Consider the following 144,179-nt stretch of genomic DNA (forward strand, 5'->3'; position numbering starts at 1 on the left):
TACCCTTATTGTCAACCTCTGCTATTGATACAAAACCCTGCATTTGTAATTAATTTAACAAAAATCAAATTTAGAAATAGAATATAAAAAAATTTCTACAAAAGTACCTAGAGTCACATATACAACTTATTTTAACAAACTGTCTTCTTAATGAAGCATAACTAAGAACGAGAGAGAAATTTAAACTCTTGCAGAAACAATTGTGTCCATTTTCATGAAAAAGGCTATATTTGTAGTGTAAAGGCTGAGAAAATAAATATATAATAATCATCATAAAACCGACAGGCACCTGTGCCTATGAGTGTACGAATTTTATTGCTCCAATATCCTGCCAAGTTTCTGTCCCTAATTACCTGTTTAAACCAAAATCCTTCAGATTCCTTGTCTCCCCAACAGAATATTGTGCGAATACCAACATTGTGCAGTCTCCTTCTCAATTCCACATACAATAAGCAACCCAAACCCTGAAAATTATTGACATGTCATTAATGTCAATTAGATTTAAGAGGGAAAAAAATCAAAAGGAGGGAAGGATATATGCATATAGCAGTATTGGAATTAAAAAAAGATTTGTAAAACATCAAATTGTTTGCAGTGTAAGCATTGTTACAAAGATTTTTTTTTTTACCAAAATAAAAGGCATTCTGAATTGAAGGTACCCTGAAAACAATAATAATCATGTAATATGAACTTTTGGTATTAAAAGCTTCCAAAATCTCTCTTCTGCAATATGTACCTAATTAGTCTGCTTTAGCAGTTCTGAATCCTGATAAAGGTATTTGCTCAAATTTCTCCATTATATGAAGCGAACTAAGTATGAAATTCAATCTTTAAACCAGAAATTGGATATTATTTCTTTTAAATACATGTACATTCCTTACAGTGATAGGAACCTACATCTAACAACACCTTGAACCACGACAGACCACAAAATTGCATGGAATGGGAAAAGCAAATGAAAAAAGGACCTTGTGTTGGTACATTGAACTAACAGCAGCAAGAGGGATCTCAGCATGTTGAGTATCAGCAGGGACTATTTGATAAGTAATTGCGGCTATTACCTGTATAATCACAATAAAAGGGAATCAAATACCAAGTGAATATAGAATAGTGATAATGGCATCTTTTGTGGTGCCCCATGTTTGTAATTCAAACCCCACCTCCCCCTCCCCCACTATCTACCTATCTCCCAAAAAGGGAAAAAGAAAAGGGGGGGGGGGGGGGGGGGTTGGAGGCGGGGGGCTCTAACTACATATCTCAACTAATATGCATTATACTATTAACTAAAAACGCAAGTGTCATACTTGCTTGGGAAAGAAATATTGATAGGAAAATACACAAGGACCATGAGGCTAGCCCTCCAATTCAGATGAATGTGCCCTTACTAACTTCAAATAAGCCATGTTCTTCTTTTTCTGCACTAATTTAATTCTCATCCATAGAACACAGTATCAAGGAATGATTGACTAGGAACAATAGCAAGCATTTCCTCATTCAATAATAACACACAGACAGTCACATTTAAAGGTTGAAATGGTAAAAAGAGAGAGGGAGGGGGGGGGGGGGGGGGGGGGAGAGGTACAACTATATATGTAGCTCTGCATAATACAATATCATGTTGAAGTTAATGAGTGCGATATTACTCCTATTTACCCATTCACAAGGCTCAAATTAAACCCCTTTTACTTAGACATTATCAAAAACGAAATGTTAATTTGTACTATCACAGGATAGACCATGATAAAAAATTCGATTGCTATGCTTCTGTAACACTCATTACGCGTTATTTTCCGTGACATTGTTATTCTATTTGACTCAGATATATTTATCATGCTTAATTTTACTTTATAAAAATACCATAATGCCCAATAACACCTACTACATAATATATGTCTAATAGTACATGCGACAAAATATAACTCAGGTTCTCCGTTCTCTAAGCACATATTCATGGCTTAATACTAAATATCCGTATATATGTTATTGAAGTCTTTAAAAAAAAAATTAAATCACTAAACTCATTTTATCCCTTTCAACCAAATCTTTTAAGCTAAAACAGAATGAATATGTATCAAACTAACATGTACAGTTCAAAATTATCAGTATAGAATATCAAATATGCTAAGTGCATGAAATTCAATTCTAATGTTTGCAATAAAAAAAGATCAGTTCATATTCAGTCAAATCCATTCAAGTATATGGTAGTTTGTGATCCATAAAGAAACTTGAAACTCCATTTTACTAACCACATCAAATATCCAACACTTTACAATTAAATGATTGAATCAGTGTGCCATATACAACACGAGCACTTCCTCCTTTTTCATTTTGCACAGTTTTTTATCCAGTATATAGATTATTCAGCTTAGTAATATGACAACTCCATTGGAGAACTTATATTTTCTAGGATCGAAATACATAAAGGTTGCGTTTGGATACTTAAATTTGGATTTGGATTTTAAATCAATAGACTTGATTTAAAATTCCATGTGGTTAGATGTTATTTCAATTTTCAAATCCAAGGATTTGAAGGTTTAAAATCCTTGATGAATTTGGCCAAATCCAAATCCTTCACCTTTTTAAACTATCCAAACAAAGTATTCAGATTTTAATCACCTAAATCCAAATCCACGTGATGAAATCCTGCTATCCAAATGCATCAAAAAATTCTGCAAATTTAGCTAGGCCATTTGGCACAAGTGAGCCGCTTTACGGTTTTTGGATTTAACATCCTCTCAACTCCCACTTTTACATGTTATATTAGATGCCATGAAGCAAACCTTAAAAAACACACATACATTCTCATAACAAAACCACTCGGTAAGCCTACCTCTCCGAAATCTCCCAAAGAGTTGGATTTCAAAAGCAATGTACAATATTTCCTGCAGAGAAAAGAAAAGAAGAAAAATTGATGATTGATAACCTACTAATACTTTTTAACTTAATATTACCATCAGCAGTGTGCAGATATTAATCAACTGTCCAGCTACACCTACATGTTACAGATTGCAGAAAGAATACATAATTATGTACTAATTGACATTCAGTGAGAACAGTCATAGTTCATGCCATAAGAGCTAGCAATGGGGGGCAGTTTATACCCATTTGTTACACATCTTTCAAGGAACATGGATTGCTTTCCAGTATTGGCAGCATAATTCATCGTGGGAAGCTCCTTCCTGTACACGTTGAGTACTTCCTGCAATATGGATCCATAAAAGGCATAGACACTATTACTTACAACATTATAATATCAAACACAAGCGGATACGTATGTGCAAAGTAATTACTAGGTACTCCCGAAGCATATCACATGGTACTCCATATCAATAAAAGCAAGCCACCTAAAACTTAACCTTTTTACATGGCTTTTTTAAAGCTTATATTATATTTTTGTATTAAATGGTTTGTATTTATTGGTATGGAGTACCCTGTCAGCTGTACTTTGGGATAATCTAATAATATTCCCATATGCACATGTGTGCCTACTCAGAGAAAGACATACCTGAAGATAAGATTTAGTACAGCTATCAGAATCCTTAGGATTAAGGAGCACGAAAGAAATTTTCTCCCCTTCCTCTAAATAAATAAAAAGAAACTAATTAATACCCATCAAAATCCTCAAGCATCAATCAAATATTAGTAGTGTTTAGAGCCACATTATGCCATGGAGAGGCCCCAAAATTTTGATATTTTGTTTAGTACAAATGATCTTTTTATGTTTGATAGAAATTGAGCTTATCCAGTAACACTCCAGGAAAAAAAAAATAGCCAACTGAATCAGTGGCCCCTAAAAAAACAACTGGCTAGGTATTGCCAAAGAAAAATAAAGTTTCTTAACAAAAACAATGTCATTTTAATTTAACTTTTTTCTTTTGTCATATTTTTTTTGTGTTCTTTATGTGCACAAGAATCGTATATTATATTTTGATTTATCATAGAAAGAGATTCATAAATTATTTTCTTTCTTGAATTTTATTGTATATGTTTAGAGCAAACTAGATAACTACTAATTAACAAACAATGATAAGTTCTCTTTAATCTTTAATTTTATAGTTATGACTTACTCTACATTACAAAATTAAGAGTTTATATGTATTTAAAGTTTATCTTGATCAATTTATCAATATTAGAGTTACCCCTCCCCCCCTTCTTCCTCACAAGCAAGAATTTCTAACTACCTTTCTCTTCAAAACAGTACAAAGAGATTTACCTTCCTCTAGACATTTTGAATTCCTAGTTTCATTACTATTCTTTCCATTCATTTTTTGATAAGTATACTATTCTTTCCATTCATCTCTCCTACCACTGACTTAAACAACCAAAAATGAAAAATAACAAAATCATCAAGCATCAAACAAATGTAAGATTATCTCCATTATGTAAAAAAGACTCATCTTATAGGAGTCTATTTGTGTATAGTCACTTAAAACATCATTTGGCGAATAGACAGTATTTTGGTGAACAGTCACTTGACAATTAACTGTCAATGATACTTCTTGATGGAACGAGTATAAATAAATAACCAATGTTAAAATTAACGGATTCCCTAATCAAGCCTTCCAAAAAAAAAAGGTCTATGTTGTCCATCAAAACTAAGGTGTAGGCCATAGACTAGAAAAAGTCCTTCCATTGTTTTAGATTTCTTACATCAAAATATTAACTGCTTTTCTCTTCAGAATAGTCAGAAGAAAAAAGAAAAGAAAAAAGTTTACCTTTCTCTTGGCATTTTGAATTCCCAATTTCAATTTCATTACTATTCTTTCCATTCATCTCTTCCACCACTGTCTCAAACAACAAAAACCCAAATCAAAAAACCCATTACTAACCCTAAGAAACCAAGAAACAATGTAAAAACCAAAACTTGAATAGAAAAAAGGGTTAAATAGGTACCTGAGATTTTGATAAATGTGGTTTGGTGATAGAGATTTGAATGCTGCTTGCTTGGGTCGGATTTGCAGTTGAGATATATGGAATGGGATTTTGAATAAAAATCAATCAGCAATTGGGGGTATAATAACTTTAATAAGAGGATTCGATTTCTAGGGTTAGGGATTTTGTTAGGTTGTGAAAATTGGGATTGGAATGGAGAGGAAAACGAAGAAGACAGTCTATCTTGGCGCTTTTTTTTCTTTTTTTTTTTTAATATTTGGAAATGTGTACTTTAAAATTTAAATGGGCGGGAATCAGGGTATTATAGTAAATACGAAATAGATTAAAAACATAAATGGCATGTTTGTATACTTTTTTTTTATCTTGGTTTTGGGTTTTTTTTTTCTTCAATTTTTTTTTTTTTTTTATATTCAATATACTATTAGTTGCTAGAGCTTAGTCCATGAACAAATTTTAGGTCAACTAAACCTGATACATTATCATTCCATTTCACTAAAATAAATCACTTTAAATTTGTTAAAAATTAAAATAATCATTTTAAATTTTTAGAGATTGAGGAAAAAAAACATCATTTTAAGTTCGTTACGAACTAAATTAATTCTTGAACTAAATTTTAGAGACTAAAAATGTATTTTTAACATTTTTAAATATGATGTGTACAGCTCATTAATTAGTTGTTTAGATTTGGAAATTCCATTAGTTTGATTTTTGAATTCATATTTGAAAAATACCCTCACATCTTAATTATATGTGACATTTGGCATCTAGTTTATGTGGGAATTTTAATCCATGTTTGGGTCATTTTGTAAATTTGAATGTGATTGAAAATTCTATATGAGTTTTGTGAAATTACTATGCTTGAACTGATGAAAGTGATTGCAATTTATCGTAACATTACAAAAATTCTAATAATATGATTATGCATGGTTAAAGAAAAATTATTTTATGAGACAATTTTATAAGACATGTCTCTCACAACATTTGTGAGTCTCACATACTGTGAGAGAAATATCTCACAAACCGTCTTATAAAATACCTTCTCATGGCCAATGATCCTTGATTGTGATATAAATTCTCCCAATTTATGTAATATGCATATTTTGGACAGATTTATTTTATAAATATATCCTTATTTAAAAACGTTAAGGGTTTAATTTGTTAACAACTTAAAATATAAGGTATAAAGTGAAATTTATATATTGTATTTAAGCTTGTTTCAATCCATCAGATAAAATAAAAACTGATGCAGGACAAAACATCAAATCCGCTGTAGCACATTGGCAATTCTTATTGGTTTATGAATCCAGGTTCAACTCCTGGCAGCGGAAACCTTTATATTTTTATATTTATTTTTTTCCGATCTTGTGGGTGGCCCAATTAGGAATTTTTTTTTTTTTTTTTTTTGGGATCTTGTGGGTGGGCCAATTAGGAAAAACAATTTATGTTGCAAAAATAAATAAACTGCTAATCAAATCACACACAATTTTTTTTTTTTTTTTCGATCTTGTGGGTGGCCCAATTAGGACATTTTTTTTTTTTTTTTGGGATCTTGTGGGTGGGCTAATTAGGAAAAACAATTTATGTTGCAAAAATAAATAAACTGCTAATCAAATCACACACAAAATTTTTTTTTCGTTCTTGTGGGTGGCCCAATTAGGAAAATTTTATTTTATTTTATTTTTTTTGATCTTGTGGGTGGGCCAATTAGGAAAAAAAAATTATGTTGCAAAAATAAATAAACTGCTAATCAAATCACACACATTTTATTATATTTTTTCGATCTTGTGGGTGGCCCAATTAGGAAAAAAAAATTATGTTGCAAAAATAAATAAACTCTAATCAGATCACACACACCGAAAAAAAAAGATCACACACACCGAAAATAATCACTTTAAGTGCTTTCAAATTTATAAAAGATTTTAGTAAAAAAAAAAATTATAAAAGATCATTTTTCTTTCGTTATGACTTGAGTTCTATCAATACTATCAATTATCAACTAAGGATTACAATTCCTACCCAAAAAATAATAATAATAAGGATTACAATCGATTCTCAAATAAATAAATAAACTAAGGATTAAAATTGTTGTCTTTGCCTTATAAGATGAAAGTAAATTGACACAAATTATTTCTCTGAATTTACTAAATTTTCATTTTAATGAATGTTCTGATTGCATCGGGCAAAAGATTTTACAAAAAATTTAAGTAGATTTGTGATGTGAGGTTTTTAATATTTTGGTATTTAAACCAATCACACGCCCAAAAGGAAGGTTTCAACCAATCACAAGTGAGTAACAACCCACAAATTCAAGTAGTACCATTCTCCATATATTTTTTTTTTTCTCTCTTCATCTTTCTATTCACAAACATGAAATCATTGATGCTTGTTTGATATTAAATTTGTCAAGAACTTTGTAATTCAATTGGTTGATACCTGATACCTTCTATATTTAAGGAATACATCCAAGATTCAAATCTCTTCCCACAAAATTTTAATTTAATTTTTTTTTTAAAGCTCTAATATTTTCTGTTATCAAACTCAAAATGCATATTGTAGAGATCATGAACCAATAGCAACAATTAATTAGCAATTGGGGGTATAATAACTTTAATAAGAGGATTCGATATCTAGGGTTAGGGATTTTGTTAGGTTGTGAAATTGGAATTGGAATGGAGAGGAAGACGAAGAAGACAATCTTTCTAGGTGTTTTTTTTTTTTTTTTTTTTTAATATTTGGAAATGTGTACTTTAAAATTTAAATGGGCAGGAATGAGGGTATTATAGTAAATACCAAATAGATTAAAAACATAAAGGGCATGTTTGTATACCTTTTTTTTTTTTTATCTTAGTTTTGGGTTTTTTTTTTTTCCTTCATTTTTTTTTTTTTTGCTTTAATATACTATTAGTTGCTAGAGCTTAGTCCATGAACAAATTTTAGGTCAACTAAAACTGATACATTATCATTCTATTTGACTAAAATAAATCACTTTAAATTTGTTAAAAATTAAAATAATCATTTTAAGCTTTGGGAGACTGAAAAAAAAAAAAATCATTTTAAGTTCGTTACAAACTAAACTAATTCATGAACTAAAGTTTAGAGACTAAAAATGTATTTTTAACATTTTTAAATATGATGTGTACAACTCATCAATTATTTGTAAAGTTCAGATTTGGAAATTTCATTAGTTTGATTTTTGAATTCATATTTGAAAAATTCCCTCACGTCTTAATTATATGTGACATTTGGCATCTAGTTTATGTGGGAATTTTAGTCTAAGTTTGGATCATTTTGTAAATTTGAATGTGATTGAAAACTCTATATGAGTTTTTTGAAATTTTTTGGCTTGAATTAATGAAAGTGATTGCAATTTTACTGCAATATTACAAAAAGTCTAATAATATGACTATGCATGGTTAAGGAAAAAATTATTTTATGAGACAGTTTTATAAGACATATCTCTCACAATATTTGTGAGTCCCACATATTGTGAGAGAGATATCTCATATAAATTCTTCCAAGTTATGTAATATGCATATTTTGGACCGATTTATTTTATAAATATATCCTTATTAAAAAAAGTTAAGTGTTTAATTTGTTAACATCTAAAAATATAAGGTATAAAGTGTTTCAAAAAAAAATATAAGGTATAAATTGAAATTTATTCATTTGTATTTAAGCTTGTTTGAATTCATTAAATAAAGTAAAAACCGATGCACCACAGAACTTAAAATCCGCTGTAGCACATTGGCAATTCTTATGGTTAAAGAATCCAAGTTCAACTCCTGGCTGCGGAAAATTTTCTATTTTTATATTAATTTATTTTTTGATCTTGTGGGTGGCCCAATTAGGAAAATTTTACTTAAATAACTCCAGTCCATTTCTATTTGATTATATTTTAAAATCTATTTTAATTGTTATCCCATTCATTAGAGTCTAATTGTTCAACCTACTCTCTACAAATTCATTGAATGGGGCTTATTGGGCTTAGATCCAATCATACTTTGGGTTAAGGGTCCAAAACGCATCCCTACAATAATAATAATAATAACTAGTCGGAAACCCGTGCAACACACGGGAACTTACCTATTTATAATAGACTAAAATAATTTTATAAAATTTTAAATTGATTATGAAACTATACTATTGCGTGAATTGCTCCTATCTTTTTGAGTTACAATTTGATGAATAAGTCATTGCTTGAACATGCAATGGGTTGCAAAAAATCTAGTTAACAAATTTAGATATTGAAAAAAAATAACTAAAAAATTCCAATGTTAAAAACTTAAAATGTCCGAAAGGAAAAAAAAAAAAAATCAGAAAATTTACTGGCACTGCCTAGAAATTATTGAAACAAAACAAAATATATATGACTACCAAATAGAGAAATATAAGAGAAAGATAGGTTACCTTCAAGAGAATAATCCATGGTTATAACAGTTGAAATTTGCTAAACTATTTCAAATATTGCAAAAAATTGAATCCAAAAATTTAGATGGTCAAACTTTCAAAAGACAATCCAATTCTTCCTAAAATTGGAGTCTAATTTTTTGATCTTGTGGGTGGCCCAATTAGGAAAATTTTACTTAAATAACTCCAGTCCATTTCTATTTGATTATATTTTAAAATCTATTTTAACTGTTATCCCATTCATTAGAGTCTAATTGTTCAACCTACTCTCTACAAATTCATTGAATGGGGCTTATTGGGCTTGGATCCAATCATACTTTGGGTTAAGGGTCCAAAACGCATCCCTACAATAATAATAATAATAATAACTAGTTGGAAACCTGTGCAACGCACGGGAACTTACCTATTTATAATAGACTAAAATAATTTTATAAAATTTTAAATTGATTATGAAATTATACTATTGCATGAATTGCTCCTATCTTTTTGAGTTACAATTTGATGAATAAGCCATTGCTTGAACATGCAATGGGTTGCAAAAAATCTAGTTAACAAATTTAGATATTGAAAAAAAATAACTAAAAAATTCTAATGTTAAAAACTTAAAATGTCCGAAAGGAAAAAAAAAAAATCAGAAAATTTACTGGCACTGCCTAGAAATTATTGAAACAAAACAAAATATATATGACTACCAAATAGAGAAATATAAGAGAAAGATAGGTTACCTTCAAGAGAATAATCCATGGTTATAACAGTTGAAATTTGCTAAACTATTTCAAATATTGCAAAAAATTGAATCCAAAAATTTAGATGGTCAAACTTTCAAAAGACAATCCAATTCTTCCTAAAATGATGATGTGAAATATTGTGGGAGTTTTAAAAGTTTCGGTTTTATATATATATAGTTTAGTTTTAAAAATTAAAATTTTTTAAAATTAAAATAATGATGTGGAAAATTGTGGGAGTTTCAAAGGTTTCGGTTTTATATATATATATATATATATATATATATATAGTTTAGTTTTAAAAATTAAAATTTTTTAAAATTAAAATGATGATGTGGAAAATTGTGGGAGTTTCAAAGGTTTCGATTTTATATATATACTAGTTAAAGGCCCGTGCGTTGCACGGTTTTATGAAAAAACTTATAAAATAAATGTATAAATAATTACATATTTTAATAGATTCAATAAAAATAAAAGAAAAAATTATCAAGTGTAAATAATTATCTTACTAAAATAAGGGGTAAGATTTCTTTCTAAAACTAAATTAAATTGATAATTCCAAATTGAATTTTAAATTGATAATTATTTAAAAAAAAAACATACTAAACAATTGATAAATCTAAAATTAATATAATCTTGATAATATTATAAATTAAAATTAAAGTTGATAATTCAAGAATACACGTGTAGAACATCTTGATAATTTGATGTAACCTAAAAATCAAATAAGAAAATTGTTAAAATTAATCTATTAATTCTAACCATATTTAATCATTAATTCTAAGACCCTAACCCTAAGCATATAAATTAGATCAAAGCTAAGAAAATTAGTTTAAACAAAAGGCAACCAATACACAAAACCTAATCAATTTAATAAAAACAAAATACAAAAACAAAGAAGGAGCTTTTAGAAACTTGACAATGTTTTTGAATTCATTAATTAAAATCACATGAAGACAAAAAACCAATAATAACACTAAAGAAAATAAGCAAAATGAAAATAATAATAATAAAAGAAGAAAGAATGCATACCTGCATTGTCATGAGATTTAGGCATTCACATATTGATATAAGCTTCACTCCAAAAAGGATATATAGGGTTATATATATTGGTAGAGTTCCATTTGAAATATAATTCATTTAAATCTTATTGAAAAATATATCTAATCAATGTGTTTGTTTTTATCCCATAAAAATTGGAATTAAAAAAAAAGGTCATGTGAATAAAATGGAAAAAAAGAAAAAGAAAAAAGAGTTGATTCAACATAACGTAACATATAAAAAATTAAAATTAAAAAAAAAAAAAAAAAGAGAAAGAGAACATGGTTGATAGCTATAAGGAATTTTGATATATAAATAATTATTAGTCTATATATCACATGGAATAATTTATAATATTCTTCATCAAAAAAATTAAATAAATAAATAATAGAAGAAGAGGAAGAATGAAGGATTACTCACATGGCATAATTTATAATATTCTTCAATAAAAAAATTTTAAAAAAAGTAGAAGAAGAGGAAGAATGAAGGATTACTCACATTGTTATTATTTTCTTGGTGGCAATAGCGCAAACTGAAAATTATGATTTTCTTGGTAGTGATAGCGCAAACTATGAAAATTATAGAGATGACTTCCTTAGGAAGAGATTAGCAGTCTAAAGTCTAAACCCACTAAGAGAGAATTTTGTGGGAGAGATGTGTGTGTGGATTTTCTTTTTATATACAAATGAATAAGATTTATGCCAAGAGGGAGAGACGTGTGTGAATATAAACAAATAGAATTCCGAATTTTAAATGTCATCAATGTAGAAATTATCAAATTAATGGAGATATATATTGTTTTTTGGGATAGATAGAGATTATCAAATTATTGGAGATATATACTGTTTCTTGGGATAGATTTATATTAATCACCTCTTGAAGAATTTGGATTGTGATATCCCTTAATAATCAAGCTTTGTAGCTTGATATTCTGATAAAATAATATTAAAATTTTGAAAATTTAGATGATAAATATTATCTAAATTAAATTTTTGTATGTTAAATATTATCTCCTAATTTAAGAAATATATCCTAACAAATAAAAATAATAATGTTAATTAGATGATAAATATTATCTAAATTAAATTTTTGTATGTTAAATATTATCCCTTAATTTAAGAAATATATCCTAACAAATAAAAAATAATATTAATCTAATTTTATTTAATGATAAGAATAAATTAGAGTCCTGATAGTATACTATTCTTTTTTAGTTCTTTAAAAATCTAAAAATTTAATAAAATTTCTGCAATTTGGTGAAACCACATGGCACAACCACGGCGTCTAAGCCCAACTTTTATATGATATAATATGATATATATATATATATATATGTAAATTAAAATGATGATGTGGAAAATTGTGAGAGTTTCAAAGGCTTCGGTTATATATATATATATATATATATATATATATATATAGATTAAAATGATGATGTGGAAAATTGTGGGAGTTTCAAAGGTTTCGGTTTTATATATATATATTTAGTTTTAAAAATTAAAATTTTTTAAAATTAAAATGATGATGTGGAAAATTGTGGGAGTTTCAAAGGTTTCAGTTTTTTATATATATATATATATATATATAGATAATAATAAGGATTACCATCGATTCTCAAATAAATAAATAAACTAAAGATTACAATTGTTGTATTTGCCTTGTAAGATGAAAGTAAATTGACACAAATTATTTCTCAGAATTTACTAGATTTTATTTTTTATGAATGTTCTGATTGCATCGGGCAAAAGATTTTACAAAAAATTTAAGTAGATTTGTGATGTGAGGTTTTTAATATTTGGTTATTAAACCAATCACAAGCCCAAAAGGCAGGTTTCAACCAATCACAAGTGAGTAACAACCCACATATTCAAGTAGTGCCATTCTTCCTCTCTCTCTCTTTTTTTTTTTTTTTTTTTTTTCATCTTTCTATTCACAAACATGAAACCATTGATGCTTGTTTGATATTTAATTTGTCAAGAACTTTATAATTCAATTGGTTGATACTTGATATCTTCTAACATTTTCAAGGAATACATCCGAGATTCAAATCTCTTTCCCCAAATTTTAATTTAATTTTTTTAAAAGCACTAATATTTTTGGATATATATCAAACTCAAAATGCATATTGTAGTGAACATGAACCAATAGCAACAATTAATGAGCCGTACATGTAAGGACGCATTTTGGACCTAGTACCCAAAGTATGATTGAATCCAAGCCCAATACAATGAATTTGTAGAGAGTGGGTTGAACAACTAGGCTCTAATGAATGGGATAATAGTTAGAATGGATTTTAAAAGATAATCAAACAGAAATGGGTTGGAGTTATCTAAGTAAATTTGTTCTCGGCACAATCCGAGGAAGTCTATTCTAGTATATATTGATTGAAAATTGTTACAGATATGGTTCAAGTTGCTATAGTGCTTTCTCTTACAAATTTCCGATCCCTTCTCTCATTGCTTCCTTCTTTTATACTCTTTTCTACTTTCATCTCCACCCTTCACGTGCAGGCCAAATGGTTCATCTTGATACTTGTCCCATCCACCCCTTCCTAAAGTCTTTAGGTAGTAGTTGTAAAACTGAAAGCCATTGTTCAGATATCACCTCCACATTAATGCAATCAGAAAGTTAGTTACAGAGCAATTGATACAGTGGTAGCAGTTTTCTCCCTAAATATTTTAGGTCTTCCCTCTATCTTTTGTTTTTGCAATGCTTATCCGTGCCAGCAGAACTTCCTGAAACATCCCCCTGTGTTAGGAGCTTTGCAAGTTGCTGATGATGGCATGAGGAAGTGGAGTGCTTGGACAACATCAGGCCAGTCACATGGCTCAATGTTTTCTCAAGACACCAATGGCTCCTCATGCCTATCTAGTGAAGCTCCTAAGTGCTCTTTGAGGGGGACAAGCCCAGTCCTCCTGCTGGGATCAGTTTGATGAGCATGATGAGGGGCAGCATGTGGAGGCACCTTGCTCCACATGATGCCCCAAGGCCATGGCAGAGGAGCATGGTGGGCAGCAACGGTTTGTTGATGATGGGCAGCAGCAGGTGGTGCTGACCCTACGTGGTAGTGCATGGCATGATGGCTTGGTTATTGGTTGCTTCGTATGTGGGCTTGGTGGCTTGTGTGCAAGGCAGTGCTGGGCTGCTGATGTTGATGATATTGTGCAAGACATTGGGCTGGTTGGTGCTGGCTGAATGTATGGATTGATGTGAGTGGGCTGATGGCAGTTACTTAGTGTGCTGCTGATGGACATGATATGTGGGCTGTGATGCTGATAAGGTAGGGCTTGGGTAGAGGGCCAAGGCTTCTAAAACGTGATGGGCATCACATGTGGGCTGCTGGAACATGGGCAGAAGACCCATGATGAGATGCTGAGTGTTGGGCTGGCATGTGCTATGTGTGCAGTAGCAGTTGGTGGCAGTTACCAACGTTTCCTAGCATTGTGGGTGCTTCAGACATGCAGTGCAAAGGCAGGAAACGTGTAAGGCAGCAGTAGTGAAGGTGTCCTAAGTCAGACTACATGTGGCAGCAAGTCCAGGAAATGGGGCAGTTACTTGGTAGTAACTGCCATGGCAGTTTATGCTGAATATTATCCTAGGCTGTTGGGGTTGTCAACAGCATAGAGAGTGTATTGTTTTGCTTGGAGAAATTCGTGTGGATTCTCAGGCTTCCTTTGTACTTGATATTGAGTAATGAAGGTTGGGGTTGGTGCCCTGTAAATACTGTGTGTGCTGTGTGTGTGTGCATTCTCTTGATAATTCTGTTCATAGTGTTCCTACAGTGCGTGTGTGTGGTGTGTTGGCTGAGACTAAGTCAGTGGGCTTAGTGCCATCACAGGCAGAAAATTTGAAAGAAAAATTTAACCCTGTGACACCCTAGACGGCAGACCACCTCTACGAACCTCAACTTGGGTTAGTCGAGGAGGCACTCGTCCTTGGCCTATCCTCCAGGGCCATTGTGATCAAAACTAACTTCTTCATTCACTAATTTGGGCTCCCTTTACAATGTTTATTCCTCCTCGGACAATCTCTAGTCCTCGGCTTGGGCTTTAGGCCCAATACATACATGGATAATGAGCCCCTGGGCCCAATACCCCTACATTAGATATTGTCCACTATTGCATGCAATTGTTACTTGAATGGCTATCTATTCATGGTATTCCCAGAATTCAAATTCTCTCTCCCTCTTAAGTTATATAATTATTAATTATTAAACGGGAAAAGTTAATGGGTGCTTAAAAGACGTTGGTTTAGAAAATATTTTTAGAAACTATTTTATGAGAAAAGAAAAAAGTATTAAATATTTCTTCAAATTATCCATTAACAAAGAGAAATTCTAATGCCACAAAAAAATATTACAACTTTTACCACAACTCGTCATGTGGTAATAAGTTGTGAGTGGTGAAGATGTGTAACCCTATGGACCCACTATTTTTTTTCCACCACTCATAACTTGCCACGTGGTGAGTTGTAGTGAAAATTGTAATTTTTTGCGGCATTAGCATTTCTCATTAACAAATGTCCTAATGTCACACACATTAATAGAGTCTTGATTTATCCAAAAAAAGGAAAAAAGTACTTCTCATCTAATATTCGCAACTAATACACTGGTATACACATTTTGAAATGCGAAAAATCCATGTTTAAAAAGGATTTGGCTTACCTCTAGTATTTTTTTAATTGGAGATCTCCTTTTATTTTAAATACACAATAGTAAGTGGTAGTGGGCTTTAATCTCCACATTTTATTTAGTTAATGGGTGATGTGGTAATTTCTCATCTATATATATATATATATATATATATAAAACTGAAGCCTTTAAAGCTCCCACAATTTTCCACGTCATCATTATTTTCTTTTTCTTTTTATTTTAGATTTTATACCTTATATATTTATTATTGAAATAACAAAAATAATTCATACTAAAACGGTGAAACTCCCGAATCTATTTTATAACCCTAAACCCAAAACCCTGAAGGGAGCCAGTGTCTTTGCTCTGAAGATTGACACCAATGTGACTGAGGTTGAAGGAGATTTTGCAGTTGTTATCAATTTCCTTAAGTCTGAAGGTTGCTGCCTGTCGGGTTGTGTTCATGTGATTAAAAACTCTAGGGTAAAAGTAAATTAAAGATATTAATTTAATCTCTTTTTCCAGTGTCAGATGCAATGGTATTAACCCTGAGTACATATCTCTTTTTGTAATAGGTGACAAAGTTTTGATTCAATAATATCACGGTCTTAATTCAATAAATCTTTGGTTTTCAATGCGTGATTTTCTCCACCGTTGCCGACCTTTGCTTTCCAATGTAATGATTTTGGTAGTGTTCCTCGAGGTAAGCTTTTTTTTTTCTCTTTTTTTTTTTTGGAGGGCTCATCTTTATGAAGAACACTGATTGTGCAGGGGTTATAAAGGTATTATATGAAAGAATTAATATATGAAGAACTATTATTATTATATTTTTTGGATATTGTTGGAAGTTTTTCAAATCTTAATTTATGAAGTGTGAGTAATATCTGAAGCATAAGTTCAGCCATTGTTCTCCCTCAAAAAAAAAAAAAAAAAAAAAAAAAACAGCAATTGTGCAAGTTAACTCTAATTGTTTTATATATATATATATATATATATATTTATATATAAAAGTATATTCTTTATCTCAAGAGATAAAGCAACCTACTAAACAAAAAAATTTGGTCTGCTTTTACATATCTCATAATTTATTTAGTTAGTTTGTAGCATTTACATTATAGAATAATAACTACTACTTATGTGTGTATTGCTCATACAAAATAATCTATGCTTTTGATAGTTTTGTGTTGAAGTTGGAAAAGCTGGTCTATATTAGTTCCCATTTTATGAAGTGGTGGACCTAGATTTGGTTTGTTATCCATTTATGCTTTTGACAGTATTTGATTGATGAAAATTGTGGTTATTTAGTTTTTCTATATTATTGTTTTAGCTCTTACTAAATTATCAAATAGTCATAATACAATTGTAGGATAACTTATGTCTCTTAAATTTATGATTTGATTCCCTACAATATTTTTTTGGTTAATTGATATTGGTCTTACTTTACAAGAATCTAAAAATCTTGATACTAGGATTTGTGGTAAGTTCAACTTTAAGTGGAAGTCCAGTGAAATATATGTGTTCTCGCATGATCAATTTCTTGCAGTTATTGTTGTGTGCTTATATTGCATCTTTTGATATGAAATTGTTGTTTATTTTTGTGTCCACTTTCTATTTTGGTGAGCCTCTTTCATATTTTCAAAAGAATGATTGCATCATTGAAGTAAATATTATGCTCTTCCAAGCATATAAATTCCTTTATAAAAATGTTGTCCTTAGTGTAGTCATCATAATCTCTCTCTAAATGCAATTCTTATATAATTATATTTGATGATCAAAGTGTATTCTCAACTGGTATTGCGAGGTGAAGTTTGTATATATATATATATTATGAACTTTTATATATAAATTGAATTACTTATCATCATTCATTTTTAAGTCACTATCTCTTCAAGCAAAATATATATATTTTTTATTAAATTATACCGTGCATCGCACGGATTAGTATTATATATATATAAAACCGAAACCTTTGACTTTTGGTTAACCTCTCCACAATTTTTCCGCATCAGCATTTTTTATTTATATTTTTTAATTTGATTTAATTCTTTTGATTTTATAGTACCAAATTGCAGAAAATTTGAGGAGGGAAGAGAGATTCCTAACAGGAGTCAGTCTCTCTCTCTCTTTTTTCCTTAATCCTAAAGTCTTTTTTTTTTTTTTTTTGAAACCTAAAGTGAGTCCCTTTTTTTAAAAAAAAAAATTCTAACGTTGAGGTCTAATTAAAAAATATATAATTATTTGTTAATCTTAATTCTAACGTAAGTCTCACAAAAAGTCAAAAACTTCATTTTTATATTATATATAGATAATAATAATGATGTGGCAAGCTTTATTAAGAATATGAAAATGCAATTTGTAGATCTACTATCAAAATAACATATATTAGATTGGTAATAGATATTAGATTTAATTGCAGTTGAGTATTATGTGAAGTCATCACCGTAGAATAGCCCACGCCGGGATGTATTATGTAAAACCAATGATATGAAAGAAAAAAAAAATTTTCTAAACCATTATATTGAACAAAAAATTACTTATTTTCATTCATTTTCAAGTTATACATTTTTTTTTTTTTTTTTAAGTCAAGTCATAAAACTTTAAGCAAAATAAATACTTTTAATTTTTACTTAACTATCCCGTGCATCGCATGGGTTAGTGACTAGTTAAAATAAAAAGAGATTCCAGTTAAAAAAATACTAGAGTTAAGCCAAACCCATTTTAAAAATATGTTAAACATGAAAATGTACATGAATCAAGAAAATGCATATTTTAAAAAATGGATGTGAGAGAATTAATACCATTTAAACCAAAATCAAATTCGGAATTTTCGTACATTAAGAGAATCAAAATTTGTAGGCAAAATGCTGGTAATTAACTATGTTAAGAGCAAATGAAAAATAAATAATAGTCAATAAGGGACGAGATCTTCTTTGGAATTCATGGACGAGGCTTTGCATCTTCCCCTTTAGTGCTTGTCATGGTTCTGGAGTGATAATCAAAAATTCAAAATGTTTCAAACAAGTTTCGTTGCCTAGCGATGGTACAACCATAGTACCAAAACTAAAAGGCAGTGACCAAAAGTGAAATACAAAAAAAAAAAAAAAAAAAAAAAAAAAAAAAGCTGTTAGCAATGTTAAACAAGTAACATCTTCCACAATCTTCTTTTTCAAGATGAAATTGCGTAAGAATGATAACAGAGGAGGAGAAGAAATTGATACAGAGACAAGTATAATTCTTAAGGAAAGGGAGAGAAAGGAAGCAAAAGACAAAATAAATTCTTCAAGATGAAATTCGGATAAGAATGAGAGGAAAGGAAGAGAAAAGAATAGATTGCTTTCTTCTTTCCATATCAAGATTAAGCTTTAATCTCCTCCTCTTTCACTCAACTGCTCTTCTATTTAAGAAGCCTGGACTGTCCTTACAATGGTAACCTTAAAATCATTATTAAAAAAAAAAAAGTGACAAATCTTTGACTCTGAAATTGATATTGATACAATAATATCTGAGTTTATTTTTTTTTTCTCCAACTGGGTATCTCTAAAATTTGCCAAATATGTCGTACATTAATGGCATCGGCTGTGGATTGCTCCTCGCTCTGGCGAGCTATTTTTACATAAGAAGTAGGCAGCGTCCCGATTTGGTATGAAATTTTGAAATTAGTATTTCTTGTTATCAATTTAGCAGTATGAACAAACCTACTACTACGTACCACATAACTTCTTTAAGACTTAGGTTTCTAACGTATGAGTTCATTGTTCATAGATCATCTCGTAACCAATCCAAAAAAATACCATATTATTGAAACATTTGTCATAGTTTCTCATTCTATATTCATTGTCATCATCATTTGATCATCTAGGATGATAACATTGATAAAGATGTGCACCTAATATATTACTAGTCGCTAACTCGTATAATGCGCGGAAAAAATTATTTATATATATAGTTATATTCTCTTATCATTAATGAAACAATAAATCTATTTTTAAATTCTCCACATGAAAAAATAAATAGAAATAGTTTATCATTTGTCAATCTATATAAATTCTCAGAACTCTAAATAGCCCAATGTCTACTCTTTCACTCGTTTCAACTTCAATTCTTAATTACTCTAATTTTTTTTTTTTTTTTAAGCGAAAGAATATGAAAGTTAGGGTTTCCATGGAGGAATTCAAAGGGCAACCTCGGCTTCCAAAATTCGCTGTCCCAAAACGCTATGACATAAAGCTGAAACCGAACCTCACCACGTGCAAGTTTGCTGGCTCCGTGGCTATTGAGCTCAAAATCGTGGCAGATACCAGTTTCATCATCCTCAACGCCGTTGAACTATCCATTGATACCACCTCCGTATCTTTCACTCACCCAGCTGCACACTCTTCTAATTCTAAGCAGCAGGTAATACCTATCTTATCTATCAGCCTAACTTTACTTTTAAAGTTAGTTTAAACTAATGGTAAAAGGTTTTGTTGTAAGTGCTTTAACTTAACATCCTAAAATATCTTGTTTGTTGAATATGTTAGAATAGATGCAAATAGAGAACACAAGAATACGTGGATTACGTAATTCAGTTTGCTTAAGGGCTACATCTTTATCATATGAGAGTGTAGTACACATCATTTGTTATAATGAACTTAACATGGGTATAATAATAGGTTAAACTTTGAGACTAACCATATATTAACTATGGTTAATAGATTTTTAGTACATGTAGGAGACTTGACTTATAAAGTAGAATTATGTTTAAGCCTATTATATATATTAGGCTTATATATATTTGTAACATTGTTAATCTTTAGCTTGATTGATTTAGTTGTTTTCGTGGTTGTATGAGCTCTAGCTTATTCAAATAAATAGTCAACCTTTGTGATTATCTGAATGTGAGACTCATTGACTGAATTTGCATTTATCATGACAAACCAAATGCCATGTCTTTTAAAAATAAAGTGTTGAATGAATAAGGTTTTGGATTTTGGAAAAAATAACTATTTAGCCTTAATTTTTGAACTATGTAGCCCAACAGCCTGCTTTTCAAACAATATAGTAAAATTCTCCTATTTTAGAACTCGATATTGCTGATGTCGAGTTCTATACATATTTTGTCACTAAATTTTATTTTTGAAAATTTTGCATAGAAGTTCCACTCAAGATTATGCACAGTACTCAAGATTGGTAATGTCGAGTTCTAGGTAAAACTCGATATCAACAATATCAAATTCTAAAACAAGGGTATTTTCACTATTTTGCTACAAAATTTAAAAAGGGGTTTTGGCTACATAGTTCAAAAATTAAGACTTAATAGCCATTTTTTCCTCTGGATTTGTGCAGGTGTTAAAGCCTTTAAAAGTTGATGTGGTTGAAGAGGACGAGATTTTGGTTTTGAACTTTGGTGACACTCTTCCCATTGGTCTCGGACTTCTCACTATCCACTTTCAAGGATCCTTAAACGACAAAATGAAGGGCTTTTATATAAGGTACGTAGTTTTGTTGCAAAAAGGTTTTTTTTTTTTTTTTTTTTTTTTTTGGGATAAAACAAGGGAATTTTTTTAAAGAAAAACCATAGACTCGCCTTTAGCCTGTCAAATCTACATAACCAATTGTCGCGTATTTTTATTGCAAAAAGTTTAGAGACACAATTTTTCATAATATATATATATATATATATATTTTCACTTTTGTTGACCTTAATCTAATATGGTTAGTGAATAATAAAAGTGATGTAAGTGGTAGATCCATACAAAAAGTAATGTTACTTCAATTACAACTTATCTCCTTAGTATACATGTTTCTATGCAAAAATCATGTTATTCCAATCACAACTTGTTATCTCAGCAAATTGTCATCGGGGTTCAGTCAAAATGTGTTTGTGGCGGTGAAGATGTGCATGTGGATGTGATGACAAAAAATGGGTTCAGTTCTTGGGAATGAAAATCATTTTATAAAATTATGTTTTGCATTCCACTTGTATAAGACCAACTAGGATGTAAATTACTTAAAAAATTTAAGTGATTTTTTTCCCATTTAGGTAAGTGTTGAATTTAGTTTTTATCCATTTGATAAAAACAGTTAAAAAAAAAAATAATTAAAAAAAAGTTCTTTCAAATTCAAATATACTTAAAATGATTAAATTTTTATTTCCAAATGCTGTTTCAGATTATCAGGCAGGCCTTTGACCATAACAGTTAAAGGTTTAAGTTAATGTATATACTCTCTTTAATGGGATTGAACCTATGATTTCACCCTTCACCATTTACTTATGAATGGAGCTAATTATGAATGCCTTCTGTTTTCCGCAAAATGAGAATTTTATTAGTAATGTGTATATAATTTAATAAATGTTATTCTGCTTTCCAGTACATATGAGCACAATGATGAGAAGAAGAATATGGCAGTAACACAGTTTAAACCAGATGATGCTAGGCGATGCTTTCCTTGTTGGGATGAACCTGCTTGCAAGGTGTCACAATCTCTCTCTCTCTCTCTCTCTTGGTTAATTTAAGATCTTGTGACTAAATTATTTTTGGTTTGTAAGTAGATTTGCTTGATTCTATTTCAAATGAACAAAAGCTTATTTGGCCCTTCTTTTTGGGCATCGAGTGTTGCAGGCTACGTTCAAAATCACATTGGATGTGCCATCAGAACTAGTAGCTCTTTCCAACATGCCAATTATTGAAGAAAAAGTGGTTGGGGATTTGAAGACAGTTTCATATCAAGAATCACCAATCATGTCTACATATTCGGTGGCAATTGTTGTTGGTTTGTTTGATTATGTGGAACATCTTACATCTGATGGTAAAACATTACAATATGTTCACTGTTTCTTGTGGTATTATGATCCTTGTTCTTGATAGTGTAATCTTACATGACTTTACAGGAGTTAAAGTTCGAGTATACTGTCAGGTTAGTAAAGTAAATCCAGGGAAATTCGCATTGGATGTTGCTGTTAGGACACTTGAATTATACGAAGAGTAAGTTTTACTGTGAATCGCCAACAAACTACTGATTACAAGACACAACATAGAATTCTTTAGCTAAATAGTGGACACTGGATCATGGTTATTGGTGATCCCTTGAGTCGTTACATTTTTGTGCTTGTGTTGTATTATTTGAAATTCCAATTAACCATGATAATTTCTGCAGATACTTTGCAATGCCTTACTCTCTTCCCAAATTGGATATGGTTGCAATTCCTGATTTTGCTTTTGGTTCCATGGAGAATTATGGTTTGGTTACATACTGTGAAACAGCTTTGCTCTATGATGTTCAGCATTCCACAACTGCTGATAAGCAGAGGGTATTATGCATGTTGTGAATGTTGCTATTTTTGTTAGAATTTTGTTTGGCTAATATAGTATGAAGCTATTGTTTAAATAACACTGCACAAAATGTTTAATTATTATTTGTCTCAGGTTGTGATTGCTGTAGCCCACGAACTAGCACATCAGTGGTTTGGCAATCTTGTAACGATGGAATGGAGGACTCATTTGTGGCTGAATGAGGGGTTCGCAACATGGGTATTTATTGCATTGGGTTGAAAATGATCCAAACTGAGCTGTTGATTAAAATTTCCAGATTGGCTTTTATAATTATGTTTTGAAAATGAGCCAGGTTCAATTTTATCACCAAGCTAGATAATATGTTCATCCTTACATCATTTATTTTGTTCATTAAGCTAAAGCTTGTTCACACATCTTTTGATAGGATTATTTCCTTCCCATTAACTGTTTATATATTTCAAAATACATGCTTACATATACTTAGTTATGCTGTAGGTGATATCGATCAAGTTACATTGGTAGGCTACTTTTCGTCATTTATGGCCCTATAAAATAAAGTTCATTAACCTTGTCTTCACACATAACTTTTTGCTATGAATTAGACTATTTATATGTCATTGTTTTGTTGTGAAAGTACATGCAAAATAATAAAATAGCAAGCTGCGCAATACACAAGATTTAACTTGGTTAGGCTAACTCCAAGCCTAACTTTGCAGGCAATCACAACAAAATTTACTATTAATAATAGGAATTACAATCACAAAAACTCTCAACAATAAACTAACCCAAAATCCCAATACACCCAAAGGTGCCTCACGCTAATCACTAGGCAAAGTTAGTCTATCCCTCGTACAAGACAAAGCTTTGCTCTAACTCTCGCACACAATAAAGCTACTTTACCACTCCTTTTATAAGGGACAACACTCCTTACTACTTCTCTTTTCAATATGAGACTAACTCTTTTAATATAATTGGTGCACCTCCTTATTATTCTTCTAACCAATGTGGGATTCCAAAACCAACGAGGAATTCTTGCACCTTCTATCAGGCGCTGGACTCAACACGTTTATAACTTTCTTAAAGAAAGTTCATTTAAACTATATATATATATATATATATATATATGTAAAAGTCAAGCCTTAAGTTCCGCTAACTACTTAATACTATGTTTTAATTTGATTTTTTTATCAATCATGCCTCAAAAGGTTGGCTTGAGCCTAACTTCATTATCATTATTAATCCACTATTTCACATCTTTTTTTTCTTTTCTTTTTTTTGTGTTAAAACGTTGACATTGTTAAAAGTGGACATTCTTGCATCAGTTGAAGATATGTATTTGAAATAGTAGATGTGAGCTAGTGTGAAAAAATATTTTTCCTTATTAAATTAAACTACATAATTTTTTTTTTGTTGGAACGTAGCCCAAGCTCTTTGTAAATGGTTTGTTTGTTTGTTTTTTTTTTTTTTTTTTTTTTTTTTTTTTTTTCACACAGCCAGCATGGATCATGTGTCTATATATTATTCCTTATTACACTGCTTGTTGTAAATTATATATCATTTATTTCAATATGTGCAGGTCAGTTATTTAGCAGCTGATCGCTTGTTCCCAGAATGGAAAGTGTGGACTCAGTTTCTTGATGACTATACAGAGGGTCTTGGGATGGATGGGCTTAGAGAGTCCCATCCCTTTGAGGTACTATAATTGCTTTAAGAAATTAGTATTATTACTTTTTTGAGTATATCTCAATTTAAGCGTACTTTTTTAGGTGAAGATAAATCATGCTAGTGAGATTGATGAAATAATTGACTCGATAAGTTACATAAAAGGTGCATCTGTTATCCGGATGCTACAAAGCTATCTTGGTGCTGATTGCTTTCAGGTTGGTTGTTAGATTCTATACTGGTATATATTTCTTGTCCCAAGTAAAAATATTTCTAATTATTGAAGAAACTCTTTTCCCTCCACTCCCAAATTCACATGAAATTTAAGTCATGGAAACCCTTCATAAAGTAAGTCCTAGAAAAAGATAGAGCAATAGGAGTTTTCTTTTTGCGAGTTCGGAAGAGGTTAGAGAGGTTTTTTTTCAAAAAATAGTTGGATAGAATGAAAGAGGTTTAGGAAGTAACCACTAACGTGATGAATACTATGTAACTAATATTTTGAAAAGTGCTCATTTCTATTTATATATAGAAACAATGGTGATACTCATCTAGATAAGAAATGGTATTAGAAAGCATATTTACTTGATATCTGGTGACATAGCCTCAGCTTGATTATCTTCTAGATTCTTTCTTGGCTGCCATGTATTACTGGATCGTTTGGATTGAGGGGAAGGGAGGAGAAGTAGAGTAGAGTTGGTCAAAAATTAGCCTAATTTCTGCCAAACTCTACTCTACTCCCCCTCCCTCCCCCCTCAAACCAAACAGACCAATGATTGCAATTAAGGTTCGTCCTTTTAAGGTCCATCTTTGTCAACCGATCGTCTTTTGCAATATATGAGATAATTGCTCAAATCTATTCTTTGGATTAAGAAGCTCAATAAGCTTGCTCATTGTATGGCAGTTAATTATCTTTTTTCTTGCATCTATAAATTCTTTTTCCCCCTTGTTTTAAGTAACTGTTTTTTTGCTCCTCTTCTACCCTCCCCCCTCTCTAATTTGTGTATGCAATCAGAGGTCACTTGCTTCATATGTAAAAAATTTTGCTTGCTCGAATGCGAAGACAGAAGATTTATGGGATGCACTTGAGGAGGAATCCGGTGAGCCTGTGAACAAGCTAATGAATTCATGGACAAAGCAAAAGGGGTACCCAGTCGTCTCTGTCAAAGTCAAAGATCAGAAATTGGAGTTTGAGCAGGTTTCTTATGTCTGGTCTCTTTCAACCATTTTTTTTTTCTGGAAATAATATTTCTTAACCCTGATGCATACCAATTTGTTTTATTTTGTTATGAGTTTCACATAATAATATTTTGAGGATTTACTGGGTTCATACAAATCAATGTAATAATGGCAGTCACGATTTTTGGCAAGTGGTTCCCATGGGGATGGGCAATGGATTGTTCCAATAACATTATGCTGTGGCTCATATGATGCGCGCAAGAATTTTCTACTTCAAACAAATTCTGAAACTCTTGATATGAAAGAGCTCATGAGCGACGAAAGCAATTTAGCATCTGCTTGGGTAAAACTTAATGTCGATCAGACTGGTTTCTATAGGGTTGAATATGATGAGGACCTTGAAGCTAGACTCCGAAATGCAATAAAGAACAAATACTTATCTGCAACAGACAGATTTGGTAGTTTTGATATTTTTACTCATACCAGCTTTTATCTCATGATGATATGTGTTGATGGTTGAAAAGAGCACTTAACACAGCTCATTCGTCTAACAGGCATCCTGGATGATTCATTTGCCCTTTGTATGGCTCGCCAGAAGTCTTTCACTTCATTTTTAGAGTTGCTGAATGCTTATAAGCAGGAACTTGAATATACCGTGCTGTCTAATTTAATCAAAGTAATGCTCAACTCTTGCTTAGGACAAAGTATATTTTAGTTGTGCTCTTAGTCCTAATTTTGGTCCCTCTATTCACAGATAAGTTATAAAGTTGATAGAATTACAGCTGATGCAGCCCCTGGGTCCTCGGTTGCCAGTTTTTTTATTGAACTTTTCCTGCATTCAGCAATGTAAGTTGTCCTATATACAAATAATTGAAATTCCTATGGTGGTCTAAGTCATTCGGGTTGCTCTGTCTACTGTTTTTTTAATATAGTGATATCTTTGAAGCTGATTATATTCATTTTGGTTGAGAAAACCCTAAGAGATGTTAACTATTAAGGTCCTAGAATGTATGACTATATATACATTTTCACAGATTTATAGCATGAGTATCTTTTCTTTATATACTGAATAATTATAATATTAAGAGGTGTTTAATATGCTACAATAAATTATATTTTATATATATATATATATATATATATATTATCGTTTATAGCATATTAATCTCCCATGTATATGACATTTTCTGAATTTAGTCAATCTTTTTCTTTCTTATATAGAGCTGCTAATAGCTAGTAAATAGCAGACATAGGTATTTTTTCAGTAAATCTTGGAGATAAAAGTTTAAATGTCTCAGAATGTAAACAGAGAGCTTTAAGGAAGAAGAAAAAGTCACTTAAGGATCGTTGTGGATAGACACAAAGTCTTATCTCAGGATCTAGGATGTGGATATTTCATACATAATGTGACTGGCAAATAGTATTTATTTCTTTCATTTAGAGATATTCAATATATGCTTACTCAAGACAAAAAATTGTCATACATACTAATAATTATATTGAATTAACCTTATAGATCACGTCTGAAGTTGCGTAATATGTATAAATATCTAAGGAAGCGAGCAGGATGTCAGAAAAAGTTTTAGGGGAAGGGGTCTTCAACTTGATGGCAGCAGACCATGCAACAACGAGTTATATCAGACCTTAGATGCTATTGGAAACCAACGAGTTATATCACTAACCCAAATAATGAGCACTCGAAAACTTTGAGCAAAGTGAAGAGCCTTATAGCTTACTGGCATTGCTTGCTCTTCTATATGAGGAGTTGTGGCTATCAAAATACCAAAAAAAAAAAAACACTTTGAGCAAGATTAGCTTCTTTTTTTATTTCATTCTTCCATTTATATTTTCTTCAATGTTTGAATTTCTTTGCAGGAAGCTTGGTTGGGAGCCCAAGACAGGTGAGAGCCATCTAGATGCAATGTTGAGAGGAGAGGTTTTGACTGCCCTTGCTGTGTTTGGACATGATCTGACACTTAAAGAAGCAAGTAGACGTTTTCTAGCATTCTTGGATGACAGAAATACACCACTCCTCCATCCTGACATAAGAAAGGTTGGTAAAAAGAGCTTCTATCAATCTGTAGTGTTTCTCCATCTACAATACCTATCAACTTTTCTAATGGGCTCTGGTTGCAGGCAGTATATGTGGCTGTAATGCGAAGAGTCAGCACCTCAAACAGATTTGGTTATGAATCTCTTTTGAGAGTGTACAGAGAGACTAATTTGAGCCAGGAGAAAGCACGCATTCTAAGTAATAACACATCATTATTTAAATTTTGCAAAAAATTTGATCTCTCTAGTATGTTGGAGACATGTCTCTTTTTGTGCTTGTAGGTTCATTAACATCTTCTCCAGATCCCAACATAACTCTTGAAGCTCTCAACTTTTTGTTGTCTTCTGAGGTATATATAATTGTGGAGGTCAAGATTTTTTCATGCATGTTGATATATAATGGTCTGATGGAGCTTGGGATGCTGATGCTGGCTTTATTTCCCATTCAATCTAGGTTCGTACCCAAGATGCTGTTCTTGGACTTGCTATCAGTAGGGAAGGAAGGGAAACAGCTTGGTCATGGCTGAAGGTAACACCCCAGTTGTAAGTTGTAACGTAAAATGCAAAAATCACATTACATTGAAGAATTTCAACCGTTCATGTGCATGCACTATATCCATGTTTTACATTGATCAAAATTGTCCTAAAAAAAATTAAGAGACTGGTCTAAGATTTTGCATGTGGATTTGAGGAAGAAAGAGGAATTTAAGCGTGTACAGAGTACAGGGCACTTGCCTTCTTTCATGTAGAAAAAACATGCATTGTGGTGCACTTGATAGACCTTAGACCTTTTCCCCTGACTCCAAGGAAGACAAAGTTCTTGGAAGAGCTGAAATTGAATCCTTAAAGATCCCTATGCCTAAATAGCTTGTAGGAGCTTTAGATTTTTTAATATCTCTCACATTTAATAAAACATCTATATCAGAATTTCTAGTTTTAAGTTTTAACACAAATACATTTTTAATTTATTTTGCTCAAAAATTACATGATGCTAGTCTAGAGTCAAAGCAATTCTTTTTTTAGCTTAATGTTGCTGAAATCTGTTTGCATAACATGAACGAACAATTCTTTTTCTAGCTTATTTTTCTAGTTTTGATTTACTTTGGCACTGATCCCCTATTATTCTATTCTTGTGTTCATCACGAATACATTCATCGTTGATGCATACCTCTTTGTTATTTAATGCATTTTTTTTCTGCTTTTAAATGTGATGGAAATAAAGAATTACTGGGAGCATATTTCAAAAACCTGGGGTTCCGGATATCTAATAACTCACTTCATCAATTCAATTGTCTCACCGGTTTGTCTCTCCCTTCCTCCTCCTCTCTTTTGTTGTTACTTGTTAGTTCCACACGTATCAGTATAGTGCTTTGTATCTCAATTAAAATTAAATAAAATTTAAATTCAAATGCATTTAGTTAGTTTTTGTTACTGCTTATCTTTTTTTTTTTTTTTTTCTTATTCTGTTCTATCTATCCCCTAGTTTGCTTCGTTTGAGAAGGCAGAAGAAATACAGGAGTTTTTTGCAAGCCGTACTAACTCCAAGATTGCTAGAACCTTGAAGCAGAGCATTGAAAGGGTTCACATCAATGCATATCGGGCTCAGGGTTTTAGGATTGAGTTACAGAATCTTGCCAGGCCCTCTGAGCGAAACTTTTTCATCATTAGAGATTTGGACTTCTCAATAAAGATGCCAGGAGGCTACTGCATATTTGTCTTATGATACAACTAAACCAAGAATCCTATAGAGATTGTCAAAAAGTATTCGTAAATGAACGTGGATCACTATTTATAGCTAAGAGGGTTATAGCCCTTCAAAATGCACTTTGAAGACACACTTTGGATGGTTTTAGCGCTCATAAATGAATATGAATCACTATTTATAGCTAAAGGGATTATAGCTCTTCAAAAGGCATCTTTAAAGAAACACTTTGAATGATTTTAACATTCACAATACATACTAGCCATTTAAAGCACTTCAAAACTGTTATATGATAGATTTTGTGCGCACACAAAACTATATTCCCAAACCTCAATTGATTGAAATTTACACTTCAATCCATCTAGTAGCTTAATGACTCGATCGATCAATCTACTATCAAGGCAAGTGTTATAAAATAGAAAGGTCAAGAAATCAACCTACACAGGTTTTGATCTAGAAATTGAGTCATAGATCAAGCTGGCTTGATTCATTGATATAGCGGTTCGATTGATTGAGATAGGAATCGAGCCCTTAATTTGTCTCTTCAACTGTTTTATCTCAATTTTTAACCTTTTATATATTGCAACCTCTCTCTCTCTCTCTCTCTCTATATATATATATATATAACAAACCCCCACTAGGTTGCAATATCCATACCCAATATGGATGACACTTTATCATACATAAAGGAAATTGTCTTTCAACCTAAACTTCTCCGTTAGTATAGTAAGCTCAAAGTCCTAAGAAGTTAATGGTGGCCGCAACTTCAACCAAAACTCTTTGCCTTAGAAACAAAGAAAACTCACACATCAAAATGTCTCGAAACCAAGGGAGTCAATTTGATCCAAATGCCATTTTGATTTGGTTAGGGGAACAAAATATTTTAGTTTTAGTTCATACCAGTGTACCGTTTCGAGTTTACGACTATTTGTTTATTCCTATATCCTTATTAAAAAAAGTTAAGGGTTCAAATTGTTAACAACTTAAAATATAGGGTATAAAGTGAAAAATATTTTCTATATGTATTTCAGCTTTTTAAAATCCATTAGATAATATAAAAAACGATACGGTAGAACATAAAATCCGCTGTAGCACATTGGCAATTCTTATGGATTAAATACCCTCACATCTTAATTATATGTGACATTTGGCATCTAGTTTATGTCAGAATTTTAATGTAATTTTGGATCATTTTGTAAATTTGAATGTGATTGAAAATTCTATATGAGTTTTGTGAAATATTTTAGCTTGAACTGATGAAAGCGATTGCAATTTTACTGCAATATTACAAAAAGTCTAATAATATGATTATGCATGGTTAAGGAAAAATTATTTTATGAGACAATTTTATAAGACTCTCACAACATTTGAGAGTCCCATGTATTGTGAGAAAGATATCTCATAGATTGTCTCATAAAATACCTTCTCGTGGCCAATAATCCTTGATTGTGATATAAATTCTCTAAATTTATTTAATATGCATATTTTGGATCGATTTATTTTATAAATATATCCCTGTTAAAAAAATTTAAGGGTTTAATTTGTTAACAACTTAAAATATAAGGTATAAAGTGAAATTTATTTATTTGTATTTAAGTTTGTTTGAATCCATTACATAAAAAAAAGAAACGATGCACAATTGTACATAAAATCCTTTGTAGCACGTTGGCAATTTTTATGGTTAAAGAATCCAGGTTCAACTCCAGGCAGTAAATAAACTGCTAATCAAATCTACACATTTTATTTTAATTTTTTCGATCTTGTCGGTGGCCCAATTAGGAAAAACAAATTTATGTTGCAAAAATAAATAAACTGCTAATCAAATCACGCACACCAAAAATAGTCACTTTCAGTGCTTCAAATTTATAAAAGATTACAGTCAAAAAAAAATTATAAAAGATATTTTTTCTTAAAAGATTTCAGTCAACATTTTTTTTTTTTTAAAGATCATTTTTCTTTCGTTATGTCGTGAATACTATCAATACTATCAAGTATCAACTAAGGATTACAATTCATTTAAAAAAAAAAAAAAAACATAAGGATTACAATCGATTCTCAAATAAATAAATAAACTAAGGATTACAATTGTTGTCTTTGCCTTGTAAGATGAAAGTAAATTGACACAAATTATTAATTTCTTAGAATTTACTAGATTTTCTTTTTAATGAATGTTTTGATTGCATCAGGCAAAAGATTTTACAAAAAATTTAAGTAGACCTGTGATGTGAGGTTTTTAATAAGGTTTCAACCAATCACAAGTGAGTAACAACCCACAGATTCAAGTAGTACCTTTCTCTTTTTTCTCCTCCCTTTTTTTTTTTTTTTTCATCTTTCTATTCACAAACATGAAATCATTGATGCTTGTTTGATATTCAATTTGTCAAGAACTTTGTAATTCAATTGGTTGAAACTTGATACCTTCTAATATTTTCAAGGAATACATCCAAGATTCAAATCTCCTTCCCCCAAATTTATATTTAATTTCTTTTTAAAAGCTCTAATATTTTCGGAAATCAAACTCAAAATGCATATTGTAGAGAACATGAACCAATAGCAACAATTAATTAGCAATTGGGGTATTATATTTATATATATATATATATATATATATATATATTAATAGGTAATGCTTAGAGAAAGTTCAATTAGAATTTGAAATTAGAATATAATTTTGTGTCATATGTGCCTAAATTTATGTGAGGACCACACCATAATTATCCACTTAAATTTATGCCATGTGTCCATTTAAATTTTTTAATATTTATGCCAAGTGAGTTAATGAGTGCGAAATAATAAGAATCTAATATTAATGAACTATTAAAAAAAAAAAACCAATTACATATACTTAATAAAAATCACCACACAACAAAAATCATCATACGTTCTATCTTATTAAAAATTAGAAGAAAAAAAAAAGTGATCATAAATAGTATTAAATTTAGGTAAGAATTTTAATATATGACTAATTATGTTTACTTTAAAAAAAATAATTTGACTAATTATTTAAATTTTTATGATAAAAATTGTGTTTAATATTAAATGTATCCATACGTATACATGTGTTATATGCTATTTTTTTATTAATTTATATTTTTATAATAAAAATTATGTTTAATTTTAAATACATTCATGCGTTTGCATAAGTTACATACTAGTAACTTTAATAAGAGGATTCAATTTCTAAGATTAGGGATGTTGTAAGGTTGTGAAATTGGGATTGGAATGGAGAGGAAGACAAATAAGACAGTCTTTCTTAGCGCTTTTTTTTTTTTTTTTTTTTTTTAAATATTTGGAAATGTGCACTTTAAATTTTAAATAGGCGGTAATGAGGTTATTATAGTAAATACTAAGTAAATTAAAACCACAAAGGGCAAGTTTGTATACTTTTTTATTTCTTCAATTTTTTTCTTTTTCCTTCAATATACTATTAGTTGCTAAAGCTTGATCCATGAACAAATTTAGGTCAACTACAACTGATACATTATCATTCCATTTGACTAAAATAAATCACTTTAAATTTGTTAAAAATTAAAATAATCATTTTAAGCTTTTAGAGATTGAAAAAAAAAAATCATTTTAAGTTCGTTACGAACTAAACTAATTCATGAATTGAAGTTCAGAGACTAAAATTGTATTTTTAACATTTTTAAATATGATGTATACAACTCATTAATTAGTTGTAAAGTTTAGATTTGGAAATTCCATTAGTTTGATTTTAGAATTCATATTTGAAAAATTCCCTCACATCTTAATTATATGCGACATTTGGCATCTAGTTTATGTGGGAATTTTAATCTAAGTTTGGATCATTTTGTAAATTTAAATGTGATTGAAAACTCTATATGAGTTTTTTGAAAGTTTTTAGCTTGAGCTGATGAAAGTGATTGCAATTTTACTGCAATATTACAAAAAGTCTATTATGCATGATTAAGGAAAAATTATTTTACGAGATGGTTTTATAAGATATGTCCCTCACAACATTTGTGAGGCACACATATTGTAAGAAAGATATCTCATAAATTACCTTCTCATGGCCAATGATCCTTGACTATGATATAAATTCTCCCAATTTATGTAATATACATATTTTGGTCTGATTTATTTTATAAATATATCCTTATTAAAAAAATTTAAGGATTTAATTTGTTAACAACTTAAAATATAAGGTATAAAGTGAAATTTATTTATTTGTATTTAAGCTTGTTTGAATCCATTACATAAATAAAAACTGATGCACTATAGAACATAAAATCCGCTGTAGCACATTGGCAATTCTTATGGATTAAAGAATCCATGTTCAACTCCTGGCAGTGGAAAAGTTTTATACTGTGCCTACTTGAGATTACTTCTGTTAGGCTCCGTTACCCACCCCTATTAAAAATAAGGGTAAGTATATAATTTTGTTCTCTTTTTATATCTCTCTCCTCCCAAAACAAAAAATTATACTAAAAAATAAGAGAAAGAAAATCTAAAAGTTAGGGTTTTCACTCTCCAACAACAAGGACCTCTCTGCACATGCCTTCAGCTTGGCAGCAATTTTTTTCTCTGTGTTGCATTCCTCCTTGAACTGAGAAGAATATATAGGAAAATAAATTAATTTAGAGTGAGGCCCCTCAGCCAAATATTTGACAGAAAAACCCCCTCCAAAGACTAATTATGAGTTATGAAGAAAAAATATATAACAAATTCATTTATCCACTAAAACTACTATTCTCACCTCATAGCACTGCTGCTGATATTCATTGAGAAAAGTTGAGGCAATAAAAGTCCAATACGATCCAAATTTATCCTGAATCAAGAATAAAAATTAAAGAAAAAAGACAATCAGCAGAAACGATGCACAGTAAAACTCTTACAACAAAGAAATAGAAGTCATAGGTTGATTACAATAAGTCAGCATATTACAGCCAACAAAAAAAAAATTCAATAACCTGTAGCAATTCTTGCCGAATATATGGGCGACTCAATCGATCAAACTCCCATATTCCCTCTCTTTCAAGTTCTTCCTACAAAAGAAGCATTAAATTGCGTAAATTCACCAAAATAACATTAAAAACTATTGCTTCCCTTAACAAAGACCATGCTCTGCATTCATTTATTCTCCAAGTAAAAAAGCTGTTTTTGATTAGGCAAGCATAACTTTACTTGATTCAGAGGGATCGATGGTCAAAATTTTCCAACTATACAGTAAAGGAAGAAGAAAACAGAGAGTGAAAAGAGAGAGAGAGACGAGAGGTTGAAGATGATTGTATTAACCATCCACAAAAATGAATTACAAGCTTTTCTAAATAAATGATCAGAGTAAGGATTCTACTATTTATAGAGTACAATCATTTCCTATAATCTGAATAGCTTAAGATCCAGATTATACGGAACTAATTCCGTGAATTCAGGAACTATAACCACCTTTCTAACTAACATTCCCTCCAGTATTAACTTCCATTTGATCACACAGTGACACGACACCGTTTCTGTGTTGATGAATAAAGTCCTCAGCGTAAGTCCAAAACGGTGCGCTGCATAGATTAATGAAACGATGCGTATTGACTTTAAGTGATAAGTGAAACGGTGCGTGTTGAGTCTTTACTACTGTGTTGATTGTGTTGAGACTGTTCTTCAACAGACCTGTCATAGAATGCTGCGGAAACTCCCAGATTCGGAAGAAACCCAATATGTGATCAATTCGGTAAGCTGTAAAGTATTTTGTCATCTGTCATGGAAACAAAGAAAAATAACCTTTGGCTTATTCAAGAAAATCAGTGAAAGATACATGGCACCAAGACCAAGGCACACTGAGGGTAGGATCAAAATCTATTTAAAGAACAAAACCTGGGTTAAACAAGCACGCCACCACGCATAGTTGTCTTTTCATGACATAAAAAGAGAACAAAATTACATAATTACCTTTATTTTTAATAGAGGTTTAACTGAAGTAATCTCAAGTGAACAAAGTGTTCAGTTTTAAACCACAAATAAGTTCGTAAAAAAAAACCACAAATAAATAAAGTGTAAATAGGCGAAACCACACTGTAATTTTCCCTTTTATTTATTTATTTTTAATCTTGGTGGTTGGCCCATATATTTATATTTATTATTTGATCTTGTGGGTGGCCCAATTAGGATTTTTTTTTTTTTTTTTTTTTTTATCTTGGTGGGTGGCCAAATTAGGATTTTTTTTTTTTTTTTTTTTCAATCTCGTGGGTGGCCCAATTAGGAAAAAAATATTATGTTGCAAAAATAAATAAGCTGCTAATCAAATCACACACATTTTATTTTATTTTATTTTTGATCTTGTGGGTGGCCCAATTAGGAAAAACAAATTTATGTTGCAATAAACTGCTAATCAAATCACACACGCCCAAAATAGTCACTTTCAGATTTATTAAAGATTTCAATCAATTTTTTTTTTTAATAAATGATCATCTTTCTTTCGTAATTTCGTGAATACTAAGAATACAATCAAGAATCAACTAAGGATTACAATTCCTATAATAATAACTAGCCTCTGAGCACGCGTTCACGCAAGTGCTCAGAGGCTCTTCTATTTTTTGAATAAGGATAAATAATTTACATTTATTATAATTTGGGATTTCTACTTTTTTCAATCACCAAAAAACAAAAAAAAAACCCCTAAAGGTGTAATGAAATGTTTTTTTTAAAAAAAAAAAAAAAAAAAAAGGACAGAAGAAACAAATACATTGTGATGAAGTAAAAAAAAAAAAAAATTTGTGGGGTGAGTTTTGTAGATTGGAGGAGTTTTAAAAATAACAAAAGAGTAATCCTATTTTGTAGGGAGTTAGTGAGTAGAAGTAGAAATTTAAATCAACGTAAAAGAAGAAGTTTATTAGAAGGAGGAAAGCATTTCAACTTAGAAGTAGGAAGTTATTATTTTTGTCAATTACTATTTTAACCCCATTTTAAAGTTTTAGATAGGGGTATTTTTTACAATAAAAAAAAGTAATAACTAACTTTCTTTTTCCAATTTACTATTTTAACTCCACTTTTAAGTTGTTGGTTAATTAATTTAGGGATATTTTTGACAGGAAATAAAACAATAACTAACTTTCTAAATCCTCTTAATATATACAAATAATAATAAGGATTACAATGATACTCAAATATAAATAAATAAACTAAGGATTATAATTGTTGTATTTGAGAAATTATTGTGTAGTTCCAGCCAATAAATATATGACACCTCACCAAAAAAATTCTTACATAGCTTTCATGCCACGTCAACTCAATAACCCCTACCCATCTTTAACATCTATTAACTCCGTTTGAGTGAGTTCAAAATTTAGATTGGGAATGAGCGGGGCTGTGAAACTTTTCAGTATAGATTCAAAACTTAAAATTTTTCATTTTTGATTTTCCTGAAATATTCCTTCTACATCAAAGATTCAAAATATCTCTGTCCAAGACTACAAGAGCCTATTTGTGATTGCCTTCCTGGGAGTGAAATCCAACCCAAATTTTGGCCGATCCCTCCGTAATTATGGCTTTGACCGCTGCACCGTTGAAGAGATCTTCAAGGACAACACCGTTCATAGCTCTGCCCCCAGGTCCCTACTGCTTTTTCTCTCCTCAAAATCCTAATTCTCATGTTTATTTTACCAGATTCGTCTTATATGTGTTTATATATGATTGTTACTTTTTTGATTGATGGTTTTCTTGTTCTTTTTCATTGTGAATCACCAAACAAAAAGAATGGCCAAGAAGTCATCTCTTTCAGAGTCTACATCGCTAAATCCTAAATGGGAAACAATCGGCGGTACTGTTGGTCAAGGTAGAGGACAAGCTGACATAGAGCATGAAAAGGATAATATATAATTAGGTGCGAGCGAACGAACTGGTGGAAGACGAATTACTCGAGGTGACAAGCCGTTCGTAACATAGATTGCCTGATGGAGGTGATGAAAGCTTCAAGGAAGAGTTGAGCAAGCAGAGCCATAGCTATCGGAGGTCCAGCCCTGAAGGAAGAAAGCACTCGAAAAAGGAGGTCTCTGACTTGATAGCCAGCCTTACCATTCATCTAATATTTAGATAACGGAGCAGCATTATTCCAAGATTTATGTGGTATTTTGTTCCAAATTGTATGGTGTTATCATTTTTCTTTTTTAACTTAAAAAAAATAAATAAAAAAAACACAAAACTTTTCGCCTAATCATATTTTTCTGACCTGAGCTTATTGTTTCTAGGAGGATTGCACATTGTATGCAAGTCTTTTTCATTCTTGAATTAGTTTATATTATTGATTATTTAACCTATCAAATCATTCAAGCATCTCCATAATTTACAGAAGATTGATTTGAGGAAAGGAGCCTTTGTATAAGAGCATCCGTAGCAGATAGTGTAAATATTATGCCATTTTACCACATCAAACACCTACTTTATTATTTTATCACATTATTTTACAACATCTCATTTATCAGATGTTTTATAATCCAATTCTATACATTAAAATAATATTTACTACACATTAAAATAATATATTATTCATTTTCCAAAAAAATAAAAAAACAACAATAGCAACAGCAACAACAACCCACACCGCAGATCAACCGCCACAACCCACAACCACCGGCCACCCCCACAGATCAACCACCGACCACCAATATCAGCCACTGCTACCAAAAAAAAAAAAAAAAAACAAACAAAACTCAGACAAACACCAAAATCAGCCAACCGATCAACCCAAACTCAAACACCAATATCAACCTAAATCTCACAACCACAACCTGATCAACCTACCACCATCAACCAAAGTCAGCCAACCAACAATAATCAAAACAACCAACCACCAAAAGAGAGAGAGAGAGATCGGCGAGATCAGAGCGGCGATGACGATGTGGATGATCGGAGTGGCCTAGCCCATGCCGCTTGCGCCTCCGACGGCGATGACGATGGCGATGATCCGATCGGAGTGGCCTCGCCCATTCCGCTTGCGCCTTCGACGGCAATGACGATGGCGATGATCCGATCGGAGTGGCCTCGCCCATGCCGTTCGCGCCTCCGACGGTGATGACGATGGCGATGAAGACGGCGGAGGGGCCTCGCCCATGAAGATTATCTGCTTCTCCTTGGATCCGATCGGAGTGTCATTTGTTCTTCTCTGTTGAGCTGTTGAGGGAAGCTTGGGTCTGATGGGAGAAGAGAGAGAGAGAAGAAATCAAGAGCTCAGAGCAGAAGTGAGAGGAGAGAGAAGCGAATATAAAACATTATTCAGTTATACCACATCTGTCCATACCGTTGCAAATTTGCAACGGTACGGACATAAGTGGTATAATTTTAGCACATATACCATGTCTGATGGGAGCTGATTTTTGTGCTTGGTGTGGGATATGTGCTAAATTTTTAGCATTTAGCACATATCCCACATCTACTGTGGGTGCTCTAATTGTTAAGTGCACAGGTTTGTTGCAGGGCAGATGGTTTCTCTGAAGATTGGTAGCTGTGGTGTTTTCCTTGATTTGTGCTAAGTTAGTTTGGTATTTGAATGTTATGTCAGTTGTAGTTTTTTAAGGTTTGAGTTGTTATTTTGTTGGTGAAAACCATATTTTCGTCCCTATATTTTTGCATGATTCTCACTTTAGTTCCTATTTTTTATTTTCACCGCTTTTAGTTCCCATTTAGAAAAACGCCTTTCATTTTAGTCCTTTCCGTCAATGCCCCAACGGCAAGGTCCTACATGGCAAACAGAACTATTAAAATAATAATAATAAATTTTATTTTGACATTAAAAAATGCCACATCAGCATCTAAATTAAAAAAAAAATTATTTTATTAATTTTAACTAAATAAAAAAATTAAAAACAGAAATAAAAATAAAAAATCACATTAATTGAGATCTAAGTGTGTCTTGAACAAGAACAACAAGAACACAAACCCAGATTTAAGAACATAAAATTAAAATCCAAAAATCACAAACCCAAAAAAGAGAAAGTTGTGGTGATCAAAATCATAAACCAGTTGATTCTCAAAAAAAAAAAAAAAAAAAATCATAAATCAGTTCTCTGCTTGCTTACTAAGAAAATCGTAAACCAAACTAAAAAGTAGAATTACACATTCAACCTCCTTGCTGCACTTGACACCACAACTTTCGCATCAAAATCAAAACCAATTCCAATGTCAAATCTCAAAACCCAGAAAACTCTTTTGTTCTTTCAATTTCTCAAAAAATGTCTGGGCATGGAAAGGGAGGCAAGGGTTTGGGTAAGGGAGGAGCGAAACGACATCGTAAGGTTCTTCGCGATAACATTTAAGGGATAACAAAGCCTGCGATTCATCGTTTGGCTCGCAGGGGTGGAGTGAAGCGTATCAACGGTCTAATCTACAAGGAGACACGTGGCAACCAGTTACAGATTTGAGAAGGGATTGGACTAGAGATGGAGTTGTTGGAGAGATCTAGGATTTGGAGGCTCCGGCAATACTTCAGACTCTCCGGAACCTTGTCGAAAAGCTGCATCATCGGAAGCTGAAGGCTGATGAGCCGGTTCTTCTTCTCGTTCCAGCACCCAATTCCTTGGAGCTTGCAGATTGAAGCGACAGACAAGTTCGTGAAGGTCCATGAACTCAGTTTGTTGGCCGGGTTGGAGAGAGAGTTCTTCACGCCTTGCAAGCACATCACATTGTCTTCAATGGAATTACTTAGAGAAAAGCAGAAGATTGAAGCTAATGAGAGAATTAGAAAAATCTTCATAGTGTTTTAGAGTCAGCGTTTTGATTTTGATTTTTATGTTTTGTTTTTGTTGTTTTTAGTTTGGGTTTTTGAGAGTGAGGTGGGTTTGCTGAGTTCAACTTGCTTGAGATGGGTTTTTCTGAGTTTGAGATTTTTTTTTTTTGTTTGGATTGGTTGTGTTGTATTTTTGGATTGATTTGGTAATTTGGGGCTTTGGGATTTGTTGATTTTGCTAGGTTTGAGACAATGGTGATTTTGAGATTTTTAATTTCTGGGTTTGTGTTCTTAGATTGGAATTTGTGTTCTTGTTGTTCTTGTTCAAGACACACTTAGATCTCAATTCATGTGATTTTTAATTTTTAATTATGTTTATAATTTTTTTATTTAGTTAAAATTAATTTTTTTAATTTAGATGCTGACTAGTCATTTTTTAATGCCAAAATAAAAATTTTATTATTATTTTAATGGCCACATCAGCTTTTAGTGTGCCAACAGTGCATTCTGTTTGCCATGTGTGCATTTTCCGTCTCTGATGTAACGGTAGGGACAAAAACGAGACACGTTTTTCAGGATAGGGACTAAAAGCGGTGGAAATAAAAGTTAGGGACCAAAATGGAATCGCGTGAAAATATAAGGACGAAAATGTGGTTTTCACCTATTTTGTTCTAGCTTTTAGGAGTTGGAGTTTTGTTGTTATTTGGTTCTATTTTTTTAGGAGTTTGAGTTTAAGAGGATTGTGATTGTGTCAGTGGACCTAATTTTATGCTTTGGAACGTTGCCATCTACTTGTGTAAATTTAGTGGCTATTGGAATAAAAGTTATCAGAAAAATTATCTTCCAAACTTATCTTTTAAGGAGGCTGGATTACTTCGAATTAATTCAGAAATTATCCATTGTTCTCTATTTAAATTCCACAGATAAGTCCTCATAGGTAACGATAAAGAGATATACGTACCAATAATTGAGTTTAATTTCATAATGGTATAAACATGTGAATAATGCAGATTTGATGTGTTTACAATTAGGTCAATTTTATGGTTGTGATTGTTGTGTATCGTTGTAGATGCCTTCTAATTAGACAGGGTAGATTTTTGTTGCTAAAATTATTGAGTTGTTTTAGTTTCCAGGTATTACAACAAATCAATTTAGTGGAGACTCTAAATTTAATGGGAAAGCCAAAATGTTTTTATACGGTTTGAGGTTGTCCATTGGGGAAAGAGAAAATGTTCTATCACTTTCTTGTTTTCTTGCTTGGCTTATTTTTTTATTGTTAATTTGTTCCATACTTCCATAGTGCTTGCAACTTTTAGATGAATGAGGAAAGGCTTACACATCGACTAACATGGTTGAAATACTGACATTGGTCGTCTTTATGATTGCATTGATTCAAATCATAAAACCTGTAGAATTTATAGTGACAATTTTTTTACTGCAGTAGAGTATTTGGAAAAGAGTAAAAGAAGTTCCTTGATTACAATTATACCATAAGATTTATACCCAATGTAAGGATTTTTTTTTAAATTTTTTTACATGAACTCATTTGTTTTACCTTTATTGGTTTGGCTCATTTATCATTTGTTATGGGTTACATAATTAATGCATTGATTTCCCCTTTCAGGAAGATGCAAAAAAAACTTGACAATGTTGCTAAGAATCGCTACACAACATATGTATATGGTTTTGCTCTAGTGTATGTCCAGAGGATGGAAGATGTGTTTTGGAATACAAAACAGATGCTACTGGAGTCCAATGCAGAGCAAGTGTTGTTGATGGGGTCCAATTTGTTAGACAAGGTTATCAAATAGAAGATAGAGATTTAGTTGGATTAGTTCTTTACTTGATTGTTAACAAATTATTTTTCAAAATGTAATTCTTTATTATTGGTTAGTTGTTGAGCATATCAGTTGTTTGTAATTGAAGACATTGTATTTAATCAACGCAGAATAAATAAGAATCATTGATTACTACAATCCAAAATTTTCTCTTTCTTAAATTCTTGGAGGCTAGTCACCTCAAATTTGGACTTCAACCCTAACAACTTTACTTTTTCTTCCATTGTTGCTTCAGCTTAGCCTCTAGCCCTCAACCTTCATTCATGGGGCAACTTCAACTGCTCTAATTTGGGCATATATGCTAATTGTCTCTGCAAGTAAAAATTCATGAATATTAATTAAAAAGAAATGGTTGCTAAAAGAAATATGCATGTGACTTCAACTCTAATGGAACTAAGAAAGAGATGCTTATGCATTGTTGCATTTGCTTCTTGTTCAAATTGATTCTACATCAGTAAAACCCAACAAACCATTTTAATTTACACTATATACAAACATCCATATGCATTTTTCTCAAACACCTCATATGCTTTTCTCAAACACCTTATATGCAAAATTATATTATAAAACACATGAACAAATGTAAATAGGAAAAATAAATTATGCTCTTACAGGACAAAGCATATATTTCCCCCCTTCTAAATCTCCTTCCCGTGGCCCCAACACAACTAAAACATGCCCACCACAAATGACACCATCATATACCCACCCACCACAAATGAGAGCATAAGCCAACAAAAAAAATGCCAAGAAAACAAGCATTTCCACAAACACCAATCTTTCAAGAGGTCAATAATATGGAATCTCAATTTGAAAGTCCATTTACAAATTTACGAATATACAGTAAACTTTCAACATCAAATACATGAAATACTTAGCTACAATAAGTTTAGACTCACAAATCAGTAATAAAGGTAAATATTCAACATACTGAGCCGTTCAATTAGGCCAAAGAAAGGAATTTTTAGAACAAAAAAAAGAACAAAAATGAAATATTTGAAACAAAGAGAGCAAGAAACTCGATTGAAATCTAAAAAGTTTGGATTGCCCAGCAAGGCATCCATACCCAAGAAACAAAGGTGAAAAATCAATCTAAATCCAACGAAAAAATCCTAAATCCAAACTAAATCAATCTCTTCAATTCAAAAACCCCAAAATGAACTCCAAATGAACCTAGTCCTCAAAATAAAACAAAAAAACCTTGAGATTCAAAATCTTTCACCAAAAAAAAAAAAAAACTAGCTTACTCCTTAAATCGATCTCAGTCACATGAACTAAATAGAGCGATCTGAAAGGAGGGAGATCTAAATAGAAGGGAATCAGAGAGAGAGAGAGAGAGCTAACCCGAGAGGAGGGAGATCTGAGCTTGGACTTGTAGAAAGCGATCTAAGAGCTGGTGGAGGAGAGGTGGATACTACTGTGGCAGGAAGACCGGGAGAGAACAGGTTTTTGGAATTTTGATGCAGACGACATATTCCAAAAAATGAATAATGAGCTTTGAAAGTTTTTGAGTTTTGATTGAGACTGCAATTCCAAGTGAAGCCCGCCCATTCACTTCTAAATTTTGAATTCACTTAAACGGAGTTAACAGACGTTAAAGATGAGAGGGGTTATTGAGCTGATGTGGCATGAAAGCCTGTGTAAGCATTTTTTAATGAAATGTCATGTATTTATTGGCTGGGACTACAAGGTCCAGGATTACACAATAATTTTTCGTTGTATTTTCCCTGTAAGATGAAAGTAAATTGACCCAAATTGTTTCTCAGAATTTACTAGATTTTCTCTTTAATGAATGTTCGGACTGCATCAAGCAAAAGATTTTACAAAAAATTAATTTAAGTAGATTTGTTATGTGACGTTTTTAACATTTTGGTATTTAAACCAATCACAAGCCCAAAAGGAAGGTTTCAACCTATCACAAGTGAGTAACAAAGCACATATTCAAGTAGTACCATTCTCCGTTTTTTTTCTTTCTCTCTTCATCTTTCTATTCACAAACATGAAACCATTGGTCCATTGATGCTTGTTTGATATTTAATTTGTCAAGAACTTTGTAATTCAATTGATTGATACTTGATACTTTCTAATATTTTCAAGGAATACATACAAGATTCAAATCTCTTTCCCCCCAAATTTGAATTTAATTTTTTTTGAAAGCACTAATTTTCCTGATATCAAACTCAAAATGCATATTGTAGAGAACATGAACCAATAACAACAATTAATGAGCCGTACATGTTGTCCATAGTTGCATGCAATTGTTACTCGAATTGCAATCTGTTGGGGGTGTTTTTTGTTGCCCACATGATGTTAGGGGACTCAAGACCAAGACTTGACTTTAGGCTTGGAACATGGCCTGAAGGCTATCGGTGAAGTGTGAAAGTCCCATTTTGCTCAAGGTCTAGATTGCATCCAACAAAGATTATAATAAGGCCCCAAAAATACCTCTTGCAAAGATAAGCTAGCACAAAGGATGACCCACCACAACAAGTGCTTAAATAATCGTCTAGCGGTAAGTAAGAGAAATGTCCAACGGTAGATGCTTGGAAAATTAATAAATGTATTTGCATAGTAAAAATTATGCATTTCCTCCATAGTTGATTAATATAAAAGTGGGCCCGTTATAACAAGTACACAAGAGAAAAAATGGTCCAGCAATAAATATGACAGACGTCTAGTGGTAGACGTCTGATAGGTTAAAAAGTGTGTTTACATGGTAAAAATCATATGTTTTTCTTATTATTATTAAGTTAACATAAGGGAAAACTTTCATAGTATCCAAAACATTATGCCTTTCATCATAATAACAATAAATAAGGATTAAAGGCTTCATAATTACAAGTAAAAGAGGAAAAAATAAGATGGAATAAAGGGAGAGAGAGATTTTAGCCCAGAGCAGCAAATGTTGAGCTAAAATTCTTGGGGAATATATATGTGGGGCATGAATAGGGTAGAATAGGCTATTTTAAGTGAGCGGGTATGTAAGCTGTGATGGTATGATAGAGTTAATGCTAAAACCAAGTCTTTAATGGGTAAAGAGTTGTTTATGACTAATTAGGAAGCATTTATGGGCTGTGTGCTGCGACTTAAATAATGCTACCAAGTGCAGGATTGTCACAAAGTAATAACTCGGTAAGTTGAAGGTCGAATTCACAGGAAAAAGGGATTTGATTAGTAAACCACAAGAGAATAAAACTAAAACAATAAAATTTAATTGAAGAGATTTTTGATGGTTTAGTAAAGGTAATTTAAATTGAGAGAAAATAACAATATATTAAGGCACTAAAGTTTAGGGATCCACACACGACACATTTATTGGTAGTCTTAACAATGTTTATTTTATAACTCAACTAAAATTCATACGAAGGATGATCTTAGTCAGATGATTTAACAATAAAAACTCAATAATTAATTGTCTAAGGTAGTTTCATGAAATTGATTGATTTTAGGCAAGACAAAATTACTGAATTAGTTCTCAGGGAATACTAAGCATTTAACGTGTTCGGAGTCGGCGATAAATCAAAGGATTATACAGAACTAAACACTTTTCTAGATGAGTAAAACAATAAAAAACATAAGCATTAAAATCAATAAATAATTGTTAAGAACATACCAATAAATAGTTGGGTTTCATCACTTGCCTTAGCAAGGCTTCTAGCAAGTCATAACACAAATAAAACTCTAAAAACTTTAAAAAAAATTTAAAAAAAACATAAATTATGTTCTTCAATAGTTTCCCTCTGAATTTTGCTCTAAAGAGCCTTTAAATAGGTAAAGAAATCCTATTACAAGTTGAATTCCCGTTTGGAGAAAATCCTAGGCTTTTAGGCTTCACTTTACCAACGTTTTTGGCCCATTTAAATTCATAATTCAGACTTTTGGTAAACTACAAAGTTGTATCCCTTTAAGTTAGCTTTCCAGCCCAACTTGAATTATCTCGATTGGACATTTGAGCTGAAAGTTATGCTCCAAATACTAACTGGTGTGCAAGCTGGAATCCTAATCCGAATTGGACTTGGATTTGGTGCAAATTTCCTTTGATTCCTTGCTCCAATTGGACTTGAATATAATTGGGTTGGCCTTTTTTGACTTCATAATGGCCCTTGTAAAATTGAAGTCTATTAGATTTCTTCCTTGCACAAATCCACTTATTTAATTTCATCATCCTACAAAAAACAAATTCACGCATTAAAATTTAATTAAGCACAAAATTGATTATTTAGCATTATTCCAAAAGCAATTATAAAATGCATGAATTAACTCAAAATAAGTATGATAATACTTTCTAATAATGATATAAATATGCAAAATTAAGCTATTATGACACTCCCCAACTAGCTCATTTCTAGTCCCTAGCAATTTAAGCGACTTGAGACAAAGACATAGAATAACAAAAAATTATTACTTTAGTAGAAATAGTTAATCAAAGGTCAAAACACTAAACAACCACTAAAGATATTCCACATACGATCAATACTCAGTGCGTGAATAGTTTAGCCAACACAAACACAACCTTAGTCTTAAGATAAATATGGCTTGAATTTCTATCCAAAGTTATGCTTCAACTCAAATCTCACAGTTGTCAACACTCAACAAATAAAATCACTTTGAAAAGGGTGTAACACTCTCAAACATATGTGTGCAAAAAAATGTAGAACAAAGACTAATATCTCACATATAAATAAGATGAAGAGTGGTGAAGCAAAATAAAGGACATTTATAGTCTCATGAAAGGATGCCAAACACTAAGAATATTACACCATACACATTGATTAGTCATGTCAAGATCCAAACCATACCTTCCTTAAGATCAAATAGGACTTTCATTGGGACGTAATGTAGGGTAATGAGGAGGAATTTAGAACAAAGGGTATAAGTAAAAATAAAAAGTGTTCCCAAGAATAATTAGAGAGACAACTTCTTTTGAGTATATGACAATTGATTTATCTTCTCAAGTTTCTTGAATATTGCACTTTCACTTTCTCTCTTTTTTCTTCAAAATTTCATCAACAAATTCACTCTCTATTTCTTCCTCTTTCACAATTTTTTTTTTTCAACATTTTTCCTTTTCTATTTATGACTCTTTTTTTTTTTTTGAGTGACTCCTCCTTTTCTTCCAACTATTTTACCGCAATAAGACAATATGATTGCATTCATTCTTGGAACACTTTAGGAAAGGGTTTGAGAAAGAATGACTAAAATAATAGGCTCAAATGGGTGACTAGCGGTAATGTATCAAGAAAGAAAATAATGAAGGCTCAAAATTAACAAAGATGGCCTAAAATCATCTCTTAAGGATTGGGATAGTTCTTCAAAATCCATGACTTTAACATATTCAAGTGTGGCATAAAATTGATGAATTCTTAGCATTCGACCAAATCAAAGAATAATGAGACTAAGCAACAACAATGTAATGTGCTTCCAAATGAAAAAATGAGATCAAAAGAAAATAACCCTCTAAAAAAATGAATGGCTCAAGAACTCACTTGGGTTATAGTCTCTACATTTCATTTTCAAGATTTTCAAAGTCATCTCCATCTCTCAACCAAGAAACATGTTCATGTGGCTAAAGTGCATGTGCATAATAGTTGAACATGAAAAACAGTGGAATTCTTTAGATAGAAGTAGCATAAAGAACTTTGACTTAAAACTCTTGCTAAAGCAACACTTCTTCTTTTTCTTTTTTTCTTTTTTTGAAAATTGGACTAAAAACAAAAACAAAAATCACTAAAAATAACCCCAAAAAAAAAAATTAACATAAAATAAAAACAAATGCAAATCATCTCAAGTTCCTCCCCCCAACCTAAAACTTACATTGTCCTCAATGTTAACAAGGAAAAACAATAAAGAGTAGAGATTACGGAGAGTACCTTGAAGAGATGAACATAAATGAACAAAAAAAAAAAAAAAAACCTTTAACACCTGCAAAAGGGATTAGAAAACAAAATAATAAAAAGAAGAAAAAAAAAAAAAAACACATTCTAAACTACAACACAAACAATCATGCTAATTGCTTGGCAAGTCTTGATAAATGGGATCCTCCAAATTAACGGATTCCACCTCTTGTGAAAAATTCTCAAGAAATGGCTTAAGACGTTGTCCATTCACCTTAAATATGTTACCATTCTTAGGATTTTCAATTTCTATGGCACCATGGGGGAAAACATTTTTAACAATAAAAGGTCCAGTCCATCTAGATCTCAATTTTCCAAGGAACAAATGTAACCTAGAATTATACAAAAGAACTTTTTGAGATGGTTCAAAAGATTTTCTTAAAATTTGTTTGTCATGAAAAACCTTCATTCTTTCTTTAGAAATCCTAGAATTCTCATATGCATCACACCAAATTTCTTCCAACTCATTCAATTGCAATTTTCTCAATGAATTAGCCTTGTCTAAGTTAAAGTTAAACATCTTATTACCCAATATGATTTATGTTCCAATTCCACAGGCAAGTTACAAGCTTTATCATAAACAAGTCTATATGAAGACATACCAAGAATATTTTTATAAGCAGTGTGGTTCGCCCAAAGTGCATCATTCAACCTCAAAGGCCAATCTTTACGATTTGGGTTAACCATCTTTTCTAAAATTTGTTTAATCTCCCTAGATGGTTTGTCATTGTCTTTTAAATAAATCCTATGAATACAAACCAATGGACTAAGTCCTTTTATGTTAGCCATGCTCCTTCCTATGACACCCTTATGTTTACTTAAAACTTTTAATAACTTACATTCTTGCAAGGAGTCAAGTTCAGAAGATATTACCATAGGAAAATTCTCATCGATTCCTAGAAAAGCATACTTGAGATCATTTGGCCAGGGTTTCAACTCCCATTTAGGTACTTGCTCACTAGATGGCAACAACTTTATCTCACAAGGTGGCAACTCCTCATATTTCAATTTCCAATTGCTCACTTCCAATTCTTGTGAAGATTCCAAGAGAAAAGGAATGTATGCAATTTCAGAATTCTCATCTAAGTTAAAATCATATGAATTGACTAAACAAGTTGCTAATGTTTGGTCTTGAACAATTATTTCAATCAAGTTAACTTCATGCACATCCTCTTCATCCCTAGTTTGTTTACAAGTATTAAAAATATTAAGCTCAAGGGTCATATTGCCAAAAGATAATTTTAAGACCCCACTTCTATAATTTATCAATGCATTAGAAGTTGCAAGAAATAGGTGTCCTAAAATCACAGATATTTGAGAATTAGTATTAGAAACAGAATGCATGTCCAAAATAATAAAGTCAACAGGAAAATAAAATTTGTCCACTAGAACCAAAACATCCTCAACAACACCCCTAAGAACAATCACAGATCAATCAGCAAGTTGTAAAATTATGGAAGTAGGTTTTATCTCTCTTAGACCTAATTACTCATACACTGAATATGGCAAAAGATTCACACTTGCCCCAAGATCAAGCAAAGCTTTCTCTATTTTTGAATTACCAATCACACATGAAATAGTGGGACAACCTGGATCTTTAAACTTTGTAGGTCTATTGTTTTGAATGATTTCACTAACTTATTCGGTCAAAAATGCCTTCTTATGTACATTAAGCTTACACTTAACAGTACACAAATCTTTCAAAAATTTAGCATATGATGGAATTTGCTTTATGGCATCCAAAAGAGGAATGTTCACTTTAACTTGCTTAAGCACTTCAAGAATTTCAAATTTTTGATTCACTTTTTGAGGTGGAATCAACCTTTGGGGAAAGGGAGCAAGGATAGGACACCTTTCAATTTCATTAGATTTGGGCTCAAGGACTTCATCACTACTCTTTATTTTGGAAGATTCATCATGTGTATTTCTTTTAGGAATATCTTTCTCAATGATTTTCCACTACGAAGAGTAGTTATAGATTTAGCTTAACTCACTTTATTTTCAGAGGAACTACAAGCATCAACAAAAAATTGACCTTGGGGGTTTAGTTGTGGTTGAGATAGAAACTTACCCTTTTCTATTGTGTTCATGGATGTGGTCAATTTAGTGAGAGTGCTCCTAATGTCATTTATGGCTTGTGAGTTCTAATTATTAATGGTGGATTGAGTCTGCATGAATTGTTGCAAAGTGTCCTCAAGACTCTTCTTTGGAGGGGGGATCATAGGGAACAAATTTAAAGAACCATGCGTAGGAGGTGCAACCACATTATCATTCCTCCAACTAAAATTGGGGTGATTCCTCCACCCTGAATTGTATGTCTTTGAATAGGGGGAAGGATATGATTTTTTCACCATGTTCATAGCATTTGCTTGGTCATGCAACACCTCTTTAAAAGCTAGAATTGTAGTTCATTCATCGGTAGGGTTTTCCATGGTCTCACAAATTCTACAAACTTCATCAACTTTAGGCACAGTATTGATTCCATTGACCTTCCTTAATTCCATGGCTTTAAGTTTCCTAGTTAGACTAGCCACCCTAGCACTAAGGTCATCATCTTCCCTAAATTGGTACTTACCACCCCCAGAGGGGTTGGTGGATGCTCTAGACCTATCTGAGGTATTAGTGGTATCCTAAGATTGGGCATTCTCAGCTAAGAAATCAAAATAATCAAAAGTCTCATCAGGATCTTTATTCAAAAACTCTCCATTGCACATCATCTCTACAAATTGGCGCATCTTTGGAGTTAAACTTTCATAGAAAAAACTAATTATTCGCCAAGTTTCATAGCCATGATGTGGACAAGCATTAAGCAAATCTTTAAATCTTTCCCAACATTGATAAAATGTCTATTATCTTTTTATGAAAAATTCATTATTTGTCTTTTAAATGCGTTAGTCCTATGAATTGGAAAAAATTTCTTTAAAAACTCAGTTTGCATCTCTTACCAAGTACCAGGGCCGGATCTATGGTGGAGCAAAAAATGCAACCGCCTAAGGCCCCAAGTAAAAAATAGGTCCCTAAATTTTAATCAATAGGATTATTTATAATCAATAAATAAAATAATTTTTTTATTAGATGAAAAACAAATAAAAAAATAGAGAAAAATGCAACGTCGTCCACAATATTTTTCACAACACTTTTACAACTAATGCTAAGTAGCAAGTTATTACAGCCTATTGTTGATGGCAAAAAAATAATTATAGTGATATTTTCAAATAAAAAACAAAAAGCAGTTTAAAATCTAGGATTTGTTGTAAAAAATATTGTGAATGTTGCACTTCTGAAAAAAAAAGAATAATAATAAGAGTTTAATTAGCAAACTTTTACTAGTTTTCATCTAAATCTACCACTAACACCACTGTTTTACTTACCACTATCAATCTACCACATCAACAAGTATGAAAAATTTTGTCAAATTTTTTTTGTCTTAAAAATTCAAAAAAAAAAAAAAAAAAATTCTATGTAGTTCATGTTAATTAGTAGTAATTTTGCATCTAAATAAGATGATCAATTTTCGCCTTAGGCCCCCAAATGCATCAAGCCGCCCCTGCCAAGTACCAATTGACCTAGGTCTCAAAGAATTAAGCCAAGTTTTTGCCTTGTCTTTAAGAGAAAAAGGGAACAACTTCAACCTAATGGTCTCTTCATTACATGGTTGGTCATAGAAGGTAGAACGTACCTCCTCAAATTCCTTAAAGTGTAGGTACAGATTTTCAGTATCTAAGCCATGAAATTTGGGAAGTAATGAAATCATACCTAGCTTAAAATTAAAATTATTTGCATTAGTTGGAAAAATGATGCATGATGGTGCACTACTCCTAGTAGGTTGCAAATAATCCCTGAGAATTCTAATGGGTTGGTGAGCATGGAAGTTATCATTATATAAATTATTCTCATCACCATGATAACTCTCTAAGTCTGCCATGATATCAAGTGTGTGAGAATGTGTGAAAGAATCAGATAAATTGCTAAACAAATTATTAGACTCAATTCTAACCAAGCGATTATCACTTTCACGACACCAAACATGCATGCAATAGTAAAGAAAGAAATAAGAAGACAAAGAAATGAAAAGAAAAGAAATACCTTTAACAATAAAAAGAAGTAAAAATAAAAGAAAAACTCTAAAGGAAAACTAAACTACTTAAAAAGAAAAGAGTTGGAGAGATATTACCAAATATGTGAAGAAATTTAATGCCTAAAACCTCTCCAAACGAAGTGGAACGCTACTCTGATCGCCTAATCCTCGACAACAGTGCCAAAAACTTGCTGCAACTTAAATAATGCTCCCAAGTGCAGGATTGTCGCGAAGTAATAACTCAGTAAGTCCGAGGTCGAATCCACAGGGAAAAGGGATTTGATTAGCAAACCACAAGAGAATAAAACTAAAACAATAAAGTTTAATTGAAGAGATTTTGATGGTTTAGTAAAGGTAATTTAAATTGAGAGAAAATAACAATATATTAAGGTGCTAAGGTTTAGGAATCCACACACAACACATTTATTGGTAGTCTTAACAATATTTATTTTATAACTCAACTAAAATTCATACAAATGATGATCTTAGTAGGATGATTTGACAATAAAAACTCAATAATTAATTGTCTAAGGAAGTTTCATGAAATTGATTGAGGCAAAACAAAACTAGTGAATTAGTTCGCAGGGAATACTAAGCATTTAACATGCCCGGAGTCTACTATAAATCAAAGGATGATACAGAATTAAACACTTTTCTAGATGAGTAAAACAATAAAAAAATATAAAAACATAAGCATTAAAACCAATAAATAATTGTTAAAAACATACCAATAAACGGTTGGGTTTCACCCCTTGCCTTAGCAGGGCTTCTAGCAAGCCATAATACAAATAAAACTCTAAAAACTGTAAAGAAACTTTAAGAAAACCTAAATTATTTTCTACAGCAGCTCTTCTCTGAATTTTGCTCTAAAGAGCCTTTAAATAGGTCAAGGAATCCTATTACAAGTTGAATTCCCATTTGGAGAAAATCCTAGGTTTTTAGGCTTCAATTTACCGACATTTTTGGCCCATTTAACTTCATAATTCGGACTTTTGGTAAACTACAAAGTTGTAACTCTTTAAGCCCAACTTGAATCATCTCGATTGGACATCTAAGCCGAAATTTATGCTTTAAATACTAACTGGTACGCAAGCTAGAATCCTAATCCGAATTAGACTTGGACTTGGTGCAAATTTCCTTTGATTCCTTGCTCCAATTGGACTTGAATATAATTGGTTGGCCTTCTTTGACTTCATCATGGCCCTTGTAAAATTAAAGTCCATTAGATTTCTTCTTTGCACAAATCCACTTATTTAATTTCATCATCCTACAAAAAACAAATTCACGCATTAAAATTCAATTAAGCACAAAATTGATTATTTATTATTATTCCAAAACCAACTATAAAATTCATGAATTAACTCAAAATAAGTATGATAATGCTTTCTAATAATGATATAAATATGCAAAATTAAGGTATTGTCAATGTGTATATGTAGAAAAAGAAAGGGAATGTTTGAAGCTAAGTGGGTATGGACAGAAGTGGCTTATTTGTGGGTTAGTGGGGCTAACTACAAGCTGAAATTTGACAGAATAACAAGAATAACAGAGGTCTTTAGAGGGTTTTTTTCTTTTTTTTTTTTGGTGTCTTGTGGGTTGATATGCTTAGGCTTTTATAGGGGAGTTTAAGGGAGCATTAATTAGCAAAAGTCCAAAATGTAGGATTGATTTAGGGGTAGAATAGCTGTTGTGAAATTTTAAAGTACTAACAAGTGTACGAATCGTACCGAAGTATAGTTTGACAAGAACGAGGTCAAACCCACGAGGACTTGAATGAACATAGGAAAATTAATCAAATCTTAACCAAATTAATTCTAATCTAGTTTAATAAAAATTGGTTGTTTGAAATTAAATATACTAGGCAAAGATATAATATAAAGCAGTAAAGAGATGCAAACAATCTAGAGAAAGGAACTAAGGTTTTGGAATCCGCCTTGTTAATTCATATCAGCATTTTATGATCATTAATTTTTCCCAACTACTGCATGATGATCTTGAAATCGATCTTGCTATCATGGAAAATATTCCCATTAAAATCCTTGTTTTAAAAATCAAAAGCATGCTCTTCTTCACTTCTTAAGTATAAAATCAAATCATCAATTGTATTCGTTGACAAACAAATCGCAAGAGATATCCAATTTTATAATCAAGAAATAATAAACCAAAAATTCAATTAATTAAGATAAATCCTAAATGATGAGAAACACATGATTGAACTCATATCTAGGATCCCATCTTAGTTAATTGATATGAAGCAAAAACAATTTAAATCATTAAAGAATAACTATTGTGGGAAAAATCAAATCACACAAATATTACTAATAATCCTTAACAAGGTTTCATCCTCAACCCTAATTATAAATTTAACTACTCATAAAATACTAAACATTAAACTAATAGACAAATAAAATAGAGAAAGAAATAGTCACAATGCTATCATGGAGAAAAGTTACAGAGAAGCCACATGCGGCACTGTCTGTTGCTCCAATTTTCTGTTTTACATCTCAGTCCTAGCACTAGCCTTTCTGAATTTTTCCCTAAAGAGCTTTTAAATAGGTCAAGAAATCCTATTACAAGTTGAATTCCCATTTGGAGAAAATTCCATATTTTTAGGCTTTACTTAACCGACGATTTTGACCCATTTAACGTCAGAATACGGACTTTTGGTAAACTACAAAGTTGTAGCCCTTTAAGTTAAATTTCCATCCCAACTTGAATCATCTCTATTGGACATCTTAGCTGAAAGTTATGCCAAAAATACTAACTGATGTGCAGGCTGGAATCCTAATCCGAATTGGACTTGGATTTGGTGCAAATTTCCTTTGATTCCTTACTCTAATTGGACTTAAAATTAATTGGGTTGGCCTTCTTTAAATTCATCATGGCCCTTGTAAAAGTAAATAATATTTTTTTCTCCTCTACGTAGGAGCTTTTTCTCTCACGCTTAGGTGAGTCTTCCTTTCCACTGTGTACTTTTTCTCTCACGCTTAGGTGAGTCTTCCTTTCCACTGTGTACACACAGTGGACTTCCAAAACACATAACATGGACCAAGAATTCATTGACCGATTACAAAACATGTAACTCATAGAGGAAGAAGGTGAAGTAGTGCACATTCGGTCCACCAGTAGAGAGAAAACCATTGAAGACTATTCGCTCACCTTATTAGGCTGTTTTCTAACTACTCGTCCTTACAACCAGAGGGCAGCAAAAGCACTATTAAGGACGGTGTGGAAACTAGGGAACGATTTGCAAATAGTGGACGTGGGAGAGGGGCTGTTTCAGTTTAGATTCAAACTTGAGAGCCAATTGACATGAGTATTGAACAACGGTCCATGGAGCTTCGACAATATCTTGTTGGTCCTCCAACGGTGGGAAAGGGGTATGACAGCCAACTCAGTGATTTTTTCAGTTCTCCCTATATGGGTCCAGGTGTGGGGACTGTCGTTCGACTTGATGAACGAAGAGGTTGGCTGGGAGATTGGTAAAGGTCTGGGGCATGTAGTGGAGGTGGACAAGAAAACATTCCTATCCGACCAAGCACGCTTCATCAGGATCAGGGTCGAGCTTCCATTGGAGAAACCAATTCGGCAAGGAGGGTGGGTTGCTAACCCAAAGGGTGACCAAGTACGTGTGGGCTTTAAGTACGAGCGTTTGGTGGGGTTGTGCTACCAATGTGGGAGATTCGGCCATGAGATGAAGGACTGTCCATCTCCAAGACCCACACAGCAAACGGCAAGACCGTATGGGGAATGGTTAAAGGCTGGAGTACGAAGGAAGGAGAGTGCATCTGATCGGACAACCAGCAGCCCACCGATGCAACAAACGACGCCGGAGAGTGATGAATAGACAAGGAGCCGAACCACAACCCACGTGGAGACTACTGACGTCACTGGCATTAAAAGCAATTATGACTCCCACAGGTCGGTTACTCAGACAACCAAGCAATCAATGATTGCGGCTATAACGTTTGAGCATTTACTTGGAGCGTAATCTACCACATCAATGCTGATGATTATGGGCGAACTGAAATCATGGGAATGGAGATTAATGGGTCCGAAATTATGGCAGCCGATTCGTTGGACCCAAGCCTCATCAATGTGCCAGTTAAGTATGATGAACAACAGGCACGTGACACACTCTCAACTCACTTAAACCAACCACGTGGCTTTCAAAAAAAAAAAAAAAAACCAACCACGTGACCCACTCCCAAGCCACTCAAACCAGCAGCCACGTGACCCACTCCCAACCCACTCAAACCAGCCACGTGACCCATTCCAAACCCACATAAACTAGCCACTCCCAACTCACATAAACTAGCCATATGACCCACTCCCAACTCATCTAACCCAGCCACGTGACCCACTCCAAACTCACACCAACAAACCACGTGAGAGCCCACCATGCGTGGGCAAGAAACACAAACCACGTACCTCAGGAAATAAAACTTCTGGGAACAAAATATCACGCCACAAAATAACCCAAACCCACACAAACCCTAAAGAAACTATAAGCCGCAACTTAAAAAGAGACAAGCTTGAGGACAACCTACCTTTGGAAGAAGAACTGAAACAAAATGAGAAGAGAAGTAAAGCCATGGAGTGTAACCCAAAAAATATCATCATCAAAATGGTGGAGGCTGTTGGACAGCCCCGCCGAGAACAATGAAAATCATAAGCTGGAACTGCCGAGGGCTTGGGAACCAACGTGCAGTGGATGTGCTCTCTCATCTTGTGAGGGAAAAAGCTCCCAAAATCTTGTTTCTTATGGAAACAAAACAGTCCGTATCAAAGATGAAACAGATTCAAGTTGGTTTACCGTATCGAAGTATGTTTGTAGTACCTAGTGTTCGTCGTAGTGGAGGTTTGGCTTTACTATGGATGGAAGAAATTGAGTTGCATGTCCAAAATTTTACCTTAAATCATATTGATGCGCTTATTATGGATGACCCAACAAACCCATGGAGATTGACAGGTTTTTACGAATGGCCTGAGGAGCAACGAAAGCAGGATTCATGGAAACTCTTGAAACATCTCCACTCTAGGCACTCAGCACTTTGGCTTTGCTTTGGGGACTTTAACGAGATCCTCCAATCAGAAGAGAAGCAAGGTCAACTACCAAAGCCACTGGCCCTAATGCAGCACTTTCGAACGACACTCCTACACTGTGGTTTGGCGGACCTGGGCTTCCAAGGTAATATCTTTACTTGGAATAACGGTCGGGAGGGGGATGCTTATGTGCAAGAAAGATTGGACAGGGCATGCGCCACGACGCTATGGAGAGATAAGTTCCCCCACAGCCATGTCGCTCACCTACAAGCAGCGTATTCTGATCATATACCAATCCTCATCACCATACAATCCCAGAGGCGGGCCAAAAAGAAAAAAATACCATAGCGGTTTGAAGAGAGATGGGCCACTCACCCTGACTGTGTAAATGTCATCTAGATGGCTTGGGAAACCGAGATGACCCTTGGTAGCCCAATGGCAAGGCTATTCGAAAAAATAAAAAAATGCAGGTTTGCTCTAATTGATTGGGGCCGTGAGGTTTTTGGATCCTCTAACATGCAATTGCAGGAAAAACAAAAATTACTGGAGGAACTGTGCTTGCAAAATAATGCTGACTATATCAACTCAATCAAAGAACTCAAAGCTGACATTAGCAACCTGATTCACCAGGATGAGCTATTCTAGCAACAACGGTCGCGATCAATTTGGCTACCTGCTAGAGACAAGAACACAAAGTATTTCCATAATCGAGCTAGCCAACGCCGACGCAAAAACCATATCCATGGTGTATTCGATGGAGAGGGTCGGTGGTGCAATACAGAGGATGGTATAGCCAGGGTGGCCGAATCTTATTTCAAGGACCTGTTTGCAGCAACCCCAATAGTCAATATTGAAGGTGTTGTACAAGCTGTTGAAAGACGAGTCACCCCACAAATGAATGACAGACTCACCCAGCGGTACACCAATGATGAAGTCCGTACTGCCCTTTTCCAAATGCACCCATCAAAAACACTAGGGCCAGATGGTATGTCTCCCTTTTTCTTTCAGAAATACTGGCATATTGTAGGTTATGATGTCACTAAAGCTGTCTTATCAGTTTTGCACTCGGGTCATATGCTAAAGAAAATGAACCATACACACATTGTCCTAATTCCAAAAAAGAAGGACCCCACACACTTAGCGGACTATAGACCTATTAGTTTGAGTAATGTTGTCTCGCAGATAATTTCCAAGGTTATTGCAAATCATTTAAAATATATTTTGCCTAATGTTGTTTTTGAATCTCAGAGTGCATTTGTGCCGAACCGTCTTATTACTAACAACATAACAGTTGCATATGAGCTACTACACAGAATGAGAAACAAAAGAAGAGGCAAAGTGGGGCACATGGCGGTCAAGCTTAACATTAGCAAAGCTTATGACCGAGTGGATTGGAATTTTTTGCAAAATATTATGTGCAAACTGGGGTTTGACCAAAGATGGGTGCAAGTAGCCATGGAGACTGTCACAACAGCCTCTTATTCAATCCTAATTAACGGTGAACCAAGGGGCTTCATTACTCAATCTAGGGGTATTAGGCAAGGAGACCCATTATCTCCTTACCTATTCCTCCTATGTGCTGAGGGTCTATCGGGTGTTACATGGAATCTTGTCAAGTCAACATGGGGTCTGCATATCCCACCTCCTATTCGTCGATGACAGCCTCCTCTTCTGTAAAGCCACAGTAGGTGAATGCCAACAGTTGTTACATATTCTGGGCCAATATGAAGCGGCCTCGGGTCAAGCCATCAATCACCAAAAGATGGCCTTGTTTTTTAGTAAGAATACAAAGCCGGAAGATAGAACATTGATCCAGCAGGTGTTGGGGGGAAGAATAATGACACAAACCGACAAGTACCTTGGCTTGCCTATGGCCAGTGGAAAATCAAAAGTGGCCACTTTCAAAGACCTACAAGAGAAGATTACAAAACGAGTGATGGGGTGGAAAGAGAAGTTCATCTCAAAGGCTGGCCAAGAGGTTCTAATTAAAACGGTGGCACAAGCAATCCCAACATATGCCATGAGCATCTTCAAATTGCCCAAATCCACGTGTGTTAACTCTTTGCTAGCAAAGTATTGGTGGGGACAAACAAAAGAAGAAAGGAAGATTCACCGGATAAATTGGAAGAAACTTTGCACACAAAAAAAGGAGGGGGGAATGGGCTTTCGTGGCCTCCATTCTTTTAACTTGGTAATGCTTTCCAAGCAAGCATGGAGACTAATCCATGACACCGACTCACTATTTTACAAGGTCTACAAGGCTCAATATTTTCCAAACAGCTCCTTCATGATGGCGAATGTAGGGAGCAATCCTTCCTTTGTTTGGAGAAGCCTTTTGGCAACAAGGGACATAATTTTTAGAGGCTCAAAGTGGTGGGTGGGTAATGGCAGAACAATTGGAGTGTACACCCATAAATGGCTCACACACAAGCCAATACCACGAACAGAGGCAGTGTTGGATATGAGAGTTTGTGAACTCATAGACAAAGACGCTCGGCAGTGGGATCGTGGGAAGCTTGATGCCATGTTCAGCCAGAGGATGAGGGAGGAGATTCTATCAATACCACTTGACCATTTGCAGTCCCAAGACACGCTTGTTTGGATTGAAAACGCGGCCCAAAAATTCTCGGTAAAAATTGCGTACCGAGTCACTCTCCGCTCCAGTACGTAGAGTTGGGCGGAGCACTCTGGTGCTCGGGAGGATGGGCTAACCTGGAACAAAGTATGGGATCTGAAAGTGCAGCCGAAGGTCAGGATGTTCCTATGGAGAGCTGTTTCAAACTGTCTTCCAACTAGAGACAAGCTGCATCAACGCCGAGTGAATGTGGACACATGGTGCGAATTCTACCTTCATAATACTGAGACTGTGCACCACATCTTATGGGAATGCCCTTTTGCTCAAAATGTGTGGGCTCTGTTTAGTGGCCGAACCCAAAAGTGCAGCAACGTTGTCAGCGACTTCTTCCTCTTATTTCAGCAAATGTGGAGCAAGCTCAGTCAGCAAGAGTTGGAGAAATGGGCAGTCACAGCATGGGCGATATGGGCCGCAAGGAACAAATTTTATTTCCAACACTACCAAACTCACCCAAAAGTGATAGTAGACATGGCGTGTGGACTGCTTGAAGAGTATCAGAGGTTCATGGACACTCAAGGACAAGACTAGGCTTCTACGTTTTTGTTTCACTGTGTTTGCATGTGTTATGTTTCCATAATCTACTGTAGCCATTTCTATTTTGGGCACCTCCCTGGGCCCAACTTTGTATGTATTTCTTGACCATATTAATGCAATTCTATCGTTTGGATCTCAAAAAAAAAAAAAAAAAAAAAAAGTCCATTAGTTTTCTTCTTTGCACAAATCCACTTATTTAATTCCATTCTCCTACAAAAGACAAATTCACGCAATAAAATTCAATTAAGCACAAAATTGATTATTTAACATTATTCCAAAACTAAATATAAAATGCATGAATTAACTCAAAATAAGTATGATAATACTTTCTAACAATGATATAAATATGCAAAATTAAGCTATTATCAATGCACATCAATAGCTGATATAATTATCCTAGGATTTGGCCTGAAATGGGAGATTTGCTTTTGGGGTTGTTTTGCTTCTTTGGGCAATGTCACACATGGGTAAAAATTAGCATAATCATACATTAAATGCTAAGAATTCTGAGATTGTGTTCAGCCAATGGGATTAAGGCAGGTATTAAGGAGGAATCCTAGTGCTGCAATTGAGATTTAGACCCTAGGAAGTATGATTCAACACCCCAAACTAGGTGTCAGAGTTTACATTTACTTCAAAGGGTTCTGCTAGAGATCCTTTTATGCCCTCCAAACCACATGTTTCTAAATTTTCCCCTTTAGGGTTCATGGGCTTGGTTTATGAATCAATTACATACATTTTTAGTAATAAAATAAACTATTTAGTTCACTTGGAGGTCTTGGTTACGCCTTCCTTAAGTTGTGACCAAAACTTGGAGAGGAAAGGTATTTATTGCCCATTAGCCTTTAGGTGTTAGCCTCTAATATTGTTCACATCAGAGTTGGCAGTGGGAGAGATGGCTAGCTCCTAATTTGGTTTGGGAGTTTGGTTGCTTTTTGAGATAACCTCCAGTGGAAGGCAAAATTGAATGAAGTTCTCCAGCTGAGTCAGTTTGCACACATGGGCTGTTTTGGCAGAGACTTCATGTTGGACTTGGCCATAAGGGTTGAGTACTTTAGTGGGCCTTTGACATGGTGGTTCTCTCCACTTGGGCCTATCTTTTTGCTTTCTCATTATGAGCCCTACAAGATGGACAAAGCTACCATATATTGCCATGGATTTTTATTCCACTTGAGCTTTAGTTGTTAGTAAAAATGGAATGAATCCATTAGCTTTAATAAATATTTGTGATAGGTTTTGGGTATTAATTTTCATGGGCTTTAAATAACAACTTATATAGTTTCTCATAATTTTTGCTATGGATTAGTTTTGTAAATGATATTTTCTTTGGGGCTTTTAAATAATGACCTCCAATATTTCTTGAGAATAATATTTACCATGGGTTTTAAATAGAGGCAATATCCACAAGTTTCAAATAAAATATGGTAACAACCACTATAGTGGAATAATGTGATATTCTCATGAGTTTTTCTATAGATAATCATAATGGGTTTGTAGGATAAATGATTATCATGAGTTTTGGAAATAAATATTATGAATATTGTGATATAAGATAAATAATGACTACAAGTTTATAATATGATATGAAATAAATAAATGTCATGGGTCTAAGATAAATAATCATAATTTTCCATGGGCTTTTATAAGATGATTGCCATGGGTTTTGAAAATAGATAATTGCCATAGATTTCATGGGCTTGTAATATTATAGCAATAGGTTTAAGAACTTAAAGTATTGTTCATCATTGGACTTTTAAGTGAAATACTTATGATATAGTATTTTGCCAAGTATTAATAACCTTGGGCTTATGATAAAATAGTATTAAATAGTTAGATTAGACTTTTGATAAAATAGTGCCAAGTAGTTAGCTTGGGCTTTTGATGTTGCCAATAAGAATTGAGTTTTTTTTATGTTGACAGTGAGAACTGGGCTTTTGATGTTGCCAATGAGAATTGGGCTTTTTTGATATTGCTAGTAAGAACTAGGCTTTTCATAACTAAATTGCCATGGGTTTAAATCTTGAGGTTTGATCATGGATTTGAATTTCGTTGATAAAATTGTTTTATCATGGACTTGAATCATGGGTTTTTTAAATATTGTCAAGCATAAGTATTATTGGGCTTTAAATAGAATGGAATGTGTGTATTGGGCTCATAAGGCCGGTTTTGGGCTAAACTAAATAATAATAATAAAATTTGATAAAATATGAATTTTTTGGGTTTTTTGTGATAGTTTATATCATGACCCAATTTAGATATTAAGATATGAAATATTTGTGGTCAGCATAATAATAGGGCAAAAAAATATTTGGGAAAAGCCCAGTAACTTATTGGTGGTGTTTGAAAATAAATAGGTGGTACTTAAAAAAATGTACCCTAACACAATCTATTCATGGTATTTCTAGAATTCAAATTCTACCCCCTTCTTCAATTATATAATTATTAATTATTGTACGGGAAAAATTAATGGGTGCTCAAAAGGTGTTGGTTTATAAACTTTTTTATGAGAAAAGAAACAAGCAACTTTTTAACAACTTCTTATATTTTTCATGAAAGTAAGTATCAAATATTTCCTAAAATTATCCATTAACAAAGAGAAATGCTAATGCCACAAAAAATATTACAACTTTTATCACAACTCGTCGTGGTAATAAGTTGTGAATGGTGGAGATGTGTACCCCTATGGACCCACTATTTTTTTTTCACTATTTTTGTAGTATTAGCACTTCTCATTAAAAATTTCCTAATGCCCTAAGGGCACACGTTAACAGACTCGGAAAAAAAAAAAGTACTTCTCATCTAATATTCAAAATTAATACACTGGTGTACACATTTGGAAATGCGAAAATCCATGTTTAAAGATATGTTAAACGTGAAAATGTACATGAATCAAGAAAATGCATATTTTAAAAAATGGATGCGAGAGAATTAATACCATTTACACCAAAATCAAATTCAGAATTTTTGTACATTCAAAGAATCAAAATTTGTAGGCAAAATGCTGGTAATTTACTACTATGTTAGAGCAAATGAAAAATAAATAATAGTCAATAAGGGACGAGATCTTCTTTGGAATTCATGGACATCAAATAATTATCCCAATGAAAATACAAAATTTTTAAAGGACAAAAGTATATATTACATTGAGGCTTTGCATCTTCCCCTTTACTGCTAATCATAGTTCTGCAGTGATAATCAAAATGTTTCAAACCAATTTCGTTGCCTTTTCTCGAAGTAAACTGATTCCTAGTCATTTCAATTGGTTGTTGTTGCCTAGCGATGGTACAACCATAGTCCCAAAACTAAAAGGCAGTGACCAAAAGTAAAACACAAAACAAGCTATTAAGAAATGTTAAACAAATAAATCTTGCACAACCTTCTTTTTCAAGATGACATTGCGTAAGAATGATAACAGAGGAGGAGAAGAAATTGATACAGAGACAAGTATAAATCTTAAGGAAAGGGAGAGAAAGGAAGCAAAAGACAAAATAAATTCTTCAAGATGAAAATTGGATAAGAATGAGTGGAAAGGAAGAGAAAAGAATAGATTGCTTTCTTCTTTCCATATCAAGCTTAAGCTTTAATCTCCTCCTCTTTCACTCAACTGCTCTTCTATTTAAGAAGCCTGGACTGTCCTTACAATGGTAACCTTAAAATCATTATAAAAAAAAAAGTGACAAATCTTTGACTCTGAAATTGATATTGATACAATAATATCTGAGTTTATTTTTTTTTTCTCCAACTGGGTATCTCTAAAATTTACCAAATATGTCGTACATTAAGGGCATCGGCTGTGGATTGCTCCTCGCTCTGGCGAGTTATTTTTACATAAGAAATAGGCGGCGTCCCAATTCGGTATGAAATTTTGAAATTAGTATTTCTTGTTATCAATTTAGCAGTATGAACAAACCTACTACTACGTACCACATAACTTCTTTAAGACTTAGGTTTCTAACGTATGAGTTCATTGTTCATAGATTATCTCGTAACCGATCCAAAAAAATACCATATTATTGAAACATTTGACATAGTTTCTCATTCTATATTCATTGTCATCATCATTTGATCATCTAGGATGATAACATTAATAAAGATGTGCACTTAATATATTTACTAGTCGCTAACTCGAGTAATGCGCGGAAAAATTATTTATATATATAGTTATATTCTCTTATCATTTATGAAACAATAAATCTATTTTTAAATTCTCCACATGAAAAAATAAATAAAAATAGTTTATCATTTGTCAATCTATATAAATTCTCAGAACTCTAAATAGCCCAATGTCTACTCTTCCACTCGTTTCAATTTCAATTCTTAATTACTCTTTTTTTTTTTTTCTTTTAAGCGAAAGAATATGAAAGTTATGGTTTCCATGGAGGAATTCAAAGGGCAACCTCGGCTCCCAAAATTCGCTGTCCCAAAACGCTATGACATAAAGCTGAAACCGAACCTCACCACGTGCAAGTTTGCTGGCTCCGTGGCTATTGAGCTCAAAATCGTGGCAGATACCAGTTTCATCGTCCTCAACGCCGCTGAACTCTCCATCGATACCACCTCCGTATCTTTCACCCACCCAGCTGCACACTCTTCTAATTCTATGCAGCAGGTAATACCTATCTTATATATCAGCCTAACTTTACTTTTAAAGTTAGTTTAAACTAATGGTAAAAGGTTTTGTTGTAAGTGCTTTAACTTAACATCCTAAAATATCTTGTTTGTTGAATATGTTAGAATAGATACAAATAGAGAACACAAGAATACATGGATTACGTAATTTAGTTTACTTAAGGGCTACATTTTTATCATATGAGTGTAGTACACATCCTTTGTTATAATGAACTCAACATGAGTACATATAATAAGCTAAACTTTGAGACTAATCATATAGTAACTATGGTTAGTAGACTTCTAGTATAAGTAGAAGACTTGACTTACTTATAAAGTAGGATTAGGTTTAAGCCTATTATATTGGACTAATATATTTGTAACATTGTTAAACTTTAGCTTGATTGATTTATTTTGTTTTTGCGTTGTATGAGCTCTAGCTTATTCAAAAAAATAGTCAACCTTGTGATTATTTGAATGTGAGACTCATTGACTGAATTTGCATTTATCATGACAAACCAAATGACATGTTTTTTAAAAATAAAATGTTGAATGAATAAAGATTTGGATTTGGGAAAAAATAACTATTTAGCCTTAATTTTTGAACTATGTAACCAAACAGCCTACTTTTCAAACAATATAACAAAATACCCTTGATTTAGAACTCGATATTACTAATGTTGAGTTCTATGCGTATTTTGCCACTTAAATTTTTTTTGAAAATTTTGCGTAGAAGTTCCACTTAAAATTATGCATAATACTCAAGATTATGCACAGTACTCAAGATTGGTAATATCAAGTTCCAAAATAAGGGTATTTTGCTACATAATTTAAAAAGGGGTTGTTTGGCTACATAGTTCAAAAATTAAGACTTAATAGCCATTTTTTTTTCCTTTGGATTTGTGCAGGTGTTAAAGCCTTTAAAAGTTGATGTGGTTGAAGAGGACGAGATTTTGGTTTTGAACTTTGCTGACACTCTTCCCATTGGTCTCGGACTTCTCACTATCCACTTTCAAGGATCTTTAAATGACAAAATGAAGGGCTTCTATATAAGGTACATATTTTTGTTGCAAAAAGGTTTTTTTTTTTTTTTTTTTTTTTTTTTTTGGGGGTGGGGGGGATAAAACAAGGGAATTTTTTTAAAGAAAAACCCTAGACTCACCTTTAGCCAGTCAAATCTATAGAACTAATTGTCGCATATTTTTATTGCAAAAAGTTTAGAGACACAAAATTTTTCATAATATTTTTTGTTCACTTTTGTTGACCTTAATCTAATATGGTTGGTGAATAATAAAAGAGATGTAAGTGGTAGATCCATACAAAAAGTAATGTTACTTCAATTACAACTTATCTCCTTAGTATACATGTTTCTATGCAAATACCATATTATTCCAATCACAACTTGTTATCTCAGCAAATTGTCAGTGGGGTTCAATCAAAATGTGTTTGTGGCAGTGAAGATGTGCATGTGTATGTGATGACAAAAAATGGGTTCAGTTCTTGGGAATGAGAATCATTTTTATAAAATTATGTTTTGCATTCCACTTGTATAAGACCAACTAGGATGTAAATTACTTAAAAATTTTAATTGATTTTTTTCCCATTTAGGTAAGTGTTGAATTTAGTTTTTATTATCAATTTGAAAAAAACAGTTAAAAAAATAAAAAATAATTTAAAAAAAAAGTTCTTTTAAATTCAAATATACTTAAAATGATTAATTTTTATTTCCAAATTCTGTTTCAGATTATCAGGCAGGCCTTTGACCATATTAATTAAAGGTTTATGTTAATGTATATACTCTCTTTAATGGGATTGAACCTATGATTTCACCCTTCACGATTTACTTATGAATGGAGCTAATTATAAATGCCTTCTATTTTCTGGTAAATGAGAATTTTATTAGTAATGTGTATATAAATTAATAAATGATTTTGCTTTCCAGTACATATGAGCACAATGGTGAGAAGAAGAATATGGCAGTTACACAGTTTAAACCAGATGATGCTAGGCGATGCTTTCCTTGTTGGGATGAACCTGCTTGCAAGGTGACACAATCTCTCTCTCTCGCAGTTAATTTAAGATCTTGTGACTAAATTATTTTTGGTTCGGAAGTAGATTTGCTTGATTCTGTTTCAAATGAATGCAAACAAAAGCTTATTTGGCCCTTCTTTTTGGGCATTGAGTTTTGCAGGCTACGTTCAAAATCACATTGGATGTGCCATCACAACTAGTAGCTCTTTCCAACATGCCAATTATTGAAGAAAAAGTGGATGGGGATTTGAAGACAGTTTCATATCAAGAATCACCAATCATGTCTACATATTTGGTGGCAATTGTTGTTGGTTTGTTTGATTATGTGGAACATCTTACATCTGATGGTAAAACATTACACTATGTTCACTGTTTCTTGTGGTATAATATGATCCTTGTTCTTGATAGTGTAATCTTACATGACTTTACAGGAGTTGAAGTTCGAGTATACTGTCAGGTTGGTAAAGTAAATCAAGGGAAATTCGCATTGGATGTTGCTGTTAGTACACTTGAATTATACAAAGAGTAAGTTTTACTGTGAATCGCAACCAAACTACTGATCACAAGACACAACATACAAGTCCTTAGCTACATAGTGGACACTGGATCATGGTTATTGGTGATCCAATAAGTCGTTACATTTTTGTTCTTATGTTGTATTATTTGAAATTCCAATTAACCATGATAATTTCTGCAGATACTTTGCAGTGCCTTACTCTCTTCCCAAATTGGATATGGTTGCAATTCCTGATTTTGCTTTTGGATCCATGGAGAATTATGGTTTGGTTACATACTGTGAAACAGCTTTGCTCTATGATGTTCAGCATTCCACAGCTGCTGATAAGCAGAGGGTAATATGCATGTTGTGAATGTTGCTATTTTTGTTAGAATTTTGTTTGGCTAATATAGTATGAAGCTATTGTTTAAATAACACTACACAAAATGTTTAATTATTATTTGTCTCAGGTTGTGATTGTTGTAGCCCATGAACTTGCACATCAGTGGTTTGGCAATCTTGTAACGATGGAATGGTGGACTCATTTGTGGCTGAATGAGGGGTTCGCAACATGGGTATTTATTGCATTGGGTTGTAAATTATCCAAACTGAGCTGTTTATTAAAATTTCAAGATTGGCTTATGTAATTATGTTTTGAAAATGAGCCAGGCTCAATTTTATCACCAAGCTAGATAACATGTTCATCCTTACATCATTTATTTTGTTCATTAAGCTAAAGCTTGTTCACACATCCTTTGATAAGATTATTTCCTTCTTGTATAAAGTCATGGTTAACTGGTTATATATTTTAAAATACATGCTCACATATATTTACTTATGCTTTAAGTGATATCGATCAAGTTACTTTGATAGACTACTTTTCTTCATTTAAGGCGCTATAAAATAAAGTTCATCAACCTTGTCTTCACACATAACTTTTTGCTATGAATTAGACTATTTATATGTCATTTTTTTTTTTTTGCTTTGAATTAGACTATTTATATGTCATTGTTTTGTTGTGAAAATACATGCAAAATAATAAAATAGCAAGCTCCGCAATACACAAGATTTAATGTGGCTAGGCTAACTCCAAGCCTACTTCCGCAGGCAATCCCAGCAAAATTCACTATTAATAATAGGAATTACAATCACAAAAACTCTCAACAATAAACTAACCCAAAATCCCAATACACCCAAAGGTGCCTCACACTAACTCACTAGGCAAAGCTAGTCTTTATCCCTTTTACAAGACAAAGCTTTGCTCTAACTCTCACACACAATAAAGCTACTTTACCACTCCTTTTATAAGGGACAACACTCCTCCATACTACTTCTCTTTTCAATATGAGACTAACTCTTTTAATATAACTAGTACACCTCCTTATTATTCTTCTAACCAATGTGGGATTCCAAAACCAATGAGGAATTCTTGAACCTTCTCCTATCATGCGCTGGAATCAACATGTTTATAACTTTCTTAAAGAAAGTTCATTTAAACCATATATATAAAGTCAAGCCTCAAGTTCCACTAACTACTTGATACTATATTTTAACTTGATTTGTTTATCAATCAAGCCTCAAAAGGTTGGCTTGAGCCTAACTTCATTATCATTATTAATCCATTATTTCACATCTTTTTTTTTCTTTTTCTTTTTTTCTTTTTTTTTTTTTGTGTTAAAATGGTGACATTTTTAAAAGTGGACATTCTTGCATCAGTTGTAGATATGTGAGTGAAATCAGCTGTAGATATGTGTGTGAAATAGTAGATGTGAGCTAGTGTGAAAAAATATTTTTCCTTATTAAATTAAACTACGTAATTTTTTTTTTTTGTTGGAATGTAGCCCAAGCTCTTCGTAAATGGTTTTTTTTTTTTTTTCCTCACAGCCAGCATGGATCATGTGTCTATATATTATTCCTTATTACACTGTGTGTTGTAAATTATATATCGTTTATTTCAATATGCGCAGGTCAGTTATTTAGCAGCTGATCGCTTGTTCCCAGAATGGGAAGTGTGGACTCAATTTCTTGATGAATATACAGAGGGTCTTGAGATGGATGGGCTTAGAGAGTCCCATCCCATTGAGGTACTATAATTGCTTTAAGGAATTAGTATTATTACTTTTTTGAGTATATCTCAATTTAAGCGTACCTTTTTAGGTGAAGATAAATCATGCTAGTGAGATTGATGAAATAATTGACTCGATAAGTTACATAAAAGGTGCATCTGTTATCCGAATGCTGCAAAGCTATCTTGGTGCTGATTGCTTTCAGGTTGGTTGTTAGATCCTATACTGGTATATATTTTTTGTCCCAAGTAAAAATATTTCTAATTATTGAAGAAACTCTTTTCCCTCCGCTCCCAAATTCACATGAAATTTAAGTCATGAAAACCCTTCATAAAGTAAGCCCTAGAAAAAGATAGAGCAATAGGAGTTTTCTTTTTGCGAGTTCGGAAGAGGTTAGAGAGGTTTTGTTCAAAAATAGTTGGATAGAATAAGAGGTTTAGGAAGTAACCACTAACGTGATGAATACTATGTAACTAATATTTTGAAAAGTGCTCATTTCTATTTATATATAGAAACAATGGTGATACTCATCTAGATAAGAAATGGTATTAGAAAGCATATTTACTTGATATCTGGTGACATAGCCTCAGCTTGATTGTCTTCTAGATTCTTTCTTAGCTGCCATGTATTACTATTGAGGGGAAGGGAGGGGGAGTAAAGTAGAGTGGTTGAAAATTAGCCTAATTTCCGCCAAACTCTACTCTACTCCCCCTCCCTTCCCCCTTAATCCAAACAGGCCAATGATTGCAATTAAGGTTTGTCCTTTTAAGTTCCATCTTTGTCAACCATCATCTTCTGCAATATATGAGATTTTTGCTCAAATCTATTCTTTGGATTAAGAAGCTCAATTAGCTTGCTCATTGTATGGCAGTTAATTATTTTTTTTCTTGCATTTGTAAATTCTTTTTCCCCCCTTGTTTTAAGTAACTGTTTTTTGCTCCTCTTCTTCTCCTCCCCCCTCTAATTTGTGTATGCAATTAGAGGTCACTTGCTTCATATGTAAAAAAGTTTGCTTGCTCCAATGCGAAGACACAAGATTTATGGGCTGCACTTAAGGAGGGATCCGGTGAGCCTGTGAACAAGCTAATGAATTCATGGACAAAGCAAAAGGGGTACCCAGTCGTCTCTGTCAAAGTCAAAGATCAGAAATTGGTGTTTGAACAGGTTTCTTGTGTCTGGTCTCTTTCACCCTTTTTTTTTTCTGGAAATAACATATCTTAACCCTGATGCATCCCAATTTGTTTTATTTTGTAATGAGTTTCACTTAATAATATTTTGAGGACTAACTGGGTTCATACAAATCAATGTAATAATGGCAGTCACGATTTTTGGCAAGTGGTACCCATGAGGATGGCCAATGGATTGTTCCAATAACATTATGCTGTGGCTCATATGATGTGCGCAAGAATTTTCTACTGCAAAAAAATTCTGAAACTCTTGATATGAAAGAGCTCATGAGTGACGAAAGCAATTTCGCATCTGCTTGGGTAAAACTTAATGTCGATCAGACTGGTTTCTATAGGGTTGAATATGATGAGGACCTTGAAGCCAGACTCCAAAATGCAATAGAGAACAAATACTTATCTGCAACAGACAGATTTGGTAGTTTTGATATTTTTACTCATACCAGCTTTAATCTCATGATGGTTTGTGCTGATGGTTGAAAAGAGCACTTAACACAACTCATTCGTTTAACAGGCATCCTGGATGATTCATTTGCCCTTTGTATGGCTCGCCAGAAGTCTTTCGCTTCATTTTTTACCTTGCTGAATGCTTATAAGGAGGAACTTGAATATACCGTGCTGTCTAATTTAATCAAAGTAATGTTCAACTCTTGCTTAAGACTTAACTATATATCAGTTGTGCTCTTAGTACTAATTCTGGTCCCTCTATTCACAGATGAGTTATAAAGTTGAAAGAATTACAACTGATGCAGCCCCTGAGTCACCGATTGACATTCAAATTTTTTTTATTTGCCTTTTCCTGCATTCAGCAATGTAAGTTGTCGTATATACAAATAATTCAAATTCCTATGGTGGTCCTTGTTTACAAGTCATTCAGGTTGTTCTGTCTACTGTTTTTTCGATATAGTGATATCTTTGGAGTTGATTATATTCATTTTGGTTGAGAAAACCCTATAAGATGTTAACTATTAGGGTACTAGAATGTATGACAATACATTTCCACATATTTAGAGCATAAAAGTATCATTTCTTTATATACTGAATAATTATAATATTAAGAGGTGATTAATCACCCATATATATGACATTTTCTGAATATAGTCAATCTTTTTCTTTCTTAAAAAGAGATGCTAATAGCTAGTAAATAGCAGACATAGGTATTTTTTCATTAAATCTAGGAAATAAAGTTTAAATGTCTCAGAATGTAAAAAGAGAGCTTTAAGGAAGAAGAAAAAGTCACTTGAGGATCGTTGTGATTCCTCTTTCGAGTTTTATAGTGATAGACACAAATTTTTACCTCTGGATCTAGGATGTGGGTATTTCATACATAATGAGACTGGCAAATACTAAATACATATTTATTTCTTTTATTTAGAGATATTCAATATATGCTTACTCAAGATAAAGATTGTCATACGTACTAATAATTATATTGAATAAACCTTATAGATCATTTCTGAAGTTGCGTAATATGTATAAATATCTAAGGAAGCAAGTAGGATGCCAGAAAAAGTTTTAGGGGAAGGGGTCTTTGACTTGATGGTTGCATACCACCGACGAGTTATATCAGACCTTAGATGCCATTGGAAACCAAGTGTGCAACACTAACCCAAATAAGGAGCACTCAAAAACTTTGAGCAAAGCCAACAGCCTTATAGCTCAGTGGCATTGCTTGCTCTCCTATATGAGGAGATTGAGGTCTCAATTCCCCTTCCTCCATTGTTGTGGCTATCAAAATATCAAAAAAAAAAAAAAAAACACTTTGAGCAATATTAGCTTCTTTTTTTATTTCGTTCTTACATTTATTTTTTCTTCTATGTTTGAATTTCTTTGCAGGAAGCTTGGTTGGGAGCCCAAGCCAGGTGAGAGCCATCTAGATGCAATGTTGAGAGGAGAGGTTTTGACTGCCCTTGCTGTGTTTGGACATAATCTGACACTAGAAGAAGCAAGTAGACGTTTTCTTGCATTCTTGGATGACAGAAATACGCCACTCCTCCATCCTGACATAAGAAAGGTTGGTAAAAAGAGCATTAGTCAATCAGTAGTATTTTTCCATCTACAGTTCCTCTCAACTTTTCTAATGGGCTCTCGTTGCAGGCAGTATATGTGGCTGTAATGCGAAGAGTCAGCACCTCAAACAGAATTGGTTATGAATCTCTCTTGAGAGTGTACAGAGAGACTAATTTGAGCCAGGAGAAAGCACGCATTCTAAGTAATAACACATCATTATTTAAATTTTCCAAAAAATTTGATCTCTCTAGTATGTTGGAGACATGTCGCTTTTTGTGCTTGTAGGTTCATTAACATCTTCTCCAGATCCCAACATAACTCTTGAAGCTCTCAACTTTTTGTTGTCTTCCGAGGTATATATAATTGTGGAGGTCAAGATTTTTTCATACATGTTGATATATAATGGTTTGATGGAGCTTGGGATGCTGATGCTGGCTTTTATTTCCCATTCAATCTAGGTTCGTACCCAAGATGCTGTTCTTGGACTTGCTGTTAGTAGGGAAGGAAGGGAAACAGCTTGGACATGGCTGAAGGTAATACCCCAGTTGTAATGTAAAATGCAAAAATCACATTGCATTGAAGAATTTCAACCGTTCATGTGCATGCAGTATATCCATGTTTTACATTGATCAAAATTGTCCTAATAAAATTAAGAAACTAGTCTAAGATTTTGCATGCGGATTTGAGGAAAACAAAGGAATTTAAGCGTGTACAGGGTAGAGGGCACTCACCTTCTTTCATGTAGAAAAAACATGCATTGTGGTGCACTTGGTAGACCTTTGACCTTAGACCTTTCCCCGACTCCAAAGAAGACAAAGTTCTTGGAAGAGCTGCAATTGAACCTTTAAGATCCCTATGCCTAAGGTGTTGTCCAAGTTTTTTTGATTTAAGGCTCTAGTATTTGTGGGATCCCATTTGAATGATCAAAACCCGATAACGGAGCTCCAGAGAAGATGAAGTTGTCTGTTGTGAAGGTAACAAGTCTTGAGGACTTACATGCTTAAGGTGGACTAACTAAATAGCTTGTAGGAGCTTTAGATTTTTTAATATCTCACACATTTTATGCCACATCTATATCAGAATTTCTAGTTTTAACACAAGTACAGTATTAATTTATTTTGCTCAAAATTACATGATGCTAGTCTAGACTCAGAACAATTCTTTTTCTAGTATGCATAACATGAATGAAAAATTCTTTTTCTAGATTATTTTTCTAGTTTTGATTTACTTTGGCACTGATCCCCTATTATTCTATTCTTGTGTTCATCATGAATACATTCATCATTGATGCATACCTCTTTGTTATGTAATGCATTTTTTTTCTGCTTGTAAATGTGAATGAAATAAAGGATAACTGGGAGCATATTTCAAAAACCTGGGGTTCCGGATATCTAATAACTCACTTCATCAATTCAATTGTCTCACCGGTTTGTCTCTCCCTTCCTCTTCCTCTCTTCTGTTGTTACTTGTTAGTTTCACACATATCAGTATAGTCCTTTGTATCTCAATTAAAAATAAATAAAATTTAAATTCAAATGCATTTAGTTAGTTTTTGTTACTGCTTATCTTTTTTTTCTTTTTCTTGTTCTGTTCTATTTATCCCCCAGTTTTCCTCGTTAGAGAAGGCTGAAGAAATACAGGAGTTTTTTGCAAGCCGTACTAACTCCAAGATTGCTAGAACCTTGACGCAGAGCATTGAAAGGGTTCACATCAATGCATATTGTGTTCAGAGTTATAGGATTGAAGTACAGAATGAACTTGCCAGGGCCTTTATGGAAATTGTACAAACTTGTGTAATACAATGAAGAAACAATAAAATGATTTGTTAACAAAATGCTTAGAGGCACGAAACTTGGTTGTCATTAGACAATATTTGGCCCCCACAAAAAAGATGCTAGAAGGCTACTGCATATTTGTCTTATGATACAGCTAAACCAAGAATCCTATAGAGATTGTCAAAAAGTATTCATTAATGAACGTGGATCACTATTTATAGCAAAAGGAGCTATAGCCCTTCAAAATGCACCTTTAGAGAAACACTTTAGATGGTTTTAGCATTCATAAATGAATATGGATCACTATTTATAGCCAAAGGGATTATAGCCCTTCAAAAGGCATCTTTAAAGAAACACTTTGAATGATTTTAACGTTCACAATACATACTAGCCATTTAAAGCACTTCAAAACTGTTATATGATAGATTTTGTACACACACAAAACTATATTCCCAAACCTCAATCGATTGAAATTTACACTTCAATCCATCTAGTAGCTTAATGACTCGATCGATCAACCTACTATCAAGGTAGGTGTTAAAAAAAATAAAAAGGTCAAGAAATCAACCAACACAGGTTTTGATCCAGAAATTGAGCCATGAATCAAGCTGGCTCGATTGATCGATATAGCGGTTCAGTCGATTGGGATAAGAATCAAGCCCTTAATTTGTCTCTTCAACTGTATTATCTCAATTTTTAACCTTTTACATATTGCAACCTATTTTGTCTATATATATATATATATAAAACCACCACTAGGTTGCAATATCCTTTGGATGACACTTTATCATACATAAAGGAAATTGTCTTTCAACCTAAACTTCTCCCTTAGTGTAGTAATCTCAAAGTCTTAAGAAGTTAATGGTGGCTGCAACTTCAACCAGTACTCTTTGCCTTAGAACTAAAGAAAACTCACACATGAAAATGTCTGTAAACCAAAGAAATCAATTTTGTTCCGAAGACTATTTTGATTTGGCCAGAGAACCAAAGAAATCAATTTTGTTCCAAAGACTGTTTTGATTTGGCCAGAGAATGAAATATTTTAGTACTAATTGATAACGGTGTATCGTTTTGAAATTACCACTATTTATATATTTCTATATCTTTATGAAAAAAAAAAAAAAAAAGGTTAAGGGGTTTAAAAAGTTGCAACTTAAAATATAGGGTATAAAGTGAAAAACATTTTCTATTTGTATTTCAGCTTTTTTTAAATCCATTAGATAAAATAAAAACCGATACACTAGAACATAAAATATAGGGTATAAAGTGAAAAACATTTTCTATTTGTATTTCAGCTTTTTTAAATCCATTAGATAAAATAAAAACCGATACGCTAGAACATAAAATCCGCTGTAGCACATTGGCAATTCTTATGGATTAAAGAATCCAGGTTCAAATCCTGGCAGCGGAAAAAGTTTTATTTTATTTTTTTAAAGATCTTGTGGGTGGCCCAATTAGGAAAATAATTTTTTTTTTTTCAAAAAAATTTATGTTGCAAAAATAAATAAACTGCTAATCAAATCACACACTCCGAATTTCAGTGCCTTTTTTTTTCTTTCGATAAATCGCTTTCAGTTTTAGATTTATAAAAGATAATTTTTCTTTTGTTGTGCCGTGAATACTATCAGAGACTATCAATACTATCAAGTATCAACTAAGTATCAATACTATCAAATATCGACTAAGGATTATAATTGATTCTCGAATAAATAAATAAACTAAGGACTAATCTTGCCTTGTGTTGCGAGATGTAAGTAAATTGACCCAAAATTATTTCTCAGAATTTACTAGTTTGTTTATCTTCTGGAGGATTCAGAAAGTTAGTTATTGCTTTTTTTCCTATAAAAAATACACCAAAATTAATTAACCAACAACTTAAAAATGAGGTTAAAATAGTTAATTAGAAAAAGAAAATTAATTATTACTTTTTTTACTGTCAAAAATACCCCTATCTAAAACTTAAAAATAGGGTTAAAATAGTAAATTGATAAAAATAATAAATTCCTACTTCTACATTGAAATGCCTTCCTAATAAACTCTAACTTTTACGTTGATTTAAATTCCTACTTCTACTCACTAACTTCTTACAAAATAGGATTACTTTTTTGTTAATTTTAAAACTCCTCCAATCTACAAAACGCGCCCCATGTATTCATTTTTTTTTTACTTCATCACAATGTATTTGTTTCTTCTGTCTTTTTTTTTTTTTCAATTTTTTTTTAAAAAAAAATTCATTACACCCTTAGGGTTTTTTATTTTTTTTATTAGAAAAATAGAAATCTCAAATTATAATAAATGCAAATTATTAATCTTTATCCAAAAAATAGAAGAGCTTCTGAGCTACTAATTAAGGGGCTGTTCCTATTTGGACCGGATTTTTTTTGGTTTCAAAATACCCCCAACACTTCTAAATTTAAGTAGAGACAAAACTTAAGGATAGACAAATAAAAATACATATCTAACTTGCACTAAAACATTGTCTATTAAATAGGAACACTCTTTGTTCAAGATATTTGAAAAACTCCAACTACCTAATCTAACGTTTTCAAAAAAAAAAAATCACTTTTTTTTTTTTAACCTTTAATAAGTCTATACTTTTTATTAAAAAAAAAAAAAAAAAACCTGCTCCCCTTATCTGAGTATGTAAAAATAATAATAATAATAAAAAATAAAAAAAACTTCTACCAGTTAGAAATATAATTAATTTTTTAAAACATCAAGTAGTTTGCTTTTTTCTATGGATGTATCATTTTATGATGGCAAAAAAGAAGGAACCCACTTAATCACTCTCACTCTCCCTGTACAATCACTTTCTCAAAATACGAAAGTGCAAGCAATCAGTTTCGATCTATTCAGAACAAAAAAATAACAACCTTCTCCCACTTAGAAATATAATTAATTTTTTAAAACATCAACCAGTTTGCTTTTTCTACAGATTTATCATTTCATGGTGGCAAAAAAGAAAGAACTCACTTCACCACTCTCACTCTCCCTGTACGATTCACTTTCTCAAAACACGAAAGTGCAAGCAATCAGTTCCTATTCAAAACAAATTAAGAACACTACACTTTGAGCACGCGCTCTTCTATTATTTTGGAAAATAATTAATAATTTTCATCTCTTATAAATTAGAATTACTACATTTTTCAATCACAAAAATACTTAGGGATATGATGAGTGTTATGTGTTTGTACCAAATATTAAATTATTAACCTTTCTCCACACATAACACTCATCACACCTCTAGGTATTTTTGTAATTGGAAAATATAGTAATTTTAATTTATAATAGTGCAAATTATTAACTATTTCCCAAAATAATAGAAGAGCCTCTGAGTACGCGCATGGGCGCGTGCTCAGAGGCTAGTTATTATTAATGAATGCGCTAATTATATCGGGCACAAGATTTTACAAAGAAGTTAAGTAGATTTGTGATGTGAGATTTTTAGGGCTTATTTGGTAAGCATAGTCAAACACATATTTTCAGTTTTTAAAAAACATTATACGTATTTTTCACACTTTACATTTTTTCACCCACACGTATATCAAAAAAATACAAATAACATTACTCAAAATCCTCTACTAAACGGGCCCTTAATATTTTGGTATTTTCAACCAATCACAAGCCCAAATGGAAGGTTTCAAATTATTATTTTTTCATCATATATAATATCCACAATTTTTTTTTTTTTTTTTTTTTTTGGTAAAAGGGAAAACCTTGTAATAGCTTTTTTATACCACTCCCCAAAAAGACGTTAAACATGAAAATGTACGTGAATTAAGAAAATGCAGTGAAAAAATGGGTGCGAGAGAATTATTACCATTTAGAACTTTACTAAATAAAATTTAAAAAGTAGTGAAATTACACGTACAATTAGTCATCACAAGGAACAAGAAAATGCTGCAAGTACCTTAGACCATCATCAACACTAACATACCTCCAATTCACAATACTCAAAATCCCAACACTCACTTTGTCCACCTTAACCTTCCCAACACCACTCTCCCTCCTACCACAAAACCCCAACTTCAAATCAGCCACAACACCACTCGCCACCGCACCAGCGCAACAGCCCGGAGACGGTAACTCCTCTGAAAACCACCCCTCGGCCCCCGGAGAGAAGCTCACTTTCCCTTCACAATCCATCATAGTAAACAGCCCTTTCCACCCACTCAAAACCACATTCCATGTAATTTTCACATCCTCCACGACCGCAACCATAGAGGAACACTCGTAGTTCACATTGTCAACGTCGAATTTGAACACCCCATTTGGATCAAAGATTAGTTCTTCACCCGGTTTTGCAATTGTGACAATGTTGGAGCTTTTTGTACGGATGTTGATAGAGAATATAAGATTGTCAAGGGAAAGTTTAGGCTTACATGGTGTTTGGACTCGACGCTTGGCTGCAGTGTGACCAATTGCATAGAGACGATGGTATGGGACATGATGAATTTGTTCACCCAAGTCAGTGAAGTGTAGGTTAGGGAAATGGGTGTTGCAAATTGGCTTCCAAAGGTGGTCTGAGGACATGGAAATGAACCAAGACTTGCACACACATGAGGCTATGGCTAGTGTTTTTGGGTCAAGGTGGTGAGCAACAAGAGCAAGGACTTCCCATGGGGGTGTTGTGATTGGGAAATTGAGAGACATGGGATCAAATCAAATTCAATTGCTTTTGTTTTGTAAGACTGTGATACCCCTTTTGGCTTTTGTGTTTAAAACTTCGATCTTATGAGAGAAAGAAACAGTTTGTGCAGTTAATTATATGTGAGGTTTGAATTTGTTTGCAGGGTCTAGTGTGCTTGTGAGGTTGAAACGTGTAGGGCTGGGGTGTTTTGCATGGGGTTGAGTTGCCACGTTACTTTGGATGGTGTACACGTGAAGAACTCAATTGTGCACGCGTAGCTTTCATGGGTTTGTTTTTAGGGTACAACCTATTACACACGACAACACACATAAGCACAAAACAACTGAAATTATGCATTGGAAACACATGTTCTTCACATTCCCCTCTTTTCTAAGTTTAGCTTCTTCAACTTAGTCAGCCCACTTTCTTAACGGCGTGACCTCAACTTTTATTTTTTGGTAACAAATTTATTTGATGCGGTGGTAGAGAAAAATAGTAGGTATATGATTGTTAATTTTGCCTATTATTCGAGAAATTATAAGGCTTATATTATGGATAAGTGACGTGGTCTACCATTCCACTAAAAGACTCACACCTATTTAAAATTACTGAGTTAGAAATTTTTTTAAAACAGAAACTGATTACTGACTCAGCAATTTTAAACAAGTGGGAGTCTTTTAGTGGAATGGTGGACAAATGACATGGTCCACCAGAAAACTGTATAAAGACTCACACCTATTTAAAATTACTGAGTTAGAAATTTTTTTAAAACAGAAACTGATTACTGACTCAGCAATTTTAAACAAGTGGGAGTCTTTTAGTGGAATGGTGGACAAATGACATGATCCACCAGAAAACTGTATAATTTCTCCTATTATTCATTGGCAATACCGTTCTAATTATTGTAAAATTTGTCGTGAATATAGTTACGTTTGTATCATTATTTTAAGAGTATGTTTTATTTTAATGGATCCTATTAACCGGTGCTTAAGTTAAGAGTTTAAAATCATGCAGTCAAACCATTTTTATAAGAAGTCAAGGTACATTCAATTTAATATTTTCCGAACGTAGGTGTAACCTTAAAGGCTTAAATCCCAAAAAGAAAAAAGAAAAAAGAAAAAAGAAAAAGAAATTCGGGACTCCCTTGAAACTTGAAAGCTCTTTAATGGGTGCCCACTTATTTATGTAGCTAAAATAATCAATAAAAAGGATATCACTGTATTGCAATTAAAACAATATTTATCTCACTAAAATTCAATAGGTTTCTGTTAGCTCGATTGGTAAATTTATAGGGTTCAAATCCCCCTACATCAAAAACCAATTGGAAATTGGAAATTGGAATCTTAACTTGAGCAATCATCATGGAATGGACATCATAAATTTAAATTTTAACGTATCTAAACGTTTAACTTTATATTAACTAGTGTATAATTCGTGCATATGCATGATGCAATTAAAAAAAAAAACTACAATTACACACATATATGGATTCATATTATACTTTCTTTCTTTTTTATTTTTTTTATTTTAATTTCTTTTGGATATACATATGAGTATACTCTTTCTTTTTTTCTTTTTTTGTTTATTGAGTTTTTGTTAATTTATTTATATTAGACCATTCTACTTTTGCACCTCATTAACTTACCTAGAAAAAAAAAATTTAAAAACTTAAATAAGATAAGTGGCACAAATTTAGACAACATTTAGAATCCAATTTTAAAAAAAAAAAAAAAAATTGGATTTTTTCTCAACTTTACCTATTTTCTATATATATATATATATATAGATTGCAAATCAGCCCCATTAGATTTTTTTTTTTTTTTTTAATTAGTGATTTCTATTAAAAATCATGTTTGCGTACAAAATCTAAATAACCTAACTCAGAAGCTTGATGACCGAAAAACCAAAACATAATTCTAAAATCACATTATGAATACATCAAACAAGAATCATCTCACCTTTGCATCGAAGAGGACAAAAAGAAAACGAAATTACTTTTACTACAAAGCGAAGCAACGAGGGCAAATGCCAAGAAAAGCCCCAAGTCCCACCAAAGCATTTATGCTATTGATTCTATTGGACCTAGAGAACTCAATCTTGTTTTTAGTTTTGTCATTCTAGTTTCGTGGGGTGGTGGGTGAGAATGCGATAATGCCAAGGCCTAGTGTAAATTGGACCAAACATTAAATGGCACATCAGAAGAAATAAATGACGTATTCTGTGAGATCTTCACTGCCAAGTATTTTGTTATGTGGTTCTTTCTGTTGGGAGAAATGGGGGGTTTGATGTGACTTCCTCCACCCCCACTTATTGTAAGGGAAAAAAAAGCCCATATAATTATTGTCTAAATAGACTTACAAATGTATAAATGTTTGTATATGATTTGAAATTAATCAATAATAAAATAATTTTCTAATTGAATTAATTGGAATCTAAACCACTTTAAAATTTATACAAATTAAAATTGCATTTGGTTTTGCTTTTTTCTGTTAAATTGTGGTAAATAATTTTCTATAAATTATCAAATTAAACTTATTATTGATTAATTAATAATATTTTCATAACACTTTTTATTCATTAAAAGTATGTAATGACATGCCACTTAAAATTTGTTGTGAAAATATTGTGAACATAATATTTCTTATTTATTTTTTGGAACTTTTCTAATGGTTATAAACCAAACCTAAAATCTTTGGTCACTAAAATAAGAGAGATTTTAGTCTCCTGTTTTAAAAAGAACCAAACGTATAGCCAGATTGCAAAAGATTCACTTCCTGATAAGGAACACAAACAAACACAAACAAATTATAGATTGCTTGGCCATAGAAAATCTAAAAACTGTACGTCATACAATTATGTGATTTTTCTATTCAATGTCACATATGGAAATAGGCAATCTCCACTTACTTATTTTAATATTATAGGCAATAGAACATTAACGAGTCACAAAACACCAAGCTCTTATGGAATCCACAAGAACCAAGAAAGCGGGTTTGGTTAGAGTTTGAGATGTTTTCCATGATCAGCTTGGTCATTGATCCTACCTTCCTTTGACTTAGCCAGGTATGGAGGAGCTTTGCTTAGGTTCTGGTCACATATGTTATTACTGCCATTTGTCTAATCATCAAGATTGTCTTCTATGTTTCTCTTTCGGGTTTGGAGTGGAAGAGCTGCATTGCGAGTAGCATCTAAGGCTATAGGCTATGGATGAGGTTAAAAAAAAAAATCTGTAGGGAAGAAATTGTACTGAATGCCAACCATGAAAGCTATGTACTAGCTCAAAATAGATAGAACCAGAAAGAGTCACAACTCACAAGCACTTCTAGAGTTAATGCCATTACCATTAACTATTTATGCATCTGTTCTTCTTGTCTATATAATGCCATTACCACTTGGTTATTAGAGATATTATGTCTACAATATTTTCACAACATTTTCAAATTCTAAGTGGTAAGCTGTTATTGACAATTACTGATGAGTTAAAAGGTAATTTAAGTAATGAGTTTAATTTAGAATTGATAACAACTAAACACTTAAAATTTATTGTGAAAGTGTTGCAAAAATAATGTGAATGTAGCACTACTCTTTCCCATGTGTTGCATGTGTACTGTAATTAAGGAACACCATAATTCAAGCCAATAATCAACAACAACACACAATTGCTTTAAAAAATTGTTATTCCGACAAAGAGGACAACAACAATTCATATGAAATAATTACGTTAATAGTTAAAAAAAATATATATATATATATATATATATATATCATTAGCTCGGGACTGGATCATCCCTCCTCATAATGTCTACCATGAGGCGAATGACATAGTGGATGGCTTAGCAAAAAAGGAACAGAGACTAGCCTAGCAAGATTTTAATGCTTAACTTTAGTATATGATAACTTATAACTACTTCTAGGACGTACTGAACTTAGGTGCTCCTAGTCCTAGAGAGTACCAAGTTGCCGTTGTGTAACCGTCTGAACTATCTATAAATAAAACTCCCTTTTGCACCCCCACACCCCCCCCCCCCCCCCCCCCCGCCCAAACACCCAAAAAATAAAAAATAAATAAAGATCATGATCTTAAACATCTCACTAGTGGGGTCATGGATTGTGACTGTCGGGACCATGAAGAGAATTCATAACTCTAACCTCACTATTCGGAAAATCGCATCGTTTTCATGATGAGGGTTTTACCTGTTGAACATTGATCTATTGTACTGTACTCCAAAAAAGTCAAGTTGTGTGAAGTCTTTCAACACCTCATTTTGTTGCTTGGGAAAATACTAGTTACTGTTTCTGCATTTTGCCTGCAAATACACTCAATTTCACAATATGCATGGGTGTCAACTTATGATTTAATTACATCACATACAGTGGGAATCGCTACTGTACTTGGTGAAAAAATGGATTTGGATGCACCCCTTATAAGTTGATAATTAAGCATGTTGTGGATGGGTGTGTCCCAAGAGTTTCTCTTGTTTCCCACATGCACTAACTTAATGGGTATGGGGTGAGACACACTCATCACACCATACTTAAGACTATTGTAAGTTGTAACTTTTAAAAATAGAAAAAGAAAAAAAAAAATTCTCTTAATTTTACAGCCAACTCTTCGTTTCCCATAACCTTCTAGGTAATTTTATTTTGAATTATATTGGTAGATTGAACCCACAAGGTATGGCAAATTTGTGTTTTTTTATACATTGCTTGAAGCAAAGATAAAGCATAAATATTTGGGAAAAAGGTCCCTGTATTGGTTATTGGTTCAGTTATCTTATTGTTATACATACACCACCATTACAACAGTGGTAGCTTCAAAAATTTTGTTTAGGGGGTTCATTAACAAATTTTAATAAAAAAATAACTTGAATATATCGAGTTACTGACCAAAAAAAAAAAAAAATTAATACATAAAGTTTTACAATTTCCTTCTACAAGTATTCAAATTTTGAATTATGAGTATCTATTACCAATGTGGGTAGATATGAGCCTACAATCATTTTATTTTGTTAAATTTATCTAAGATTTTTATTTTTATGCACTTTTTATTATCTACTAGTCGTAGACCCGTGCAATGCGTGTGAAAATTAGATATAAATATGTTTTATTGAATAATTATAATTAATATATTAGATTGTATATTTTTAAAAATCAATATGTGTTACTTGAAATTATGTTTTTTTATATTAGAAATTTTTGTGTGGTGTAACAACTAACAAATTAAATATATTTTGTAGTTGGGTATTATATATAGTGAAATATGTATGAAAATAAAATACAATAAATTTTATATAAAAAAATTTATTGTGTGAATGTGACAACTATTAGACTAAGTGCTAACTATGTATACTTTGTTTATTACTATACAGATGTATGCGATCAACACTTATAGGTATATTTTTCTCCAAAACTAAGAAACACGTCTCTTTCTTCCACACAATTGAAACTAATATTTTTCTCCAAAACTAAGAAACACGTCTCTTTCTTCCACACAATTGAAACTAAGTGAAAAAGAGTAGATAACTATGCAATAGATCATAATCAATAAATCATATATCATAAAGTGGAAATATTAAATAAAATAAAATGCAAAAGGCAAACTTTATTTCATCATATGAACATATGAACAAATCCCACAATATAAATCTTCAAATTCATAAACCACATGATTACTTAGATTTTATAGTAAAATAAGATCAATCCATTGATCATGACATTGCAGTATAGTCTAGATATAATTACATAAAAATCACATTTTGTTAATCATGTTTCATAAACCAAAAGTACCACCTATACATCTAATAAAATCTTTAAAGAGTAACACATGAGAATCCTTAATTTGAACAGCTAATTATATATATATATATATATCTATATATATATAGATGGTGGTGGAGGGGGGATGGTGGGTTTTGAACCACAAATAGGGGACACCATAAAGAATGTTGCTAGGCTATCACTTGGGACAAAATGGGCTTCTGCCCTTTTCGGGCAAATTAATTAGCCTTTTGCCCTTCTTCCCAAACTAATTAGGGAAATGTCCCTCTTTTGAAACTCGACTTTCTCAAAATCGAGTTAAAAAAAAAAATTATGGAGCCCTATAGTGACGTTTTTAAGGACCTATAATGACGTTTTAAGAACCTATAGTGATGTTTTGTAACTTGATATCTATGAAATCGAGTTATAGGCAATTTTGATATCCATGAAATTGAGTTATATTGCCTATAACTCGATTTCATGGATATCAAGTTACAAAACGTCACTATAGGTCCTTAAAAATGTCATTATAGATCCTTGGAAATGTCATTATAGGGCTTAACTCAATTTTCAAAAAGTCGAGTTTCAAAAGAAGGGTATTTCCTTATTTAGTTTGGAAAGAAAGGCAAAAAGCTAATTAATTTTCCCGAAAAGGGCAGAAGCCCATTTCATCCCTATCACTTGAACCCCTAAAAATTAATCTGAGAGGCTGGACATAAGGATAATAGGAATTCCAAGAAATAATTGATCAAATTCCTTAAGTATCTATACATAAAAACATTAATAGCATAATGATGCTCTAGAGTAAATTATATTTTGTCTTATTCTCTTTTTTACTTTTTCCTTAAAGATGATCAACTAAATAAAGTAAAAGCTTACCAAAAAAGCTCAAATTAGCTAAAAATTTAATGGTGGAGATTCCTATTATTTGTAATAGAATAAACAAAATAAAAATCACAAATAGATTTGAGAAAAGACGCATAAGATTTCTTACTAAACATATGGGATGCAACAATACAAAATTACTGTATTGAAAACTTTTGACTTTTTGACACTTTACAAATAAGCACAAAAAATGTTCATTATCAACATATTTCATATCAATATTAGGAATTTCCACAACAATGATAGGCCAAATAAAATTGCATTAACAATTCTAAGTCTCAATTAAAAATAACTAAAGTCAATATCAATGAAAAATGTGGAAAGGAAAACAACAAAATCACTTCAAAAAATGTAAGAATACTAAAAAGAAAGGAAAAAAAAAAGAGATCATTTTTTATTGTGCATTTTGTTTACCTCAATGGTCTTTTTATGGTTGCCTTAACTTTGAAAGTTTTTGACAAAAATAATTGATGTCTTCTCAAAATGGTGAAAACTAAAACTTGATTGAAAAATATGGAGAACAATTAGTATTGTGCTAATTTTTTTATTGTAGATGATGGGTGATTGTATCTAGAATGTGCATTGGTATATATAACATTGTAAAACTTAAATAAATAATCAATGTATGAGTGAGAGAGAGATAAGGTTGTGAAAAACTGAAATTTTGGAAGAGAAAATACTGTAGCGGTAGATAAACAAAGAGACACTTAATTCTTTTTTTTTTTTTTTTTTTTTTTTTTGAGAAACAAACACACACACACAAGAGAGAGGGAAAGGGGTTCTAACACAAAGGCACACCACAACTCCACTCAAAAGCTATGGTAACTTTTAAGGGAGGGTGTGGCAAGTTATACTATACACAACACACTCTCTTAAGCAATAAGAGACTCTTAATTCTTGATGTCTTCTCAAAATGGTGAAAACTAAAGCTTGATTGAAAAATATGAAAAACAATTAGTATTGTGCTAAATTTTTTGTTATAGATGATGGGTGATTGTATCTAAAATGTGCATTGGTATATATAGCATTGTAAAACTTAAATAAATAATCAATGTATGAGTGAGAGAGAGATAAGGTTGTGAAATACTGAAAGTTTGGAAGATGAAACACTATAATGGTAGATAAACAAAGAGACACTTGAAATGTTAATTTTATCCACTAAAAAGATAATGAATTATTCAATTTTAACAATTACTTGAAATTAGAAAGAAGAAAACAAAATGTTGAAATTAATTAAGGTATACGAATAGTCAAATATTTGTATCTAATGAATAATAATGTTTGTTCATGATCTGTATTTAATTATTTTATATAAAAAAATTAAAAAAATTATAAAAAGAAAAATGATTTAAAAAGAAAAAGAGTATGATGTGGCTGATGAGGTGGCTCAACAGGAGCATATTAACATTAAATATTACGTCTCAGCTTTTAGATATATATAGATTTGTTATTGTTTTTATAAAAATATTTTAAATTAAATGACTAGACTAAACTCATTGGTTTTGTATTAATTATTGATGCACACAACCATACTCATCTATATTTATATCCATATTTATATATTACTAAAAGTTGAAACATAGCATTTAATGTTGCTACTCTTATATTGAGCCACATCAGCAGTCATGTCATTTCTATCATTTTTTCTAAATTTGTCTTACAATTTTAAAATAGTATTTATCAATTTTAAATACAGATAATTATAAAATAATTTTCATTCCTATCTTCACCATAAAGCCCACTTCTTACAAATTTAATATCCCATAAAGCCCAAACCGAAAGCCTTTTCAACTTAAAACTTTTGCTTTCACGGTTTCAACTTTTTGTTTTTCCTTTCCTTTTGTTGCACACGGTTTTAATTTCCTGTCTCCCACGTTTTAGTTCTTTCCCCTTCCCCAGCTTCTCTATTCTACGGTTTCCTATGGTTTCACATTTAATCATCGCCAGCCTTTCTCCCTTCTAACGGCAGCCTCTATGTTTTTCTTCCTTCCTGTCTTCCTCTCCTTACAATATATAAATACTTATAACAGCTAGACGATTTAGTTGAAGTATCTCTAAATCCAAGTTTCTTTTGTGCTCTATTCTTTTGCATGATTTTTTTTTTCTTTTTACTGCCTCTTTCATGCTGTGGTGTGGATGATTGTTATGTTGAATTTAATTACTTCATAAATCATTTTTCTTAATGTGTTGAATTTTTGATTGCTGGGTCTTATCCTGTGTGATTCCAATGACTTAGTGTGACTCTGATTTATTAGTGTAGTGCTGTGGTGTTTGCTTCCATTGTTTGTTTTGTATGAGATGCAAAACCAACAATTAGTATCAAAGCCTACTTCAATATCATGATTGTATAACATATTGATTGGGTTTTAGAATCAAAGATAATTGTTTTCCTGGTGTTTGAATTTTCTGCATAATTGTGTTTATCATGGTCTTTGGTTTAAAAATGGTTTGATATTCATGGTTTCAATTTTAAGAATTTGAGAATTTCTTTTATCAAATTCGTGAAACTCAAGTCACTGTGTAAGCATTTTTAAGTTGTGCTAAGATTGTGTGCATACTTCTACAGTTTTACATAATAGTTGGTTTTTAGAGTTTTCTAGATAAGCTATACAAACTAGACGTAAGCCTATTCATATTAAGTATTAATCTCTTAAAAATAAAGATAAAGATAAAAAGAAGAATTGAGCATATGACCCTAAGAGACTTTAATATATATATATATATATATATATATATATATAAATAAGTATAAAACTATCCCGAACCCAAATTATTGTTAGTTACAGTAACTATTCTTTTCTCATTCAAAACCTCTTGGACGAAAGAGTTTGGAACACGTATTACTCATCATAATTGTATGCTTGTGTGGGAATGTTTACGCCTCAACATTGGTGGGGGGAGATCAAAATATGACTTGGATCCACACAAGATTTAAATATTAAATAATTCCATTCTTTTAGTTTTTTAGAAGAACCATTCTTTTAGTTAGTGGGGTTTTGAAATGTAAGTGATGATGATTGAAAGATTTATTTGAGGGAGTGTCGGTAAATATCTCATTTAAGTCCCGCTCCTTAAACAGTGAGGGTTTTTAAAAAAATATTTATTTATTTATTTTAATATGGCCCCAAATTTCCAATAAACTCAACCCGACTTGTCCAATAAAAGACCTAAAATTGAATTCCGTTTATAAATATATATATATATATATATATATAAGCTGAAGCGAAGTATTTATTGTTGTTACATTCCTGTTGAGCCACATCAACGACCTCATCATACTTCTTTTTTTCATTTTTCTATTTTTTTTCCCTCTTTCTTTACCTCAAATTCAACTTGAACTTTCTGTTTTCTCTATCTCTGTATTTAGTATTAATTGTGCCTTTTCAGTGTCCTTCCTTGTCCTGATGTTTGCCCTTAAGTTTCTGTTACTAAATAAATTGGATTGAAAGTGTAGAACCATAGAAAATTCAATGTTGTGACAGAGAGTTTCAGATGACAGTTACTTTTGAAGTAATATAAAGAGTCGGTTTGTGTCCATCTCCCATAATTGCAGCACAAACATGGTATCGTTCCACTTTCAATCAGTATATTATATTTAGAAATCTATTGAACTGGAGTTCACGGAGAGAAGTTGGTGGAATTGATCAAGAAGAACAGCACATAACTTAGGACAAGAGAAGCTTAAAGACCATAGTTGGGTTTTTGGAGTGACGTGTTGGAGAAGACTTACAACTTAATGTTCAATTTGCTATATAAAGCTCCAAAAATCTTTTTTTTTTTTTTTTAACATTATCATTTAACCTTTTCAATTTAATTGTTATGCCATAGTTCATGGATTGCAGGTGTTAAAAACTTACCCCGTTTGTGCAAAAAGATTGTGTAGAAAATCAAATGGCTATATCTATTATGTCTTTGACCAAAGGCCTCTAAGAGATTTGCACGGTGTGAAAAGCTTACCACCATTTGTGTAGTAAGATTTCCTCTATTTTTTGTTTCCTTCTTTTTCATTTTCCCAAAATACAATGTTCCCATATTGAAATAAATTAAGCATGGAAAGTCAAAATTGTTCCAATTGAATCACAAATACACCAGAGAAACAATTATTGCACGAAGATTAGGTATTCAACCCCACCTTTTTCATGAGCAAAGGGCCTTCGTGAATTGGGTTACACATGTTAGTTGATTTGGTTAATTAATGATGATTGTTATATCTATATAGATATGAACATCTACCTCTAGATTGATTTTTTTAATAAAAAACTTTGCATCCTTGCATATGCAGGGGAAGAGTGTTGACCTACAACCATCAATGAAATAACCCCTACATACTCTAAGGACCTACTAGAGTATTGGATCCATCAAATATGTCATTCTGATGTGTCACTAATGTGGTAAAAATGAACTATAATAGGAACCGTGGCCAAGGATCACTCTAGTGTGTTTTATTTCCCATGAACATAGCTCTTTTGGGTGGGTGATGAGGGAAGTAGCTCAATTGGCAATCTAGACTGGGCTAAGGAACATTATTATAAAGGTGATAATCAAAGAGTAGTCTAGGCTTTCGATAGCAATCTCTCGAATCTCACTTACCTTGGTTTGGTTGTTCAATTCTCAGTTTAGAACTTTTGCTTTTGTATACATCATCAGGTCAAGCACAAATATGGTTGACAAAGTGGAGGGTGTTTGGATGGGTTGCCCTCCTTTCTTAGCACATTTGTTTGAACCATTGTACATTGTTATTTACATAATAAAAATCTATCATTTTCAATAAATAAAAAAGAAAGGTTTAATATAGTATGTAGTTCAAAGCTTTCACCTCCATGCTTATTTAAATATAAATTATTCTTTTCAACAATGCATCAATTCCGATATTACTAAACGTAAAATTTTAATATTATTTTGTAGTTGTGTTTCAAATGATCATTCTTTAATAGTTTTATGAGCATCCTTTCTTATTATATTTTATTAAAATCCAATTCTTCAGCCTTTTATTTTTTCCCCCTTTGAAGTCAATTGATGGGTTGACTTGATTCTTTGTTTTTCTATCAACTCATTAATTTCTCTTCCTGAATTGGCATGTAAAATTTGAAGCTAGAGAGCTTTTAGGTGAAACTTAGTCAAGCTTCCTCTTATCCGTCTTAATTAAAAATTTTATTAATTTTATTATAATATTGACAATGATAAGGTTATGCATTATGCCCTTTATTATATGATTTAGCTCATTAGCATTGTCTAAAACAGTAAAACTACATTCTTAAAAAATATATATTAAAATTGAAACTTATATTTTCTCTCAATGTTTGTAGCTATTCTTACTTTATTTATTAAATTTTTGCCTTTGTTGTTTTGTGATATAAGGCAATAGGTTATTGACTCGGAGAAAAGTTGAAGCAAAAAATCTTCTAAAAATGTTTCCTTTTATTTTTTTTTTTCTAACTCTCTAAATTTAATTGAAGCAGATGATTAAATGGTTTAAATATTTTCTAAGCAATTTCACACTTCACAAGAGAAAAAAAAAATCATGTAATGTCTAATTTCTAATATATCAATAGTATCATACATTTAAAAATTGAGTTCAATTTGAGTTGGAAAACTTATAAATTCAATGTTGTAAAAGCAAACTTTAATGGCAGTGTTCTTTAAGGAAGTCCTAGAGTAATTATCTGAGATGCAAAGGGAGCAACATAATTGAAAATTTTTCTCCAACTCCAACTGCCTCTGCTGTATTGAACTCTATTTAACATAATTAAAAAAATTTCTCTTCAAAAAAAGAATCAATATTTTTCAAGTTCTTTATTTAATTTCCATTTGCATCACCTTGCTTTTACTAGATGAGGAAGTTTCTTTTGAGCTAAAGCCAACCTCATTGGCTCATTATATGATTTTTTTTTTTTCCCTTAGTAAATATTATATAATCTTTAATTTTTTCCCCATTGTAAATATAATGTAATCTTAATTTAAACTACGATAAAAAGGGAAAGAGGTGACTAGGGAAGTAACTCAAATTGTGAGGGTTGGCAAATGATAGTTGACAAGAGAAAAACAAAAAGACAAGGAAAATGGAAATATGACATTCATCTAGATCATTTGGTCCAACATCTATTTCTTGAAGGCGAGAGTTGCGATAGAACAAGAAAAATGAGTTATTGCATTTTCTTCAACATATAATCAATTACTTCAAGACTTATGCTTTGTGTGGGAATTTCGTTATTTTTTTTGGTCGATTGTATTCTTGAAGAAAAAGACTTCTCTCATACCAACTAACATTAGATGATGTTGTGTTCAAATGTTAAAAGTTGTTCGTAATTTATGCCGAGACTACGGACATACATATATTTTGGATGAGAATAGGTGATGTCATGTTCAAAGGTTAAAAGTTGTCTATAAGTTTTGCATTAAATAAACACATGTCATTTGGAACTAGAATCTTTACACAAGTTAAATTCAAAGCATATTGTCTAACAATTAAGAGAGCCTAATAGTTTGCATTGTATAAATTGATTAGTTTTTTGCATATTTCAGATTTTTAAAAGGAATAAATATCAAAAGATTTATCAAGAAGAAATATTTTTGTAAAATTTGATTCTATTGCATTTGTTTAGTAATTATCAAAATACAAATTGTCACACTTGATGGAAGTCAAAAGTAGATAAGACGTTACATGTTGCTTGTAGTATAGAAAATAATACTTGTAAATTTTTTGGAATTAGTGAATTTGAATTGAGTGTGTTTAATGGACTTTGTTTGTAATTTGAGGACATAGAGAGTGGTAGAATGGCTTAATAAAATATTTAATAGGTCTAGAATCATTACTTTGCTCTTAAATTCAACCTCTTTTTAAATCATGTGGCATTCGAATCCTATAATAAATGTATAATAGCTCATTGTTGTGATTTATATTATTTTGTTAGTATTTATCCACCATTATTTTCAGTTATATCATTTTTTATTGTGATAATTGGTAATAATCTCTAGGTAGTATGGAGTTTGCTTATTATTATTATTATTATTATTATTATTATTATTATTATTATTTTTGATCTGGATAATTTTAAAAAGAGAAAGTATTACAACATTTGATGTGGATAGCTCATTATTTCTTGGGACGAGGTTTCATTCCAGAAATTGATATGTTGTTATTATTTCAAATGGTTTTTTATTGGAACATGCTTGAGCCATATCATTGTGGCTTTTAGATGAATGTTGTTTTTTTGACTAATCTATTTATACAGATTTTCAACGATTGTTTTGAATTAGAATTATCAAATTTGATTGGTTTCACCAATAAAAGTGAATGTGTATAACTTTTGTTCAAATATCCCGGATATCGCATGGGTCAGCGACTAGTTCATACATAAAGTTATACACTAGTGTTTATTTAACCAATCAAATCCTTGGACAATCACTAACTTTACGATTTTTTTTCTTAAATTTTACTAACTTTATAACAAAAAATTATTATAACATGATAACAATACACACACATGTAAAAACCTTCTCTATTTCCTAATTATTAAATTATATAAATTTATATTATATTTATATTATACACACAAATATCCACACACATAATTTTTTTTTTATAGGTAAGAAATATGTATATTCAATAAATTGCTAAATGCAAAGAAGCACTAGCATATCAAACATACAAGAAAAGAAAGAAAAGTACAAACAAAAGAGAAGAAGAACACTAATAACAAAGAAGAAGAGAGCTAAGGAAGAACAAAAGAGAATCACTAGATGTAAGTCCCCAAGCCCTAGCCCAATCAAAAAGGGAACCAGAAAAAAGAGCGAGCCTTTTGTCATCGAATCTATCCAAATCCTCAAATGTCCGCCGATTGCGTTCCTTCCAAATACACCACATCAAACACAATGGAACTAAATTCCAAATGTGAGATGAACGCTTCCCCAACCAATTCCACCAGCTAAAAAGAAGATCTGACACCGTACCAGAGGGGACCCATTAAATCCAAAAGATTCTATAGACAAAGCACCACCACCGATAAGTCTTTCCACAATATAACAACAAGTGATCCACTATCTCCCCACAACACCGACACATAATACACCAATCAACGAAATCATAGCCCTTAAGCCTCAGATTATCTCTTGTGAGAATCCTATCTCATGCTGCTGTCCAAACAAAGAAAGAGACATGCCAGGGTGCCTTAACCTTCCAAATACCTTTCCATGGAAAGACAATGGAAGAAGAACCATGTAATTTGTGATAAAATGAGCGGATAGAAAAATCCCCTTTCTTTGTCAACTTCCATCTCATACGATCACCCTCAGTTACAAAGGGTAGATTGGATGCCAAGAATCGGAAGAAATCATTCTCCACATTTGCCTCCCAATCATTAGGACCCCGAATGAAGTGAACATCCCATAATTCACACAAATAACATTATAACAAAAAGTAATACATACAATCAATATTAGACACTCACACACATAATATAAATTTATAAAAAATAATGACACTTACAATTCACAAACACTTACTTTTTATTCTTAGAGTTGGAAATACTTATAATAAAGGAGTGCAAAATTTAAGTCAAGGTGTGCAAAAATATATATATATATATATATTTTTTTTTTTTAAATTATAGTATTAAACTAACAAAAATATATATTTTATATATATAAATTTTTTTTTTTTTTGAAGTCAGGGGGTTCATTTGAACCCCTGAGAATAATGTAGCGCTGCCCCTGCATTACAAGGAATCAGAGAACAAAAGAAAAACGCCTCAACAATATTCTACAAAATGAAAAGCCGGCTGTACAAGATTGACTGCTGTTTGGCTAGAGAAGACAGATTTTATCACAACCAATTGCATCAGGAAACATGACACAAATGCTCAGGATCAATTGCATCTTGTATTAGTTGTTGAACCTTTAAAAGAATATTGAAATTGCATCAGATATGCTACAACTAAGGTCAGCAATTTTTAACCAAACCCATTAACCCATCAACTATCCATTTAATTTGGATAAGTCTTGACCCAACCCAATTAAGCATTTGGGTTGAATGGGTAAAGACATTGGTTAACCATTAGTCACCCAAAATATTTTTTTACCTACTCTGAAATATAAATGCTTAATAAATTATTAAAAGGAAACAAAAAAAAAAAACTCTACTCCTTATACTTAACTAGCTGCTAGGGCCAAAATGGCCAAATATTACTGTTTACTGAAATATATATCAATCTACCATTGTTTTGGAAATATGTAGGGGATCTACCACCTTTTTGAAACTCGAGTTCCATAAACTGAAAATTTTTTCCATGGAACTCGAGTACCATGGAAAACTCGAATTTCCCAAATTTGAGTACCCAAAAAATGGTAGATCCCTACATATTTCCAAAACAATGGTAGATTGATATATATTTCAATAAATAGTGCTATTGTATCATTTTGGCCAGGTGCCAAAGTCCCATATGCTACACTTTCCTTCTTCATTTTCCTACTTACCAAACGAATCTAACACTGTAATCCATCTCACCCTCTCTCACATCAAGGCCTCCATGGCCAAAGAACTATCACTACTCACCACCACTTTCATCTCTGGTACCATGACAATTTCTTCGTTGGAGATGACACAGATGAAGCTTCTAGTTACAAGACACATGCGCTATCAGAGACCGCAAGTGTTGTCATTGAAGTCCCTTCTTCTCAGCCAAAAAGACGCGTCGTAGCTCTAAAAAAGGACTTGGCCAACCCTAACATAAAATCCCCTTCAATTCCCTATCAAGATTGCATCACCATTAATGCCCATAGCAAAACCTCTTTTCACAAGGTTTGTTATTAGTGATTATAGTGTGCTAACAACCAAGGACACCTTGATTTGAGAAAGTTGATATATTTCAATAGTAGTTTGAGATTTTAGTTTTTAGTTTTTAGTCATTTGATTAACAAAATCTGATGATAGCAATGTGTTTTCTATGGTTGCTGAGAAAAATTGTAGGAAAAGAGAGGAAAGAGAAAGCCAATTTTATTTATTGGTTGTTTAAAATTGTTTTATTTGGTATCATGGGTTAAATGGGTTGGGTGGTTAATGGGTATTTAATTTATTTTTAAATGGATAATAAATGAATAAATGGAAAAGAATGTAACCAATCCAATTATGACCCAACCCGCTCACTTGCCACCCCTAAATACAACATATTAAAATACCAATCTCATACTTTGCACAAATTATGGCCACCAACCCCAAAAAAGAAATTGCAAAAGTTTCCTTGTCTGAAATAGAGCGGAATGATTTTGCCCCAAGTAATAGAAAGAGAAATTGCAAGAATTCTGAAGTTCTGTATCAAAGTCAGGGGCGGCTCAATAAATTTGGAGGCCTTAGGCGATATATTTAAATGGGGCCTTTTTGTTATCACTTAAATAATATTTAACTAATATTTAATATCATAATTTTTTATAACAAAAATCTATCCTTTTATTTTGTAATATGCTTTTTTTTTTTTGGAAAAATGCTAAAGATATAACAAATTTTACTAAAAAAAGCTTTCAAACGATATAGAAATGAATGCGATTAGTGATACTTCAAGAAGATAATAAACAAGTATTTAAATGAATGATGTTAGGGATATTATAAATTTTACAACATGAGGCTTGCAAAGATGTATCATTAATCACAAAAAATAATTCAAAGATGCATTTAATAGGTTATTGACGTCCACATATCATTTTAATTGTCACATCAATTTATAAAATTTTCAAGTAAAATTAATAATATTTCTAGCATTTTTCTATCTGAATTATTTCTTGCGATTAGTGACACAAATATTTGTAAGGGAAAATGCTTGAGATACAAATTCTTTTACAAAAACTTTTACAAATTGATGATGTGAAGAATGATTATAGATAAATAAAAAAGTGATTTTATTGATTGGTCCAAATGAAAACCAGTAAAAAGTTGGCTATAACAACCGTTTGTAAAAATATTGTAAAATAGTTTGTAAAACTATAGCATTACTCTATTTGTAAGACCCATGTATTTAAAGTGGTATTGTCTCTAACAATCCTCAATATTTTGAGATTGCTGCAAAGTAGAGAAAAATGATCAAACTATCTTTTTTTTTCCTTATATCTCCATTTTTTTTTTTTAAATATATCAATTTTTGCCCCAAAATTTGGGGCCTTCCTCTAATAGGGGGCCCTAGGCGGTTGCCTAAGTGGCCTAGGCCTAGGGCCGGCCCTGATCAAAGTCCAATCAGCTGCTTCTTACACAGGTTACTTGTACAGGTAGACTAAACCTTCAACAAGACATTTTTGTTTATTGTTTTTCAAAATATTCTTTTGAGTGTAAACCAGATCAATATATATATATATATATATAAATAGTAGAGATCTCATGCGAGAGTGCATGAGTTTCTGTCATGTGGTGCTCTAATTTTGCATTTATCTTTTTTAATACCTTTCATTAAGTTTTTTTAACTGTTACCAAATATATCACAATAACTTCTTTTTATTGTTACATGTTATTAACAATTACTCTAAAGAATGGACTACCATTTAAAAATAGACAAAACCTTATTAAAAGCCCAAGCCCATTTATTATCTTACATATTATGACTGAGGCTTGACCCTCCCCAAATGTAGACGAAAGCGAAAACACTGATCCACTTACAACTCTTTTTCTTCTCCCCCATGTGTAGATAAAACCCAACCAACACCTTGACTCATATATGCTCTCTTTCTTTGTACAAGCTTTCCTTCAAAACTACACACACTCTTCAATTTTTTTAAACAAAGATTTGCACTCCGGATTCAGTGACTATTTGAAGCCATAAATGCAAAAGCTTAAGAGATTTCAGCGTTTGGTCTTCTGGGCTACAATGCAGTCACTTCCAACCAATTATACTATGCACTTAACACTAGGTAAATGCCACTTGATTATGAAATTGAGGAGTTAGTTTCATTCAATGTTTGCTTTGCATGTTGTAAAATCTTTTTTTTTTTTTTTTTTATATCTCCGTCTCCTTAGGCCTTAAAAAGTTATGCTTCTATAATTTCTCTCCCAATATTTACATTTAATTTCAAAAAGATATGTTCATTTTCAAAATTTCATGTTCCACCTTAAATAGTTTATTTATTGATTTTTTTTTAATTCCAAAATATTATGTTTATTTGAAGTATTTATTTTAGCTCTCTAAAAACTTTTTATAATTCAATAAGAATATTTTTTTTAAATTGTTAACCGATAGAAAAAATATTGATTTGTTCTTCAATCCTAAAATATTATGTTCATTTGAAGTATTTACTTTAGCTATCTCTAAAATTTGTTTATGATTCCATTAGTAAAAAAATTATTAAAAAAAAAAAAATTGTTAACCCACAAAAAAAAAAAATAGAAATTACACTTTACCACCTTAAACTATACATTATATTACACTTTTTACCCTAAACTATTTGAATGCACGTTTTGCACCCTAAACTATGATTCTTGTTACACTTTACACTCTGATGTTAATCTTATTGTTATGTTAGATGGAAATTTATAGCATATGAATTGCACGAGTTTTGCTTAAGTGGCACAAAGTTAAAAGACCAAAAACACCCTTTTTCCAATCAATTAAAAACAAAAGCCTCTTTGTTGGCTGCCCTATCGAAATAAAAATGTCCTTGCCAACATCCCAATAGCTCATACACAGATTTGGGCATCACCACCCAAGCCCAAGCAATATGAAAACAAATTAAAGGACCAAATATTAGTAGAGACGGAACACTGAAGAAGCAATAGATTCCATGCTACTCTTAACACATGCAAAAAATTATCAAATGCCCAGATTTTTACAAGAGTCTGCAGTCCCTACTACAAAGCACGCCACCATTTGAGGGGCCTTGGCCATCTAGGTGTTCTTCCAAAGCAAAGGAAGAAGCTGTGGAGCCCAAAAGGTCATTATAGCATGAGATGGTCTTTTTTTCCTTTGGTAATATAGCATGAGAAGGTCATTGTAATGACTAGTTTTGAGGGGAGAGGAGCTACTGATATGTACGCACCACCCGAGAGAGAGAGAGAGAGAGAGAGAGAGAGAGAGAGAGAGGGCTGGGCAAAAACTAAAAAGAAAGGCTTTTGTTTTGTTTTTAATTGATTGGGAAGAGGGTGGTTTTGGTATTTTAATTTTGTGCCAATTAAACAAAACTCACATACAAGTCATGTGCTATAAACTTCCATCAAATATAACAGTAAAATTAACATTGGGATGCAAAGTGTAACAAGGATCATAGTTTAGGCTGCAAAATGTACATTCGAATAGTTTACGGTGCAAAATGTAATCTAGGATATAGTTTAGGGCGGTAAAGTGTAATTTCCCTCAAAAAATATTGATTTTTTTGTTGAATCCCAAAATATTATGTTCGTTTGAAGTATTTAGTTTAGCTATCTCGAAAAACTGTTTATAATTGAAAATTTCAAAAAAAAAAAGTATTTTTCAAATACATTTTCATAAACCACGTGGTTCCTCTAACAATTTTGAGTAGGAAAATTGAAAGGATTTGGACACTTGTCAACTAGAGTTTGCCAATACCAAACAACTAGTATAAATAGGAGAATGTAAGTTCTTTGTAAATTAGTTTTGGTAATGAAATGAATTGTTAGCCTTTGTATGTTATTTGGAATTGTGTGTTCTTGCAGAGGTACTTATCTACTTATCAATGTGTTTTAAGCAACTCAGCCCTTTCATTGTTTCTAAATCATACACAAATAACCCATCACATTCCCAGCATCAGTTTGGCATCAAAGCTTGAGATCCTTACGATTCAAGTTCATTTGCAATTTGTTTCTTCATTTTTTGCCCAAGAACCTATCAAGATTCTGTCTTGGTTGCTTTTCCTAGCCTAAAATACCTCTTACCAAAACCAAAGGCTTCATATGTGCTAGCAATTAGTTTGTAGTAGGCCATGGTGTTTGAAAAGACAAGGATAAGGGCAAGAAGCAAGCCGTTCTTGTAGTGAGGAAGATAATATTGCAGTCAATGGACCTATACAAGGGTTCAAAATGGCTTAGAAGCTGTAGTGGAATTATTGAGGAGGCAACTACAAGCCATGACTGAACAATTGAGAAGAAATAGGAAGATACAACAGCAATACTACTAGCATGATACTGCTAAAAGTGTAGTTATTAATGAGGAGGATTATGAACGAACTTTTGTTCATTTTCCTAGGTTGAGACGAGAGGTATGGGCTCATTCCTATGATGGTCCAACCAAGGGAACCAAAATAGAAATGGGATTCAATCTTCGAAATTGAATTCCCTGAATTCGATGGAAGCTTTTTTTTTTATAAGTAAGAATGTTATATATACGAATGGCTAATCTATGCATGAAGAACATAGAGCAAACCCATAAAATACAAGAAGGAAAAAGCAAAGAAAAACAAAAAAGAAAACCAATCCACAAATTAATTACAAAGAGAAAGAGAGTTAAGGAAAGAAGGGAGAGAATCACTAGTCGTGAGTCCCCAAGCCCAAGACCAATCAAAAAGAGTCCCACTAAAAGAAGCAAGCATCTGATCACCGGAACTATCCAAATCCTCAAAAGCCCGCCAATTCCATTTCTTCCAAATACACCAAAAGATGCATAATGGAACTAAATTCCATATCTGAGACAAGTGCTTCCCCAACCAATTCCACTAGCCAAAAAGCAAATCTGGGATCGATCTAGGTACAACCCAAGATAGGCTAAAAGTTATAAAGACAAAGCTCCATAACCGATAAGCCATCTCACAATGAAGAAGTAAGTGGTCTGCCGTCTCTCCACAATGTCGACACATAATACACCAGTCCACAAAAACTAATCTCCTCAATCTTAGATTATCACCCATTAGGATCTTCTTCCAAGCTACACACCAAACAAAAAAGGAAACTCGCCTAGGGGCCTTTACTTTCCATATAGTTTTCCAAGGAAAGACAATTGAAGGAGAATTCCTTAATTTGTTATAATATGACCAGATATCAAAATCCCCATTAAGTTTCAACTTCCATCTCATCCGATCTCTCACATCCATTGGAGAAGTATTAGCTCCCAATATACGAAGAAAATGTAGCCCTTCATCCATCTCCCAATCATAAAATTCTCGAATAAAATGAACATCACAAATTCTTCTATCCTCCGCCCCCTGCCTTGACAAAGAAGCTTCAACAGATACCTCCTTATCAATGGCAATACCATACAATCTTGGGAAAGCCAAATGAAAAGGTTGAACCGCACACCACCCATCCTGCCAAAATGTCACTCTATTACCCAACCCAACAACAAACTGACAATTTTTGCTAAAATCCTCCTATTCCATGCGAATACCTCTCCACAAACCACACCCATGAACTCCCCTACCCAGTATTAAAGTCCAACCCCTCCCCCCAATTTCTTCCCCATATTTTGAAGCTACCACCCTCCTCTATAACCGATCCTCTTCCTTCCCAAACCACTACAACCATTTCCCCAATAAGGCCTTATTGAAAGTAGTAAGTTTCCTTATCCCCAAGCCACCATTGGCTATAGGCACACAAACTTTATCCCATCCTACTAGATGAGTTTTGCTATCACCCCATAGAAAGTCCATTTGCAACTTTTCAATTCTATTAGCCACATGAGTAGGAATTGTGAATAACAATAGAAAATAGGTAGGAAGACTAGATAGCGTACTCTTGAGTAACATCAATCGACCCCCCTTAGACAAATACAGCTTCTTCCACCCGGCCAATCTCCACTCAAATTTTTCCAAAATAGGATTCCAAATTGAAGGGGAATTATGTGAAGTCCCCAACGGCATGCCAAGATAAGACATAGGCAACTTTCCAACGTTGCAACCCAAAATTTCAACCAGGGCATGCACATCATCAACCTCCCCTATTGGAACCATTTCACTCTTATGCACATTAACCTTCAAACCTGTTACCGCCTGAAAACTAAGTAATAACAACCGAATATAAAAGATTTGCTCCACATCCGCATCACAAAATAGGATAGTATCGTCTACAAACAGTAGATGTGTAACACATTCTCTACCACCCCTCCTACCCTCAACTTTAAAACCACAGATCAAGCCAGCTCCCTCCACTCTTCTCAACATCCTACTAAACACCTCTATCATTATCAAAAACAGCATATGAGATAACGGATCCCCTTGTCTTAAACCTCTTGAACTACCAAAAACATCAGCTGGAGACCCATTAATCAAAACAGAGAACTGAACTGTGGATATACAAGTACGGATCCACTTACACCACTTCACTCCAAAGCCCATTCTATGCAACAAATTCAACAAAGCCTCCCAATTCACATGATCGTAGGTTTTCTCAATATCAAGTTTACAACCCAATCCACATATGGACAGCTCCACAAACTACAAACCAACTGTCTATTCATGCTAGCAATTTTCGTCTCTTGTAAACAAACAACGTCGCACTTCCACTCCCGCAACAAATTTTTCACCACAAGTCATTTTTTAGGATCATTTAAACCTCTAACATTCCACGAAATCATTTTTATCTTCATAAACACTAAACTATCCCCAACTATTGACACCAACACAAGACCACCCTTTATCTCTTGTTCACCGAACAGATCAAGTTTTGCAACTCTCTACGTCCCTTGTTTTTAGACTAAGCCACTTTTTTGCTACCCGTTTCTCTCTGTGTAACACATTGGCTGCTTCCCTCACAGTTTCTAGCCCCTATAAGAGAGCAATGCACAACTTCTAATGTCGAATCATTGACAACCCAACCAATTTATTGAACCCAGGAATTTTGTGCTGCATCCACCCAGAAATATCTAACTTATTCTCAATACTCAATACTTCAGTGGCCTCTTCCAACTCTACCAAATTTGTTGACACACTCGGATCAATGATTTGCAGAGGCAAACAATCTGACACTTCAGTTTCACTAAAACCCACAAAAAAATCAACTGCTTCCTTCACAAGCATGACCTCCCTAGGAAGACTTAAAAGTTCATTACTAAAAAAAGAATTAACCTCCTGACCCGATACTCCAAAACCCATTGACCCAGCTCACAAAAACTCCAGAAAATGATCGGGAAAAGAAGGTCCGATCAATCTCGGCACAAATTCGAGAATCACCGACCTCTTACCTTCAGAAATCAACCCACCCGACAGCTTATTATAGCCCAAAAGACTATTCCGGTCAGAGTTGAACCTGAAACCCATCTTCAGAAGAGGCTCGGTGCACCCCGACACTTCCATCGGCAAAACCCAACGTGGATGAATTGACAAAACTCCCTCTGCCTTGGTCTGCATCGCCCCTACCAGCGAAACCACATGCAACAGATTGACCGAGAGGCTCCTTTCATCGTCATCACTCCTCAACAAAACCATCGACGTCGCTAACCCAGTTGTAAGGACCATGGGATTCTCTTCAGTCTCATCGGGACTAAGTGTAAAGGAGAGTGGGCCTAAAAGAGTGTTGGAGCATTCTGCAGCCTCTAAAATGCATGGGCTTGTACTCAATGGGCTTAAATTAGACTCACAGTGGGTAACGAGCTATTTTGGGCCCAACCCAATATTTAACTTCACACTCTCTTCTGTGACAGCCCGTAACACCCATTTAAAAGAAGTTTGTCCACCTTTGGACTTATCCCAGAAAACCCGTCTCTTCCCATTCTCAGCCACCTCAACTATTAATCCCTTCCCAGTCCATCGTGTATCCCTCAAATCACACCCCTTGCCATTTTCAGTTTTATTTGCATTCAAACTAAAAATTAATGGAGATCTTATTTGATTTTGTACCGGTAATTTTTCACCAACATTAATACCCATATTAATGCTCCTCTCTCTCCCCTCCCCTCCCCTCACAGTTGTTGTACCAGGCTGACCCACCTAACCATCCACCACCTGCTTCTGAGATTGATTCAGAGGCACTGCCGTCGTTTCCTTCATCCTATTCTGTTGTTTCTCCCCCATCGCCTCATCTATAATATTTTGTCCTACAGCCTTGGTTTTATGGAACGAATGAATACCACCTTTTGCCTACATTGGACCCTTCACTGTCTCAACAAAAGACCGAGATGGATGAAACACTGAATTACGTTTTTGTGTCTGAAGGATAAACTTTACTTGGCTTGAACCATCAAAGGCATATTGATTGGGTTCTAACATCTTCCTCAATTCTAGACCAAATACCTTCCAACCATGTTTTTCTTTCCCTTCAGGGATTATGACAGACCTCCGGAGCCTGCCAGTTTTGAGTTCAGTCACTAGCAAAAACTGACCAAAAGAGTTTGATCCCCGTTGCAAGGTATATGCAATGTCTCCTTCCCTAACTATTTGGGATTTACCCCAATCACCATATATTCTATATGTTTCATCAACCATAATGCCGCGCTTTTGTCCATAAACACTGATTTCATGAAGTATTTGCCCCGTTCAAAAATATGTAACGCAAAGAAATTCCCTCCGTCCTCCACTACCAACTGAAAAAGCTTCGATTCAATGAAAAAACTACGTATCCCTCCCATACTGATGAAAATAAAAATGAAATAGAAGAAACAATATCTGACTAATCTGAGGTAGCCAAGCCTCCGCTCATCTGAAGTCTTAACTCTTACCTCTCAGTGAATTCAGAAAGTGACAGAATCAAATATCTATTACAGGTAAAAAAGAGAAAAGGAAAGAAGAATGGAGATAGGGAGAAATTTGAGAAAAAAATTCAGGCTGATTTGCTTCTTGTATGAAAGCATATCTGAAGTTCTGCATCTGAAGTAAGGAAGCTGAACTTTATTATGCATAGGATTAGGTCCATGAAAGGAATAAATTTGGAGGTTTTCTAGTTAGTTTTGCAACCCCACATTAGCTAAAAGAATAATATGGACGTGCAATATTCCTATATATTAAGAATTTAAGAGTAATATCAATCCCAAATTGATTCGATGGAAGCTTGAATCATGAGGAATTTGTGGATTGGCTTAACCAAGTTAAGGACAACTTTGTTTGCTATGGTATGCTAGAATCCACGAAAGTTAAAATTGGCAACAACTAATTTGAGAGGCAAGGCAAGATCTTGGTGAGAGCAGTTGGAGATTCAAAGATTAAGGGAAGGACAAACCAAGATTCAAAATTGGGAGAAGCTAAAACGGAAACTTTGGAAGCAATTTTTTCCGCACAACCACATCCAAACCCACTACAGCAACTTGCACAACTATAGGACAAATTCAAATACAGCGAATAGAGCAGTGTTGATTGGGACTCAGCAAATAAAGAGATCACAATCAGCCCTTTTCAATTCAAGAACCAGCCAAAGTGGCGGTGCATCAAACTTCACTAAATATTGGAGGCAATCAACCAAGAATGTTGAGATTGGGTCAAATACTGCTAGATCTAGTGAATTTCTCAAGATACCAGCTAAGAACCAGCCTGAAATGGTTAAAGAGTTAGAAAGTCAAGACTTGCTGGTTATTTTTATTAGCTAAATTGAAGAACCGATTGGTGAGGGAAGACAAGAATTGGCTGAATGCATAATAATTATGGTAGAATCTATGCATGGTCAGTATGTGGAAGAATGAGCAAATGTTGTTGTTTAGGAAGCAAATGACTCTCCATTAGCAACAAGGATTATGCAAGTTCTGAAACTAGAAGTGAAGGATGATAGACAGCATAAAGGTTATGTTCTTTGTAAGGAGATAGCCATGAATGGGTTCCATCTTTTACATAGATATGAAAAATCATATGAAGCTATAGTGGGCAAAAGGTGCAACACACACAACATGTACAAGCTAGTGCATCCATACTCCTTGCAACCAAAGGAAGGGAAGGCAAACCCCAAGCCAATGGTCAAGATGAAGAAGGTCGATTCACCAATGAAGAATAAAGCCCTGTAGTGTCAAAATATGCATGATTGATCATTAGCAAGGCAAACACTTAATGTTCAATTTGGAATACATGTTTTACAGTTGAAAAGTCATCCAAAATTGAGGACAAGTTTGCTTTCAAGAAAGGGAGTCCTCTTAATGCAAATGAATCTACATTGGTGTTTCATTTGTGTGGGACTTGGCTGGGGAGAAGCAGTAGCCTTTGGTGTGCTGCAACAGCAGCAAACTCATCATACAAGGCAAATGTACCATCCTATAACTTCATACAAATCTTGTGGCAACCAAAAGCACTTGAGGTCAAGTGCTTCTTAAGAGGGAGAGTCTTGATGTAGGGCATTTCAAGTAACTATATGCCTATATCCTAATCCTCTTGTAACTAATTAGTTAGTTAATTAGTTAGACAATTTCTTAGGCATTAGCCGATAGGATTTAGATACTTGTCAACCATCTAAAGGCTACCAAAGCCAAACAACTAGTATAAGTAGGAAGATGTAAGCTTTTGCAAATCAGTTTTGGTAATTGAATGAATTGTTAGCCTTTGTGTGCCATTTGGAATTGTGTTCTTATTGAGCTACTTATCCACCTATCAATGTGTTCTAAGCAACTCAACCCTTTCATTGTTTCTAAACCATACACAATCAGCCCATCACATTACTGCATCAAATGAGCCATGATACAGATAGTTGTGATAGAGCAAGACTTAACAGGCAAATGGTACTTAACCTTATTAATTTAGTAATTAGCTTGGTTAGAGTATCTATATGGCTATGACTTGCCTAAGAGTGTATTGAATCTTCATTTAGGCTAACAGTACAGTCACCCTTGATGCACTCTAAAAACATGATAGCGATTAAAAAGTTTTCTTTGACAGAGGTTTGATCAAAATAAATTCTTAAAATTACTCATGTGTCTATCTTTTTGGTGTTTTGTCAAATTTACATTAACACTTATGCTTTTTCCAAACTCAACAAAATGACTAGGATTCACAATTTTAAAGTCCTATCAACTATAAGACTTTTTTAGACATGCATATCAGTATTTGATAGCCATAAGAGCACTAACTAGATTTATTTTACTTTTGAAAATTTGTTTCACCATTTCATTTAGCTTTTTATTTATCTATTAGCTTTTTATATATCTTAACCGTGTAAGGAAATAATCAATAAAGGAGGAGCTTATGTTAGCTTATGTTACTTTTGAAAATTAGTTTCACCGTTTCATATTAACTTTTTATTTATCTTAACCATGTACGGAAATAATCAATAAAGGAGGAGCTTATGTTGCATGGCCATAAGATAATTTTTTATATAATATTTTAAAATAAATTTATACCGTGCCCATGCATCGCACTAGATATCAGCTAGTACTGCAAATGATAGAAGAACCCCCTACTCTGTAGTCCTTTTTTTTTAAAAAAAATAAGTGACTCTACAGACCCTCATTACCAATATCTGTTTGAATTCAAGGTCCCCTTTCAACCACTAGGCTAAGAAGGCTGATGTTGTGTAAACATCAAATTACACCAAAAACTAAACAAAAGTTAGACCTGGATATCAACCCTTTATTAGGCTATGAAATAAAAACCCAAGATACTTGTTTGGCTACAAGGCTTGCAGTGTCTTGGTTCATGAGGCTGACAAGAATTTGCATCGGCTGTCAAAAATCTAAATTGCATTGGATAAGTATTAAACAATTTAACCCAAAATTTCTTCGTTGTTTCTCTAATCAATCATGTTTAAATGCAAACCTAGCTGTTATTCATACGAACCACTGAACATGAACATTTTTCTGCAAACCATTGATATTCATTGGATAAGTATTAAACAATTTAACCCAAAATCTAAGTTGCACCGACACGGACACAGGTACAGATATGACACGGGTACGGATACGGGGGTATGGCAATTTTTGAAAAATAAGGGTATGACACATCATGGGTACGGCAATTAAATAATTAATTAAATTTTATATTTAAGCATATTTTTTAATATTTTTAGACATAAAATGCGTTTATGTTTAGAATTTAAATTATGTAAGAACTACAAATAAGTAAACTAACACCCAAAGTAGTACAATAATACACATAAAATGTTTAGAGTACAAACCAAAAGTTTAAATAGGCTACATTTAACATCAAACTAAAAACAAAAAAATTTTAAAAAAAATAATTCATAATAAAAAGTATAACACAGTGACAATGAGAGTAGGATTAAAAAAAAAAAAAAAAAAAAAAAAAACGCGTTATAATTTATAAGTGAGTAACAGTACACCCATTCACCCAAATATCTGAAAGAAAAAAAATAAAAATAAAAGAGAGAGAGAGAGAGAGAGAAGAGAAGAGGTCGAACCTGTTGTCTGCGCCGAGAGAGAGAGAGAGATCAAAAGGGCAGGGCATGGTGTCAATGTCTATGGGGCTTGCCGACTCGCCGATCAGCCTAATCTAGCTCTAGCGAGGGACAGAGGGGCAACGGGTAGAGATCAGAGGGAGGGTTAAAAAGTGAGAACTTGAGATGTGGGTTTCAACTTTTTTGTTTTAGGGTATATCACAAAATCAATGGTATTGGTAAGTCCACCTATCAAAATCTGTGATTTTCTTCTTCTTTTTTTACAATGCTGGCATGTCAGACGTGTCAAAGAAGCGAGGGAAAAAAAAAAAAAAAAAAAAAAAAAAAAGAATGCTTGAACCAATGATGGCTCCAGGAATTTTATTTAGGGGGGTCATTAAGAAACTTAAATTTAAAAAATAATAATAATAAAAGATAATTTGAATATATCGAATTATCGACCAAAAAAAAATTTTACAATTTCTTTCTATAAGTTTTTAAATTTTTAATTGTTACATGAAAGTTCATTATTAGTATTTATTACCAATGTGGGTAGTAACTATGACCATTTTATTTTGTTAAATTTGTCTAACATTTTTATTTTTATATAGTTGTTATTATCTATGTGTCAGTTTTTTTTATAAAAATATTTTAAACTAAATGACTAAACTCAACTCATTGGCTTTGTATTAATTATTGACGCACACAACTACACTCATTCATACAATTTAACCAATCAAATGCTTGAATAATCATTAACTTTACAAAAAAATTTCTTGAATTTTTCTTTTTTCTAACTTTATAACAAAAAGTTATTATAACATAATAATAGTACACACACACATGTAACAAACCTTTTCTATTTCCTAATTATTAAATTATATAAAGTTATATTATATTTATATTGTACACACAAACATCCACACACATCATTATTCATACAAATAACATTATAACAAAAAGTCAAGCACACAATCAATATTAGACACACAAACAAATAGAGTAAATTTATAATCAAGAGTGATACTTACAATTCACAAACGCTTACTCTTACTCTTAGAGTTGGAAATTCTTGAAATAAGAATATATAAGATTTAAATCAGGGTGTGCAAAAAAAATTTTAAGGAAAATTACACTTTACCACCCTAAACTATGCACTAGATTACACTTTGCACCCTAAATTATCCGATTGCACACTTTGCACCCTAAACTATCACACTTATCACACTTTGCACCCTGTTGTTATTTTTGCCGTTATATTTAACAGAATTTTACTATATGTGACAAGCACATGCTTCTTACTTAGGTGAAACAAAGTTAAAAGACTGAAACACCATTCTTCAAAATCAATTAAAACAAAACCCAAATTTTTCCACATCTCCATCTGTCTCACACGTCTGCCATCCTCTTCCTCAAATTCATAAAATACAATCTAATACTTTTTAATTCCATCACTGACGAAATGGTATAAAAGAAGTTAAAATAGTAAATCCCAATGGCACGGCAGATAGGAATTATTCCTCACTAGCCGTGCTCACGTTCTTTTTTTTTTTTTTTTTTTTTGGTAAACGCTGTGCTCACCTTCAATTCATAGAGCTTTCCATCGCGAGATGCATCACCACCAGCTAGAGTTGCGGAAAAACTGATGTATTTGTGGCCAATTTACCAGTTGTTGTACAGACTAGTCTCCCCTTACCAGCGATTTTTAATTATTTTAATAACTAGAAAGCTATAGATAGTATAAGAAATACCAGGAAGGTGGATGGGGTACTGTGAATGAATTCTGCTATGGAATTAGAGAGGTCAATTTAAATATTTTGAAACTGAATCTGGGAAAGAGGATGGCAGAAACGTGAGACAAAGGGAGATGTGAAAAAATTTAGGTTTTGTTTAAATTGATTTTGAAGAAGGGTGTTTTTGTCTTTTAACTTTGTTCCACCTAAGCAAAAAGCATGTATTTGTCACATGCAGTAAAATTCTGTTAAATATAACAGCAAAAATAACAACAAAGTGCAAAATGTGATAAGCGTGATAGTTTAGGGTGTAAAGTGTGCAGTCGGATAGTTTAGGGTGCAAAGTGTAATCTAGTGCATAGTTTAGGGTGGTAAAGTGTAATTTTCCCAAAATTTTAAGAATAAATTAAAGTATTAAAATTCAAAAAAATATGTAAAATATATATATATATATATATATATATTTGGAAGTCAGGGGGTTCGTTTGAACCCCCAGAACAAAGTGTACCGCAGCCCCTGGCTCGAATGCTGGAGTCCGAGTCTTACCAATTCCGGTGTCCGACAGGTACTTTGCCAAAAATGGCGTGTCTGTGGAACATAGCCCAAAATTTCTTCATTGTTTCTCTTGTCAATCATGTTTAGATGCAAACCTAGCTATTATTCATACAAACCACTGAACGTGAACATTTTTCTGCAAACCATTGATCATAAACACTAAAAAGAAAATTTCACCTAAGCATGATGATAGGGTCATGCTCCCTAAGATGCATATTTATTAACAAGGCCAAACTTATACACTATTAGGTAAAAGACAGAAGGTATATATTAGCACATGGGAACATGCATTAATATTAGAAATTACCTGCCCACGTACATTTCGGATTTCACCTTCTTCATATCCATCTAGTTTTTGTTTGACAAGCATCAGTGCATGTGTAGCATCCTTGTTCCCTTCACATTCATCTTGTGAGTCTTCCAAGATTGTCTCCAGATCGTCATCTGTATCCTATCAAGGAGAAAAAAAGAAAATGTTGCATGACCAATTGTTTATAACATGCCTGACATACAGACATGTTGGGGAAAATTGAGAAGAAAATAAAGAGAAAAGAGAGAAAACACGAGAGTTTACATGGTTCGGCCTTGTGGCTTACATCCACAGGACAACAACCCGAAGGGCTACATTTTCTCATATACTTTTATTGATAGTACATTGCAATGAAATTCATATTTATAATGGATATTACACAAAATGTCAATGATAATTTAAATTTTGAATTGCATATTGATTGTCACAATCCCATAATTTTCTCTAGAAATCAATCCCTTGACTTGTTGACTAATCCCAAGATTTTCTCTGCAATCAATGTCTTGACTTTCTCCACTTTCATAAAAAATATTTTTTATTTTCTAACAGTAATGCAACAATTCCAATCAAAGAGTCCCAGCTAAATAAAAAGTAGTCATCAAGTAAATTGCACCAGAGACATATCTGGGTACTAAAAAACACACCAAATGAACACCATGTGGTATTTTAGTTAGGAAAAAAAACCCTCAGCAAATGATCACATCTTCATTGAATTGTATTATGATTTTTGAAGTCATTTTGTAAGCTTTTTTTTTTTTTTTGGGTGCCAAAATACAATATGTGATGCAGCTGGAAGTACTTTTGTGCTAAATAGATTTTATTACTGCTTATGTGATTTTTTGTTTTGTTGTCCTTAATGAATCATTAAAGGGCCAAATTGAAACGAATTAAAAATTCCATGATTTTATTTAGAACTTCTTAAAATCTAGTAATTCATTTTGAAACAATCCGCAAACTATACGGAGAATAGTGTAATTTACCCTTTTGTTTTGTTTTAAGTAACTAATATTCCAATATTATAATTATTATAAACAGTCTTTCACACATTTCAACACAATTTCAAACAAACCTTTGTCCTTTTGCCTCTCTTTTTTCCAGAGGCAAATTAGTCCTGGACCCAATATATGCCTATGAAGAGAAAAGTTTCTGAAATACCTTTTGCCGCTACAAAGCCTTCTGAGGAGATAACCCACTTATACAGGGGATCATGAATAAAAACCTGAAAAGAATTCCCATCTACTGTCAAGGATTTAAGAAATTGCAACTTTGATTCATTATTGAAAGAAACTGGCAACAATAGTCATACTTCAACAATGGTTAGCAACGCTTCTTTATATTTCCACATAACAGAAAGTATTTCCTCACAACATCACCTGAAAACCCTTTCCACTCCAGTGACACCGGTGCCATCAATTGTGTCTCTTGTGAGACTGAATGGAACCTGCCAAAGTTGGCATGTTATGAGTTATTACATGAAAAATGGAGAACATGATAATACCATATAAAGACCAGATACACCTGAGGCAACACTAAAAGATCAGACCTATTGGAATTTAACAGACCTCCCAATAAGATATTCCCCAAGAGGAAGGGTGCCATCAACCCATTCAAGAACACCAGCACTCGGAGTAAAAGGAACCACCTATTTAATGTAAAAGATGCAAATTTCCAAACTTCATGAGCACCATAATTATTAACAATGAACATTAAAGTTCTATGCACATATGTATGTAACAATTAAGAGAAAGCAATACCTGCAATCTTTTTATTCACAAGATTCCATATACCCCAAAATCAGTAAAGGCTCAAGACTACTAGAGTAATGTCCAACTATGGGTTAAGTTCTTCAAAAGGTGGATTAGTAGTACATGTACAGGAAAATTGTCCGCATTGTACAAAGAATACAAAATACTAGAACTAAGAAAAATAAAATGGTAGGTTCCAGTTAGCTCAATTGGTAAAGTCTCTAAAAAAAGTAAAATGAAACTGCCCAAAGAAGTTTATGTCATGAGTACATATGTGTGAGGGATAAAATTGCAATATCAGTACAATTTCCCATGTATAAATAAGATGTATGTGCGTGTTAAGGTAAAGTAATCAACCCAAACACTATTTCCAAGACTTAATATGACAATGCCCTAAAAAAATAAAAAATAAAAAAACCCTTTTGCTACCAACAATCAGGCGGTGATTCCCATTGCTTCTAATCACTTGTCTCATGAGCAGACCTTGAGAAAGAGTGGAAAGAGGTGTAATTGCTACTCCATGTCTCTACAGAGCTCAAGTCCCTAATATATTTACTAAACCTTTGTGCAAGACACATTTGTATTTGTTATTTAGGTAACAAGCTGGGATTATATGATATATGTCACAATTTGAGGAGGGTGTTATGAGAGTGTCTATGTGAAGGGTAAAATAGTAATATTTTAATATCAATATAATTACACACATCTAATTCCTATTTCAATATCTATATAATTACACATGTAAATAAGATGCATATTTGTTATGGTAAATTAATTAACCCAAACACAATTTCCAAGGGTTACCAGTGTACAAGTATTTTTAATTATTGACCAAATCAAAGAGTTAAATCAAAAGAAAGATGGAAGAATAATATTATCCACTTATCAACAATCAATTGTTTCCAGATGGAAATCAAAAGCAATTTTCTTTCATGCAAAATTTTGAACCAAACTGACTTTTCATTTTTACCAAAACTTTCGTTCATAAGAAAAATCCATCAAATTAATCTCAACCATGTCTTGTTATATTTGAAAGGAGACGATACCTTGTATGTACACACTCCCAATCTTTTTTTCCAAGTATCCTGATGGTTCTGTAAAAAGGTGTTAACTAAACCAAAAAATTGTTCCATAACCTGTAAATGATTTAGAGATATTCCATCAGGGTAATGAGACAAAACATGCATCCTGTATTTGAAAAAATAATTTATTCCAGCATTCATATATATATATATATATATATATCAAAAGCATAGGAAGTAAAACTAAGGTGAAACTATTAAGAGGAAGTGTAACATGTTATCATACTCATACATATGCATAGACCCAATCCCAACAAAAAGCAGCAAGTTTGCTGATTTTAAAATGTACTAATTATGTTTTCGATAAATGAAAATTTTAATAAACCTGAATGAGAAAAAAACACCAAACGGTAAACAAGACATGTAATGTAAGGGGGTAATCAAACAAAAGTACAATAATCTAGAAAATCCAGCATACTAGAGAATGAATGTCTGTTTGGAAACAGCTTATTTAGCTAAAACTGAAAACTTTTTGCTAAAAGTACTATAGATAAAACTAAAAGGTAACTGAAATAATACAGTGGGACCCATGAACAATACCAAAAAATTGCAATAAGACTCATGAATAGTTGCAAAAATAAGCTGAATAGTAAAAAAGGCTGGCTTTTTAAGCCAATGCCAAATGCACACTGAATGACCACTTAGCGTGGCCATCCAAGTATAAAAGGTACATAACAAACTCAGCTTCACATTTGCCAACAAATGTTCCAAGCCTTCAAATGTCCTGTTATTATATTCCTTCTAGATAATCCACATGATGCATAGAGGGATAGCATTCCATATAACTCCAATAAAATTCTTAGTATCCCACCAATTCCAACACATCATCAAACCCACTACCCTCTTAGGCATAACCCATTGCACCCCAAACTAGTAGAAAACAAAATGACCATACACCTCTAGCCACAAGACAATGCAACAGCAGATGATCCACAAACTCCCCATCTTGTTTACACATACAACACCGGCCAACAATAAGAAACCTCCGTCTTCTCAAATTATCATAGTAAGGATTTTCCCTAAAGCAGCAGTCTAAATAAAGAAAGCCACTTTAGAAGGAGCTTTAACCCTCCAAATGCTCCTCCACAGAAATAGGCTGGCACTCCTTGTGTAACAATTTATTGAAAGATTTTACCTCAAGAAAAGGAAGAAGAACTTGGCAGGTGGTTGATGCAGAACAATAAATTCATACTCATTTATGTAACGCCAATATCAACTATGGATGCAGATGGTCACAACAAATTTTTTTTTTTTTCTCTTTATGCACATTGTTAGAAGTAGCAAGGACTATATTTGGACCACTTACTGCCAAGCATGGTCACATGGACTTTATTCTTCCCTTTCAAATAGATTGAAAACTACTTATCACATATTTTCCCAATGTTTAAATGTTAGATGCTAACAAAACAAAAAGAAATGATGAAGAGAATGTTGTTAAAGATCTTAGAGCATCTTGTCGCAGATCATCATTTCCAGATTTTGTGAGCTGTCCATATCTGTGACCATCAGAACCTAGACATACCACTTTTGGAGCATTAATCCATTCATTACCCAGTATGTCCCATCATATATATTAGATTTTAGCATCACATCAAGTACGGCTATTATAGTGAGGAAAAAAAAAAATGCAATTTACACCTGCTAAAATGATTTTTGGTTAAAGTTATAGGACTAAAATAACCAACTTCAAACTTAAAGGTTTAAAATGATTTTCAGAGAAAGTTAGCAGGTGTAAATTGCATTTTTGCCAGATAAAAAAAAAAAAAAAAAATGTAAACTGGTATGAAACTGATTTATCTGGCTATATACATACATTACAGAATCTACTAAACCTTTGAAGTAAGGAAAAGAGCCTTAATGATACTGACAGCTACGATCAACTGGAAAGGTGGTTGTCACTACTGGTACCTGAAAATCCAACACAAATGCAAAACACCTAAGGTTTGTACTGCTTTAACTGTGGGAATAAGGAACGAAAAATAATGCAAGATCAATGACACAATGTTGCATCAATAAGCCAAAATATGAAGCAAACATTGAACGCATCATCAAGCATAAGTCGCAAGAGAGTCACAAAAATCACCCACAAACTCTTTGATGAATTTGCATAAATGCATAGGCTCTTTCAGGTCAACATTTTTATTCCAAGTATTAGAAAAATAAGTCTTCCTCTTTTTTCTTTTTTCTTTTTTGGTAGGAGAGAGGGGGGGGGGGGGGGGGGGAATTGTAAGGGTTCCATCCAAAATAGGCTCCTTTTACACAAGAGGCATGTGATTCCTAACATTTCATCTTAGCCCATACTTTAGGGGTAGAAATGTAATGATTGAAAAGTTTGTGGGACTAAATTGTGATAAGGCCGAAACACAAGGGTGAAAATTGAAAGTTATCCTCTTACGAAATTGAGGGACATTTTTAGCTTTGAAACAGAAGTATTGCAACAAAATGAAAACTAGTATTTTTGATAAACTTTGAATTGAACTGCATTAGATCGTAGACATCTGACAATCATGAAATGATGCTGTGTGGATGAAACTACAAAAAAGAGCACCTAGATACCAGATAGTACAATTGCTAACATAGCACAGTTAGAGAGAAACAAATAAAGGATCTAGCTGACCAGGTATCTAATAAAAGCTCCCCTTCACATTACCATTCTGAAATTATAACCTATTTGTCTAGCTCTCTCCATGCTTCTAGTTCTGCAAGTTTGATATAGATCTCCACCATTTGATTCATCTATACACAGAGAGAGAGAGAGAGAGGGAATGATATAAGATTTTACATAAGAATGGAATCTTACAAAGGTATATTATAGAAGTCAAACATATGGAAGTTACTTTTACTATAATAGCTCCATGATATGATATCTCTAATAGATTTTCCGCTGCAATTTTTTTTTTTAATCAAAATCTACCACAAATGAGTTTCCGCTACGCTGTTTTTCCTTAGTACGGTCACCGTTTGCAGAGCTAGAAGCTAATAACACAGAGAGAAGTAAGACATTAAAATATAGAAAAGGGTGCATAAGGGCACATTTACAATACCTCCAGTCAAACATGCAAAAGTGCATATGAATATATCACTAATAAGGTGAAGTTTCAAGTTTTGCTCTTTACTTATCAGTTGCAATTCCATACAGAAGTAATCCAAAAGAAAATTCCATGGAAGAAAACCATAAGCTGTATAACATGCTTAAGACCGGCAAAAGGAGTAGAGCTTATATACCTGAAAGATTGTGTGGTATGGATGGTCAATGTCCATTTTCTTCACCATTGAAAACACAGCACACAGCATAGTCCAACAATCCTGGTTAAAAAACATTTTAAGAAGTAACTAACTCTGCTAATTTCAATGTACCTCATTAATTGTGCTAAGCATGCTGTTTACAACATTTTCTCTAGAAAAGAGAGTGAATCACAGGGAAACTAGTCGAAGCACCTGAAACCACATATGTAAGGTCCTCCAAGGAAGCTAAATTCTCTTTAATTAAAATTCATGGAAAGTAATTCAGATTCAGTGTCATATATTCTCAGGTAACATAATTCAAGCTTTTCAACTTTACCCATTTCACCCAAACAGTGCATAACAAATTTCAATTCATTGGACAGAGGACTTGGATAAATAATTTCATACTACTCACATCATATTTGATATCCCTCCAATGCTAGACTGAGAAAATTGTCTCCGTGATCCTGCAAGATTATATGAAACCAATCACATAATTTGAATCAAATTTAATTCAAACAAAATTTTATAGGCTTAAAATTCCTCACCATTAGGAGATGAACAAGCAACCATGTAAAAATTAAAAATTAATTTTCCAAGTATGATGCACTGGCAACTACATCAAGTGGGTTTGAAACAAGTTTGTACATTTAAATGCTCAGCAGATTACTGATTGTACATAGACTCATTCTCAATACCTACAATTTTTCAGCCTCTTCCAAATCCATTGCAAGTTGCTTTTGTAATTCTTGTATTTTTACAGAGTAGTCAGTCTTCTCCCCCTAAAATATTGTACATGAAAATCTTATTAGAAAGGTAAAGCAACTTAGTGGGCATACCACTATGGAACCAACAATACAGAATTCACTAGTAATATAAGTGGATTAGGCATTGGAGTTCACCTTTGATGACCTTTTCAAATGTCTAATGAGTGCCTCCAATTCAATTTTCTTCCAAAGTAACATACCCATGAAATATTTAAAAAGAAAAAAAGTGTAACCTAGGATTCCAAGGATCTCATAAATTGGCAGGCATCTGATACCTTGTGTTTCCTTAAGCGCATTGCTGCTTGTCACACGTTAGAGGTGAGTCTATCCTCATAACTCCTAAATGGAGCATCAGCATAATGCACAAGATGAAAATGAGTTTGGCTTTGTCTTTCAATAGACTTCTTGTTTGTCATCTTCAGATCCTCAGCAAGTGAAACTACAGGTTTCAAATACTTCCCTAAAATAGTTTTGGAGCTGCATGTTAAAGCACAAGCACTGTGTGCCAAGCAATTAAGAAAATTAAAGAAACTAGCAAATATAAAACCCAAAGGGAGACAAAGCAAATTTTTTGAATATATATATATTTAGAGTATATTGCTTGGTTGGGAAGTGGCCGGCAGAAACTCGAGGTATACTACTTGTCCTTTGCCTCACATAAAACAACGCTCTAAATAAATAAATGAAAAGGCAATACATTACCTCCAACTCTACTTCCTCACTATAAATACTGATGTGCATTAGAGTAATAATAACAGTTTCCAGAATGGGTTGAGGCCAAGGACCAGCAGCTAGGACCTCCCTTGCTATAACAAGTTTTTCTTTTGAGGAAACCACCAATGTAACACCAAAGCTCAAACTAGAAGAGAAGATTAATAGACATTAGTATTGAGAATCACTTTCTCGAAATCAAATATCAATCTCTATTAAACAAAATAACATTCATATTCATAGAAGAATCTAGTAACAGAATATATACGGTTGCAACCACATCACAATAAATATTGACCATAATAATAATAGGGCTCTAACAATGCAAAATTCTATTTGATTTTGTTACTTCTCTAATGGATCAGCACTTTGAGTCTCTAGAGATGAAGGTGGGAAAAGGTTGGCCTTGTATTATTTTAGTTGTATTTTCTATTAGTAATCATGGGTCTTTTTGGAGCTTTAAGGTTTTCCAGAATGGCATGTAGTTTCAAACCCAATGTTATTTTATTGGGCTTCTTTTTTTCTTTGTGGTTTTTAATAGTTAGAAAAGGATAAATTTGCAGCTATAATGGAGTTGAGGTTTGTTTGATGCAATTCCTCCCTAAGCAATGTCAAGGACCCTAGGTGTAATGCCTGAAAAAATAAATGTGCTATGTCACTTATCCAAAAAAAATGTGCAATGTCACTTATCAAAAATAAATGTGCAATGTCTGGATTTATCTTTTTTTTACGTCTTTCTCTTTAATTTCCGGCAACTAGAAATCTTGCAACTAGATCATAATTCCACACCCTAAGAACCCTTAAAAAAAAGGATAAAAACCCTTGTACAATCCACAGACCAATATCTGCATTACTGAGTTATCGCTAACAGCCAACCAGATATGCCTTTCTTCCTTTTTCTCACCTGTTTTGACTATTGACCTCCAAAATATACCCAGCATGTTAATCCCTAATTGAATCTTAATCAACCTATTTCTCCAGCATTACTAACCAAAAATCCCAAACCCCAACAACCCTGACTCCCGCAAATACATGCTGCAAAATTAAATCCTCCATCCTCAATTCCCATTTCCGCCCCATGAAACCCTTCAAAATTCAACATTTCAAAGTGCAATTTAAGTCATAAGCCATCTACATCTTTCTTCAGCATAAATTCTAGATTTTATGTCATAAGCATAGCGAAGAAATATTAGGGGCCAACATCAGATGCCAATGGATGCAAAATATCAAAGTTCAACACCATAATGTTGATATCATTGAATGCCTTAAACATCCTACATCAAGAATCTAATTTCGTGCCTAAAGATCCTATATCAGCATTGGTATCAAAGCTCATTCAAGCTTCTGTCCTGCATCAGAAGATGACACAAACCTCGTGAAACATGAGCCATATATGAAGTTAAAAAATAGTGCACATCTAACGAATATATCTGAAATAGTTCACTTTTCAATTTCCTTGTCCACAAGAGATCCAAGAATATAAGTCTCCATTTCCCACAGCAGCTGATCTCTCAACTGCCAGGGAAGCCGTACACCCTGATGGCCTTGAAGTGGGGAAACCTGAATAAAATCGAAGAGAGGAATTTATCAAAAACTAATCATATAAAATCCAAAGAGATGGAGTGATTCTCAACACAATTTTTCAGCACCTCAACGCCACAGTCCTGATCAATTCTAGCAAGAACTTCAACAGAGCACTCAAACACTTCATGAAGACTATCATGTTCAAAGTCTTCCGTCTACAAGCACAATCAAATTTTGGTTTCTTAGAGAAAACCAACATGCATGTGATCCAAAGTTGGATGGTAATCAAAACAGATCAACGCAAACCTTAACCTGTTCTACTGTGGCCTCAGCATCACCTACAAAAGAGTACGAAAGCAGAAACGCATTGTAGCATTGCTTAAAAGGAGCACAACCAGGACAAAGAGAATACAATGCCGCAGGCAAAAACAATACCACCCGCTCACTTAACATGGAAACCTCCTACATAATTATAAATTAATAAAATAAAAAACAGTTACCAATACATAACACCACAACACTCAAAAATAATCAAACATAAGATCCCTACCAAGTACTAACATAATTTATCAATGATTCGTGTGCAGGCTTCAAAAGTGAAAATACACATCAAATAGAAGAAAGGAAATATATAGCATCTTATAAAACCCTTGTACAATCCACAGACCAATATCTGCATTACTGAGTTATTGCTAACAGCCAACCAGGTCTACCTTTCTTCCTTTTTCTCACCTGTTTTGACAGTTGACCTCCAAGATATACCCAGCTTGTTAATCCCTAATTGAATCTTAATCAACCTATTTCTCCAGCATTACCAACCTCAAATCCCTAACCCAACAACCCTAACTCCCACAAATACATGCAGCAAAATTAAATCCTCCATCCTTAATTCCTATTTTCCGCCCCATGAAACCCTTTAAAATTCAATATTTCAAAGTGCAATTTAGGTCATAAGCCATCTACCTCTTTCTTCTGCATAAATTCTAAATTTTTTAACTCGTAATTTACGCACATACCCAATGGATCTTGAACCCATAGGTTTTCCACTTAATATAGAACTGATATTTCTGTAAAATGATCATCAACTTATTCGAAGAGAAATTGTTAGGAAAATGGTGAAAATAATAGTTGAATATGACTATCCAATATTATTATTTGACAATTAAATCGATAGCTTTCAACAGTGACCTGGTTTACTGATGGCCTTTCTAATCTAGAAAAATCCTGAAAATCTTTAACAACTGTAATGATCTCAACCAAACAGGGAAGAATAAGTGAAGTTGGTTGTCATAGTTCAATCTAGCAAATAGAAATATAAAACAAGTACAAAATCAATGCAGCAACTCAACAAATGACTACATGCATTAAGGCATTGCAACAAAGCGTATAAATGGGCACCAAACAGAAATCACAGCTAATGATGATCAGACCCATTAGAGATGTTAACAATATCCATAATGTACTTTAGGCAATAATCATGATGTTATCAGGAATAAGATCAGGTGAAAAATCTTATTTGACTTGTGTTTATGGATTATGGTAATCTAAAGACATCAACATCACAATTCACTTGCCAGTAACTAGTGCGTGAAGGAATAAATTTTGAAGTATTAGATATTCTATGATAGTTTGGTTTTCACAATTATTGACAATCAGATGCAATTTGGGAAATTTATCAATCCAAAAGTTCCCCCGAGAGCCAAGTGTTTGAGAAGAACAAAAGTCTACAACTGACAAAATATGTCACAATGTTAACAAAGGTCCAATACAATAATTCTAGAATGTAACCCTCCACCTTTAAAATGAGCACATCATGCTAACAAATTCTATCTTGCACAAGAATAAAACATATTATGGTGGCAGCCATTTAAAGGAAAATAAAAAATTTACGAGTGCTTACATGCACATTTGTACCTAACAAAAAAGTGACATATCACATAAATTAAATAGTCAACTAAAATTGACAAAACATACAAACCTCCAGAGTAATGCAAATGTTTTCTCCTTAGTTCCTCTATTTAAAAGACCATAAAGAAGCAAGCATGGAGAATCAAAAGGAATTTGTTTCCCGGACATGTAATTAAAGTAAAATGCACTTACACTGATGGCATTCTTTTAAATAACCTAAGATCCCACACATCTTGAGGTATGACATATGTGTTTATTAAATCCTGGAAGAAGAATAGGTGACATTAAACACTTTCAGAATACGTACATTGGTGTAAATGGACTATTATAGAAGGCAATCACCTAATTGCATAGAAAAAAAGGATAATGCAAATAGAGTGTGAGAACACAGTCTAAGAGGATACACATTCTGGCACCCACATATGAAATTACATTTCCAAGGAGCACCAAAGCAGCAGCATCTGCCTGCAGTCTACGTTAGTAAATTTCACAACAATTGGATCTTTTAGGCTATGTTTAATTAATGCTATCAACAAACCAGAGAAAGGTTGTCAATCATCATAACTATAATTCAATAAAGCATAACTTAAAAATAAAATTACACACAAACAGACAAACAAACAAAAAATAGTCAAGTTGGGTGAAAATTTAAGGTGCTCAAAGAAAAATAAGTTGAAGAAATATACAAGAACTCGAACACTCAATATACTGAGTCAATCAAAGAAGATTGACACTGGTAACCCATGCATGAGACAACTCCATATTACTTGCCAACTACAGTCAAACTGCAAAATTTTCTCCGGAAAAAAGTCGGTTTTTAGTCTTCAATATGAGGATAACAATATTAATTAGAGCAACACAAAAGACATATATGTACATTAATAGGATTTATAATTTTGTGATAACTAAAATATTTCTTGCAAAAAAAAGAGGACCACAACCACACAAAAGTGCAAAGGAGTTTTCTCTTTCATGAAATTTATAAAACTTTACAATGCCCAGAGAACAATAAAAAGATAGACCTAGCCCAAACGAAAAATCAGGTAACTATTGCATATAAACTAATAAGTCAGTCTTCTCCCCCCAAAATATTGTACATGAAAATCTTATTAGAAAGGTAAAACAACATAGTGGGCATACCACTATGGAACCAACAGTACAGAATTCCCCAGTAAAATAAGTGGATTAAGCATTGGAGTTCACCTTTGATGAACTTTTCAAACGTCTAATAAGTGCTTCCAAATCTATTTTCTGCAAAATTAAAATACCCATAATTTTTTTTTTTTTTTTTTTTTTTTTTAAGTGTAACTTAGGATTCCATGGATCTCATAAATTAGCAGGCATCAGATACCTTGTGTTTCCTTAAGCGCATCGCCACTTGCCACTCATTAGAGGTAAGTCTATCCTCATTACACCTAAATAGATCATCTGCATAATGCGCAAGATGAAAATGAGTTTGACTTTGTCTTTCAATAGACTTTTTATTTGTCATCTTCTGATCCTCGCAAGTGAAACTGCAGGTTATAAATACTTCTCTAAAATAGTTCTGGAGCTGCATTTTAAACCACAAGCACAGTGTGCCAAGCAATTAAGAAAATTAAAGAAACTAGCATATATAAAACCCAAAGGGACACAACAAATTTTTTGAATATATATATTTAGAGTATAACTTGCTAGCTCAAGTTTCTGCCAGCCACTTCCCAACCAATCGATATACATCTGAACCTCTTGATTTAACACATGATTCTGTATGATATATTTTGCAAGGCTTATGGCAATCTCATCCTGACCTTGGGCACACAAGAGTTTTGCTTCTTCAAGCTGCCACCACACAAGTACTTATAGTAATGCATGTGCCAACTATGTCTGAGCAACGTCTCAGCAGTGCGCATGAAATAGATGTTTACAATTGGGTAGAAATCCATGTATTTAAACGAATAAGCACAAAGTTTCTACAGAAACCAAAAATCTTGATAGTTAGTTTTCTCTCCATTTAAACCAAGGATAATGATTAGAAAAATCATGTTCTTCCACAGGTGAAAAGGGCCTGTCAAAAGATTTTCTGCACAAAGGCTAGCAAATCTTCTGAGGGAGGAAATAGAAATATAAAAGAGGTACAAAATCAACGCAGCAACTGAATAAATGAGTACATCCACTACAGCATTGCAACAAAGCAAAAAAATGGGCACCAAATAGAAATCACAGCTAATGATGATCAGACTCATTAGATAGAAATCACAGCTAATGATGATCAGACTCATTAGAGATGGTAACAATATCCATAATGAACTTTTGGAATCATGATGTACATTTAAGCTTAAACTATGAGACTAACAAAGAGTTGTTATCAGGAATGAGATCAGGTGAAAATCTGATTTGACTTGTGTTTATCGAATGAGATGGACATGCCTCATTAAAGGGATAAAGCACAAGACATAGTTGCACTAAATCATGCATAAAAAAAAATGTGGTTTAGGATAAACTCAAACCATGAAAATAATCATTGCATAATCTATTTCTCAAACAGAGGATCATACACAATGGTTAGCTTAAAAATAGAAGCATCATGTACATGACTTGAAGAATTAATTTGTAAAGAATCTGTTTCATGGATGGTATAAAATGCATACTTAAAACAGAATATTCAAGTTTCCCGTCAAGCATAGATATCAATACCTTTGAATTATCAAAATATCCATGGCTTATGGAACAGAAACAATTCGATTATGGGGTTGAATTATGTGACCCTGTTTCAAATAAACTAAGGTGCAACCTATGCCAAATACGATAACAGTTTCCCTACCAACGTTGGAGAAAACTATATTAACAAAGGGTTTAACTATTAGACCTTTTCGCCCATTTTCCCTTTCTCTTTTTTGTTCTGTTTGTCTCCCCAGCCCCAACCCACCATTTATGGGTTGTTTGGGGAGGGTTGTGTTTTTTGGGGGTAGGGGCACAGTGGTACACAAAAAATCTCCAAAGCACAGCACTCCAGGTAGCACTACACAACCAGCACTAGGGTACAAAAGATACTGATAATGGGTTATAAGGACATTCAGAAAGATAAATAATATAAACTAACCTTGTGTGGCAGGATGATCCCATTCAAGCTGCCAGGTTCATTGATTTTTCAGTGACTGCCGAGACTAGTATTCCAACATTAAGTGGTAACTGGTGATCAAGAAGAGCCAAAAAAACAAAAAAGACATGAATTACGAGAATCTTCAAGAATGCATCAGACCAAAATAGAAATAATAACAGTTCAAATGTAGTTGAAGATTACATGGATCCTTAGTGTCTGTTACTTTTTCTACAACAAATTGGTCCATAAACAAGATCCTGAATAGCAGGGGAAATAAAAAAACCACTATATCTAAAATGGGTATGACACACAGTATCTCCATGAGACTAACCATTTTATTATGGGAGATATCAGGACTCCCCAGTATGAGGCTATTGAAATGCTCTTCACACCAATACCCAATGTACATCATAGAAGTAAAATATGTACCATAGATCTATAAAGTAAACAATCCATGTCACAGAAACTGTCAAATAAATGACAAAGAAGTAAATGGACGGGGCAGCAAAATTAAAAACACAAAAATAAGAAGGAAACTTCGATACTCACAATTGCTGATTTAGCTACAAGAAGATAATCAATGAAAAGCCAATAAACCAGGGAACAAATAAAACATGTTAGAAAAAGACCAGTGGAGCAAAAAACTTTCACATTTAATGATCTTAGCCAAACAAAGACTAAATAATAACAGTTTCCAGAGTGGGTTAAGGCTGAGGACCAGCAGCTAGGACCTCCCTTGCTGTAACAAGTTTTTCTTTCGAGGAAACCACCAATCACCAAAGTCTGAACTAGAAGAGAATATTAGTAGATGTTAGTATTGAGAATCAGTTTTAAGAAATCTAAATATCAATCTCTATTAACCAAAACAACATTCATATTCATAGACGAATCTAGTAACAATAATAAATACAGTTGCAACCAAAAGACAATAAATATTGACCATAACAATAATAGGGCCTTAACAATGCAAAATTCTATTTGATTCTTATGGATCAGCACTTCAAGTCTGTAGTGATGCAGGTGGCAAAAGGTTGGTCTTGTTTTATTTTAGTAATTTCTTTTAGTAATCAAGGGACTTTTTGGAGCTTTAAGGTTTTCCAAAACGGCTTGTAGTTTCAAACCCATAGTTTTTTTATTGGGCTTCTTTTTTTCTTTGTGGTTTTTAATAGTTAAAAAATAAATAAATTTGCAGCTATAATGGTGTTGAGGTTTCTTTGATGCAATTCTTCCCTAAGCAATGTCAAGGACCCTAGTTGTAATGCTTGCAAAAACTAGGTGCAATGTCACTTATACCAAAAAAAAAAAAGTGCAATGTCTAGATTTATTTATTTTTTACTTCTTTCTCTTTAATTTCCAGCAGCCTAAAATCTTGAAACTAGATCATAATTTCACACCCTAAGAACCATTAAAAGAATATGATAAAAACACTTGTACAATCCACAAACCAATATCTGCATTACAGAGTTATTGCTAGCAGCCAACCAGATCTGCTTTTCTTCCTTTTTCTCACCTGTTTTGACTGTTGGCCACCAAAATATACCCAGCTCGTTACTCCCTCACTGAATATTAATCAACCTATATCTCCAACATTACCAACCACAAATCCCTAACCCCAACAACCCTAACTCCCTCAAAAACATGCTGCAAAATTAAATCCTCCATCCTTAATTCCTTTTTTCTGCCCCACGAAACCCTTCAAAATTCAATATTTCCAAGTGAATTTAAGTCATAAGCCATCTATGTCTTTCTTCTGCATAAATTCTAGATTTTAAGTCGTAAGCATAGATAACAGTGAAGAAATACAAGGGGCCAACATCAGATGCCAGTGAATGCAACATATCAAAGTACAATACCATACAATTTCGTGCCTAAAGATCCTACATCAAGAATCGAATTTAGTGCCTAAAGATCCTATATCAGCATTGGTATCAAAGCTCATTCAAGCTTCTGTCCAGCATCAAAAGACAACAGAAACCTCATGAAACATGTGCCATATATGAAGTTTGAAAATTGCGCGCATCTAACAAATATATGAAATAGGACTCTTTTCAATTTCCTTGTCCACAAGAGATCCAAGAATATAAGTCTCCATTTCCTGCAGCATCTGATCTCTCAAATGCAGGGAAGCCATACACCCTGATGGCTTTGAAGTGGGGAAACCTGAACAAAATCAAAGAGAGGAATTTATCCAAAACTAATCATATAAAATCCAAAGAGATGGAGTGATTCTCAACACAATATTTCAGCACCTCACCACCACAGTCCTGATCAATTCTAGCAAGAACTTCAACAGAACACTCAAATACTTCATGAAGACTATCATGTTCAAAGTCTTTTGTCTACAAGCACAATCAAATTTTTGGTTTCTCAGAGAAAACCAACATGAAAGTGATCCAAAGTTGAATGGTAATCAGAACAGATCAACACAAACCTTAACCTGGTCTAGTGTGGCCTCAGTATCATCTACAAAAGAGTACGACAGCAGAAACCCATTGTAGCATTGCTTTAGAGGAGCACAACCAGCACAAAGAGCTTACACTGCTGCAGGCAAGAATAATGCCACCCACTCATTTAATGTAGAAGGCTCCTACATAATAAATAAAAAATAAAAATAAAAATAAAAATAGTTACTAATACATAATACCCAACATTCAAAAAATAATCAAACATAAGATCCCTACCAAGTACTAACATAATCTACCAATGATTCAAGCATGCAGGCTTCAAAAGTGAAAAATACACATCAAATAGAAGAAAGGAAATATAAAGCATCATATAAAACATCTTCAACTAATGGCAAAATGAAACACCAAAGGTCCATATGCAAATTTAAAATGTAAGTCTACCGCAATAGTTTCAAAAGAAGATGTCAATCTCTGGCTCTTTTAAGTATAGATAATATTTAAGGTTTCATAAAGTTGAGGGTGCGATTAAAACAATTTTGGCATAACCGTACAATTTTCCTAGGAGTCAACACACATTTCTTACCCAAGTAAAATAAAACTACGGGCTCTTTTTTTTTCTCAAACTTATTATGTACAAAGTACTTTTATCATGGTCACATTAAGACGGTAGCTGTGGTGGTCACGGTGAACACAGGCCAATAATGCAAGTACATCTACTAGTCAACTTCTCAATCACTACTAATAGTTCAAGCCCTTTTAAGTTTCAGGGATGAGAAAACACAATCAACTAAATGATGCCTTCCTTAATCACCCAAAACTAGACCAAGGAAAATTAAGCTGACTGAGATGTTATTAGTCATGGATATCCAATACATGGAGACTACAAAGCACAATGGATGGAAGTAATCTTACCACCTAAAAGTCAAGTTTACCAAAAATAATGCAAATTTTTTAGACGCAAAGATCTTTTTGCCAATTGAACTTCAGAATTCTAACCCATAAGGATTATTTCTGTGTGGTAAACTAAAATATTTGAAGTTTGAGTCTTTAAGATCACATTCACGAGTACCACAATAGATTTCAGCATCAACATTGACATCTATGCTTCAATAAATTAGAACTAATGTAAACCAAATGAGAACAACTAGAGAACTAAAGAGTATGTCATATTCATAATACTATAAGCAAACAGACCATCCAGTTAGCATGTCCCAAAACTGCTCTCAGGAGACTTTTCCTAAGATTTAAAATATCAAGAATGTCACCCTGCACAAAAATGAAGAAAGTCAATATGTACAAGTACACATGTTAGTACACATCCCATAACTGAAACTCATTACATAGAAAATACCCCACGTAAGCATTAAAGTAAATTGCATTCTCAATTGCTAGAAGAAAGATCTGATGTGTGGCTAATCCAAGAATACATCCTAACTCATACAAAAGTCAATAAAACCCAAACACGCATGAAACTTAAATGACCTGCAACTGAACACTAGCTACATTAAGTTGATAAGTTCCTTCTGTTTTGTTATTCTCAGAAAGTGAATAGGGTAAAAACTAAATTACTCTAACACCATACATTTCATTAATATGATGTTTCTAATCATTATAACTAATTTTGCCCGAGCAAATAACTACTCACAACACTTGTAATGGTTTCTAGGGAACTGCGGCCAAAGAAGGATCAATGCTGGTGAAGCGGGCAACGGAGGCAATCAAGGAAGATACAGGAGAACTAACACTCATTGAGGAAAGGGAGGAATAATATGAAGTAGACTCAATAAAGATGACATCAACTCTATCGAAGTGACAATGAAGTGAAGGGAAATAACATTCGTACCCCTTATGAGTACTAGAGTACTCAAGTAAAATACACTTAAGAGATCGAGAATCAAGTTAGTCACCCCCTAGACCTAAAATGCGAACACACACCCAAAAATCTCAGGAGGTAAATGGAACAAGGGTGTGTCAAGAGACAACATAGTTAAAGGAATCTAACCATCAAAACAATTGAAAGCATACAGTTGGTATGAGAACAAGCTGTCAATACTGCATCACTCCAATATGTTTTTGTAACATTCATATGGAAAAAAAGCACATAGGGTAAGTGGGTAACTTCCAACAAATGTCTCAATTACGTTTCAGCACACCATTTTGCTGAAGAAGACTAATGAAGTATGTCATGATCATCCAGAGAGTGGGACAAAGAAGTATGAAAATATTTATGAGCATTATCAAATTGAAAAACACAAACTGAAGCGTTAAGCCTTTATTTTCATATAAATGGATATAAAAATACAGTACAACTATCATTCTATCCTTCAAAAAATATTCAGTACAACTATCATTCTATCCTTCAAAAAATATAACTCCAAAATAGCATCAATGAAAATTACAAAACATCTATAAATTAAAATACGAACCACAGATCTACAAAGTAAATAATCCATGTCACAGAAACTGTCAAATAAATTGGGCATCAAAATTAAAAATATAAAAATAAGAAGGAAACTTCCATACTCACAACTGCTGAATTAGCTACAAGAAGACAATCAATGCAAAGCCAATAAACCTAGGAACACATAAAACATGTTAGAAAAGAACAATGGTGGAAAAAAACTATCACATTAATGATTTTAGTCAAACAAAGACTTGATCCCAATTAAATATGAACATAGGGCTCCACACAAAGGAACACAGATAAATTAAAGAATGTAGAAAGGCAAAGCACATTTCCAAAAAACCATCAACTACTGTTTAAAACATGCATAATGGTAACCATGGAAAATAAAGGGACTGGAGGATCTGACGCACAAGAGATTAGAGACAGAATGTGGCTGACAATATATAGCTGCAAAATTCAAAGAAGCCCGACAACATATTATAACTAAAGACTTTTCAAGAAATTCACTTAGTCCTGACTAACAAGAAATATAAATTAGTTTAACCTTTTATCAACCACAATAAATATCAGAACACATCAGAACTTGCATAACGAACCTCTCATGGGGAGATGCACATGGATTTTAGTAATGCTGTACCATTGGGCTGGATGAAGAAGAATTTTCCATTGTGGATGCCCTAAACTAGCTCATGGACCCTACTTGGTTTAAAAAGTTCTTTTAATCCAATAAGAATCCGTGGAAGTCAGCTGATACATAGTAGATTTTTTTTTTTTCACAATTTCTGTATTTTCAGAATTTTTCATTAGGGCTTTAATGTATGGCCTGGATTTAATCAATGGTGGGGCCAGAGTTTGTTTTTCTTAGGGTTTTCTTTAGCTACAAAATAAATGTAATTCTCATAAATAAACTTCAACAACAACAACCAAGCCGCGGTCCAAACACTTTGGAGTCAGACATGGATCCTCAACAGACTAGTAAGGGTCGGCCAAATGTTTTCTTTTCCATCTTTCCTTTTTTTTTTTTTTTTGATATGTAAGAAAGATGTATATATAAAAAGCAACCTTATGCAAATAGCACAAAGCAATCCAAAAATTTACAGGGAAAAAAAGGAGTAAAGAAGTAATTACAAATAGGGAGAAAACCATAGAAAGAAGCAAGCAGTCGGTCTCCCGATATATCCATGTCCTCAAATGTATGTCATTCTATTCCATCCAAAATCATGCTCTATTATTCCCTAATTGACACATTATTTTTTTTCAACCTCTATTAATGTTTTTTGGTTCTTCGTTTGCCTTTTTTCATTCCATTAACTTGAATCAATTCACCTCTTCTTGCTAGTGTATTAATAGCATTTCTCTAAACATGACCAAACTATCTCAAGCAACACTCCCTCATCTTTTCATCAATAGAAGTTACCTTCATATTTAAAAGGATTTTCTCATTTCAAAGGGAAATGGTAAAATTAATCTTGTTCCAAAAGTTTAAACTAATAAGAAATGGGGAATTTAATCATTAACTTTCATTCTAATACTATCCCTCACGAGTGGGCTCAAACTCCCCTTCATATGCAGGGTCTAACACGAAGAAGTTTTAACTTTTTAAATTGAAGGTAAAGTGAAGACAAATTTTAAATGCAAAATCACTTGCTCCAATGCCAAGATAGACTATCAGCTATCCCAAAAGCTTAAGCTAATGGGAAGAGTGAATTTAATCATTTAACCATTATTCACTCACAATAAAGAATATGGCAGATTATTGAGCAATGACAGCTTACAGAGCTACATTTGATTTCCTGGTATCTCTCTATCATTCTGTTTCTTCCTATTCATCTTCTACTTACCCTTTAATGTACTCTTGTTATTTCTCTACTTTAATTGATTGATCTAAAAATTAGATCAAATCAAATCTGCAAGAACAAACACCCCTAGAAGCCTAATAAACCCTAAATCCTACACCCAATACCATTCACTATCAAACCCTAATTGGCCCAACGCCTTTCTAAATCAACCCAAATCCCAAATCCCAAAAATAGAGTTAGTAGGTGCAGGATTAAGCTGCTGCCTTGCTTCAACTAGCATAACACAAGGTGCAGGATTCAGCTGCTGCCTCACTTCAACCAGCATAACGCTAAAATCGACAAAATACCAATACATAGCACTCACTCTACACATGATAACCAATTATTCCTTTAAAATAGAAATTAAATAAGCATAAGCCATCCTTTATAGGATTTAACATCATTTCTGAATCCTTCTAGCATATCAATAAATCAGATTATAGTTGATTGGAGTTGCATATGCAAGAGGAGGGATGAGACCCAGATCATTTCCTACTCCACTGTTCTTTTGCGAGGAAGCTGTGAGAGTTCGTCCTTGGGATGTTCAGAGTTTGGTGGGTGATGCCCAAGACTATGCTTTTGTTGATTCAAGCTTGGAGAGTTAAGCGAAACTCCTCCCAACACAGACCTTGGGATTTAAATCAACCATGTTTGATTTAGACTATGCGGAGGGAAATTAATCAAAGGATTTTTAGGGAGCAGCAATTGTCAACTATGACAATTAAGTTGGCGTTGGTAAGCTAAGCTCATTGCTTTCTTGGCTTTTAGTTAATACAGGCTTTTATGTGATATCTTTTAATTTAGACTAATATTTTTATGCATGTAATAGATCTTAAACTTCCTGAATCATTTAGAGAGAGAAGAAATGAAAAGCAAGGGCAAACCATATGTTTCTTTATGACTTTGTCTCATCACTCTCAGATATCTCAGCAAGAAGCAAAATTGAACTCTGAAGCACAACTGCTCCCTTTTCCAATCCAGATTTCTTACTGCAAAGCAATGAGATACAAATAGCAAAGATTGGCACAAAAGTAATTTTTCACCAGAATTGCCAATGGTTGACAAGCAACGTGGTATCAAATAGCCATCAGATTGTATTACAAACTTACAATGAAATATATTTTTAAGAGGATAGATAACAAAACCAGACACCAGAACAATCAACAAACAATATTAGTTTCATGTTTAAAAGGGAAATATACAGAACACATAGTTATACCTTACATATTTAACAATGACATTCTAGATACTAGAGAATTCAACAATAAAAACTTGATATCAAGCTGAAATTAGAGTTTCCCATCCCCTAGTTATAAAAATAAGATAGATATTAGAATATGTTGATACCTTAGTGACCCAGCTTAGGTTGGAGCTATCCCCACGCAGAACCAGAGCTGGAAGAAGCCAATGGCAACATTACTGTATGAAATAACTAGGTTCGGCATCTGGAACAAACAGTTGACGTATCTACATTGAGCAGATGCAATGTGGTTGATGGAACACTTAGGGATGCCATATCGCAAACCAAGAAAAAACTGTTAGAAGAATATAAACTTTGTTAGAACTATGGTAAAAGTAATTAAATTCACTATTTCCCAGTAGCTTATGCTTTTGGGGCAATTAATAAATTAAAATCGTATCAGAGCAGGAAATCCTAAGTTTGAGGTTGTCTCCACACTACCACCCATTTAAAATGTTAAAATCCCACAACTTGAGCCTCACTTATTATGGGGGAGTTGGACCCACACGTGAGAAGGAGTGTTAGAATTATGATTAAGTAATTAAATTCATCACTTCCTAATATCTTAAGCTTTTGGATTAGCCTTTGGAAGAATTGGTAATTTAACAAACTTTAATTAATCAACAATAGATTGGTAATGCAGAAATTTCAAAATAAAATGGAGTTGAGCAACTAGTATTGCATGCACATAAATGGCACTACACAAGCAAATAAATATCCAAAGCATCAACTTTGTTTTCAACATTAATATAACAAAATAACACATAGGTGGTCAAATAAAATGGGAATATAGGTTAACACCATTTAGACTTATGAAGTACACAAATGCACTTTCTTATCAATTTCATAAATCATTGTTAAATAAAACAAATGAAAATATTGAATTTTGATACTTTCGTAATTTTTGAAATAGTACATATCAAAAAGCACCTACACCAATTAAACCACCAAAATAAGTCAAATAGATTACAATTTGTGTGTGTGTGTTGAAACTACTTCTCTTTTTTTTAATGCAGCAGTTGCAGGGTCAGAATGTGACATGTTAAAATGCAATATCATGAACACAAGATGGACATGCCACATTACAAGATAAAGCACAAGACATAGTGCCACTAAATCAGGCATAAAATTAAATGTGGTTTAGGATAAACTCAAACCAAGAAAATAAACATTACTTAATCTATTTCTCAAACATAAGATCATACACATTTGTTAGCTTAAAAATAGAAGCATCTTGTACAAGAATTGAAGAATTAACCTGCAAAGAATTTGTTTCCTGGCAATATAGTATAAAATGCATACATAAAACATAACATTAAAGTTTCCCGTCAAGCATATATATATCAATCAATACCTTTGAACCATCAAAATATCCATGTCTTAAGGAACAAAAACAATTTGATTACAGGGTTCAATTATGTGACCCTGAATCATTTCCAATTCAACAAAAGGACAGGTTTCTGAAACACTTGAAACTGATGTCACACTACTTTGAATTCGAGAATCTCATGCAAAAACAATGCGAGGAATATCACAACTTTATTTACAGCATATAAAGTGGGAAACAATTTAATGTTTCCTTCTAAGGGAGCAAATTCCATGCTTGTCTAATTCCTTAATCGATACATTAAACCGTAGACACATATTGGCCCCAAGTAATTTTATGAGCATAGTGTTTATGTCAGCTCCTTTTCCAACATTTTAGGATGTATGTAAGAAAGTTTCAATCCCAGCTTTTCTTCCCTTTGTCTATTTTAACAAGATAAAGGGGAAAAGTCCTAAAAGTACAAATTTATAATAATAAAACCCCAAAAAATAATCACAAAGCTTAGTACATACTATAATTTAATTTTTGTGATGTATTTCAAGACTTAAAAATTTCGTCTTCCTATCTCCACAAAATTTGTCCTCAAATAAACTAAGGTGCAACCTATGCCAAATATGATAGTAGTTTCCCCACCTATGTTGGAGAAAACTAAATTAACAATGGGGGTTGTTCACACACGCTAAGACATTAAAAGGGTTCTTAGTGGACAAGATGCTACATTACCTCCACAAGTGCAAAGCTTACACCACAAGCAACCAAGCAAAAGAGAATTGATCCAATTAGTTCCACCAAAGACTGCCAAAGAATAAAGGAAATTCAATAATATCAGAGAAGTACTTCAACTTTCAGGAAATTTAAGTCTATTAAGATGAATGTTCTCACAGATCCTTAAAAAGTAAATACTTCAATCAGTTTCGCTAAATTTTAGACACTAACACGAGAAGAAAAGTATACCCATCACCTTTAACATAGATGTGCACTTAAGCTGTCTGGATAGCTTATGAAGTACAGCATTGACCAATTCCCCGAAAAAAAATAAAAAATAAGAAGGCTGCAGATAATAAAAAACTAACCATGACTAACTGATAATGCAAACATAAAAAACAGGATGGATTTTATACCTCTGACAAGCATCAATAGAAGCAACTGCACACATCATAAATACAGCCTGGATGAGCCATCGAGAATCATGAAATAAACATAATGAGTTTGAAACATACGCAAGAAATTAAAATTCCAATAACAGGATTGAAACAAGTTTTAAACATCCTAGGTATTTTTTTATGCCCCACACCATGGAAAAGAAACAGATAGATAAGAAAAAGGCTACTTAATGAATCGGCCTTGGTCAGAATTCATGCTCATCTATCATGAGAAATTACCAAGTATCTTTCCACTTTGATAGCCCTGAATCTTTGCTAGAGAACTCAAAATCGTTAATGACACTTTCAAGGAAGCTAGGCATTAAAAGAATGGACATCTTCACCACCATTTCATGCTCATTTTTTATTGGTAAATTCACATATATAATGAATAAATACACAGATTAATTTTTCATTTTGCAGAATTGGAAGAAAAATAAAATTGGGGGGAGGGGGGGGGGGGGGGGTGTCTTTGATACTTGTTGTCAATTGCCTCATATAAAACAATGCTCTAAAAAAATAAATAAATCAAAAGGAATTACATATACTCGGTTGAACAAGTTTTTCTTTTAAGGAAACCACCAATGTAACACCAAAGTTCGAACTACAAGAGAAGATTAATAGACATTCATATTGAGAATCACTTTCTCGAAATCTAAATATCAATCTCTATTAAACAAAACAACATTCATATTAGAATCTAGTAACAGTAATACATACGGTTGCAACCACATGACAATCAATATTGACCATAAAAATTATAGGGCGTTATCAGCGCAAAATTCTATTTGATTTTGTCAATTCCCTTATGGATCAGCACTTCAAGTCTCTAATGATGCAGGTGGCAAAAGGTTGGTCATGTTTTATTTTAGCAATCAAAGGGACTTTTTGGAGCTTTAAGGTTTTCCAGAATAGCATGCAGTTTCAAACCATTGGGTCATTTTACTTTGGGTTTAGTGACTTTATTGAGCTTCTTTTTTTCTTTATGGTTTTTAATAGTTAAAAGATGATAAATTTGCAGCTACAATGGTGTTGAGGTTTGTTTCATGCAATTCTTCCCTAAATATAGGTGTAATGCCAGCCAAAACTAGGTGCAGTATCACTTATCAAAAAAAAATGTGCACTGTCTAGATATATCTTTTTTAACTTCTCTTTAATCTCCAGCAACCTGAAATCTTGCAACTAGATCATAATTCCACACCCTAAGAACCCTAATAAGAATAGGATAAAAACCATTGTACAATCCACAGACCAAAATCTGCATTACTGAGTTATTGCTAACAGCTAACTAGGTCTGCTTTTTTTTTCCTTTTTCTCACCTGTTTTGACTTTTGAACTCCAAAAATAAACCCAGTTTCGTACTCCCTAATTGAATCTTAATCAACCTATTTCTCCAGCATTACCAACCACAAATCCCTGACCCCAAAAACCCAAACTCCGTCAAATACATGCTGCAAAATTGAATCCTCCATCGTTAATTCCTAATTTCCGGACCATGAAGCCCTTCAAAATTCAATATTTCCAAGTGCAATTTAAGCCATAAACCATCTATGTGTTTCTTCAGCATAAATTCTAGATTTTTTATAACTGGTAAATTACACACATACCCAACGGATCTTAGAACTGCTATTTCTGTAAAGTGACCATCAACATATTCAAAGAGAAATTGATAGGAAAATGGTGAAATTAATGGTTGAATATGACTATCCAATATTATTATTTGACAATTAAATCAATAGCTATCAACAGTGACCTGGTTTACAGATGGCCTTTCTAATCTGGAAAAATCCAGAACTTATTTAATAACAGTAATGGTTTCAACCAAACAGGAAAGAAGAAGTGAAGTTCCTAGTCAGAGTTCAATCTCGCAAATAGAAATATAAAAGAGGTACAAAATCGATGCAGCGACTCAATAAATGAGTACATGCATTAAGGCATTGCAACAAAACCAATAAATGGGCACCAAACAGAAAATCACAGCTACGGATGAACAGACTCATTAGAGATGGTAACAATATCACTAATGTACTTTTGGTGATAATTATGATGTACATTTATACTCAAAGTATGAGACTAACATAGAGTTTTTAATTTTTATAAGGATAGAGATCGGGGTGAAAATCTGATTTGATTAGTGTTTATGGATTATGGTAGTCTACAAACATCAACATCACAGATTCACTTGCCAGTAACTAGTGTGTGAAGGAAAAAGTTTTGAAGTATTAGATATTCTATGACAGTTTGGTTTTAACAACAACGGATAATCAGATGCAAAAGTAAATCGCCAACTAGTTCTGTCATTTGCCCTCCCCAGGGATGGCACAGTACTTTCACACAATTCCTGAAGAAAAATTCCCCCAAGAGATTAGTGTTTGAGAACGAACAAAAAGATACATCTGACAAAATATGCCACAATGTTAACAAAGATCAAATACAATAATTCTAACAAATTCAAAGTGGAAAGTTCAACCCTCCACCTTTAAAATGAGCACATCATGCTAACAAATTCTATCTTGCGCAAGAATAAAACATATTATGGTGGCAGCCATTTAATGGAAAATCAACAATTTACAAGTGATTACATGCACATTTGAACCTAACAAAAAAGTGTTTACCGCACATATCACGTAAATTAAACAGTCAACTAAAATTGACAAAACATACAAACGTCCAGAGTAATGCAAACTTTTTTCCTCAGTTCCACTATTTAAAAGACCATAAAGAAGCAAGCATGCAGAATCAAAAGGAATTTGTTTCCACTGACATGTAATTAAAGTAAAATGCCCTTAGACTGATGACATTTTTTTAAATAACCAAAGATCCCACACATCTTGAGGTATGATATATGTGTTTATTAAATCCAGGAAGAACAGGTGACATCCGTGTAGACTATTCAGTGTACAACACCCAGACAGAAGTTCATACTCCAAACAGCATGTTATAAAGTAAAACATGGAGAGTAAATTTGTGAATATACATACATACATAATACATTTTCACACACACACCAAAAAAAAAAAAAAAAAAGACAATCTACTAACTAGGCACACTAAACAAAAAGTCTAAGTAGGGTCCAAAACAATTACTGATTTGCACCATTTTCCATTCATTTCTGTATAAGGGACAGCAAAGGGTTTAACTATTAGACCGTTTCTCCCATCTTCCCAGTCTCTTTATTGATCTGTTTGTCTCCCCCCCTTTTTGGGTTGTGTGGGGAGGGTTGTGTTTTTTTTTTTTTTTTTTTGGGGGGGTGGGGGGTTTGTGTGGAGGGTATGCACAATGCTACACAAAAAATCTACATAAGCAAAGCACTCAAAGTAGCACTACACACATAAACAGCACAAGGGTACAGAAGATACCGATAACGGGTTATAAGGACATTCAGAAAGATAATATAAAGTAACCTTGTTTGACAGGACGATCCCAAACAAGCTATCAAGTTCATTGATTTGGGTGACTGCAAAGACTACTATTTCAACATGAAGTGCTAACAGTGATCAAGAAGACCCAAACAAACAAAAAAGACAGGAATTACAAGAATCTTCAAGAATGCAGAGGGCCAAAACAGAAATAATAACTGTTCAAATGTAGTTGAAGATTACATGGATCCTTAGTGGCTGTCTATTTTTCTACAACATATTGGTCCATTAACATGATCCTGAATAGCAGAGGGTGGGGGGGGACCTCTATATCCAAAATGGGTATGGCACACAGTATCTCAACGAATCTTACCATTTTATCATGGGAGAAATCTGGACTCCCCACTACGAGGCTATTGAAATGCTCTTCACACCAGTACCCAATGTACATCATAGAAGTAAAATGCAAATCATAGATCTACAAAGTAAACAATCAATGTCACAGAAACAGTCAAATAAATGACAAAGAAGTAAATGGATTGGGACAGAAAAATTAAAAACACAAAAATAAGAAGGAAACTTCAATACTCACAATTGCTAATTCAGCTACAAGAAGATAATCAATGCAAAGCCAATAAACCACAGAACAAATAAAACATGATGGATAAGAACGATGGAAAAGAAAAATGAACCAAACAACAGTCAAATTTAATGATCTTAGTCAAGCAAAGACTTAATCCCAATTAAATCAAAATTTTCATTTTGATAAATAACTAAATCCAATTTATTTGAAGTTACTAGCCAACTAATACAGCATAATATAAAAACAAATTTATAAGTTTGTGTGCATGTAGATAATACCTGGTCCCACAAAGATGTTGCCATTTCTACTGCATTTGATGTAGTAACAAAAACCTTTACTTTCATGGAACAAGATTTTGATTACTGTTGTGGATTGGGATTTTCAGCAATAACTTGAAGGCTTCTCAGACCACAGAACAAAGTAGTATATTTTTCGGGGAGGGGGTAGTGGGGTCATTCAAAAGAACTCCAAATAAACCATGCACTGGCTATACTAGTGTATTTAACCTCAACGGGTTTATCATGACTGACACAAATGATAGAAGCTGAATTGTCATGAGATTAAAAAAACTTGTTAGGGATTTCTGATCACATCAGTATTTTTTTTTTTCAAGTGAAGTGTTTTTGTAGGTAACAGCATCAATTAAGTTAAAAAGATAACTACATAAATTCGACGGTAGACAATCTCAAGGAGAAGTCATATTGACTGCAATGTGAAATGATTGAACAAAATTAGCCCTACATAAAATGAAAACTAATTAATAGCCCAATTTTCAAACAAAAATTTCACAGCACTAAGCGAAAAAAATACAATATCCACAAATGATAAAAGAAAAAAAAAATGAGGCATCATCAAACCAAGAAAATACAAAATATAAAAGAAAATAAGCCAATCAGAAAGCAACCGTCCCAAATAACATTAAGAACATCCAGCAAGTGATCATATACCCTCACTAATAATTGAAACTTAGAAAAAAAACTACAAAAATAAAAAAAATAAAAAGAAGAGAGATCAGGGGAAGAAGATGAAGTAATTATAAAACATAGATAACAAAGAACAGAGCAGAAAAGACAACAAAAATGGTTCGAGCTGACTTCAAAACTACTTGAAAAGAGCTATTAAAATAAAATCTTTTGAAGCCTAAATCTAATGAAGTATCCGTGCATCCTAGTCTAAACCTCTAGGCCCCACAACATCTGAGAACACTTTCTAAAAGGGGAATTTAAACATATGAGGCCTTAAACAACAGCACCACTTCCCGTCCACCTCAACCACATCTTAACATACATAAATAGATACTAATGGACAAATTCTAAGTACCTCACTCTAACAACAAAAACATAAAGCTTCTCAATGTATACTCACCTAGAAGTACTTCAAAAAGCAGGTCTGTGCCGAAGAATATTTATAAGAACCACATGCACAATTACAGCCAACCAATGCCATTTATGCCTATGAAGAACAGCTGCTGCTATTTTATAATGCATTTCTACCAAAAACTGCACAATGCAAGGAAACACTAAGAAATAACAAAGAGAACTGTACTTTGCAAGAGATATTTCAGAAAACCCAGAAACAAAAACATATTGGATGAAAAAGCAACATCACCATGAAAACTCTATCTGGGCGAAAAAATGTTAACCATATCGACCACACAAACAGTTATAGGATTGTCCTCCCTGCATGAGTCTAGTAAGAACAAATATGATAAGGCTCCACAAAGGAACACAGATAAATCAAAGAATGTAGAAAGGCAATGCACATTTCCAAAAAACCATCAGCAACTGTTTGAACCACATGCACAATGGTATCCTTGGAAAATATAGGGAACGGAGGATCTGATGCACAAGAGGCTAGAGACAGAATGTGGCTGACAATAGATAGCTGCAAATAACAACGAAGCCAGACAACATATTATAACTAAAGACTCTTTAAAAAATTCACTAATTCCTGACTAACAAGAAATAAAAATTAGTTTCACTCATTTCCAACTATAATATATATCAGAACAAATCAGCATTTGCATAACGAACCTCTCATGGAGAGATGTACATTAAAATTAGTGATGCTGTACCATTGGGCTGGATGGATCCATTGTGGATGCCCTAAACTAGGACATTGACCCTACTAAGTTTAAGAAGCTCTTTTAATCCAATAAGAGTCCGTGGAAGTCAGCTGAAACATGATAAATTTTTTTTTGATAATTTATAACTTTTCAAAATATTTAATTAAGGTTTTAATGTATGGCCATGATTTAATCAAAGTGGGGCCAGAGTTCGTTTTAATTAATGTATGGCAAGATTTCACCAACACAAAGAATGATTAAAACAACACAACAGGACAAAGGGAAAAGAATCGGAATAAAAATTTCAAACCATAATTAAGAAAGACTGTAATTTGTAATCCTCTTAGAAACAAAGCCTATGACAAGCAAACACTACACCAGTATATGAAAATATTAAAACAGGCAGAAACTGTCCATATAAAGTTAGGAGTGTAAGAGAGTAACAAAAACAGAAGTATAAGAGAGAGTGAGAGCTTATCGCCAAATCAAACTCTGCCACTTGCCCTAACAAGCACCCAAAAGAAATTCCATTAGCTGTCAACACGTCATGATTGAGATTTTTAAAATGCACCCTGAATTGCAAAAGTTGCAAAAAAATGAACAGAAGAACAATTCCCTAAAAGTAAATCCAATATTTCCCTAGCATTTAGAATGATGTTTAAAGCATACAATGCGTTTCTTATGAATCTTATATGGCTGCCAAATGACAAAAGTGGTGATCTTATATTCTGAAAAGTTGTGAGAAGTACAAGTAGATGGCAGAAAGAAAGAAGAAGAAAAAAAAAAAAGCAAACAAGCAAAAAGGACAAACAAGCCAGGTGGAACTGGAATTAGACAAAACCTAACAAATGGAGTAAGAAATACACAATCAAAACACCAAATTTTGTTGCTCCTGAAAATTATTTTTGTCAACCAAGTAGTTAAGGGAGTATTAAGATCGAAGGTACATAAAATCTAAAACACAGCAGCGAAAAAGTTATGATAAATATTGCTATTCAGTATATAATTTTTAAGGCACAATAAGGAGAAAAGTACCAAAAAGAGATTGTTGCGAAAACAAAAGAGAATCATGATCTCAACTCAACGTCACTCCAGCAAATTAGTTTTCTAACTAATAAAAATCATAATCCAAAAATTAAACATTTCAACTTTAGAAGAAGAATAATGAAATCAAGAAAGAAAGAGAGACTATGGCCTTAGTTCCTTTCAAACTTTGTTGGCAAGGTAATGTAGTCATAAAACCCCAAAGCATCCCCCTGCCTGGTCCAACAAAACAAGACAAACCATACAAGTAAAAAGTTTTAAATGCTATATAATGAACACGTAAAGAAGCACATGTTTAAAGCACCCAAATGTTTACCCTATTAGATAGCTCAAAAACAATGATCCATAATATTGACAAAATCTCCAAAAGGAATAAGAGGGGAAACAAATAGACGAACTTAGGTTCCCTGTTTCTTTTTCTATTTTCCAATAAGTCTAAGTTCAAAAAAGATGTCATAAGTGCAAATTGATAGCAATAGAAAAAGGAACCAGGACAAACCTGCTAAGCAAGGCAAGCAAGTGAAGCCTGAAAAGCCTGAAATAAATGCAAGCACCAATTTTCATTTACAAAGAAAATATTTAAATACTGGAACACACAATAACCAGCAAGCCAACAATAAGGGAATGGAAAGTTTACATTATTGTACTCTAAAAAAAAAAAATGAACCAAATTGATCTAGTAAAGCCAACTTTGCCAAAACATTCATACCTTCAAAACTACCAAGCACCAAAAATCCATAAAAGAAATTCAACAAGGGATAGTATCAAGTTTAAGAGAACAGTAAATTTAATATTTATAAGCAAATCGTTAGAAGCCAAGTTGACTACAACAAACTCTTTAAAAACTAGCCAACTAAAAATACGCTGAGACTACTAGAATTAAATAAAATCCACAAATGCAAAAACCAGAATTAATTTTCCCTTGCCAACCATATTTAGATCAAAATCCTCGTTAATCTAACCACTCCACACCAATAAGAGGCATTACCACACTCAAATTAGATATGAGCATGCCAACACAATGACTAAAACAAGACAAGTGGACAAAGGGAAAAGAATTGGATTGGAAGTTTCAAACCCTCATTAAGAAGTGTAATTTATAATCCTCTAGGATTCAAAGCCTAAAAAAAGCAAACACTGCAACTATTTCAAAGAATTAAAACAACCAGAAACTGTACTTATAAGTTGGGGATTGTAAGAGTAACAAATACAGAAGTATGAGAGAGAGAGAGAGCGAGCATATCACTAAATCAAACTCCACCACCTGCCTTGCCAAGCACCCAAAAGAAAATTCCATCTGCTGTAAAACAAATCATAATTGAGATTTTAAAAAAAATCAACAAGAATTGCAAAGTTGCAAAACAATGAATAGAAGAACTCCTCTAAAAGTAAACCCAATACTTACCCTAGCACTCAGAACGATGATGTTTAAAACATTCAACTCCTTTCCTACTTGGCTGCCAAATGACAACATTGATGATCTCATATTCTGAAAACTTGCGATAAGTACAAGTAGATGGCAGCAGGAAAAAAGCAACCAGGACAAACAAGCCTCATAGGACAGGATCTAGTTAAAACCAAACAAACAGAGCCAGATATAGACAGTCCACACACCAATTTTATTAACAAAGTGACAATTTTAAACCCATAAATTTATAAAAAAATAAAATTAATAATAAATTAATAAAATTAATAATAATAAAAAAAACCTAATCAGAAACTGAGAGAGAAATCAAAAATGAATTGAAAAAAAAAAAGAGAAAAAACCCCCCAAGATCAGAACACAACAGCAAACATCATTAGTACACTAAAACAGAATAAGACGCATAGAAACACAAAGAGAGACAATTTCACACAAAATAACCCTATCAGATCACTTAACACAGGCCAGTAATGCAAGTACATCTACTAGTCAACTTCTCAAACACTACTAACGGTTCAAGCCCTTTTAAGTTTCAGTGATGAGAAAACACAATCAACTAAATCATGCTTTTCTTCATCACCCAAAACCAGACCAAGGAAAATTGAGCGGACAAAGATATTTTTAGTCATGGATATCCAATACATGGAGACTACAAAGCACAATGGATGAAAGTAATCTTACCACCCAAAAGTCAAGTTTACCCAAAAATAATGCAAATTTCTTAGACACAAGATCTTTTAGACAAATTGAACTTCAGAATTCTAACCCATAAGGATTATTTCTGCACGGTATACTAAAATATTTGAAGTTTCAATCTTTAAGATCACATTCACGGGTACCACAATAGATT

At 33.0% G+C, this 144,179-nt stretch overlaps 3 protein-coding genes and 2 long non-coding RNA genes across 15 annotated transcripts in view; 1 reads left to right on the forward strand and 4 right to left on the reverse strand.

The window, feature by feature from the left end:
- Positions 1 to 5,133, reverse strand: part of LOC126693588 (uncharacterized) — a 9,180-nt gene extending 4,047 nt beyond the window's left edge. Inside the window, exons 1-8 of one of the 5 annotated variants that reach the window (XM_050389610.1) lie at positions 4,894 to 5,133; positions 4,716 to 4,784; positions 3,506 to 3,579; positions 3,102 to 3,199; positions 2,831 to 2,882; positions 969 to 1,061; positions 354 to 464; positions 1 to 37 (exon numbers count right to left, since the gene is read on the reverse strand). The exon at positions 1 to 37 is cut by the window's left edge and continues 312 nt beyond it. In XM_050389610.1, coding sequence (XP_050245567.1) covers positions 1 to 37; positions 354 to 464; positions 969 to 1,061; positions 2,831 to 2,882; positions 3,102 to 3,199; positions 3,506 to 3,579; positions 4,716 to 4,773 — 523 coding nt within the window. In that variant the 5' untranslated portion in view covers positions 4,774 to 4,784; positions 4,894 to 5,133. Of the gene's footprint in view, positions 38 to 353; positions 465 to 968; positions 1,062 to 2,830; positions 2,993 to 3,101; positions 3,200 to 3,505; positions 3,580 to 4,715; positions 4,789 to 4,893 lie in introns of those variants that run through there. The other 4 variants (XM_050389611.1, XM_050389612.1, XM_050389613.1 and 1 more) reach the window with 4 other exon arrangements.
- Positions 5,134 to 19,148: 14,015 nt separating this feature from the next.
- Positions 19,149 to 74,604, forward strand: LOC126693589 (aminopeptidase M1-like). 7 transcript variants are annotated; one of them, XM_050389620.1, is made up of 20 exons: positions 19,149 to 19,336; positions 19,831 to 20,091; positions 65,776 to 65,921; positions 66,810 to 66,912; positions 67,059 to 67,245; positions 67,330 to 67,423; positions 67,596 to 67,749; positions 67,865 to 67,969; positions 69,362 to 69,478; positions 69,552 to 69,665; positions 70,442 to 70,624; positions 70,780 to 71,062; positions 71,159 to 71,280; positions 71,360 to 71,457; positions 72,481 to 72,658; positions 72,742 to 72,856; positions 72,940 to 73,007; positions 73,113 to 73,187; positions 74,004 to 74,081; positions 74,262 to 74,604. In XM_050389620.1, exons 1-20 carry the CDS (start codon positions 19,250 to 19,252, stop codon positions 74,457 to 74,459), a joined length of 2,766 nt encoding a protein of 921 aa, XP_050245577.1. In that variant the 5' UTR covers positions 19,149 to 19,249; the 3' UTR covers positions 74,460 to 74,604. The 7 variants fall into 7 exon arrangements, with proteins under 7 accessions (XP_050245577.1, XP_050245574.1, XP_050245578.1 ...); XM_050389617.1 differs by lacking the exons at positions 65,776 to 65,921; positions 66,810 to 66,912; positions 67,059 to 67,245; ... (13 more) ...; positions 74,004 to 74,081; positions 74,262 to 74,604 and adding exons at positions 21,022 to 21,167; positions 22,048 to 22,150; positions 22,299 to 22,485; ... (13 more) ...; positions 29,083 to 29,160; positions 29,344 to 29,788; XM_050389619.1 differs by lacking the exons at positions 19,149 to 19,336; positions 19,831 to 20,091 and adding exons at positions 63,931 to 64,114; positions 64,608 to 64,868.
- On the reverse strand, positions 33,795 to 34,834 carry LOC126693591 (uncharacterized). Its single transcript, XR_007645435.1, has 3 exons — positions 34,494 to 34,834; positions 34,280 to 34,351; positions 33,795 to 34,129 (listed from the first exon to the last, which is right to left on the reverse strand). It is a non-coding gene; the product is annotated as an uncharacterized LOC126693591 (long non-coding RNA).
- Positions 74,605 to 78,302: 3,698 nt separating the features above from the next.
- On the reverse strand, positions 78,303 to 79,082 carry LOC126691484 (probable F-box protein At5g04010). Its single transcript, XM_050386523.1, has one exon. The coding sequence runs from the start codon at positions 79,080 to 79,082 to the stop codon at positions 78,303 to 78,305; it is 780 nt and encodes a 259-aa protein (XP_050242480.1).
- Positions 79,083 to 110,454: 31,372 nt separating this feature from the next.
- On the reverse strand, positions 110,455 to 111,882 carry LOC126693592 (uncharacterized). The gene is made up of 3 exons (XR_007645436.1): positions 111,759 to 111,882; positions 111,608 to 111,671; positions 110,455 to 110,593 (listed from the first exon to the last, which is right to left on the reverse strand). It is a non-coding gene; the product is annotated as an uncharacterized LOC126693592 (long non-coding RNA).
- Between the last annotated feature and the right edge of the window lie 32,297 nt (positions 111,883 to 144,179).

The sequence above is a fragment of the Quercus robur genome, chromosome 7 (assembly GCF_932294415.1).
Source record: "Quercus robur chromosome 7, dhQueRobu3.1, whole genome shotgun sequence".
Taxonomy (NCBI): Eukaryota; Viridiplantae; Streptophyta; class Magnoliopsida; order Fagales; family Fagaceae; genus Quercus; species Quercus robur.

Excerpts from the sequence above, each read along its gene's own strand:
- LOC126693589 (XM_050389615.1), top strand. The coding sequence starts at position 64,028 with ATGTCGTACATTAAGGGCATCGGCTGTGGATTGCTCCTCGCTCTGGCG. Across the intron at positions 69,666-70,441 it reads TTGGTGCTGATTGCTTTCAG|AGGTCACTTGCTTCATATGT; the intron begins GTTGGTTGTTAG and ends GTATGCAATTAG. Across the intron at positions 74,082-74,261 it reads TCAATTCAATTGTCTCACCG|TTTTCCTCGTTAGAGAAGGC; the intron begins GTTTGTCTCTCC and ends TTTATCCCCCAG.
- LOC126691484 (XM_050386523.1), bottom strand. The coding sequence starts at position 79,082 with ATGTCTCTCAATTTCCCAATCACAACACCCCCATGGGAAGTCCTTGCT.